Here is a 125,163-nt window from a genome sequence, read left to right on the forward strand (position 1 = left end):
CATGCAGAACAGTTTTTAAAAAGCAGAAAGCAGCACCTTACCAGGCAGTCTGAAGCCTCCTCTGATTGCATACTCTCTAACTGCTGGGGTGAAAGAGCTACAAAAAAGCAGCCTCTTTGCCTACCAGAAATTAGCAATTTGAATTTCCCGCCTTTTTCTGCTCCTAAGTGGAAACTCCGGCTGCAAGTCGAAGTAAATTTTGCGGCTGGAGCTGGTTGTAACTCAAAATGGTCGTAAATCGGGATGTTCGTAAGTCGAGGCACCACTGTATGGCATTAAACTGCCCTTCCAACTCAGTTATATTACAATTCTATGGCTATCCTCCAAACTTGAAGCTATTCTGCTCTGGGAATCCCTGCATTTCTGCAGCTCATCTAGAGGAATTTTAATCAAAGTCTTAAAACTTTGCAACAAGAACCTCTAGCAATTGCAGTGGTCCCGTGTTTGAGACGTGTCACATCTAGAAATCTCCCAAGGCATACTTTTGAAGATTTTGTACATAGCATACTAAGTAGAAAATCAAGGAAGTGTTTCACATCATCACTGCATGACATGTCTATGCCAAGAAAAGTTGCTGTTCTGCCATATCTTCTTTTTCTGTCATCATCACCAGCCTATTATATTGTTACACATGACCAGTTCCTGTAGTGGTAATTTACAAGTTTTGGTTTCTGTTGGAAGGAGATCTCTAGAGGCATGTGGTATTTTGTAATATTTGTGTTTATTTACAAAAGTACAGCTTGAACACAGATGGAGGTTAGGGTGGCCATTTACACATCATGAAAAAGGAGACAGCTGCAGAAATTTCAATGATCGATTCGGAATCTAGGATATGGAAACTAGCTTTGCTGGAAAAACTCACTGCCCACTCACAAATTGTTTTAGACTTGTTTTATAAAACCTAGCTTAGTTTCATTCAGTATTGTAATAATCATACTCATTTGCTTAGCAACCCTCCAGCCACTCATGCTGATATATGGAAAATAGAGATTGGATATTCGTATTCGTTTCCCAGGGGAGACGAATATGAACATCACCACCATAGGTGGCCAAGCCAATTGGACCCTCCCAACAAAACCAGGCCATTCACTTACCACTCATGTTTACTATGTAGGGTTTGATGTTTTACAACTATTTCATGGCAGTCCCATAAACCAGTCCCAAAACCAGCAAAATCAGGGAGCTGGACAGGGGACAGATTGTACTGTATTTGTCTTCAGTGTGGAAGGGATTGTCACTCTTGTATTGGCCTTCTCAGCTACACTAGATGCTGTTCCAAGTTCTCTGTTCAGTGCACGTTACCATTGTCTCTTGAGACTGAAAGATGCCTACTATGGTTTTATATAGAGTATTGTATCTTATTAATTTTTAAATTTTTTTTAAAAAAACAAAGAAGAACATTTATCCCTAAAGGAGGCCACCAGTTTGCATAAAGCTGGACATAATTTATTTACACACATGCAAGATCAGTATTTTGTTTAAATCATTCATTCATTCATTCATTCATTCATTCATTCATTCATTCATTCATTCATTCATTCATTCATTCATTCATTCATTGGCAATTTTAAGAGAACTACAATGCATCTGACCTGAGTTACAGTACATCTCACTCACTTGTCTGTGAGACGGTGCTCACTGTGAATGGGCAAATTTAGGGTCCTTGATATCTTTCTTAGTGGTTCTAAATCAGAATTGGACTGGACAGCCGTTCAAATGAAAAAAAGATGCTCCAAATAAGCCCTGTTGTCTGATATTCCTTCAAATGGAAATCCAGCCTCTCTAAGGAAAGAGATGCGGCTGCTTTAGTGGAAGTACAGCATTAAATTTTCCAGCAGATCATTCAAAATCTAGTTTTTATACATCTAAACTCTATAATCTAAAAGTTGATTCTTCTACAACAGATCCTTTTCCAGTATCAAAAGACCAGCTCTGAATCTCTTCTGCATATGTTTCAATTGGGATCAAAATGGAAGGGAAGAGCTAGAGGGATGAAAGTGTATTCAGATATTTATTCAGATGCTGTTGAGGCCAAGCACTGAGAGCTATGAGCCTATAATTTCTTTAACAAATGAGAGAATTGCCAGTAGCATTAAACTGATCTTCTGTGGCCCTGCTATGACAATCACCAAAATCATAGGATAAGAAACAGGCATGGGAAAACTTATTTGGCTAGCTAGAGTTGTCCCAGTATTGCAAACAGTATGGTCCTGGCTATGATGTCTTGGGTATTTGGGAAGTTGTAGTCCAAACAAATAACTTGACCCATTGTTGGAAGGAACCTGAGAAGCCATCCAGGCCAAATAGGGTAATAATAACAATTTGCTACTGAGTTGATTCCAACTTATAACAACTTTTTTTCAATGATTTTAATGGAATAGAGAAGTGTTTCCCAACTTTGGGTGACACATATGTTCTTGTACTACCACTCCCAGAACCCCCTGCCAACATAGCTGGTGGTGAAGGCTCCTGGGAATTGTAGTCCAAGAACACCATGGTTACCCATGGTTGGGAACCAGTGGTACAGAGTACTCAGAAGTAGTTTACCATTGTCCTCTTTTAGGGGTACACTGGGGACTGTGCAGCTTGCCCAAGGCTACAGAGTCTGGCTCTTTTCCCAGGAAGGACACTGGGGAATTAAACTCCCAAACTCCAACTCACAGAGCTATCCAGAAAGCTATCCAGACCCACTACTGCAATTACATAACAACATTATTAATTATCAGAAGGAAGAGGAGGAAACGTGGTGTTGTAGAAAAACTAAGAATTTTTCTTTTCAAGAAAACAGAATTCCTGACTCTTTATAGATTTGTACAGAGGGTTTTAATGTCTTTTTAACATGAAAAGTATATGTACAGTATGGAAAACTATGCATTTTAAAAGTTCTCAGTGTGGTGGGTGATTTTGCTTGTCTCAATGGACACACAGGAATGCACCATTGATCAAAGATTCAAGGAGCCCAACCTTACCTTTTTTTTATGTTCCCACATTTGAAGTTTGGATAGCATCATTGAATCACATCAGATTTTCCATTCTGCAGATATCATAATACTGCTAAACCTATTGTTGAGGGATGGAAGACATACATCTTGAAGATCCATAGGGACCAAATCCTGTAGGGAAGGGGAAAAAAAGTGCTGTCTATCACATTTTTCTGGAAACACATTTATTTCATTTTATTTATTCATGTCATCTATTTTTAAAATGCATCAGTGGCAGCTACCTCAACAGTAACTTTTTTTTAAATTCAGAAAATAATTAAAGATTTATCAACGGTAGCACAGACCTTTTAAATCCAATATGCCATACCACCTTGAATAAAATGCAATTTTAATTGTATTTTTAGATCACATGATAGTCAAAGCTCTCTGAGGGGTTTACAGGACGTTAAGAGAGAATGAGGGTAAAGAAAGATGATGGAGCTGGAACCAGATGTAGTTAGGACTACACACACACTCATGCCACACCCCCAGTCATCCATCTGTCTGTCCAACTGCACAGATATACAACTACATCCGAGGAAGCAGATTTGTCTGTGAAAGCTCATATTAAAATACAGCAGTTAGTCTTTAAGGTTCTGCAGTGCTTTTGTCTTCTTAAATTTTTTTTTATTTCTCTTTTGTTCTCTCCTGATAAACTACATCCCATTTGTCCACCATTCTTTTCTTCTTTCCATCCCTCTCCCACCCACAACAATTCATCTCTGAAATTCATAGACCTAGCTCAACCTGATTTGGAGATGGAGGTATGATTCTGTGTATGGCTATGGTTCCATTCCTGATTTGTGCCCTTGTGCCTGCAATTTTGTTGGAGAGGAACACATGGAAGGGGGAATAGAAGTGATATTCCTGATGCAAACTGCAGCCACGGGCCCTTCATCAGAGCAAAGGGTTAAAGCCACCACCGAGGATCTCCGGTTTGATCAGGGTGCCAACAATTTGCTGCTTTTCCCTAATGCCTGTAGCAGTAAAGAAGCCCTTGTCTCTACATCCAGCCTCCAGGCTCAAGATTCCCCAGCATCCTGGTGACACAGAACATTGGAGAGCAGTACCTTGGATCCTACTTGAAATAGAAGGGGAAACACTGGAGTTATTAATTTGCTTCTGGTTTATGCCATTCTACTGACCAAAATATTCAACTCAAATTTTCATATGTGTATCCAGACAGCTTACTACAGCCTGCACAATTGTGGTATGTCTTTGGTTTTTAAGAATGGATGCAGGTGGCAACTCAGCTGTAAGTAAATAATGCTACCCCTGGTCATAAGGCTACCTAGAAATCCAGAAATAAAAATAGTCTAGGGTGAGAGCACTCACACAGCTTGTGAAATCACTTTTTCATGTGATATACCATATTTTTTTCTGTTTATAAGATACCCCCCAACTTTTCTAACCCAAAAATTAAGAAAACTTAGCTTTGAGTATTCAGCCTCTGGGCTCAGAACGCTCTGACATTAGGAGTCCCTGTTGCATCTGAGCCTACAGGCTCCACCTCCAATGAGGTATGTTCCAATTGGTTTGTTCAGCATCAGCTGACATCAGTTCCATAAGGTCATGATTGGAGGAAACTAAGTCTCCTGACTGTAGGAAGCTAAGCCTTGCGACTGAAGGACGCCTGTTTACAGAAGCAAGGTATGTGTCATTTTGTTCTCTCCTCAGCTATCTTGGCTTACTTCCATGTATAGGATGCACCTCAATTTTTAGTGTAATGATTTTAGGAAAAAGTATAATCTTATACATGAAAAAAATACAGTAATATCTGTGTACAACTTTCCCATCCTCAAATGGATCACCTGCTGGCATTTATTATTTGGATATTAGTAGTTCTTACAAAGGCTTAACAGTGTTAAGAAGAAGATGGAACTTTGTATAAGTCCGCTCATAGATAGGAGATAATAGTCTTTCAGTGCTATATAACACAATTTTGTAATCAGATAAAGTAAAAATACTACAGAAATTGCTTCTACCTTTGCTTACTTCGGAATTATAATGTGAAGTATGGATTGGTTTTGCCTGGGAAAATGCTAAATATCTAAGAAAGTTTTGTTTATTTCCATACCAAACTATCTTTCCTAACCCCCAGGTTTTTATTGCCTCCGAAAACAATCCACTTTTGGTATGTTTTCAATTGCTGGTTTAACACCCACCCACCCATCCATCCAGAAAGCATTGCCTGCTCTTTGAGTTGATTGCATAGAACATTATTATGGCATAAGCTTTCATGGAAGTGACATATGGTCCACTAAGGCTGATGCTCTAATAAATGAGTCAAGTTTTCACTCTTCATTGTTTTTCCTGCAACACAGCCCAGCAAGGACCAAACTAGATAATTGCTTGATACTACAGCATTCAGCTGTAGATCTGGTTTTATTCTCATTGATGGGGATGGTGGGGCAATCTTGTATGGAACATGACACACAAGAGAGGTGTATCACTGCAGCAGAAAAAAGTTTAGCTTCTCCTCTGCCACTGATCTAAATTTAGAGATTTATTTCCAGCAAATATTAACTCCCAAACACACACACAATGTAGGATAAAAAACAACAACTAGTTTTTGTTGATGTTTCCAAAAGATGCACAATATTTTCTAGAATAGAATGTAATTCTTACTTGAAAGTCATTCATGATCATGTTACTGTTCCATTGGGCCTAGTTTTGCCTGCAGAGAAACTAAATTGTGAATTCTCTGTTCAAAGATGTACTGCCTATAGGGAGTTAGGCATGTACAGAAACCACTTCTGCTGGCAGAAATGCCCTTCAGTTGTCAGGAACTCATTCCTCTGGCTGGTATTTGAGATTTTCCGGCAGAGAGATCTGGCAACAGAACTGTTCTGCCAGCTAAGGCTGTGACCACAAAGTGAGGGAAATGCAAATTGACTTACATCCTTTTGCTGTGAAATTGGATTGGGGCATTTGGTTCTGGTATGACCACAGAAGTGGAAGAGTTAAAAAGCCTTTTACTTGCAATTCCATTTGAAGCACCAGTAAGTGGCACAATTCAAATGAACTGCCTTAAGAAGGTTTTCCGCACAATTACTTCCTTAACTTATCTTGTCAGCAAGTGTTTTTAAGCTGTTAAAAATGAACGACTAAAGAGGACTGGGAGTGGAAAGCAGTTTCTTTTTTAAAAGAAGTGGCAGCCCAGGTGAGCAGAGGCTTTGCAGAGAGAGATGAGTACTGGTGCTCCATGTGTGTGTGTGTGTGCGTGTGCGTGTGCGTGTGTGTGTGTGTGTGTGTGTGTGTGTTCTCTGCCCCCCACATCACACCACTGCCCACTCTCCCCCCTCCTTTACAGACACGGTACACACACCCATCCTCACAGGAAAACCCCTTTTGAATCCTTCAAACAAGAGAAAAATAGTAGCCTCAACCAAGACGGGGAGGGGGGGCAGTTTGGAATCCCAAAGGGCTGGACAGATTTTATTTAGCCTTCACATTGTATGGGCAGGAACAATTAATTCTAATTCATCCATTTTATAAATAGAGCAAATCCCAAAGTATTTGTTGATGTAGCCAGGCTCCAAGATCTACCAGTAGAAGAGGCAAAGCAAAGCTTTCTTCCTTATTTATTTATTTATTTATTTATTTATTTATTTATTTATTTATTTATTTATTTATTTATTTATTGCACTTCTTTGCTGCCTTTCTCTGGGCAGTGGGACTCAAGAAGGCTCACAAATCAATAAAAGAGAATAATTAAAAACAGCAAACAAAAAGCAATTAAAATTATTAAACTTGGATATATTAAAATCATCATTTAAAAACAAATTAAGAAGTATAAAGACATTTTAAAGCACATTAAAAAGGACATATTAGCGGCAAGTGTATGGCAATGAGCTATATTAAAATTAGATGTTAAACAATAAAAGTCTATAGAAAAAAATGTTTTCTCTTTCTGCTGAAAAGAGAGAAATGGGGCCCAGTCTGCCCTCCCGGCGAGGGTGTTCCATACGCAGCCAAGTTATGTCAGATTCAAATCTCTCCCAGTCTAGTGACACCACCACTATGCTTGCATAAAGTTAGGCCAAAGTGAAAGTAGTTCTAAGCAATTTCATTCATACCTAGAATGGTAGGGCTTTAGATTCAACACAACATCAGCTAGCCTACTGTCAACTCAGCTATCCTTGGGCATCTTGGCTAGTCTGAATTATGGTCCAAGGCAGGCAAAGACTGAGTTTACATATGGTCTCCTAGAAAACTTCATTGCCCGGTGGCAACAAGTACGGTAGTATTCGTATAGTTATTTACTTAGAATTCGGTACAATGAACACACTACAAAGGTACATGGACCCAACCGGATGAAATGCAATAAGCTAGGCCTAGAAACTTCTGGGTTGAAGTCTACTATAAGAGCAGATTTCTTTTTGGTTACAAATGGTTTCATCAGTGAAATCCTTACTGACATTACCACAGCAGGTGAATGGAAGTTATATAAGGGCATATTTTAAATAAGCAAACAAATATGTTTTGCACTGTAGTAGTACAATCCCATGCATTGCTCGGAAAAGTTGCTGTAACAGATTCTAAGAATGGTAGTTCTAAAAACTAACTTTTCCAGGTTCAGATATGTTTACCCAGAAGTCAGTTTCTCTCGGCATTCAGTGTTGTTTACTCCTAAATCAGAGTGCATAGAGGTTCAGTCCCAATGAAAGCAGGTTGCTGTACTATTACTTAAATTTCCTGGAACTCACACCAACAAGCTATGTGAACATCTATAAAAAAGGTAAAGTACTTGTGGGCATTAGCCTTTCTATTTTTGAATTAAATATAGCACTATCTTCAACAGTGAAATTCATCCTTAAAGAAAGGATTGTGGACTGACAGCGCAAAATGTTAATTGCACAGAAACAACAATTGCAGACAGAATCATTTTATTTTTGCTAATCTCTTCGCACCATTGCTTCTACAGATCTATGCTAGTTAATGGCATGGATGTGTGCTTGCAGACTGGACAAGGAATGTAAGAAAAGGAAAGCAATATAATTGAATTTTAGTAGGAAGGTTTTAAAAGTCCGGAAGACCTCTTGTTGTGATCCAGATGGAAATTCAGCAAGAATTCTGTGCCCTCTAGTGGTACCTCATGTTACCAATAAAGCAAGGCAAGAAGTAATCCCAGGGATGTGTACATACCTGCAGCATTTTTATAATAATGACTACTAAGAGAATGGGACACAAAACAACCTGCTCACAGTTATTCAGATAAAAAGCCAATGGTATCTATGCTGGTCCATTGGGAAAAAAATTCCACAGCCGAACTGTACTTTTATTAGGATCAGCCAAGATGCCCCAAATGTTATCACTGTTGCAAAGTTAATAAGAATAATGTGTCATGCAGGACACCCACAGCATGGGTGTCTGGGATGATACCATTCTCCCCTTTGCATTCAAAATATCTTTACTCTGTCCCAAGGCTTAAGAAAAAGGAGAGCATCTAGTCTGGAAAAAAATCATGTCTAAGTGTTTTCTTGTTTATGAAGCTCCTTAAAAGATCCTGATCTAGTCCTATCAACATAACTCACAGAATTATAATAATAAAGTAGGAGAGCTCATTCAGTGCTCCTCGGAGGAAAAGCAGAATGCAAATGCAAAAATTAATATTTGTGTACAGTATTTCCTGCAACCTATCCAGATGGAAAATATACTGAGTTCTGCACTGATTTTTATCAATATTTTCCTCACCATGCACATACAAGAATCTTGTTTTAATTTGTCCAGTGCTCTTCACTGTGACTTCTTGACCTTTTTAAAGCCACCTCACAGCTAGGGTTGAGTTTTTTGGGGGCAGCGGCACTCTTTTGTGCTGTGGGAAGAGTTTATGCATCAGAAGCTCCCCAGTCTTTCAGAAGCTTTCAGTTAATGTTAAAGCACTGGTCCAAAACAAGACAGCAATAACAGATCCGAAAGAGAAGCTCTCACTTATTAAATATTTTTGCACTTTGGAAACCCAAACATGATGAGGAAGACCTGGGGGAAATGGGAAAGAGAAAAAGGGATTCTGTGTCAACTGAAGAAGAGGTGGAAAAATAAAGGCATGGGAAAGTGAAGAGGGGGATTGAGGAGCAAGAAGGAAAGTGCAGGAAACACGAGTGAAGGCAAGGAACCAAAAGAAGACAGTGCTAGACAGAAAGATCATAGCAGGTTAAGTGCAGAGGAAACTCAAAGAGGGAAAGCAGGTCAAGGGCAGTGAAAGAGGCAGCAGCAAAAGGGTAAACTGAAACAAATCCCAAAGTATTCGAATAACAGTGAATAATGCTCATCCCAGAAGTAGCAACCAGAAGAGGAAGCCAAAATGAAGGCTGTGGAAGCAAATACATACCAAGCAGACGAAAAGTGAGGAGGAAGAACCAAAGATAAATATATATGTGTTCAGACACAATAGGTCGGAGAGGTGGGTAAATGAGCATCAAATCACCACTCAAAACATACAAACGTACAGCACAGAAGCTCATTCCTCAATGATTTCTTCACAATTTTGAAACATTTGGAAGAGATGCAGATTTCTCCAAAAGAAAAGAAAATATATTTTATGTATAAGATAATATTTTATACATGGCTGTGTCCCCCTCAATCCTTGGCCTTTCTCTTTACCACCCAAATTATATTTATTACAAAATATTTTGTGGAAAGCTTTTGGACATGGACAGGACATGTTGGGTACTATTACATAGAAAAGACTGGACAAGTTTATTGCTGTGTGCCATCATGTCGCTGTTGACTTATGGTGACCCTATGAAGGAGCGAACTCCAACATGTCCTGTCCTCAACAGCCCCACTCAGCTCCTGCAAGCTCAAGCCTGTGGCTTCCTTTAGGGAGTCAGTCCACCTCATACATATTTGGCCTTCCTCTTTCCCACTTTCCCAGCATTATTGTCTTTTCCAGAGAATCCTGCCTTCTCATGATGTGGCCAGAGTAGGAGAACCTCATTTTCAACAATCAGAGACAGTTCAGTTCTTGATGTGATCTAGGACCCCCTTGTTTCTCTTTCCAGCAGTCCAGGGTGTCCGCAAAGCTCTCCTTCAGCATATTTCAAATGAACCATTTTTTTCCCTGTCAGCTTTCTTTCCAGCTATCATACCCATACATGGTGATCAGAAATACAAGAATGTGGATGATCTTGGTCTCAGTCTTCAATGACACAGCCTTACAATTGGTGATCTTTTCTAATTCTTTCATTGCTGCCCTTCCTAGTCCCAATCTTCTGATTTCTTGGCTGCAGTCTTCCTTTGGGTCAATGTTTGAACCAAGGTATACAACATTTGTATTTCAATTTCTTCACTGTCAATGTTAAAGTTGTGTAGTTTTTTGTAGTCATGATTTTGGTCTTCTTAACATTCACCTACAGCCCTGCTTTGGCACTTTCTTCTTTAACTTTTGGTAATAGTTGTTTCAAGTCATTGCTGCTTTCTGCCAAGAAGATGGTATCTGCATATCATGAATTACTTGATTTTTTAAAAAAATTATTACTCTTAAGAACTTCACCCTATCTAGTAATCTTATTCTATGAGTATGAAAATATGGCTTTTTTCTTTTAAAGTAGTATGGGTATACAAGTGAAATTTTTTGTCAGTATGCTTCATCTGTTTCTATGTAAGATGGAACATTGTTTCTAGAAAATCAGTTATGATTCCTGAATGAGTGCCATTGTGATAATTAGCACACGACTAAGAACAGTACGGAAAGCAGGATTATAAAAATGCCATTTGAGCAGGGAAGCAGAAGAATGTCCATCACTGTTTTTCTTCACTGTCTCTTTAAAGGGGAGCAGATCTGTGGATGTTCAGCCCTTGCGTGACATTTTTGATCATCAGCCATGTAGGTTGGGAGTGGTGAGAATTATGGCTGGCCTGCAACATCTAGAAAGGTTCCCAACCTCTGGTGTAAGGAGTACCATGGAATGTACTTCAATCTCTATATCTGATCTGCAGAACTAGAAGAGGATGTAAAGGAGTGTCTGAAGACGTTTTCTTGAATGTGCCACTTTTGGATGGGGGCTATTTGTGTTGAAACAGACTAACAAAGTGATCTCACTGAAAATTGCTAAAAGAGTGTGTGCTTTTATTTGCTTTTTTTCCCCTTGAGTTCCAAAACCATGCAATCTATACATATATCTGAAACTTGGCATGGATTTTGACCACTTCTGAGTTATTTTATTTTTAATATAGATAAATTCATTAAAATGTGTGTGTAGTTTCATGTATCATTTTAGCCACTTGATGGCAGATGGCAGACTCCTTTGGTTGTAGGACTACTTTGGAAGTCCATAGCTCTTCTCAGGAGTAGGCAGCCTTACTATTAAGTCCAAATGCTTGCAGCTGGCTTTGATGGATTTCTAGAGAATCAGTCTACCTTAAAGCCTTTACTTTGTCTCTCTACCTATTTCGTTAGTGGAACAACACAGGTCATGTTTCTGTGCACCCCAGTTGCCTGGTGAAGCTTGCCTGCCTGCAGCTATGTATATGTCTGTGTATGAAGAGGGAATAAGTCTTCTGAATAGAGCAAAGCTGGAGGCAGGCTGAGATATTCATTTTTTCACAGTTGGTTCAATTCCCTCTGCAGAGCCATTGAACTTTTCAAACAATTCAGAGGGAGAAAAAAAATAAGAGAGAAAGAGAGAATGAGAGAGGCTGCCTGATAAATTTGTGATGGGGAATGAGCAAAACGAAAGGCTAAATGAGCACTAAGGCGGAGAGAGAGAAAGGCAAGCAAGCAAGAGTAAATGAACAACAGGATAGAGAAGGTAGAGATGAAAAACAAGAGTGAATATTTAGCATTGCCTAGAAATAAAGCTGTGTAGGCAAGCCTTGGGTTTACTCAGTGGCAAACCTTTGTGCAAAGAATGCTCACGCTGGAGGGGGGGTCACGAAATTGCAGCGTATCTGAACTCGCAGCACTGCCGATCAGGCGATCTCAGTGTTGGGAGGGAAAGATGCGCTGGGGACGCACCCGGACCCATGGTCAGCACAGAGAGAAGGAAAGAGGGTCCGGGGAAATTGGAGGCCGATAGTTATTCCATGGTAATAAAGAAGGGGATGACTGAGGCCGGAGCACAGCCCGCTGGCTGTTCAACGATCACGTGATAATCAAGAGGCAATTTGAATCCGCACTACAGCAGGACCCCCTTTTGGCCAAAGGATGGGCAATGGTCAGGAGAATGGAATGGACTTTAATAAAGCGTGCCCATGTTTAACCCATACACTTAGTCTTGCATGGTTATTTTGACGTAGGATGGCAAAGACTTTGCGAATAAAGGCCTCCTTTCGAATCAGATCTTCACCATCGTAACAAGGTGTCTGCAACTGAGGCCAGGGTGGAGCTATGATTTACAAAGCTCAGTTCTAAGCAAGAAGGTTGCTGGAAATATGGACTGAAATCCATTAGTACGTCACAACTAGAGTCGTCTCATGTTGGCTTTGGGATTCTGTGAGTTGTAGCCTAAACAAGTAACTTTTCCAAGCAACAAGAGTCAAGAGCAGTAGCAATGGCAGGAGCCATGAGCCATTTCAGGGGAAGGCATAACATTCTGCATTTTCTGACAAACCAGCCTTGAGTTATAATTGTGATCCACTACAACTGGCTCTATGTCAGCTTCTTGTACTTGGTGCCCTACAATCTGGTGGGAAAAGATTCCAGCAAAGTTCATCTGCTCCAAATGAAGTGACACAATGCTTGTGGAAAAACACCTCACGAGAAGCCAGGACACATCCCCAATGGGACACACAGTCCAAGATGCCACTCAGTTAGTCTGAGGTGTGTTCACCTTTGGCAGTTCTGTAATATCGCTTCAAAATTTTTGCATACCACACTATAAGGATTATTCTTTTGACCTGTATAAAGCTGGAGAACTTTAACCAGTTCTATCAAAGATCTATGGGAGCACCTAATTTATTTTATTCTGGTCCACATTCATAGTCCTCTGCCAAAAAGAATAACCCAGATAGTTCAATTAGTGGTGTACTTTGTAAAATCAGCCCTGACTTGTCTGATGGTCCTGCCACCTCAATGACATATATTAAGTGCTATCATGAATAGTCATTTCCCACATCTTGGGGATTACATACATGCTTACCTTGTAATGCTTTAGGGCATGGTTTGCATAGCAGGTGCAAAACAGGTGCTTTTCATCCTTGAGAAACTAAGCCATCTTCCATGCAACTGTAAACAAAGCCTGGAAATGGAAGATTCTAAGGGCAGTCACCTTCCCAAACAATACCAGCAGTTGCATCTGAATAATTCAGCAGAAATTTCTCTAGTGCCTTTCATATGTGATTTTGCTAGAAGTTACTAGGGAAAAAATCTTCCAGGAAAAATTTCCTGCCAAAAATAAAAAAATAAAAAAGAATTCCCCAAGATGAAAAATATACTTAATTTAGAAGAATTCCATGTTGCTCATAGTTGTGTTGCCAGTCAATGTAAGAGTGAAGTTTAACTTCAGATTTACTAGAAGAACATTATGGATGGCCTCCTGATTGCAATTTGCTAGCTGCTTGATGTATGAGATATTATTCTGCTGAGTGTTATGACATGAATCTGAGGCAAAGACTAATTTGTTGTCTTTGAAATCAGAGCTGTTCATGCTGAACATTAACATATTATAATGATCTGCGTTAATTTACAGTACAAATACTAGACTGGGAAGCAGTTTTTTGCACTGTATTGGAGTGGCTGAATTCTCCTTTTTTTTAAAAAAATGAGACATTTAATTTAACAAATTAAAAATGTAATATTTTTGTAATGTAATTTTATGTAATCATATAATATTTGGCAGATGTGTAGTGTCTCTTAATGTCTTGTTTAGATGCATTAAAATATGAATAGTATGCATTTCTTAGAAGGGACGTGGTGGCGCTGTGGGCTAAACCGCAGAAGCCTGTGCTGCAGGGTCAGAAGACCAGCAGTCGTAAGATCGAATCCACACAACGCAGTGAGCTCCCGTCGCTTGTCCCAGCTCCTGCCAACCTAGCAGTTCGAAAGCATGCAAATGCGAGTAGATAAATAGGTACCACCTTGGTGGGAAGGTAACAGCGTTCCGTGTCTAAGTCGCACTGGCCATGTGACCACGGAAGATTGTCTTCGGACAAAACAGTGGCTCTATGGCTTGGAAACGAGGATGAGCACCGCTCCCTAAAGTTGAACACGACTGGACAAAAATTGTCAAGGGGAACCTTTTTATGCATTTCTTAACGTCCATAGAAATTCTAACTTATAAATTATTAATTATCCCTTGGGATTTTTTTTAAAAAAGAAAGGCTTAACTCATTTATTTAAGAATAAAAAAGTAACATCGTGTTTCATGTATAAAACTCTGAATCCTCTGAGTGATGGAACAACTATCACACTGCTGTCAGAAAGAATGGCAGGGAGAAAAAGCAGTTTAAATGTTGTTCCAGATCATTGGATGGGTGGAATTAACTTGCTCACATTTTTAACTTAACCTGATATGTGAGTCCTGAAGTGTACAATATTTCTGAAAGACTAAAATTTTAGGAGGGGACAAATATATGTGTCTGGAAAGCAGTTAATACAATTAGTTGCATGAGATTTGAGGCTTTTCCAAAGACGGAATAATGATTTGGAAGTGCCTGCAGACTGGAAAGCAACTTTAAGAAAGCCAGCCAGAACTTCAATGTTTATTTTTATGTTGCTCTAAACTATTTGCATGTTGAATGTTGGGAAGTAGTAAGATGGTAAGAGGAGGGAAGCAAGAGGCTTTGGGAAGGCAATGCAGAGGGTATGCTAGGGCGTCCCTTCATCTGGAATTGATCCTTATTTTGGTCTCTGTGGTGCTCTTCTGGGGACTAAATAAGGAAGGTGAAATTTAGCTAGATGAGTATTTGGGTGGGAAATGCTTTATCGTTTGAGAAAGCTATAACTTTTGTTTTGCTACTGTAGACAAATGGAAAATGTCTGAAAGGGAGGGGTGCAGTATGTAGACAGAATACTTCCTTTCTGGGTAGCAGGAGAGGCTATATTTGATTTTTTATTATTTTTTTTCTTTTAAAAAGCATGGCAAAGACAGACCAGAGTTAAATTTTATAAGAATAAATGCTCTTCCCCCCCCCCACCAACCTTTTGTTCCCAAATCCATGACTTCATTCTCCCATTTTGCCTTCTCATAATTTTCTCTGTGTTTCTCCATTGAAGTTCGTAACACCTTTTTTGGTCTTTCTGTCATTGGAAAGCTGATCAGTTAAGAGTTAATAAAGGTTCTCATTTTTCAAAGATAGTTGAGTGTTGATTCCAAAAATATAGGCCTTTTTCAGATCTCAGGTTTTGTATTAAAAAGGGTATTCAAACCCACAAGTCAGGTTTGAAAAGGCCGGCCTTATTTTAAATTCTCTACATAATGGCAAATTAAATGCAAACCACTGAAGCATCCAACCCTTCTTCCCTTCTAGTTCTTCATATTATACAAATTATATGCAAAAATAAGAATGTCAGTACATTTCACATTTAAAAAAAACACAAAATGGTATTTTTTAGATTATGTGCTGTTAGAAACTGTGTAGATTATCATATCAAAAATATTTCCACACAGTCCATGCTTGTGTATTTCTGAATATATGGTTTTATCTATGAGGACATGATGTTCGACTGAAGGAAGCTTTTTCCTTGCAGCAAGCATGAATTCGTGTATGTAGACTCTGTACAGAACCTATTGTTGGTATTCCTTTATTCACTCGTATGAGGGTTGTGCAAAATGTTATATATTTCTCTTCTTATTTGTGACATCTGAATTCAGGTCTTCATAGTTTAGAGAAGAATGGCATTCCTTCCCAAGCACCATTACCCAGATGCTCATATTACAGCCACCATTGTTCCAATTCAGTTCTGTTCATTAGCCCATTGATTACATTTTCATTTGTCCAAAATGCTATGTGTGTGTGTGGTTTTAGATTGTAAAAATTATTTGAATGGGTTTCTGTTGAAGTAGGTCACCTGAGGCATATCTAGCCAAAGCTTTTTGACTTTTGAATAACCCCAAAGTAGCCAGTCCTTTTTTGTTTGTTTGTTTGTTTTTGTTCTGGAGATTAGCCTTATGGCTCACCACCCCTCACTTTTTGACTAAAAAGGAGGTGGCCATAGACTGAGAGGGGTGTCACCCCTCACTATGGCATGTGCTAATACAGAGGTCTATGTATAAGCTTGGGGCTTTCAAGAAATTTGGTGAGGGAGCAGTGACTGTTGAGTGTGTTTGATCTGTACACTTCCTTCTATGCTCAACCTATATACAGTATATATTATTTGTCAACTCTGAGAGACAAATTCAGGTTTGAGAAGTTCTCATGGGTTTCCATGTCAGTGGGGTTGTAGTCAAAGGGAAAAATGTCAGCATATCTTAGCTTTGATTCTTCCTTCCAATAACTAAACTTGCAAGAGACATTTTAATCTTTTAAAATGAGGACGTTTCCATATAAAATCCTGGAAACCTTTAAAAAAAGTGTTATGAAGAAGATGATATAGTCAAAAAGGAAAGCCCAGGAGGCCAAATTTTGTCCCAAGGCCTTGGGTTCCTCATCCCTAGTATAAACAGTGATTTATCAGAAAAGTACGATAAGAGTATCAAGGGCCTACTTCTAAGGAAAGTATAATTTAAAACACCCTGGAGTTCTCATTGCTTAGGGATATTCACTCATAACAGTGTTCTGATAAGTATTCTTCTTGATTTGATAAACAAGATGAATCCTTATGTTACTCTAAAATATATTTGGGTGCTGGGAAATATAGTAGTTGAGTGCCTTTCTGGGATAGGTCTTGGAGGTACTGTTTTACAGTGGTTCTAATCTTTCCTGGGTGCCCAAACTGAGAAGATTGTGTGTGTGGGGGGGATCATGTTCAACACCCTGGCCATTGGTCTGTACTGTCCCTCAGAGCTCAGTCCTGTCCCTCATGTTACTTAACAACTACATGAATCTGCTGAGAGAGGTTATCTGACGTTTTGGAATTCAGTGCCAATGTAAACAAAGAGGACTAATGATGGAATTATTGGATAGAAAATATATTTTTAATGTCAAAATGTCGCTACACTGTTACTTGAGAATAATCACCTATTGCACCACATCATATTTGCAGCAGTTGATTTCAATGAGATTCATCAAGGAATGTGGACATTTTTCACCCTCAGTGTACAACCTAGCAAAACAGATCATTGAAGTCAATGTGGCCAACAGTAGATAAAGATTAGACCTTTTGACACAAAGGTCTACAGAAGTATAATCTATACTGCTAGAGGAGTGATGACTAGCTGTTGCGGTCTTGTAAAGATTAGATCATTTTAGACTGTGATATTGCCAGTTCCAAAGAACAGGAAAACAATGTTCGCCTACAAGTGCTGCAAGAATGTAAAACTAAGGATACATGTGGGATGCAGGGTGTGTGTGTGAGGATGAAAACAGGGATAACCAACAAAGCAAAAGGATCTACCATGGTTCACTCTGACTTTTTTGTGGTTTTATATAGCAGGGCTTGCAAACTCACGGCTGTGACTTGCTTTATTGATTGAATACAACTCATATTCAATCTTCTTCCTTTCTTGCTCCTTTTACCTTTTCCTAGTATTATTGTATTTTCCAGTGAGTCTTCTTCTTGTAATGTGTCCAAAGTATGATAGCCTCAGTTTAGTCACTGAGGCTTCTAAACAAAGTCCAGCCAAAAAAATTCAGGCTCTATTTGACCATTTGTCTTTCTGGTGGCCCATGGGATCTGTAAAGCTATTCTCCAACACCTCATTTTGAACACACTGCTTTCCCCATGTCATCAGCTTTCTTCATCATTGAGTATTCACACCCATACATAGCAATCAGGAATACTATATTATAGATGATGTCCAGTGATACACCCTTACTCTTAAGAGTGTGTTTGAGCTCCTTCACAGCTATCTTTTCAGATTTCAGTCTTCTGATGTCTTGGCTGTAGTCTCCATTTAGGATTTATGTTTGAACCAAGGTAAAGAAAATCAAAATGGCTAAGTTACTATTACTAGCTGCTCCTTTTGTAAAATCATTTTGATGCATCTGCTGTTGAATGATACGTTCCATCATGCTAGAAAATTAGAGAATTATAGGGAACTACTCTGTCTCTCTCTTAATGTCCAATTTTTTAAAAAATAATTTTTCATTGGATCAGGGAAGATCGTAGATAAGGGAATTTGGAAAGGGGTAAAGGATAGATAAAAATACAGAACGTGGCAAAAACAATTTATATCATTATTGTTTTTACCTATATGATTTCTTACTAAGCTTACTTCAGTCTAAACTTGCTAATTTTTTTTCTAAGCCTTTAAGATTTACATTTATACTTAAAGTCTTCTTTCTTATAATCTTAACCCATTCGTGTTCTCATCTCTCATCTAATTATACAAAAGTTCCCATTTTTTCTAGCCTGAACAATTTCTTTGTCTTTTAATACTTCAGTTAAAATATCCATCTCTGCTGCCTCAAAAACTTTTTCTATCAACTCCTGGATTGTTGGTGTCTCCTCATTTTTCCAGTATTTGGCATATAAAATTCTTGCTGCCATAGTTACATGTATGATCAAGTACCTTTTTCATTTTTCTATTGTATCTGGTACTATATTCAACAAAAACAGTTCAGGTTTATATGGAATTGTATAAGATAACATTTTTGTAAGATCTCATGGATGAGTTTCCAAAAGCTTTTAACTTCCCTGCAAGTGCACCACATATGATAAAAACTACCTTCTTGTGATTTACATTTCCAACATTTCTTAGCTATGTTCTGATATATTTTCAATAACTTTTCAGGCATTGTATACCATCTGTAGAACATCTTATATATTTTTCTTTATGATTAACTGATTTTGTTACCTTAATGCTGTTTTCCCATATTTGTGATCATGACTCCAGGTATCTCCAATTCTGATGTTCTACTTAGAAAATACAAAAACTAACTACAAAATGCGTACACAAATAAAAAAGTGAAAGAAAACAATATTTTTTGTTCCACTTACAATTCATAAGAAAATGATATTTAAAAATTCCTGTCAAAATACATCTTTAAAAAGTATTTTTGTCTCTTAAAAATAGCTAGAAATCTACTCATAACATAGAAAAATCTATGACTACTCACTACTAATTACATTTTAATTCCTAACTGCGTCATTTCTACTGCAAAATTGTGAACTAAAAATCTTGAACCTGAGGGGCAAACCATGATTTCTAGGGCTTCTTTTTTTAAAAATTCATATTTTTGTCTAACCTGTTTTTAAAATTAATGCTGTGCAAGACCATATTGGCCAAAATGCTAATTTACATATCCTCTGTCTTCTCTCCTGCCTTATTAGCAGGGACCAGAAAATGAAATAAATAGCCTCAAAGAAGCTCAAAAGCAATTTGAGCCCCATTTATACCATTCTAAAAACACAGCTCCTCTTGTTCAACTGGCTTCTCTCTGTCGTGCTTTTACTGGGATGAACAGCAAACGTCCTTTTATGACCCATCAGAAACATTTTGGGATTTATTGACAGAGTCAAGGCATCCAGCCAACTGGCTTATCTCAGTTCAGTGCTCCATTTGACAAAGCAGTTAAAATCCAATTTACAGCAAAGCAAAGTTGTTTGTTAAGAAAAGTAGAATTGTTTGTGTTGATACTGGGTTATGTGAACATACGACTCAGACACAATTGTTTTGCAACATCAAGACTATATCCAAAAATATATGTAACAAAATGTTTCACACGATATTATGCAGATAAGCTTCATGTCTGATGATCCTAGGCCAGAATCCAATAACAATAGGGTGATTATGTACAGTACTCTTAATATCTACAGTTATTTTCATTTCCTTCTGCCCCCCCCCACCCTGTTATATCAACAAAGCAATAAAACTGGCATCAGCTGAATATTGTCATTTTTCGTTTTATTGCATTTAGGAATTTGGACTGCTGTTTTCAGGACAAATACCTCATTCAAAGGGAGATTGTAATGGAATTTTTTAATGTAGTTCTTTCTCTGGAAAGTTGCTTTCCTTCCATTATTAGCCATAAATTATGTGTGTGTTTTAATGATATGAGCATACATTGCAGAGTTAAGAGAATTCTACCAATTTGCCTCATGGGTTTAGCAGCTTCTTGGCAAACTGTTAAGCCCAGTGGCAGGAAAATAATGCAGCATTGCCTGTGCCAGGAAGAAGTCTGGTCAGTGCAGAAAGCAAATAAAACCCTCTTCAGCAAATTTTATCTTAAGGATTCCAAACTGAGCTGATACTAACGGAGCAGCTGTTATATTGGGGGAGCAGGACTTAATGACAGCCAGTCTTGGAAGGCTATTATGTAATATTCATTATTCAAATTAGAAACACCATACACACTGCACCATAGAAACCTAATGTGTGTTAGTGTAATAAATTATGCATATTGTATAGATTTACATGAATTTGTTATTGAACATAACATTTAATATTGAATGTTTAATATTCATGTTTCAGCAGAATCCAGACAATTTTATGCACCTGAGGACAAGACAGAGGAAGTACTGCTGCAAATGGTTGTTCTGGGTTTTTCGGGGTCTCTGGCCGTGTTCTGAAGGTTGTTCTTCCTAACATTTCGCCAGTCTCTGTGGCCGGCATCTTCAGAGGACAGCAACCTGTGCTCTGGTGATGCTGGCCACAGAGACTGGTGAAACGTTAGGAAGAACAATCTTCAGAACACGGCCAAAGACCCCGAAAAACCCAGAACAACCATTAGATCCCGGCCGTGAAAGCCTTCGTGAATATACTGCTGCAAACTTTGAAGTCAATAGTAGAGGCAGGGCTGGAAGAAGACATTCTAAGGACTTAAACTTCTGTCAAGTTTAAGAGGCTTGATAACTGCAAATAAATAATTAAATGAATAAGCAATAAAAATTGTGTTTTACTCTACTGCAGTGTTTCTCAACCTTTTTTGAGCCACAACCTCCTCTTATAATAGCCAAATGATCTGTGACCCCATCCACATTTGCATAAAATGAGGTAAAATATTGTGAGAAGAATTTCCAGGGAAAGTCAATAATGCTAGGAAAAGAGGAAGACAGAATGTGAGATGGATTGGCCCAACAGAGAAACCACCACCCTTATTTTACAAGACCACATCTAGATTTTTGACTATACGAGGAGTGAGGTTTGGGGGAAGCATTAATTGATAGGGTCTCCCAAAAGTGGCAGTCATTTGACAGCACATAACATCAGCACCAAATATGTACCGCTAATGAGGGGGTCCTCTCCCCACTGCCTGGTCCGGCTTGCAATTTGGGTTCTGCTTGTACCCACTCTGCTGCCCCCCAGCTTTTTCTAGCCTCCTCTCCAGCCCACTTGGAACAGACTCACCAACATCACCCCCATGCATAACTAGGGAGATAATCCCCAGATCCCAGAATGGAGAGGGAGTTTCCTTGTTCTCCAGAGGAAGAAAAAAGAGAGTCAGGAAGGGACCTTTTTTTTTTACTGCACACCCCATCCCACCAGTCCACCCACCCTTCCCACCTAGGAGCACAACTCAGTGACTTTAGCTTGTGCTGAGAAAGTGAAGCAACTAGTAACCCATTAGCTTCCTCAAAGACACACAAAAAGAAACCCCCCCAGAAAACACTTTGTGACCCACTTGAGGGTCACGACCCATAGGCTGGGAACCCATGTTCTAGGGACTACATAATACTTGAAATTGTGTGTCTTTTGTATTTAGAAGCCTCTGGCTCATTTAGCTTGTTCACAGGATCTGACTTGGATGGAAGGAAATTGAAGTGAGCACAAAGTAGCTATGGCAGGTGTTGTTGTTTTTTTTTTAAAAAATATGTTACCTTCCCTGTATGGTGCAGTTAACTGTCATCTCAGTGGTGCACTGGATCCATGCACATGTTTGTTTGTATGCTGAAATGCCAAAACAACATGGGAAGCAGTTACATGGCAACAGTTTGCAATTTCTGACATAGAAAAATGGCCTCACAATGCTAAAGAAAGTCATTCATTTTTGGCTTTGTTTAAGAGACGAAGTAGCCATTTTGCTTAGCTGCTTTAGAATACAAGCATTTACAGACTTCTACCTTGGTTTCATCTGATTTTGAACTGTGGACACAACTGTAATGGGAAGATGCCTATGGATCACATCTGCATCCGATGAATGTGGCATGCATCTGTTGTATTATACACATTTTCCAGAGCTTGGAAAAGGGTTTTTTTTCCCCCAGAGTCCCAGAATTCCCTGATCAGTATGAGGAAAAATAATTTTCCAAGTTCTATGTTTGGTGTTTTATTGGCTGAGATGCAGACCAACTTAATTACCTTAACTGTGATTTTGTTGTAAAGCTCAAAGCCTTGTCAAGAAAAATGAATTTCATTAATTCCGATATTTCAAATTTAGTAACAGACAATAAACATAATGTGCCACAGAACTCAAATATTATGAAGCCTCATTGTGTGATCCAGCTGGTGCAAATTACTATTGCGATACAGATCACCTCTTTCAATCTTTTAATTTTATTGGTGATGCTGCCTGATTACTAATTTGTATCCTGTTTTTATACTGCTGGTAGTTTTTTATGCAGTGTACTGTAAGCATGCTAGGGATCACAAGGAGGTCTGCAGAGTTCCACTTTGACCCAGTTCAACAGAATTTGGTTTAACGTTGAGCTGTAAGCAGTGAGTGGCAGCAAAGTTTGATCACCCACAAAGAAATGTATAAATACACCTCATGTTTTTGTTGCCTACCAAGCATAAGAAGCTGGGGGGCTGGCTTTTTTGGATTGCAGTAAGTGAAAAATCCATAAGCATCTAAGCCAGCTTCAAATCTAGACATAGGATCAAACTAGATCATAGATTCAGCAGGTTTTTAGAAAAGGTGTCGCCTTAGGTGGCAAACCATGTCTGTTTATCATAGCATCTGATTTTAATCTCCTACATATCTTGCATTCATGCATGTTTTGTTTTGTGATTGGTGATTGGAAGCTTAACACAGATTTGATTTGCCAGTCTAATTACCTGAGACACATGCCTCCAAGGTAATCCTGCTGTGGAAAGAAAACAGGTCTGTCAAGGGAACTATGCATACACCTTAATGTCTAGTTTGACTATCAAATCTGAAGCTCTTCATATACCAGTGTTTCTCATCCTCACAAGGTTGCTGTCAAGATGAAAGTAATGAACCATATCAAAAACTTGGAAAAGTTATCCCATGATGACTGGGAGGGTTTCACAGTTTCTCTCCTCAAAAGCAATGTTTCCAAGCGGTGGTTCAGTATATTGCTAAGAGAATTGCTTTCATGTAACTTAGGGGTATATGTGGAATCCAGTTCGCACAAATGCCTTAGCAAAGAGAAATTGCAGTATTAGCCACCTTGCACTTACTTCTGTCTGAGTCAGGACATGGTGAAAAGTTGTATACCATGCCACTGCTCATAGCTGAGCTGAGCTGGGATCTATTTTCTGGAACATTTCCTACATGTGTGTATATTTTTTTATCATTTCATTTCCCCCCTGCTGTTCTTCCAGTGTACTCAAGCTGACACACATGGTTCTGGACAGATGTGTGTGCACATACATGAGTACAAACACACACACACACACACACACACACAGAGAGAGAGAGAGAGAGAGAGAGAGAGAGAGAGAGAGAGAGAGAGAGAGAGTCTTCATGAGAAGTCCACAAATATGTCTGGCTTAGAGATCTATACGCCCTGTACAGGCATTCATACCTGTTCACAGATGGGCTGTAAGGCTTGTGCATGCAAGCTCACAATGTTTTAGTTTCCTAGTTTTGGGGCCAGTCTAGATCTTTTATGCTAAAGGATGTCAGGGGAACTCCATTAGAGGGCAGAACATTTTGTTGAGAGGGATAATATTTTTTTCATATATACTGATGTGATTTTATAATTGCTTATGCTCTCCTCTAGTCATATAGCTTAAGATACTCTTCAGAGATGTGACTTAACAGCAACTAAACTTTTTATAACTTAGAAAATATGCTTTTGTAATGCTTCTTAATGAAGACTTTTGTAACACTTTACATGTAGTCTTATTTCATGTTGAAGTTCCATATTAATTTTTGTTAGAGCACGTCAAAGTTTTGCAAGGGTAGTTACTTAAATTTCTCATTTAGTTCATTACCTTTTTATAATCACACTCCTATAACATTTGATTAGTTGTTTATAGTGTTTTGGATATTCAATAAAAAGCATTCAACAAATAACATTTATATCTGATTGCATATGCCTATTCAATAAAAGGAAGAAAAGCTGATAATTTTTTGGACATTCAATTTATCTGTCTTGAATGGTGAAAATAAATTAAAAGGATATTCAGAAGAAGGGAAAATTGCACAGGGCGCAAAATATTCCTCTGGACCACTGGTTCTTAACCTTGGGTTACTCAGGAGTTTTGGACTGCAACTCCCAGAAGCCTTCACCACCAACTGTGCTGGCTGGGGTTTCTGGGAGTTGCAGTTCAAAAACATCTGAGTAACAAAGGTTAAGAACCACTGCTCTGGACCATGCTGAGATTAATATTTTCGAAATAAAATGCCAGCTCTGACAAATGCAAGCTTCTGATTTTTTGCTGGAGATCTATAAAGTTGCAATACACTTGCAAACCCTTTCCAATTAACACTTTCTGTTTGCTGCCAATGCTAGGTTTTGGCTTGTTTATTTTTTGCATTGTAATTTAATTTTAATGTGTTCCTAGGAATATTTTGTGAAAATTTTGTTTGAACTTTCCTCTTTCTTTTTTAATTTTAATTGGTATGACTTAAATGTGTTTCTAATTAGTTATGTCTTAATAGGTGAACTTGTTTTGTTTCTTAATTGTATGTATTTTTTTATTCAGTCTTACTGTGGGATGCCTTCAGCCCCATAGAGAAGGTGAGTTTTAATGCTTCTTTCCCTTTAATGATCTTGACCATTGAAGGTCACAACTCCACCTTTCCATTTCTGCTGTTCCTTAGTGGCTTCCTGCCGAGCAGCTAAGCCACAGAAAAACTGGCAGTCATAGGAAGATGGAGTTTACACCTCTCTGCCTGCGTGAAGTATGGGCATGCATTCTGAAGTTGTGGCTGTGTATAAATGATTGTTTTAATTAAGTAAGTTGTGAACTGTGTTTTTTTTTTTATGTGATGTCCAGTGCTATGAGTTATGGGGAAAGCAAGAATAGAAATACCGTATTTTCTTTCTTTTTTAAAAATACACACATAATATAACAAATAAAAAAGACAGAAAAGAAAAAGAATAACGAACAACAAAAATGTAAACTTGAATTCAAATTGAAACTCATAACACATAAAGCAGCCAGTGTTCCCCATCAACTTCGAGATTTCCTTCCCCACTTTTCCCCACTTATTATTTATTTATTTCATTATGTTACTGCCTATCTGGCCAAAGGCCATTCTTTTAATTTATATGCCCCATTTCTCTCAAAAAATATAATGATTCTTGTCCTGTGGTATAACCTTTGACTTTTCCAAATATATGTACTAAAAAAAATTCAAATATGAGTCGTGTGACTCAGCATATTAATAATAAATTTCTTTTTTTCATTCTAATTGAATATTTCCAAACATAGTTAACAAAGCTATAATTGGACACCTTTGCATCTCAATACCCATAATTTCATTTATCTCTTTAAATATTCCATTTCTTCTGCCTCATTTCACACATCCACCATCTATGCAAATATGTCCCGCTTTCTTTCTTACATTTCCAACATGAGGATGGTACTTAATTATTCCTTAAATTCAATTTCTGTGGAGTTAAACACTGTCTCCATATTACTTTGTAAAAATTTTCCTTATTTATTTATTTTATTTATTCAATTTATATGCCGCCCACACTACCCAGAGGTCTCTGGGCGGCTTACAATAATTAAAATTCAATACAGTAAAAGATAAAATAATTAAAATACAATTAAAATACAAATAAAAATGCCATCAGACCCACAGCTAATATTATTTCAATTAAAAGCCTTCTGGAACAGGAAGTTTTTGACCTGGCGCCGAAATGTCATCAGCGTCGGCGCCAGACGAATCTCAGTCGGGAGGGCATTCCATAGTCTGGGGGCAGCTGCCGAAAAGGCCCTTTGTCTACAAACCGTCCCTCTTACCTCCTTAAGGGACGGCTCTTTCAAAAGGGCCCCCTGGCTAGATCTTAACTGCCGGGTAGGTTCATATGGAAGGAGGCGGTCCTTCAGGTATCCAGGGCCCAAGCCGTTTAGGGCTTTATATGTCAAAACAAGCACTTTGAATTGGGGCCGGGCAGCAACTGGTAGCCAATGTAACTTATACAGAATCGGCTTGATATGTTCCCTGGTGGCTGCACCACTCACCAGCCGCGCAGCTCGATTCTGGACCAGTTGCAGTCGCCGGACCGTCTTCAAAGGCAGCCCCACGTAAAGCGCATTGCAGTAATCTATACGAGATGTTACCAATGCGTGTGTAACTGTCATGAGACTCCGCTCGTCCAGGTAGGGCCGTAGCTGGTATAATTTCCGCAGCTGAAGGAAGGCGCCCCTGGCCACCGAGTCCACCTGGGCTTCCAGTGTTAGACTGGGGTCCAGGAGCACCCCCAAGCTGCGGACCCTGTCCCTTAGGGAGAGTGTAACCCCATTCAGGGCGGGGAAATGGCCCTCCAGCCTGTCCGGTGAAGCACCCACTAACAGCACTTCCGTCTTGTCTGGATTGAGTTTCAATTTATTAACCCTCATCCAGTCCATTATCAGGTCCAGACACGAGTTCAGCACAGAAACTGCCTCACCTGGATTGGTGGAAAATGAGAGGTAGAGCTGAGTATCGTCAGCATATTGCTGACTCCTCAACCCAAACCTCCTGATGACCTCTCCCAGTGGTTTCATGTAGATGTTGAACAGCATGGGGGACAGTATTGAGCCCTGAGGAACCCCATGACATAACTGCCATGGGGCAGGGCAACTGTCCCCCAGCACCACCCTCTGGACACGGTCATCCAGGAAGGAGCGGAACCACCGTAAAACGGTGCCCCCAACTCCCAACCCAGCCAGCCTATCCAGAAGGACACGATGGTCGATGGTGTCGAAAGCCGCTGAGAGGTCCAGGAGTATCAACAGGGTCACACTCCCCCTGTCTCTCTCCCGGCAAAGGTCATCGTACAGGGCGACCAAGGCAGTCTCTGTACCAAAACCCGGCCTGAAAACCGATTGAAATGGATCCAGAAAATAAATGAAATAACCCAGAAAATAACCCTTATGAGTATATTATTCATTATTCATTTATTCCACGTCGTCTTCTACTCTTCTCTACTTATTTCTATACCTAAATCTCCTTGCTAGACCTCTTTAAGAGCAATTGCCTTATATTCATCCTCCATCAGCCTTTGATATGTTGCACTTATTATCCTTTTTCTGTTTTTATTATCTTCCAAGAGTAGAAATATTTTCACCAGTCACTTCTGGTGTTCATCACAAGATACAGCCAGCCAGATAATAGATGAGTATAGTGATGGTTATGTGCATCTGAATCTGTTTAGAATTTGGGGGGGGAAAATCCTTTTTAGACTACAGCTCCTAGAATCTGTTGACCAACAAGGCCACTGGCTGAACAGAATGAATAAACAGGGCTGTTTTGTGTGGATGTTTATCGAATGTTTGAAAGGGAAACCAGGAGTGTTGTATCACTATCTACACAGGACAAAAGACATGGACATTGAAGGACATGCTGCAGTGACCTCAACACCTGTGGCAGGTTTCTCTTCCTGCCTGAGGATGTAGGAAGCTAGACCTGCAGCAGGTGTGAAAAGGTTGCCCTGCTAAAAGAGTAGAGCAGCTTATTGACACTTTGGCTCAACAAGGGGAATGAAGCCTTTCTGAACAGCTCTGAGCAGACGTTCCTGAGCAGATGTTCAGAGGGAAGACACCTGCTGGGAGAAAGAGTAATACTAAGTGCAGGAAACAAGTGCTTGGAAGAATGTGCCACAGACAACAAAGGCTATTAGGAAGAATGCACTGTCCTCAGAGCTATAGGAGTGGTCAGTTCCTTGCTATGGACAATGATTTTGAATCCCTAGAACAGGGACAGCAGAGAGTGGCAGTGGGATATTTGGGGGATGGACAGATCCTTTCCATTTCCCAGAGGAGATATGTGCTTGTAGTAGGTGACTCCTTACTAAAATGAGCAAAAGTAGCAGTTTGAGGACCTGACAGAACACCTTGAGAGTTGTGATGGCTCCCTGGTGTGATGATCCATGACATGGCAGAGGATCTGCCAAGACTCATCAAGCACACTAACACCATCCCTTCCTGTTGAAGAAGATCATGGTCCAGGAAGAGAGACAAGAATATAAGAAGTGAATAGTTGATTATGCAGATTGTGTTTTCAGAAAGGTTTGGCTTCTTCAGCCATGGTTTGTGCTTCCATGAAGAAGGACTCCTGACCAATGTTGGGTTGCAACATACAGGGTGGGGGGAACATACTGTATTTGCTAGGTGTCTTGAAAACCTAAATTCTGCTTGGAGAGAGAAAAAGTATTCCAGAGGACAGGGAGACATCAGTTGGGGGCAAAGTGTAAGGCAGTGGTTCTTAACGTGGGCGATAATGCCCCCCAGGGGGCGATTTCATTTTTCAGGGGGGGCGATAGAACGAAAAGGGGCGGTGTGGGGGCACTGGAGCAGAAGGGGGGCGGTAGGGGGGCCCTGGAGCAAGCCAAACCTGTTAAAATGGCTGCAGCCTTTTTACAGTGTGCATAAATATAGCCGCCTAGAATAGTCTTAATTGATTAGATAGGCAGGATATAGTTATTTAGTTATATATATATATTTTCCTCCAATCTTAATTTAGTTTCAAAGTTTTCGTCTTGAAATTTTTAGTTCCTGCATTGTGGTTTGTTTTTATGCCCTTTTTATATTTCTTTTTGCGTCTTAAAATTCGCTTGCAACTAAATCATTAAATGTTTTTGGGGCGTTTCATTTTCTTGGAATTGAATTTTGTTTTCAGGGGTCATTGGATTTAAGTGTCGTAAATAAATAAATAAATAAATAAATAAATAAATAAAGAAATAAAGAAATAAATAAATAAGAAAGAAAGATATCACCGCGGGGAGGGGGGCATTGATAACTCCCTCAATGGCTCAAGGGGGCGTTTCTTTCAAAAAGGTTAAGAACCACTGGTGTAAGGCATGGCTCAGAAACTAGGATGATGGTACAGGGACCCTCAAAGGGATGGGGAAGAAAAAGAAAAACATGCAGGGAATCCCCATGGTTTGAAATGTATCTTATACCAGTGCACAGAATATGGAAAACAAAGAGGATCAACATGAACTCTTGATGCAGAGAAACAACTATGATTTAATATGAATTGCCAAAACCTGGTAGGATGAGACTCATCACTGAAATTTAGTGACTGAAGGGTGTAAGTTATTCAAAAGTAACAGATTGGTGGAGAATATTTTGGTTTAAAAGGATATATAAATAGCAGTTACATCACTGTGAGTGTCTACTGCAGACTTCCTAGCCAGACTGAAGATTTGGTTTCCTCCCAGATCAGGTTACCAAACATTCAGAAGAGAGAAACAGTTGTTACAGGAGGCTTCAGCCACATTGAAGACTACTGGAAGTCTCTGCCAAGAATGTCAGATCCAATAAAAATCTCACTTGCCTTGCAGACATCATCATCTTCCAGAAGGTAGAATTAGGGGTTCAGCTATCCTAGATCTGGTCACAGAGAACAAGGAAAATCTGGTCAGTGAAGTGGAAGTTGCAGGAACTTTGGGTGGTACTAGAGACTACAGTATGCCCACTAGAGATTTGTTTTACTGAGGACAGGTGATGTTTGCTGTAGTATAACATATACTCTGGACTTTAGGAAAGCTAATTTCAAGAAGATTAAGAACATAGTCAGCCAGATCTGAAAATCAGATTTGAAGAGAAAGGGATAATGCTGAAACAACAATCACAAACAATTCCCATAAGAATAAATAAATACATTTTATTTAATAAATTTAATAAGAAAGAAAGAAAAGGGAAAGAGGGAGGAAGACGGGAGATATCTACAGAAACCAGAATGATAACATACAAAACTTTCAGATGAACCTAAGATTTAAAAGGTGCCTGTATAGAAACAGAAGGAGAGGCAAAGATCACCAAAGAAGAGAACAAACAATATTGTATGGAGAAGTTAGGAAGGTTAAATTTCAAAATGAGATCAGATTTGCAACAGTAAAATAATAGAAAGGGTTTGGCAGCTATGCTTGGAACAGAGGAAAGAACAAGGAAGCATATGAGCCACTGCATGGAGAGGATGGGGATATAATAACAGGCAAGAAAAGAAGAGGCAAAACAGCTAGATGCTTAGTTTGCTTTCATTTTCTCCCCAAAGGAAAACAGCAGTCAGCCTGGTAAGAACTGAGGGCTGCTGCCCAAAATGGGTAAAAAGGTGGTATGGGGACACATAACTACTTTAAATTGATTCAAGTCAATTAATTTAACTGGGCTAAAATGCAAAAAATGAATCAACAGTATGATGCAGTGGCAAAAAAATAAATGCAGTTCAGTACTTGGTTGCATCAACAGAAGTACAGCATCTATATCAAAGAAAGTGATAGTAGTAAAACTCTGTTCTGCTTTGGTTAGACTGTACTTAGAACAGTGTGCCCCGTTGTGGGCGCCACCGTTTAAGGAGCAGATTGACGAGCTGGAACATGTCCAGGATGGGTGAGGGAGTTCGATATGTTTTGCCTGAAGAGGAGAAGCCATCTTCTGATGCTGGAAGAGTTGCCACATGGAAGAAAGAAAAAGCTTCTTTCCTGCAGGTCCAGAAGGTAGGACGCAAAGGAATTAGGACCCAAACTAAAAGAAAGGAGACTTCAATTAAACGCTAGGAAAAAAACCATCCTAACAAAAAGAAGAGTTTGACAATGGGAGGGACATCTTGAGAAGGACATTCTCCATCACGGGATGTTTTTAAAGAGAGGTTGGACAGCCATCTATCAGGGATGTTTCAATTGTGAATTTCTTGCTTCAGGAGGGAGTTGGACTTGATCACACTTGAGGTCCTTTTCAGTGCTACAGTTCTGTGATTCTATCCTGTGATTCCCTTCCTGCCTTGAGGAGCAGCATAAAAGAAAAGGGGGGGGGGAAGCTAAAGGGAGAGGAAAGCCCCATAGCCCAAATACTCCCCAGCCCTGTTTTAGCACGATAAATATCCATCCGTTACACCCCACTATGCCAATGCCAACTATCTCTCATCCTACTTTCCAGTGTTCTCATAGACTATTCACTGTGTTCTTCTTGCCACACGTAGTTTCCTAACTTTCTGATCTGGCAGGACAAAATAATTGAATATTCTGTACCCTCAGATGTGCGGCAGTGGGTGGATGGAAGCAACTTTTGCTAAACAAGGTGGGTGGGAATTGTAATCAAAGGGGTCAGAGGGAACTGACATGCCAAAAGTGCACACTTATCCTAACAGCGGTCATCAACAAACCTTCAGCCTGCTTAAGGTAATCACCATTGTTTGTACATTTCACATTTGAGTACCTTTTGACCCTGCTAATTACAACCCCCTCGCCTAACCCACTCTTCCAGGCAAGCATATAACAACCTGTCATCTAAGTCAACACCTCATGGGTCTGAAGTGCAGGTGTGCATTCAGAAGCTGTGACTGTCCACAAACGGTCTTTTCTTTAAAAAAAAAATCAAACTGCATTCTTTGCATTTGATGTGCACTGTAATGAGCCACGGAGAAAGTAAGAATAGAAATATTTTCCCCAGTCACTCAGTCCTATGTTTCACCATAAGTATAGCCAGCCATGGGTCAGCATTGTGATGGGGACCTGACAGCACAGACCTCTGGGACTGTAGTCTAACCTCCTCCCCTCTCCTGTGCTGGCTCTTGGGAATGGGTAGCTGCATTTACTAGAAAAACCACCTGTGTCAATGTAGACATTAAATCGATGGGTTTTATTTAATTTGAACATGGGAACATTTCCAAAATAATTCTAAAACTCTAAAATGTTCTCAGTTGCTTCAACTATACGAGTAGCATTCTGTCTAAAATTAAGAAGGAGGGATTTCTTACGCTGCTCATCTTTGTTGTCCACAGCTGATTCCCAAAAGAATATTGTCTCACAATAGTTATGGATCCCTCCACAGGTAGTTCTGTTCCTCCCCACCCTCCTGCCATGTGTATCCTTTTACAGCTTGCTTCCAGAGATACACAGTGTACCAGTGTCAATAAATACATGGAATAAATCTGTTCCTTCTTTTCACTCCTTATGGAGGGAGCATTACCATGGGGACATCAATTTCGTCAAAAAATATCTGCTTGTGTAATTTCAGACATTTATGTAGGTATTGAAAGCTAAGAATTGTTCTGACATTGGCTCCTAGGGACAGTGAAAACTGATCCCTTTTGTTTAAAAAAAGCATGCATTAATTGCTCTGTGAAGCTAATCCTTCCTTCCTTTCCTTGCCTCACTAGGCAAGGAAACAGACGCCATCTGGAGGTCATTTTAAAGAGATACCTATGGCAACTGCCTCCACATGTAAGCTATTCAGGGTTTCCCAGATGTAGACTGGACTCGTCTTCTATGACCATCAGTGTCCTGTTTTGTGCATAGGTAAAGGTTTATAGTGGTGTGGTGAGAAATGCTCATCATTGTGCAGCAAGCTACAATCTGCGAGACAGGAAGGCTGAGAACACCCTCAAGGCAACCATTTATAGCAGCTTCCACATGGGGCCTGCTTTATGTTCACGGCAAAATCATAGGATGGTTTCTCTTCCACCATATCTCCTTGCTCTTTAAATAATCAGCTCTTTTTACTTGCCTGTTAACCTGAAACACAATCTATTCATGCCTCTGTTTCTATCAATCCGGATCTGTTGCCAGGCCCATCCAGACGTGCTGTGAAATAACGTTTCCTGTCACACTAAGGATCAGTTGTCATATTTTTTTAACTTTCAGTGTTGTAAACAAGGACTTGTTGGCAGAGGATCATAAACACAGCTATAATCTGTGTGCCTCAATTTTCCACATGTCTAGCCAAGAAAGGTATCTCTCCATGACATCATCCCATCCCATCCATTTCCCTGTCTCCTCAGCCCTACGAAGCTTTTATCCTCCTTTTTCCCCCCTTCCACATTCACTTTCCTTGCACTCTTTTGAATCATTTCTGTGTGCCGCTTTAGTGACTGTAGCCCAGGAGAGGTGAGTCATGGAAACTCCTCAAGACTAGTCTCTTTCTATTTATTCTGCCAGCCATATCCTGTTATGTGTCTGCCTCTGAACCCTTCTTGTAACTGGACACTTTCTACTTGCCTTTGCAACATTGCTTTGCTTTTCTGACTTGTCTTCTTTCAGCCTGCAGCAACTTTTCCTAATGTCTGTAGAGTTTCTCTCCCTCTCAAGTCTCAGGTCAACTGAAAGAAAGGGGGGAAATTCCCCATCGTCGGACAAAAAGAAAGTTCTGTCCACTACAGCAGCAACTGCTAGAGGGGCAGGCACCTATTTCAGCAACACCAACGAGACTCCCACATTTATTATAGCATAAGCTTTAATGACCAGAGCAGCAGTACATCTGAAGGAGAAAAAGCTGACCTCAACTTACTGTTTTACCTACAAATAATTAGCTTTCTTGCCTCCGATCAGTATAAAAACCTAAAAGGAGGGAGCTTCATTTTAAAGTAGAAAGTTACATTTACAAGTATATTCCAAAAAGTAAAGAAATCAAGATCACACATTTTCCTGTCCCACTGGCACACTCGTAATTTTGTATCTTAATTTCCACCCTCAGTAGAATCCCATTAGCCACCTTGTTCTCTACACAAGGCATCCCTAGAAGTATGGAAGTGCCAGAATAAAACAGTCTTTAATAGTGTCAGCATCTACAATCATCACATTTGTAGCATAATCCTACAAACAGTTAGACCATCCTTACAACTTTAGTCCAAATGATCCATCAACATGAACACTGGGAAGTATCCCACTGAGCTTCTGCTGAATGGAAAAGCCTGCCAGTGTAGTAATGTGGAATCATTGCACTTATGCCAGCAATACCTTTTGGAACAGCAGAGGACAGGTTTTCATCATGGAGGTTATTGTTTGTGCAACAATAGCACCTGCTCATCAGACTTTCAGAGGATGCCAAACTGGGAAGGACAGCTAAAACTTCAGAAGAGAGAATCAACATTCAAGATGACTTGCATAAACTGGAAAAGTGGGCCAGAACAAACAAAATGAGCTTTCGGGGGGTGGGGGTGGGGGTGAAGTTCTGCATGTTGCCAGGAAAAAAAAGAGCACAAAATACACAGATAAAAAAATGGGATCACGTCCAAAGGAGGATTACTAGGATGATAAAAGGCTTGTAAACCAAATCTTATGAGGAATGGTTGAGGAAGCTTAGCTTGGAAAGATCTGTTCAACAGTGGAATGGACTGCCTCAGAAGGTGGTGGATTTTCCTTCGCTGGAGGTTTTTAAAGAGCGGTTAGGGGACCACCTTTCAGAGATGCTTCAGCATGGGCTTCGTACTGGGTAAGCCAGATATATAGAATTCCACCTGTGAACACTGTATAACTTACTAAGAGAATTGCACCTTTAGTAGTAGAGGTTTTCCCCTCCTGCCTGTTCTACCTTGGTTCTCCCCCCTCCTCCTCTTGAAAACAAGGTGGCACTTTTGTGTTAAATCCCCCTAAAGTTCAAAACTATAAAAGAAGTGGTAGCCATGTTGACATTGAACAAATTCCACAGCATCGTAGCCAAATTATTAATTTCTCATAACTTGAGGTCATATTTTATTAGGCCAAACAATGAGAACAATAGCAACAAAGGCACAAAAATTATGCAAGCTTTTGAGATTGCTATCTCTCCATCAAACAAGGTATTACTGTACTAAAATAAGGAGGGGAAGTGGGGGGGGGAAGTCTTGCTCTCAAGTCCTTGTAATCTGCATGTTGTCTTGATTTCAGGACCTTGAAGTCAACATAGGCATCTACTGGCATAACAGGCACAATGTCATCAACAGCAGATGACCACTAGTTTAAAAGTTCCTGCTTCAATTTTGAGTTGCCCAGGGCCTCCTCTCATTGTATGCAAGCCGCGTGCAACCTGAAATCAAAGCAGGGACTCTTTAATTTGGAGCAATTTGCTGCCAGCAGTGATGTTGCTTCTGTTGTGTCAACAGAGCTAAACATGAGAATCCTGGTCTATGCCAGTTGTTCAAAATCACGTTCTAATGGGCCTCAGTTACAGAGAGTGGGGGTATATACCATTTCTGTTTAATTAAGAGGGAGGTTCAGGTCAAAGCAGGGGCTATCACTGTGTCCACGCTGATATTCTGCTTGTCCAGGTGATATGTGGGCCCATGCCAAGATTCAGATGTCTAGGTTTCACAGTTCTGGAGATATGCTGATGGCTGACAGGCTTTATAGATTATGTGATCTTTTTCTTTCCTGCCTCCCCACTCTGTTTCTTTCTCACATATCCTTCTAGTCACTCTGCTGCTTGTTTATCCCTTTCCTCTGCTTATTCCACCCCTCCACTTATGTTCTGTTTCAGAACAAATGGGAGAGATAAAGTGTAATCCTAAACAACCAAGCAGGAATAATGCCTGACCTGAAAGGTGTATACCAAAAAAAAAAAAATAATAAAAAAAATAAGATCACCAAAGCAATGAATAAATACTCATATATGGCATAAGTATGTCTCTATGAATCTTACAAACAAACAAACAAACAAACAAATCCACACACAAAAACACATTGAATGAAATTAAAATGTCCATCCAGTACATATACAGGAACAGCTAGAAAATTACACACACATCCCAAGTCTTCAACAATCTTCCACAGTTCACTTTATGCACAGATGTTTTGCCTCGCATACCGGTGCCAAGCGTGTGTCAACAAAACTGTCTTCCTTAGTAGCATTAAACAGGAATAAACCAGCTGCTCTCAAATGGCATACTGAAAAGCTTCGGCCATGTCAGATATAAGTTCAAGAAAATAACTTTTCAATTGTGGGGTGTTTTCTTTCACATAATAGGCCAAACTTTCTAAAATACAAATGAAAATCTGCAACAGCAGGCACCTGTGCCTATAGATAATTATGGAACATTGTTCAAGATTTTAATGTTCGCTACCTTTTTCTAGCTGTTTGACATTGGTACATGACACAGGACATCTATGTGTAAAGTCAGCTGTGTCAGGCAGGTGGTGGAGGGAGTGGAGGCATTAGGTTCCCTCCCCCAGGCACAAACCAGTTCATTTTTCCAGAGTTTGGAGATGGTTTGTGGTTAGTGGGCAGCTACAAACCACGGACCAACCCAATTTGTCCTTTTTCCAGTTCAAGCCCATCTCTAGTCATTTTGTTGTTGTTATTTAGTTGTTAGGTTGTGTCCGACTCTTCGTGACCCCGTGGACCAGAGCGTGCCAGACCCACCTGTCTTCCACTGCCTCCCGGAGTTGGGTCAAATTCATGTTGGTTACTTCGCAGACACTGTCCAGCCATCTCATCCTCTGTCATCCCCTTCTCCTCTTGCCTTCACACTTTCCCAACATCAGGGTCTTTTTTTCCAGGGAGTCTTCTCTTCTCATGAGATGGCCAAAGTATTGGAGCCGTAGTTTCAGGATCTGTCCTTCCAGTGAGCACTCAGGGTTGATTTCCTTCAAGATGAACAGGTTCGTTCTGCTAATTCCCTACTCTTTGTTTTTGAGTTAGGATTGTACTCTTATCTTCTACACAAAAGGTCACTGCCATCTTTCTAGAGCCAAGGTGGACAACTTCAGTGGGTCCAGAGGCCAGTGCAATACCCCTGGGATCCTCTAAGGACTGTAAAGGTAAAGGTAAAGGTTCCCCTTGACAATTTTTTGTCCAGTCGTGTTCGACTCTAGGGGGCGGTGCTCATCCCCGTTTCCAAGCCATAGAGCCAGCATTTTGTTCAAAGACAATCTTCCATGGTCACATGGCCAGTGCGACTTAGACACGGAACGCTGTTACCTTCCCACTGAGGTGGTCCCTATTTATCTACTTGCATTTGCATGCTTTCAAACTGCTAGATGGCGGGAACTGGGACAAGTGACGGGCGCTCACTCCATCACGTGGATTCGATCTTACGACTGCTTGGTCTTCTGACCCTGCAGCACAGGCTTCTGCGGTTTAGCCCACAGCGCCACCACGTCCCTTCTAAGGACTGTACTGATGTGAAAAAGATGATACTTTCTGTCTCTTTCTAAGGAAAAACCATTTTCAGTGCCCAGTGGAGATAATACAAAGTGGAGTCTTGCAGATTTCATTAGTTCTTTAGAAGACAGAAAATGGATGCCATGGATAGAGCTTAGGAAAAATAAAAGAAAATGGCTAGTAGGGAAATAGGCATTCAAATTGCCTCAGCTTACCAGTATATCCATCCAAAAAAGACAGCACAGTGATGTGAAAATCGTAACTGTATTATTGAAATAGCTTCCCTGGGCAGTGTAGCCATCTATCCACAAGGAGTCAGGATGTTAAACTGAAAGCATCGGGCTTCTTCACATTTCATCCCCCTCACCCCACCCTCAGCAGGGTAGAACAATAAGTTTAACACATCCTTCTGATCTGGATACCAGTAATTGCTTGAGCTTTCATAAGTTTGAAGTGAGTGTAGCAAATGTGCTTTCAGGGGGCAGTAGCATGGTAGTGGGTCCCCTCTCAACATACCAGTTTTCATTAGAATATCTGTAGGGAGCTCCTATACATACAGTGGTGACTGATAATCCTGCCAAAGCTGCTTTGCTTCCTGCAGTTCTTCACCCACCAATGTAGCAAAAGAGTGAAAAGGCTAATGGACCGTCCAGCTGGGAGGCAAGTGATGCAGTGAAACTTCTTAAAAAGATAAGCTCTGTGGCAGAGTAAAAACCTGGAATCCTCAGCACCCAGTCAGAAGCACAGGGCACGTTCTTAGAAATGACCATTATTTTTTTCTCCCAGGAAAAGATCTGCAAACCAAATAGATAGCCAGTCCTAAGAAGTATCTTAGCAGCATCAAATCTACTGTCCTGTTTCCTGCAGTTGCCAACCAGGTGTCTCTGGGGAGCCCACAAGCAGGGCTAGAAGTTAGAAAAATTATTTGGGGGGACTACAAATTCCAAAATCCTCCTGACAACATGGACTATGGCCATTCAGGTTGGGAGATTCTGGAAGTTGTTATCTCCCACCCACCAACTTTTTTTCAGGGTCGAAACAGGCATTAAGGTCACAGCATTCTCCTGCTTGTTGTTCCCCAAGAACATCGGGATACCATGGAATTCACGCCTACCAGCACTATCACTAGAGGCTGGATGGTATTGCCTATGGGCTGTGAAAAAGACCCAGATCACATGTGTCCCTAAGCTCTGTTCACACATTGAAACTGAATGGGTGTAAGGCCATAACTGTGGTGGTGGTGGGGTTTCTGCACACAAGCCCCTCCTCCCCCCCTACACATAATACAGACCTTTGCACATTTACTGTGCAGGCTGACTGAGGCACTTGTAAATGTATTTGTGCTGATAGTCTTTTCTTTCTTTCTTTCTTTCTTTCTTTCTTTCTTTCTTTCTTTCTTTCTTTCTTTCTTTCTTTCTTTCTTTCTTTCTTTCTTTCTTTCTTTCTTTCTTTCTTTCTTCCTTCCTTCTTTCTTTCTTTCTTTCTTTCTTTCTTTCTTTCTTTCTTTCTTTCTTTCTTTCTTTCTTTCTTTCTTTCTTTCTTTCTTTCCCCATCTTTGCAGTTGTACTACAGAACCCTTTCTAAACCAAGATTAATAAGAGAGAAAGTGTCATTTGCTATACTTTTGGGTCCATCAAAGGAATTTGGAGGTGAGGTCCCCAAATAGTATTATAGCAGAGTTAGGGAGGAGAGACTATTTAAGGGATTACATGTGCTTTGGATGAACAGTGGATACATCATCCCTTGTTACGATGATGAGAGAGTGGAAGAGACAGAAATTGCCTTATGCTGCATAGTATGCCTTTGAATTGTGGTGCTGGAGGAGACTCTTGAGAGTCCCCCGGACTGCAAGGAGAACAAACCTATCAATTCTAAAGGAAATCAACCCTGAGTGCTCACTGGAAGGACAGATCCTGAAGCTGAGGCTCCAGTACTTTGGCCATCTAATGAGAAGAAAAGACTCCCTGGAAAAGACCCTGATGTTGGGAAAGTGTGATGGCAAGAGGAGAAGGGGACGACCGAGGATGAGATGGCTGGACAGTGTCTGCGAAGCAACCAACATGAATTTGACACAACTCCGGGAGGCGGTGGAGGATAGGAGGGCCTGGCGTGCTCTGGTCCATGGGGTCACGAAGAGTCGGACACGACTAAACGACTAAACGACGACGAAGGGACGCATAGTATGACACTCTAACTTGTTAGAAGCATGCACAGTTGCATCATGATCATTGAATGCTTGTATATCTTCTGTTGGGAATCCATGACATTTCCATGTGACATGATTAGTGACACGTGTATAACCACTTCCACCTCTTCCAGGAATCTAATCATCCTCTTAAAGGGCTGGAGAGCAAAGCTGAGGCACTGACAGGGCTGCAGATGGGGAGCAGAAGAGGGGAAAGTTCTCTTGTGGGAATGGAAATCAGCTTTGAGGCTATGATTTCAACCACAAGAATGTTAGCAAGTCAGAAGGAAAGCTAGGCTGCTCTTCCTGTACCTGACACTTAGCATTGTATATTCAGGGACTTTTTGTTTCCTTATTTATACCAGTGATGTGAGCTCTTTGTGTCGCCTGAAGAACAAACAAATGTGTTTGCCACCGCACTGAGAATTAGACCTTTCTGTGGCAATTTAAAGTTGAACACTGGGACCTCCAAGAACATCTGTTCCAGGAGCATAATTCAGCTTCATAAAAATAGGAAGCACACTGAGACATAACATTAAGAAGCTGAAAAATGCTTCCAGCTAGTCCAGTACCATACATTCACAATGCACTGTTTTAAACTGTACAACTGTTATTTACGTGGCAAACCCCCCCCCAATATAAAGCGCAACAACTGGGAATTTTACTCAGCCAATCATCATCAGTAGTAAAACCAGAGACAAATCTAGCTCCACATATTTACATCAGTCGTCAGAATCATGTCTTGCATTCTGTTTTTTTTTTCATCTTGCTTTATTGCTTGTGTGAAAAAGTGTTCTCTGAAATTTGCTACTGTGCTCAGCTGTGGGAAAAGTGATGCCAAAGTGTGTGAAGATAAAGATTAATAAGCTGAAGGAACATTTTTCCTAGAACTGTTTCCCCTGAAAGCATAGGTACTGACAGCTACACTGGCATGCTATCCATTGCTTTGGTTGCTTGAACGCCAAAATCATCATGGGGGTTTGATGTGACTTCCTCTGACTAACACAAAGGTAAATGGAGATTTCCTTTTAGCAGGAGATAACGTTGCGACTATTACTTAAGAAAGCAATCCTGCAGTTATGTCAGATTGCCTCCTGTGCAAATGGTCTAATTTCCAGTTAAATTAGGCACTTACATACCCATTCAAGCTAGAGCTGAATTATTATTTTACAGATTTAACAGGAAAAGATATCAAAATGGCTTTCCACAGTCATGTTCTCCAGCATATTCCAAGTACTATTTCATATGCTGCCGCTCTGAAGTTTATTTTTCACACTTTCCAAACCCATCCCCCACTTTAGGGGCTTCAGGTTTTCTTTTTTCTTTTTTTTCTTTTTTAATGGAGCTTGGAAAATTTAGATTTTGGCCTATAGCTTCCAGAAACCCACAACTAATGTTGTTTCTGTTCATGTTGGCTGTGGGATTCTAGGAGCTGCAGGCCAAAAAATCAATTATTCTAAGCTCCTAGTGCATACCAAAGAATTTTAGAAAGAAAATTAGTCTGTGCTATATATATTACATTAAAACCTTTGACAGCGCGGAGCATGAAAAGCTATGTGTCAGTCTAAAAGTAACAGATATTTAATTGTCCTCATATATAACCTGTGCTCTGGAAGAGATAGTACTGTTAAGGCAGAATATAGAAAAACAGAAAGGCTTCCATTGGCAAATGTGTCAGACAAGGGAGTATTTTGTCTTCTGTAATGATGGCTCTCTTCACTAAGACAATACGTTGCCTTGCCTCAAGCTACCTGACACCCAAGGAAGATGGCTTCTGTGAGAGTGTTAAGTATGGACTTTTGTCTGCATGCTTCTGTGCATGTGCATACACACATTTGCCCTTGGCTCTGCCACTATTGGTTGCTGTGTTTCCTGCACCTCCAACCACAATGGACACAAGCTGCCATTGATATTTTTACCTGGTCAATCATATCAAATGAAAAAGTTGATTAGACTCTGGTGAAGGAAGAGTGACATCAATAATTTAAGGTATGTTGATTATACTATATTACAAGCCAAAGGCAGGGAGAAGGTGACAACACTGGATATTTACCCTACAGTTTTCATTGGACTGGGCAGAGATGAAGCTGGTGATTACATGAGAATGTGGGGAAGCACATTGTGGAATTCTCTTTTTTGAGCTGGGAATTATCTTTTCTTTCCCATCCAGTACAGGTGGTTTAAATTTGTTGTGATCAGGATGATGTTGATTTTGTCTCTTTTCTACCCAGCATGAAATCAACCCTAACCCTAACCCTAATGCAGAAGGAACCTCACAGGGGTGTCAAATGAGCATTGCTAATCTCTGTGCAATTTTTTTTCAAAGTTTCAACTCAGGAGCAGATTTTCACTAGGGCTCTTAAAAAACAAAATAAATGAAACGAGAGAGAGAGAGAGAGGCATAAATTGCCAATTAGCACCTCGTTTGTAGCTTCTGCTGTTGGAGCTCCATGCAATCCAAGTTCTCTGATATGATAAACTGTGAATATAAATCAGATCAAACTATTTCCCCTGCTATGCAGACACATCCTGACTTGAAACAATTCCTGTTGAAGGTTAAATGAGAAAATGCAAAAGGAAGATTATAGCTGAACATTAAGTAGACAAAAATGACTGCAGTAATATTGAATAACTTTAATGTTGACGATGAAGAAACTGAAATTATAAAGGATTTTCTCTGTTTGATTCAATCATTAGCTCAAATGGGAACTGCAGCCAATAAATCAGAAGGCCAACATTTGGGAAAATAACATGAAGAAGCTTAGAACAAAAGAAGCTGTGAAGCTGTGAAGAAAATACCCTTAAGTGTAAAGATATGTCAACAACTGCTCTGTCCAGAGTTCCTACTCCAGTCCTCTGAAGATGCTGGCCACTGAGACTGGCGAAACGTCAGGTAGAACAACATTCAGAACACGGCCAAAGAGCCTGAAAAACACACAACAGCCATCAGATCCGGGCCGTGAAAGCCTTCACGAAAAACAAAAATCATTCAAATGTGGTATTACCAGAAAAAGAAATACATCAGTTGGAGATCAAATTAAGCTTGAATTCCAAAAGCTAAATGATGAAACCTGGGCTACTGTAGTTTGGAAGAGAAGACTCACTGGAAAAGGCAATAATGCTAGGAAACATGGAAGGCAGGAAGAAAAGAGGAACACTAATTTGAGATGGATTGATTCAATAAAGGAAGCCATGGCCGTGAGGATACAAGATCTGATCAAGGCTGTTGCTGATAGGACCTTTTGTAGGTTGTTAATTCAGAGGGGTGGGGGGGCATAAGTAAGGCTGAAGTGAAGCAACTGGTCGTTTATAGCCTGAAATCAGTTCCTCCAATACACTAAACAGCTTCACCAAAAATTGTTTTTGTAATTTGTTTTCATCATGGAGATTTGCTGGACTCTTCTGTAAAGCGAATCAAGTACGTTTCAACGGTGAGATCCTTCCTCTTTGGTGACAAAGTAATTATACATAAATTAGAATGCTTATTTGTCCTGAGCAATGTTCCCTTTAAGCTGTGTGGTCGCACAGCCATACTCCACACCCCCACAGCTGTCCACTTGGTTCGGGTTGCTGTCCTGCATGTGGGGGGCATGGCCCCTGCCCAGTGCTGGAGGAAAATTAGAAGGAAGAGTGGTCCTGAGAGATATCTAAGATAGTAACAGCTAGAAACAGAGACATTTGGACTTTCCCTCCTTAAATCCCTAGTTTTGATTAGGTCTAGAAATGCCTAAACCATCTCATATTTCCTTAGAGCCAAATGGGCCAACAGATGATCAGCTTCTAGCAGCATCTCTTCAGAGGTAAGTGAATGAGTGTAACTGTGAGGTTGATATCCTCAGATCTCTAAATAGATGTCTGCCTTTCCACATGAGTAGGAGTGAGTAATGGCTGAATGAGTATTAGGGGGGAAGGAGAAAAAAGATTAGAGTTTGAGGGGCAAGATGGGATGGGTGGTAATAAATAAAACCAATAGAGTTCTTTAATACAGTTAATATCCTTTCTATAGTTGCTGTTTTCTAGATTCTGAGAGAACGATGAAGTATGATGGCTATCCTGAGCCCTGTCCCCTCCTTAAAAATAATTGGAGAATAAAAGTAGAGCTGTGCAAAAATCAGAAGAAAAATATTAAATCACAGCAGACGTGTTTTGTAAATACCTTGTGGCCATCAGAACAGAAAGCTATAACAAAAACAAGGACCTTAGGCCAAGCAGCATATAGTAGAAATACAAGCAGATAATGCAATGCTGATCAAAGGTTTTTCTACCATGACTAGGAGGGCATGACAAGATTCTAAGATATAAACTTCATAAATAATGGTGTTATTGGGGGTTGGCTATGTAACAATTATCGTTCTTCCATGAACCAGATCAGGTCAGAACTGAATGTACAGTGACTTTGGGGCAATTTTATTACTCTCATTTCCTGTTTTCCTCAGTTTACTATGTGCCCAACTTAGGGTGGCAATATGTAGTTGCAGAAGACTAAAGGAAAGGAATTGGTTTTGAATCTTTGCAATGTTTCCATGGAATATTAAAGGACTGGATTTCAAAGATGCCAGGAATTTAAAGCTTCTTGGTGGATGTCTGTCAAGAAACTATTATTCAAGTGTACAAATATCTTTCATGGTTCCTTTCACATTTTACACCCAAATTCTGCTATCTCCTATCATATCTGTTCTATCTTTCTAATGAAGGGTTGCACAAGCTGGGAGGGGGACAGTTGTGTCGTGTGATGGGAAGGGATGGGGAGAGGAAGAATTCTTGCTCATACAAGTTTCATTAAAATAAGAGAATGTTGTGAACACACCTAAAGTGAAGAGTGTGAACAGGTACTATGGAAGGAGGTGGAAATACCAATGTAACACATAATTCCACATGTATATATCCTGATGGCTGAAGCGTTCTAGAATATGCCTCAGGACATGCTGCTGCATTGCCTATCTATTTCAAATATTCATATGAAATATTTCTATACTACTCATCATTAAATCAGATACCTGGCTGCTATATAATGGTGTGCAGATGACAATTTATCTCTGATGTGGCGTCAAGCAAAAATTAGAAGATACATAGTGAGATTATGCAGATTAAATTTTAAATTTAGTTTAAATTTAGGAAAAAATTACAAAACTCAACAAAGCCTGGCTCCCAGCATTGAAAGATACAGCCTGCAAAAAGGTCAACTAATTCTAGCCAGCCACAAGGACTGGTGATCACTGCACACAAAAGACTGGCTAACGACACCCATCAATCACAGTGACAGATCATCTCCCCCCCTTATCACAACAATACACCCACAACAAAAACACCCTGATCACCATAATTACCCAATGTCCTGAAAAGGACAAAAAGCTGATCTCACAGCTACACCAGAACACAGACAGAGTTCTAACTCTTGTCCTCTGAAGATGCCAGCCACAGAGACTGATGAAATCTTAGGAAGAAAAACCTGCAGAACACTGCCAAACAGCCCAAAAACTTACAACAACCATTGTTTGTTTGTTTATATCCCACCTTTTTCCTTAAAAGGTCCCATGGCCATTCATTTAAAAAAACAGTATTTAAAAGACTTAAACAAGTATTGCATTACAATCGTAAATGAAATCAATATTAAAACATATTTAAAACAACAGAACACAACAAGCCATTAAAAAAACCCTTCAGACCACCCGTTGTTAAGGAAAATCCTGCCTGAAGAGAAAGGGCTTTGCCCACTTGCAAAAGGACAGCAAATATGGGACCAGCCTGGTTTCCTGTGCGAAGAGTGTTCCAGAGTCTGGGAGCAGCAACAGAGAAGGCTCTCTCCTGTGTCTCCACCAAGGGCACCTGTGAGGGTGATGGGACAGAGAGAAAAGCCTTCCTTGACGATCTTAATGCTCAGGCAAGCTCATAGAGGGAGATGCGGTCTTTCTAAAATACAAACGAATGTACATTTTAAAAGAGGGTGCTCAGCCTCAACTAGGAAAACCCTCTCCTTTATACTTATATACTACACTTCTGATTAAATAGGTGTTAAAAGTAAAACCTCCCTTGGAGTTGTCAGATCACACAGTAAATCCATGGCTTTGTAGTGTTGCTGCCATAGTGTCATAGTACAACATAGTGCCATAGTACAACAAGAAGGCTCATCATGAATCATGATGGTACTCCACTTCCTGACTTGTCTTAAATTACGGTTTCCATGTTAGCCAACTGGCCATGATTTACTCAGATTTTAGGTTTGTAACCCACTGTCCACCATCAGCTGGCCATGATTCCAGGTGTCTGTTTAAAAAAGTAAGGCTCTAGGCCTTCTGTGCCCAGAGGAATAACAGAGAACATGCTGTCACTGTTTTGTCCAACCATTTTGTGAGAAATTAGCCTTCTGGTTTGATTAGCCAATGAATGAAGCCATCTGATAGGATCATACAGCTGCACAAATTCTCTCCCCCCACACTTCATTAGATGCTACAATTGCACGAAAGCCTAGCTCTGTTGGCTTTGTAAACAGCTGAAATTAGTTTGCAGAGCTGCCCACAAAGAGTGTATAGAATTTAACGTACTGCTGGAATGCGATCTGTAGTCCAAGAGAAGAACCATTCCAAGCTCTGGTGTTATGCATCATCTTTAGCTTCCAGAGAAAAACAAATTCCATTTTATCTTCCATAGGTTTCCAGGAGCTTAAATGGGAACCTAATTAAGGGTTACATCCAGCGAAGGAAGTGTTGGGAGCAATGTGGGAAGGAGAGGGAGGAAAGGCTGCCGGTGATGACAAATGAGATGATGAGGTTGGAACTTACTAATCTGAATATTGCTGTGAATATTAAATGACTGGAAATTGGTTTCAAACAATGGCCATCACCACCATTACCATCATCATCGTGTGTGACTTCTGGTGGTCCTTCTGGTGTTTTATAGGTGTCAAATAGAAGTAGTTTAACAGTCTGTTCTCCTGGTGGTGGTCTGCCATTGCACCACTTGACCAAGGCAGCACATTAAGCAGGGCATGTAATCCTTAGCGTCATATCCTCTCAAAGAGCCACACGGTAGTTCTTCAAACAGGACACCAAACAATGGTAAAGAAATTATATAATGTCCTTTTTGGAAGAGCAATGGTAGGGGGTATTTGAACTGCTTTCTCAGACAGGTGACCTTCTATGCTAAATGGGTCATACGCCTCATTAAATGTGCACGGGAAACATAGCATATCTGTCTTTGTTAGAAAGCATACATTGGCTGAGTTACTTTCTTGGGCTACAAGAATCCCCTGGCCACCATGGTCAGCAAGTATTGTGGTTGAGAGACTTTGAATTGCGTTGTCCAAAAAATTGTAAAATAAAAAGTTTTAGCTCTGCTCGGAATGTCATTTCATATTACACCAGAGCCCATAAGAGTTAAGTAAAACATCAGCAAATGGAGGTGGGGTGGGTTACGGAAAGATTTGTATTTAGCAGAAGCGGAAACAAAATATGACAGGTGCCACTTTGGATTGGCACTCATTTTGAGACGTGTGTGCAAGTTTGTATATATATTGACACACAAACTCACACATGCAGTGATTAAAAATAAAATGTGAAGAAAACATTATCCCAGGATATTTATTAGTTGTAATAAAATATGACAGGGACTGACTGGCCCAAGGGCACCAAGTAAACTTTGGGACTAAGCAGGGATTTGAATTTAAGCCCCTGTGTTCAAACCAAGCACTGTAAGCATTACACTGATACTAAGTCTAAAACATATTGGTAGAAAAACAGTGCATCCATTAATATCTTTAATTTTCAGAATCTGCGAGTTTACATAATGTGCAAACAACATCACTTAATTTGTAATGATATGCAAAGCAGATTTGGGTAATTGGAATATGGGAACCCTGATTGAAGTGGTACATTGTCAGCTTGTAAAAAATCCAGGTGCAAGGGGAGGGAACTGGGGAGAGAGATGGTGTGTGCATGCATGCCATGTGGGGCAACTGGCCTTCCCACTAAGCCAGAAAGACCTGGCACAAACTAGAAACAGGGAGAGATGTATGCCCGGATTTTAAAGCTACCTCACACACAGAAGTCAAACAACACTCCCTCTTGCCCCAAGATTTGTCTTCCTACATAGAGAACCAGAGAAGTATAGCAAATCTCTCAGAATTCAGCTGGTGCTCTGCCAATAGCTGCAATGCAATATCTCGAGAAACAGGCAGACTGGCTTAAGAAGAGTTACTCCTTCAAATGCTAAGCCTTTAAGAACTTTAAAGGTAAAGGCCAGCACCTTGTATTAGCTGTTGGAGCTGTTGGAAATTGAGCAACAATGCATATATGAAATAAATGAGTAGTGGTGGATAAGCTGGACTGAGAGACAGATGTACCAGGTATGCCTTCCCCTTCTGTTCTTTTCAAGATCTGTGTTTAGATTGATACTCTTAAGGTCACTTCTTCCCTCCTTTTTCTGAGCTTATTTCCTGCTTGTTGTCCTTAGTGAGGAAGCATGGCAGGCTTCTCTGTAGTGGCTTTCAGCAGCTCTTGCAAACCTGTAAGCCAGCTCTAAAGGCTTCTTGCATGTGAGTGATATTTTCCTTTTGCACCAATTAAAGGACCTGACTTTGATTTAACAAGGGTTCCAAGTAAAATTCAATAGAAGTTGCAGGTTAGAAATATTTTGATTTCTTGTGTTGCAAATGAGGGAGAACTAAATGGCACTTGTAGATTTTTTTTAGATAGATAGATAGGTAGATAGGTAGATCGGTAGATCGGTAGATAGATCAGTAGATCAATCGATCGGCCATTTGAAAGAAAGATATGGATTTCTGGGAATCATCCAAGTTACTCTGGGTTTTATTCAAGGAACATTCAGGTCACTCATAAGTGATGTGTCTCTGTTCTGCTGGGAGAAATCCCATTTGCTTTTGCTTCCTCTTGTTTGAGCACATTTCAGGACACCAGAACTTAACTGTGATCAGATGGTGTATGTTTTAACAGATGAGGTGCCTTAACAGGTTACAGCATACAGTCACAAAGTGTGAAATCCTATAACATTTTAAGAACTCATTGTTACTTCATGAGTTCCCAGGAGGTGGTCACTCTTGCTTATACTGTACTGTAGTACCAATCAGTGGCAGCTCGTGGTTTTAATGGCAGGAGCTCATCCTTAAGGCATGGGTTACCTCCCCTCTTCTCAAACCACAGACAACCTATGGCACTAGTCATAACTGGGGAGAAACAATTAAAGAGCACTGGCCCATCATGTTACACAGCAATGCTTCAAAAACACAGGGTCTGTCCAGATGGTGGAAGTTTGAGCAGCCTGGTTTGTGCTTAAAAGATTCTTATCTTTGTTGTAATTTGTTTTATCTTTCACTTGAGTGATCTTCCATTCATACTGACTGACATTTCTTCTCCCATGAGAAAGGTCCAGACAGTATTTGAATTGCTCCAGTTTGTTCACTTTTCAATTAATGACACTCCTCTTCTCACCCCCATCCTCGGCTTTTTTCTGCAGCCAGCATTCATTGGGTTGACAACTTTCCTTTTTAGTTGTTAAATAAAGTACATGACATTGCAAAACACCAATCCATCTACCTAGCAATTAGTATGGTACACATAATACTGCCAATGTATCTTGTTTATCATTTTTATTTTAAAAGCAGGAAGGGTGCTTTTTTAAAAAAAAAAAATTGGGGGATTGAAGGGGTTGCAATTTATCAAGAGCCTAAGTTTGAGAGAAGAGAAGCAGGAAAAAAACAAAAACAAAAAACCCTTCTTCTAGCAGGCAGCAAGCAGATCAGTGACCAAGAGCTATGCCAGCAGAAGCTCAAAATGCATAGGAAAATCATCCACAGAGATAGATCGGTCTAAAATGTCATTGGTGGTGGTCCCTAAGCATGATGCAAAAGCAAGGCACTGTAATTTCAAGGTGGGCAATCAAATATCAGCTCTCAGTCTGGTGAAATATTCAAAGTAAGCTCCAAACAATGTGTGAACGTCCTTTTGTGGTGAAGAAAAATGAGTGCTATAAATTACTTAATAGAAAAATTTTAGAACTGAACTTAAGCCAAAAGATTAAAATGCCAATAGGCTAAAACCATACATGACCATTGAGGAAGTGGCCCTTACATGTGTTACTTGAAAGTAAAGGAAAAGAGTAACAGATGGGAAGTGGAAGGGGTGATCCCGTTATGGAATCATTCTGACAAGTGAATTATGTTGTATTTTGCAAAATTAGTTGATTTTTCTACTCTTATACAGTTAAGTACATTTCAATGTTATTTTTCTATAGAAATGTTTTTGATAAATGTAGTAGTCTGAAGCTTTAAATGTTAAGTTTAGCTGTTATGGATTGCATTGTCTTGAATGGGTTTTTATATGTGTTAGAGCCCATGGTAGCTTTACATGTAACACAGAAAGAACCAGATCTGGGGTATGCTATCTGCTTTGACTTAAATAATAAAATAAAATTGGGGAGGGTGTCTTTTCTTGTAAGAAACAGAACTAGATTCTTACTTGTTTTAATGTATTCTTGAAGGCTTTCACAGGTGGGATCCAATGGTTGTTGTGAGTTTTCTCGGCTGTTTGGCGGTGTTCTTAAGGTTTTTCTTCCTAACGTTTCACCAGTCTCTGTGGCCAGCATCTTCAGAGGATATCATTGTTGGATAGTTGAGTATTTATAGCTGTGGGATCAGCTTTTGTCCTTTTCAGGAGACTGGATTATTATGGTAATCAGCATATTTTTGTTGTGGGTGTATTGTTGTGATAAGGGGGGAAATGATCTGTCGCTGTCATTGATGGATGTTGTTAGCAGGTCTTTTGTGTGCGGTGATCACCAGTCCTTGTGGCTGGGTAGAGTTTGTTAACCTTTTTCTGGCTGTATTTTTCAGTGCTGGGAACCACGCTTTGTTGAGTTTTAAATTTTCTTGTTTTTTGTTGATGCTGTGCTGTTTTTTGTGGATTTCAATGGCTTCCCTGTGCAGTCTAACGTAATGGTTGCTGGTGTTGTCCAGTATTTCAGTATTTTGAAGTAGAATTTCATGTCCAGCTTGTTTCAGGGCATGTTCAGCTACTGCCAATTTTTCTGGTTGCTTTAGTCTGCAGTGTCTCTCATGTTCTTTGATTCTGGCATGAATGCTGCATTTTGTGGTTCCAATATATACCTGGCCACAACTGCAAGGTATCCAGTATACCTCTACAGTGGTAAGGGGGTCCCTTTTTGTCCTTTGCTGACCGTAACATTTGTTGTATTTTTGTGTGTGTAGGTTGTGTTTTTTTCAAAAGTTTACCCTTTCATATACGACAGAAATACTTTATTTGCAGGTGGCTGTTTTTCCACTTCAGTTTGGTGTTGTTTTCTTGGTTTGATGGCTCTTGTGATGTCATTCTTGGAATAGCCATTTGCTTGTAGGGCCCAATTCAGATGGTTGAGTTCAGTGCTGACAAATTGAGCTTCACAGTTCCGATTTGCATGGTCTACCAGTGTTTCAATTATGCCTGTTTTGTCATGGGTGGTGGTTGGAGTTTCTGTGTGGGTGGCTGTAGTGTTCCCCTTTATTATGTCAATGGTTCATGCTTGTTATGTTAATTGTTCATGCATATTCATTTTGCTGTGAGGCGGAGCCGAGAGATGTGATGAGAGGCGGAGCCTGAGAGAGAGTCAGTCAGAGGGAGTATGAGTAGCATGAGAGAGTGGAGAAGGAGATAGAGTGTGGAGTTTGGGGAAATCTGAGACGTGATTAGTTAGGAGCGTATTATCAAATAGAAGATTGTTGTTAATAATAAATTTACCTAAAGAAGATATTCATGAATCACTATCAATTTCATTAATAAACAAAAGTTATATTTAAAAGACTTTGAAGTGTGGACCTGAATCTTCGTCTTCCTGAAGTAACAGTGATTTAGTGATCACCTGGTGGCAGCAGTGTAAAAGAGGGGATTGTTTGCCTTTGTGTGCTATGAGTCTTGACCGTCAAGCAAGGGGGCATGAAGGGTGAATGCCACAATGGGTTTTCTGTAGACCTTGTGTCCCAATAAGAGGTCAGTTTTGCCTATGACCATGACATCTAAGAAAGGGAGTTGGCCCTCTATTTCTTTTTCCATGATGAATTGCATATTTGGGTGGATGCTGTTGAGATGGTTTAGAAATTCTTCCAGTTTTTCTTCACCATGGTTCCAAATTGTGAAGATGTCATCCACATATCGTAACCAGACTGTGGGTGCGAAGAGTGCTGAAGTCAGGGCCTGTTTTTTGAAATGTTCCATGTGGAAGTTTGCTATAACCAGGCTGAGGGGGCTCCCCATGGCCACTCCATCTGTCTGTTCATAGAACTCCTTATCCCACTGAAAGTAGCTGGTCGTTAGGTAGTGTTGGAAAAGGGCCCTGATGTCTTCTGGAAATATCTGCTGGAGGAGTGTCAGAGTGTCCCTTATTGGTACCATGGTGAATAGGGATACTACGTAAAAGCTGATCAGTCTGTCCCTGGGGTTCAGTTTTAGGGTTCTCATCTTGCTTATGAAATGTCCTGAATCTTTGATGTAGGATGTGGTTTGTCCAATGTGGGTCTGCAGGAGGATGGCTATGTATTTTCCTAATTCATATGTCGGGGAGCCGATGGCACTTACAATGGACTTGAGTGGGATTGAGTCTTTGTGGATTTTGGGGAGTCCGTATAGTCTAGGTGGGAGAGCTTCTGTCTTGCAGATTCATTGAAGGACTTTGGGGTGCAGGGGGGAACTCCTGATTAGCATGTTTGTTTGTTTTGTGATTTTGTTGGTTGTGTCCAGTTTCAGTTTTCTGTACACCCACAACAAAAACACACCAATCACCATAATCACCCAATCTCCTGAAAAGGACAAAAGCTGTCCCACAGCTATAAATACCCAACTATCCAACAAACTGCAACAGATCACAGCCAGAGTTCTGATTCCTGTCCTCTAAAGATGCTGGCCACAGAGACTGGCAAAACGTTAGGAAGAAAAACCTTAAGAATACGGCCAAACTGCCCGGAAAACTCACAACAACCATCTTACTTGTTTGTTTATGAATTAATTCCTCTTCTTTCTTTCCCTCAAATAATCAATCTTGGGTTTGAGGAGTAGGGGAATCAACAGAAAAAAGAGAAAAGGGAGGTAAAGGGGGAATTATTGTTAGCTAACTGGGTGCATGGGTGTGTGTATGTGTGTGGTTAAAAAGGAGGAAAATACATTCTTTATAATAGCACCAATGTATCTCATTTATCTAGAATAGTGCTCCATCAGTGGGAAATGTTTTTTAAAAATGTTTTAAAACAGAAGGGGGATGAAAATATGGGTGTGTATGTATTTCTCTGTCATCACTTCCAATGCCACAAACCACCAAATATGTAACAGGGTTCATAACTTTAGATAACACCAACCACAGCTCTATTTTGTTGTGGACCAACCATTCACGTGGCCTACGGAATGAGATTAATTAGGAGAGCACCAAATCATGCCAAGCTCTTGTGCTGTGCCAGAAAAGAGCAGGAGGGCTCTAAAAAGGGGTGGGATAGAGCGCTCTAAGTCAAAAACATGTGGAGGACATTGTAAATTGATCTGAACTGCACCAAAGGTGAGCCAAATAACGATCTATATACCCATCTGGGCAGGCCCATAGAGAAGGCTCCATTTGATATCCAGTCATGAAGAGCATCTCCAGTATTTTATCTCTGATTGTGACTACCCCACAGAGCTAGATTTCTGGGTCCTATAATCTTAAGCATCCTGAGTTAAGGCAGCCTTTGAGGAACTTTTTTTTTTTTTGAGGATATACTGTAGGATGGCCCAGTTCTTAAAAAGGCTGAGGTGTTTCGCTCAAGATTTTAGTAATACATTAAAAGGTGAGTGGTTAAAACTAATCTTGCTATCTTTACTTTGACTATGTCACATTTCAGCTCAGAGATCAAACAGTTGTACCATCTGCATTAAGTGGAGATTTTTGAAACATTGCTTCTTAATTTTTCAGATTGCTCTAATGAAATCCCTTAACCTTCATGTTTGCCTATACATAATTCATGAGATGTTAAATTCCGATGTATTTTTCATGCCCTTATGAATATGACTGGCCTGTATATACAAATATTGTTTCCTAGTTTGGATCTTTCTGTTGCTTGGCAACTGTCATTGTTACTCCCTCAGAAAAGATGCTGGCATTAAAACAAGAAAACGGAAGCCTCTGTAATTATGAACCTATTAATTTACGGATTAATAGCCGTCTCAAACAATGTAGGATTCTGCATGTTTCTAGTGAAATGGCATATTATGTCTTCATCTAGGAAAGTGCAAATGATCCTGTCAAAAGGATTGTTCTGGAAGCATGTCTATTTTCCAGAGTGTTTGAATGCTTTTCCAGATCTGATGAGGAAATTACCTAGCAACCTTATGGCAAACTTCACGTTAACGGATACAGCCTGACAACCATATCAGCATTAAATTCTAAGCCTGCACTTCCTTGGGGTTAAGTCCCAGTGAGACTTTCCTCCATATTCAGTAATCCTAGTACTGTGCAGTACAACTGACCACAAGTATCAGCAGCCGAGGATCCAAGCAAAAGGCGCACTCATATTGCCAGTTCATGAGGGGATGTTCCCCCCCCCCTCAAATGGTTCCCTTCCATGCCCCTGGGAATTTTCAGACTGGCCTCTATTTGCTTTATTACATTCTTATTAATGTTTTAAAAGCGCAAGAATGTTTATATTTTGTTGTTCATGGTGCCTGCATTTTTTTACTTTTAAAATTCAAAAGAATTGGTTAAACGGTCTCTTTTATTTTTCACGTCTCCTCACAACTTCATTCTGAATGGATTTCTTGAGGTGTTGCTGTGCTTTTAGACCAGTAGTTTCTGACAGTATTTGCCTTTTCAGTTTCTGGGTTGTTTTTGTTTTGATTTTGTACAGATTAACAAGACTGTTGGCTTTTGGCCTTAATATCTTTGTTGTACCTCGTTCCTGCGATTATCTTTGAATCTGTGGTTAAATAACATTTCGAGGCTCAATTCCAGGCGCAAGTTCTACCACAGCGCTTAGAAATATTGAATTTATTTAGGTAATTTGGGTTTGTTATCCTTCTTGGTTCTGAAGGCTCAAAACAGTGTATGGCAACAGAAAAGCTTTAAAATAACCCCAAAGCATAAGAAGAAAACTTAAAAATAACTGCTGTGATGTAGCAAGAAGAAGTTGCATGGGGACTGACTTGCTTTATGATCTGCAATCAGGGATTTTAGAAATTCCTGTTTTGAATCCTCCATGCAGCCTCAAAGGCTTTCACAACCAGGAGCCGATGGTTGTTATGGATTTTCTGGGCTGTTTGGACATGTTCTTAAGGTTTTTCTTCCTAACGTTTCACCAATTTCTGTGGCCGGCATCATTAGAGGACAGGAGTCAGAACTCCGTCTGTCTGACTCCTGTCCTCTGAAGATGCCAGCCACAGAGACTGGTGAAACGTCAGGAAGAAAACCCTTAAGAACACGGCCAGACAGCCTGGAAAGCCCACAACAACCTCCATGTAGCATTTACATTTCCAAAGTGACAAGTGAAGCCTTCACCATGGATGTGTTTCTGTAGGTGAACAGACTTTGGTGCATGTCTTGTTCACACCTGCCAGTATTTGACTGAGATTCTAACATGCAGAAAGTCATCTTAGCAATGTAATAGAATTGTACCACTTTAACAAGTGATGCCACATAGAAAGGAGTGATTTCCATATGCAGTAACAATGCTTGTTGTGCCAGTGGCATCATATTGCATTACTGTGCTTGATGGGACATTCCACTCAATGGAGGCTCACCAGATCCTACTGACCACCCATTGAAGTGGAAAGTCTCGGCAAGTGTAGTTGATGCATAAGATCACTGCTTGCTATGTGCCATGTTTGTGTGCGTGTGTATGTTGTGTGTGTGTGTGTGTGTGTGTGTGTGTGTGATACTAAAGAGTACATGCATATAGAAATGAAAACAGAGTGAAATGATACCATTGTTTTGAATCTGAAGTGCTAAACCTGTGTCTGAACTACTTCACACTGCAAATATTGGTTCATATGGTGGTTTATATTCCCCAACTGGACAGGCTAAATCAAAAGGGAAAGGAAGAAAGGAAATAGAAATCCAGCAGGAAAATATATTTTAGGCATCCTTCAGTCTCAAGAGACTATGGTAACATGCTCTGAATAGAGGACTTGGAACAGTGTCTAGTGTGGCTGAGAAGACCAATTCAAGAGTGACAATCCCTTCCACATTGAAGGCAAATACAATCTGTCCCCTGTCCAGCTTCCTAATTTTGCTGCTTTCATGACTGCCTCTTTGCCTTGGCCTGCTGGACAAGTGTATCTTCAAATTGGGAGAAGCTGTGATGCAACGCCTGCCTCCAGGCTGAACGCTCAGATGTCAAAGTTTCCCATCTGTTGAGGTCCATTCCTAAGGCCTTCAGATCCTGCTTGCAGATATCCATGTATTGCAGCTGTGGTCTCCCTCTGGGGCAATTTCCCTGGACTAATTCTCCATACAAGAGATCTTTTGGAATCGACCCACCAGTCATACTCACGACATGCCCAAGCCAACGTAGACATCACTGTTTCAGTAATGTATACATGCTAAAAATTGCAGCTCATTCTAGGACTACTCAATTTGGAACTTTGTCCTGCCAGATGATACCAAAAATGTGTCAGAGACAACGCATATGGAACGTGTTCAGCTTCCTCTCCTGGCCAGTGCGACTAGACACAGAACACTGTTACCTTCCCACCGAGGTGGTACCTATTTATCTACTAACATTTTTACATGCTTTTGAGTTGCTAGTTGCAGGAGCTGGGACAAGTGATGGGAACTCATTCCGTCGCGTGGATACGAATTGCTGATCTTTTCACCTTGCAGCCCAGAGTCTTTGTGGTTTAACCTGCAGCGCCACCACGTCTGCATACGAACAGCATAACTAACTGCCAGCAAACTGAAAAAAGAGGGGAAAAGACACTTAGGCAGAGGGGCGTGGTTGTCTTCAAATTCAGAGGCAGGGAAGGAACAATTAGTTATTGCTGGATTGATTGACAGTCACCCTGACCAAAAAGGTCTCTCCCAGCCAATCCTACCTAAGGCAGCATACAAGGTTGAAGCTCCAACGTATTATTATCTTTCAAGAGAATCCTGCCTTCTTGTGATGCCCAAAGTAGGACAGCTTCATTTTCATCATTTTTACCCCCAGAGATAGTTCAGCCTTGTTCCATTAGTATATCATTTGGGGTGGGGGGATGTAATCTTAGTTCTCTCAAGCTATGGATCTTGTGAATCTTAGCCAGCATCAAGATTTCTTTGTTATTCCATACTGAGCCCTCAAGTGTCACACTTGTTAGATGTCCCAGCCTTATGTCCCTTCTCAGCCTCCTTTTCTATATACCAGTTTCCTGAACTAACTGTTTACTTTCCACTGACTGGACGGCTGCTCTTGCTTCTCTGTCACCATGGTCAACTTTTATTTACGTCTCCACAAGGGCTTATGGTGCTTCTGCTTCATATCACTATCCAATTTCTATCCATTTGCTAAGCCAGGCCATGCTTCAAAAAGGGATATGTGACACCATAGCCTGGCTGTCCTGAACAGGTTACTATAAGGAAACGTGTTTCCATAGCAACCCCGACATATAAGGGCTCCATTATTTTGGAAGTGTCCATTTTAAGACCAGAGTGCAGTTGCCATAACAGCAAATGCAGCAAAATCTTTTTTTTTAAATGAAGTTTAGAACAGATGTTGCAAAGATGGAAACCTATAATATTTCCATTACATGCAGTATCTGAGGGGGTACTCCAATTGATAATGACCTGCCAAAAAGCATTTGAAGAATAATCTAAATTAGGGTACAGCTTGAGAAACCTCAGCCTATTTTAGTTCATCATGATGGTACAGCATCCAGACCAGCAAATGTTCCACTGTCAACTTGAGATGGGAAGATATTTCAAAACATGGGCAGGGCTGGCCTGAGGTAGAACAGACAGTTGTGCACGTATATGCCCTGCCAAGTCAAGGTACTTAGTACAACCAATCAAGTTATTTTGGGATCTGAGGCCACTCATGTTATTTTGGCTTCACAAGTGTGTCTCCAGCTCCCTGCAGTAAAAATACAGAATTGCTTAAGTTAAATAACCATTTGTTTCCCTTTAGTATAAATGAAATCACCTGCCTGAGGTGACCATGCCATTCTTCTCAGTTGTTACAGTATTCATGGTTAAATAGGGTCCCTGTGACTTTAATAAATATGTAAGAGTGATGATCACAGCTCAGTGGGAAATCATGGATCTCAAAAATGAAATACTGTGGGAGTAACAAGGTCCTTGGTTCAGATCTCACCTCAGCTGTGAATTTATTATATTAATTTTCCAGCAATTACCCCATCTACAACACAAAGATAATTATAGCGACTCATTAAACAAGGCTATAGTCTCAATTACTAAGATAATATAATGGTGACAGTCTGAAATGGGGCAGGAGTATGAAGCTTTCAGTTAAATTCAAAAGAGAGTCCTAGTGAGCCTCAAAGCCTGAAATGGAATATGAAGCTTTAGATTAATTTAAATCTAATATTATTGGCTCCTGATGATGTCATCCATTGTCCATGGTGTAACTTTACAGAAGACAATTTTCTCCACTTTGAATGAATTGCTTTAAATCAGCGGTCCCCAACCTTTTTAGCCCCATGGACCGGCTGGAGAAGGCGGGGTACCCCCCTGAGCTCGTACACATGCGCAAAGGTGTGCGTGTGCGCTTATGCACATCCGCTAAAAGGTGCAGCACCTCTGCAAGTGCACACATGCTTGAGCGCATGTGCAAAGGGCTGCACAGTGCTTGAGCAGGTGCGCGCGAGCTTGCACACAGGCGTAAACAGGCTGGGGGGGGAGGTTCTCTGCAGCCGGGTCCAGCTTAGGCCACGGACCGGCACTGGGCTGCGGACTGGGGGTTGGGGACCTCTGCTTTAAATGGAACAATTCCCCACTCCCCTGAAGCAGATGACCCATAGAAATGTTCACAGCAAATATCTCTACATCAAGCTTCATTGTGAGAGAGCCTTTGCCTTGTTGGGGAGGGAGCTTCAAGTCTGCTTGGTATGACTCTGATTTGTGAGGTGGAACAGAAACTGGGAAAATAGGAAGAGGGAAATTATCAGAAAATTGTACTTCCCTGTTTGTAGACTAGGCATCATCACAAGTCTCTCATCTCTAAATCTGTATGCTGAAACCGGGCACACAGGTGCACCACATACAGTATAAGGGTTTCTGACCTTTTTTAGTAACTGCATAGAATATTGCCATAACTGCCTTTACTTCTGGCCACTCACTTTACTGCTTGGCCCACACAATCTGCCTTCCTATTAAGCACTCTTAGATCTAGAAGTACTTGATTTTTCTGCGGCTGCAGGCACTTTCTTCAGAAATTCTGTGACAATTGCCAAATGCTCATAAAAGTCCTGTCTCAGCAAAATCTGTTTGGCCCTATATATCAGAACTGTAAGCATCAAACAGGAGGGACAGGCCCAGTCAGCACAGAGGAAAATGAAACACTCATGAAAGTTAAAGCAAACAGAAGCCTCAGAAATATGCTAACACCTGAAGCAGAAAAACAAAGTGATAAGTAGAGTGAGCAGTTGGACCCGTGAGCTGATTCGATCCTTCTGGACAATGAGCATTTTCTACACTGGGGAAGACAATTAGCACTAATCAAGACTGGAAGTTATTCTCCTTTAATTCACATTGGAGAGCAAACATGAAACATCTAGAAAGTTATTTCCTGGAATTTCTGCAGTAAGAGGACATGCAAAGGATATATGCTAGCACCAAGCTATGGTATGACTGGGCGGGCAGTCTGTCTGTCTGTCTGTCTGTCTGTCTGTCTGTCTATCTATCTATCTATCTATCTATCTATCTATCTATCTATCTATCTATCTATCTATCTATCTATCTATCTATCTATCTATCTATCTATCTATCTATCTATCTATCTATCTATCTATCTATCCCACCCCCACCTATCCCACCCCATCTACATATATATAGATGTGGATAGGAAAAATATTTCCATCCCTGCACAACAACACCATCTGGCTTACACAGCATAATTTTACGCCAACAAGATTCCACCCAGTCTGTCTGTGAACTAATAAATATATGAAATAATAAGTAATTTTTAAATATATATATATTTATTAGTTCACAGACAGACTATATATATATATAGCACAGGCACACTACACACACGCACGCACACACACAAACACACACACACACACAAACACACACACACACACACACACACACACACACACACACACACACACACACACACACACACACACACACACACACACACACACACACAGAGTCTATGGCTGTGACCATATTGCACCACATTGCATCAGAATGGGGAAGACAAATAATATTATATGAGTGAAAACTTTTCCTTTTCTGCTCATCATATGTTAGCTGCCAAGAATCATTCATGTTTCTGTGAAGTCTCCCCATTACAAGGAATCATCTGCCTCTGCTTTAATTTTAAAAGTTGTTCTGCTTTTATTATAAAACCTCAGCTATCCCCCACCCTTTTCTCTCCTGTCCCACCTTTCATCATTCCAAAGCTTGTCCATCCTCAGTAGGAAGTCAGGACATGCCACTTGTAGATAGCTGATCACAGCAAGATGTTCTTATAGCAGGCTTCAGAAAATACTTCCTAGACTATTCATACACATCATGCAGCAACTATACCTCTTTTTAAAAACGTTCTCTCACAAAGCCAGTAAATATGGGCCATCATTTCCTCTCCTCTAGCCTTACCTTTCCATATTCTCCATATTCTCCATGTGTGGGGAAGAATGTCTGTATAAGGGAAGTTTGCAATTATGCTTCTAGGCCTCACCTGGCCTGGATGTGGAATTCTGACATGTATTTTTCCACATTATAATGATAGGGAGTCTACATGCGTACAACAGACCCCCACCCCAAGATACAGTATGGACTACACTCATGTATGAATGACAGGAGTGGGTTTCAGAGGGCCATAATATGAGAAGTATAACTTTAATTCTCCATGGTTAGGTCTCATGCATTCCAGAATGCTTCTAGGGAGCATATAAGACATGTATATGTCTTACGCATTCCAGAATGCTTTTAAAGAGTCCCTCTTTAAATAAACAACCTGTCAATTGCGATCTGTTTTCCTGTTCAACCAATGCAATTTTTAAAAAACAACAAACTAGCCATACTGTTGTATCCATAGATGATAATTTGTTTAATTTCCCTGAATGAAAGAAAACCATGTAAAGCTGAACATACAGGTTTTCTTATGCTATGCTTGTTCCCAGGGTAACTGAAGCATGTGAAACCTTGATCAATATATTCATATCAGTAATTTCCCTCCACTTACAAATAAGAATAACTATTGTAGTGCAGAAGCATACAAATGAAATTTTATATTCCCATAAATAATAGTGGTTGACATCACAAATGATTATAAATATATTTTAATGAATAGAGCAGCTTAAACAGTCATTTTTATTAGCTGGGCTAACTGCACAAAGCTAGTTTTAATGAGATCTCTGAAGATTTTATCTCTAGCAGGAAGGCATGTTACTGGATTTAAACCTCATCTTATCTGCAATTAGACTTCCACTTGTCTCAATACTCTGCTGACTCACCAGCTGAACCAGTCAGTCAATTTCCAAGTTGTTCAGTATTATCTGGACGTAGAACAAAAGTCATCAAACACTCTTGCTTCCAGATCTGTTGAGGTCTGCAAACTGTCTCATAACAAAAACTGTCAACAAAAGTTAAAAATGGAGAAGTACACTGTTGAAGCATCCAGTTGTGGAGTGTGTTTGGAGTGTCCATTGCACTGCAAAACAATTACCTCTGTAGTGGAATACACTTCTAGACTTTGTGATGAAGAAATTCCTTGGCTTTAGCTAATATCGTGGCCTGAAAATATAATATTTTCTTTCTTTCAGTGGTTGAGGTGTTGGTGTTTTCTATATAATGTCACAAATGCATATATGTAGTACTTTGTAACATTGCAGAACCCACAATTTGCCCAAGGGATTCCCTGACCCTTGGATACATACCTAGTGAATGCATCCAGATATGTTCCTGGAGGGTTGGAAGATCCTTCAGAGCAAATCTGGGAGAGACACAGGGGCCAAAAGGAAAGCGATGTTCCACTGCATGTCTGGAAGGCTGCTTACATGACACTGAATAGAATCCAAGGTGTGTACAGTTTGAAATTCAGCAAAGAGCACATAATCCTGGAATGGGAGGAAAAGAGAGACAGAGGTTCAGTTGCCTTTCCTCAGGCACAGCTCCTAATGTGTACACTACTAATCTTAGATCCTTAATAGTATGTTGCTTGATTGTGGCAATTTTTCCTCAAAACCATTTAAAATGCTTCCTGCTGCTGCTTAGTTTTAGTTTCTTTAAATGAAAACATACCCATTGTATTTACAAAGTTTTGAAATATGATCCACCTGGACTATGGCAAGAATGTAGGAAAAGCCTACATGTCACGCGTATGTCTTTGGGATCAGGCAGTAGTCCTCCTCCAGCTTGGAGGTTCGGAAACTCTTTAAGTAGCGTGACGAAGCCCTCTTGTCCAGCACTCCCTTCAGTTTGTACAGCCCGGTCTTTCTTGTCTGGTTGCATGCTCGTTATAATACTGAAACTTTGTGTGCCTTCTGTCTCTTTTATATCTCCCTCTCACACAATCAAATCAAGCTCCTCCCCTCTCTCATCAGCCAAGCATGCTTCCAGAGACTGTCTCTCCTCTACTTTCTCCTGCTCTATGTCTACTAGTATCCCCTCCACACATCCTTGTCCTTCCTCTGAGCTCTGCTCTGTGGAGGATGGCACACTGGCTCTCTCTCCTTCACAACAACCTTAATTTAATGTATTCGCGAAGGCTTTCACGGCTGGGATCTAATGGTTGTTGTGGGTTTTTCGGGCTTCTTGGCCGTGTTCTGAAGGTGGTTCTTCCTAACGTTTCGCCAGTCTCTGTGGCCGGCATCTTCAGAGGACAGCAAACTGTGCTCTGGGTAGGCTTGAGAGTGGAGTATTTATGGCTGTGAGAAAGCTAGTTTGTGAGATAGGCTATTGTCCTAATCAGGAGATGGTTGATTAGTGTGTTTTGTTGTGGGTGTATTGTTTTGATAAGGAGGGGAGATTATCTGTCCCTGTGGTTGATGGGTCAGGGGGATTACTACACACAAAAGACCAGCTAATGACACCCATCAACCACAGGGACAGATAATCTCCCCTCCTTATCAAAACAATACACCCACAACAAAACACACTAATCAACCATCTCCTGATTAGGACAATAGCCTATCTCACAAACTAGCTTTCTCACAGCCATAAATACTCCACTCTCAAGCCTACCCAGAGCACAGTTTGCTGTCCTCTGAAGATGCCGGCCACAGAGACTGGCGAAACGTTAGGAAGAACCACCTTCAGAACACGGCCAAGAAGCCAGAAAAAACCCACAACAACCAACCTTAATTTAATTACCTACAAAAAATTCAAGTCCCAGCCTTCAGGTTCCGATGCTCTCTAGGAATCCTTTTTGACTTGGAAAGCCTTTGGGAGTCTCAGGAAGGAGGGGGAAGATTTTAACACCAAATAATCGCTGCACAGTCACTGTTGGCAGTCCTGATCTGGTGATGGAACCACCGGTGCTCCCTAAGCTTTCTCCCATCCTGAAACTCTCAAAGGCTTCCCAAGGGCAAAAAGGATCCCTAGAGAGCCTCAGAACCTGAAAAGGGATGTGGATAGGCAAAATAAAATAAAATATTTCCATCCCTGCACAACGACACCATCTGGCTTACGCAGCATAATTTTACGCCAACAAGATTCCACCCAGTCTGTCTCTGAACTAATAAATATATGAAATAATAAGTATATTTAAGATTCCTCCTGCACTCCCTCTGTTCACGTCTCCATGCCTAGTGGACTGACCATCTGTGGAGAGCTGCTGCTCTTCTTATTGCAGCCACTGCCACTGTGTGTGTGTGTGTGTGTGGGGAAATGGCCATCACTGCATGCCTCTTGCATTGGAGCTTCTCCTACACTGACACCAATTTGTGGTGATTGTAGCAAATGACATTTGAAGCTGCTTTCAGTTTGAATGTTCCTTTGAGCAGTATTTGTCACTGTCGTGACAAAACCGGGGGAACACTTTGCTTGCTGTGGCCAGCTTATTCAAAATGCAACAGCCTGTAGAAGGACCCCTTCCTTGGAGTATAGCATCAGGAGAGGGCAAGATTGTCTAGGGTAGCCTGGGGGCTCATGCTCTGCTGCCACTGATACCTCACCAAAAACAAGTGTGCTTTTAAAAAAGACAAATGGAGGAGAAGGAGGGGAAAGGTATCCCTGCCTTAGACAGTCCCCATTCTGTTCTGGGCCATTTACTAATAGCCTTATTCTCCACAAAATTGTCCCACTTGCTTTCAAAGCCCCTCAAGATGGTGACCATCAGCCTAAGGCCATCAAACTGTGGAAATACCAAAGTTTAAGTATGCATTGTGAGAAAAGGCAATTCCTTTCATCTTTTCTGTAAAACATTCAGTCTCATCCAGTTGTTACAGGAAGAGTGAGCAGGAAGAGAAAGAATGGGGAGAAAACCCTCTTTATTCACTTTTCCATAGCATGCACAGTCTCCATCATGTCACTCACATTTCTAAACTAAACAAGGCCCAGATGTTGCAATCCTTTTTCATAGGGCAATTGCTCCAGCCTACCGATTATTGTGCTGCACTTTCTCTTCAAAAAGTGCTGAACCATCTAATGAACAACCTGTCCCATAAACAAGGGGAGAAAAAAGATTACTAATAAATAATCATGTCTGGAATTCTACCCTCAGTGTGGGTAATATAGAACTAGTGGGAGAATACCACAAAATCCCAAGAGGCAGCTATGATAGTCTTGTTGCAACTAAAACAAGAAAGAAAGAAAAAAAAAACCCAAACATTTTCCGATTTACAAATAAATACAGTGAGTGTGCAATTGTTTGTGGTTTTATCTGTAGCAGACTGACATAGCTGCCCCTTATTTTAAATCTTATATTTACTTCCAGTTATTGCGTAGGATATTTAAAAGAATAATAGTATATACAGGAATATCAAGGATATATGTGATGTGGGCATAGGAGAGTGGGTGTAATTTGCCAATGACCCTTTCGTTCGTTCGTTCGTTTAGTCGTTTAGTCGTGTCCGACTCTTCGTGACCCCATGGACCAGAGCATGCCAGGCCCTCCTATCTTCCACTGCCTCCCAGAGTTGTGTCAGATTCATGTTGGTTGCTTCGCAGACACTGTCCAGCCATCTCATCCTCTGTCGTCCCCTTTTCCTCTTGCCATCACACTTTCCTAACATCAAGGTCTTTTCCAAGGAGTCTTCTCTTCTCATGAGATGGTCAAAGTATTGGAGCCTCAGCTTCAGGATCTGTCCTTCCAGTGAGCACTCAGGCTTGATTTCCTTTAGAATTGATAGGTGTGTTCTCCTTGCAGTCCAGGGGACTCTCAAGAGCCTCCTCCAGCACCACAATTCAAAGGCATCAATTCTTCGGCGGTCAGCCTTCTTTATGGTCCAGCTCTCACTTCCATACATCACTACAGGAAAAACCATAGCTTTGACTATTTGGACTTTTCTTGGCAAGGTAATGTCTCTGCTTTTTTAAGATGCTGTCAAGGTTTGTCATCGGTTTCCTCCCAAGAAGCAGGCGTCTTTTAATTTCGTGTCTGCTGTCTCCATCTGAAGTGATTATGGAGCCCAAGAAAGTAAAATCTGTCACTGCCTCCATATCTTCCCCTTCTATATGACCCTTTGGCTTAGTGCTTTTCTTTGGAATAGATTTTGATGGCCCTAACAGGTATAATCTCTTCATGTTCTCTAGAGCCATGAACCTGCATTAAAGAGGGAAAAGTCACTTTAAAATGGTGCACTGGTGCAGCACCTGGTACAGTTTCTGAAAGAGGAAAACAAGTGTTTAATTTACAGCTGCAAATTTTGCCCAGACCACAGCAATCTATGAAAATTTATGTTCTTGACTTCAAGACTATTCAGAAGGCTATAACACCACATTGACAAGAAACATTTTGCTGATGGAAAGAAGAAAATCCAAGAAATCAAATCTTGTTTACAAGGGGCCATAAAATTTGCTTAGACTAAAAAAGAACCACCAGGGCTTAAATCTGAATTATGGCCTCCTCAAGCTGAAAGGCTCCTTCTCTACTTAGCACAATTCTTAATGGACACTTTAGTGATGGCTGAGGCAGCTGAACATGGCCATAGAAGAACAACTAACAGATGAGAGACAAATAGACGTCAGTTATAATGTTCTGGAACTGGAGACATGAAGAAAATATTATTTTATCATAGGCCACAGCAAAGCATAGGAATAACTTTTGATTTTGCATTTTTTTTGTTTTGTCTGTCCAGTTTCCTTATTTTATTTTAACCTGAACTCTGCCCCCATCCCACCACATCACACAGATGCAGGAGACTTTTCAGGGTGTTGACATTGAATGTGCCCATGAAAAGCAGGTCCTAAACAGCATCTTAGGGTGAGACTCCTGGCAGAGTGAGAGGAAGCCTTGATTTATTAAGAACTGCTTAGATCCTACAGTAGTTAAAAAAGACCCTGATAGGGACCCCAAAAGGTGTGGGTAGGCATGGATAAGGGATGGGCACATTCGCCATTGCTCTTGTATGATGTAGTTATCAGAAAAAGGAGTGAACCAGCCCTCTTCAAAACATACCAAACCATAAGACAACCCCCCATCAGATTGCACCCTTATGCTCACCAATCTCAGACCATAAATCTAACCAATATGCCATTGGGGGGCGGGGGAAGGAAACTGCTTCACATAAACAATTATATACCTTGTGGTACCTTGTAGTCTGATATGTTTTCTTTGGCATAAGCTTTTGTGGACAGCAAGTCCACTTCTTCAGATGTAGATGGACAACATTCCATGAAAAACGATTCCGGATAAAAGCTGTTGGTCCTTCTGGTACCACAACACTCTTTGTTGCTTTTGATTCAACAGAAAGATACGGCTATCCCCACAGAAACGGCTTCATATACAAATGGTAACACTGGAAAAGTTTTAATTTGATTCCTGTACCATTAATAGGGCAAGGAAAATTTTATTAGTTGTAGAACTTTCCACCACAGCATTGCCGTAATGAGGAAAGCTGCTATTGGTAGGGATTTTAGTTTAGTTTAGTTCCATGCTAAATACTATACCTGTTTACAGTAAGTGCCACATGGTTCAGTGGAGTTTACTCACAAGCAAGTGCACAGAACAGCATGTTGAAAGTGTTTAGCAAGGACTTCTCTTTGTTTATGTAAGAAGCACTACTGTGCAATTAAAGGTCCTGTGCTCCACTCGTCCTTCTGGGAAGCTTCTAATAAAGGGATGCAGCTGAGAGCCTTCTGTGCAGTGAGCCTTTGCCCAAGGATGGGGGTGAAGCTGCTGAAACCCCAACTGAACTGTCTCAGAAATCCCTCAGTTGGGGGCCGAATCCTTATATGTGCAGCCAAGAGAGAGACACAGGAGTGGTTGGTGGATGTGTTGGCTGGATGCTGGGGGGGGAGAGAGAGAAAAGTTGAAAGTGTCCCCTGATATGGTTCAGGAGGACCCAGAGAGGTTTTATGTGCCAGCACAAATGTACCAGGTGTTGTTCGCCGGCAAGCCAGGTAGAATTTTCCCAGCTCTCAATCAACTATCCTCTCTGGGGATCCTCCCCACTCAAACTTCATGCTACTGCATTTCTAGAAAATGCTTCTATTGAAATAGATAGTCTTCTGAGCCCTTTCTCACACATTTGGAAGAATATAAAAAATAAATAGGAAGACTAAAAGTTGAAAAAATATTCATTTCATGGTTGTAAAACAGATTAAAACCTATTGTACGTATAATTGTACATCTACTGGCAATTTTTGCAAAGTTAGTGGTATCTAATTAAGCTCTCCTATTGATGCTAACCCCCACATGCTCTCCAAATCTGCTCCAGGGAGCTTGACAGATCATTGAGAGTAAGTCCAGAGGAAGTGCAGAGGGGTTACTGGTGGAAGAAGGGTAAAGGAGTTCTGTTGCATCAACAACAATTCGGAGCTTGGAAAAGTTTCTATTTGACTGCAACTCCCAAAGTCTCCCAGCTTGAGTGACCACTGCCCATGCTGACTGGAGGGGGGTGCATTAAAAACCAAAACCAGAACAAGGTAGGTCATTTTTTACTCAGTGTGAACCAGACTGCATGCATTGATGTTTTGGCTTTTCATTGCTGGGATTCTTTTTTAATTTTCAAAATATATACAGTAGGTTCGGATCCCCTTGCTAGTCTCTTCTAGACGCATTACATCAATTCCTGAATAGTAATTCAAAATTTCTGTAAATCCCATTGAATCAATGGGTCTTCTCTAGTTTGAACTGGTCAAGTTAACAAGGATAAAACTAGATCTGTGGAGTCTAATTGGCAGGGTCGCAAAATGGCAAGGTTAGTTTTGGCAAGGAAAACTGTTCCTGTTGTTTTGCTGCTGCCATTCCCCTGAGCTCACATCACTTCTTGCTGTTATAAAGCAACAATTACTTAGTTGCTAAATCTAGTCTGATGAAAACGCTTTATTTTATTCTAGCAGGTTAGTAAGCTCCATGATTAGACTGATCCCATGAAGGGCAGTTACTGATCTGTAGCACTAAAAAGAGCTGGAAATCTGACTTTTTCAGCTATGAATTTTGCAGTCACTTTCAAAAAGACATGATTTTAGACTTTAGTGGGAAGTATCAAAGTATTTGTCAGGTGCCATTCAAATAACATTGAGAATTCCAAACCTGGCATATACTAGTACTGTAGTGTTGTCAAAAACCGTACCAGTATAAGTGACTTGATATTTCACCAACCAGAAAATGTCCAGTTAGAGCAGTCCCAACCTTGGCATTCTTGGCATCCCCTGACATTCTGGGACCACAACTCCCAGATGCCTTCACCACTAGCTGTGCTGGCCAAGATTTCTGGGAGTCGTAGTTCAAGAACAGCTGGCAAACCAAGTTTGGGAACCACTAAGTTAGAGTTCATACCAGAGTTCAGAAATTACTTTTTCAAACTACTGTATAGCCAAAATGTTTCCAAACTCTAGTATGTGCTGCATGATGAGGTGTAAATTTACTACAAATCTTGTTCACTCAGTGCTCACACAAATTACATGCACTGTATGCAGAAGTGCGTGCATCATTAAAACACTGGCTTTAAAAATGAAGACAAAAGAAGAGCAGCTGGGGGAGTGATTTCGAGTAGAGAAAGTGGTGCAAGAGAGGAGAGCTATAGGCTGTTCCTTGCCTGTCATTTCTCCAGTCTCAAATGCTTCCCTTCAGCAGTTTCCCCCGCTTAAGCTATGAATGTGGGTGAATAGGGTTTCTGAAATGTTTTTTTGCGTGTGTGTTGCAGGAGAGCTATTTTTGAATGGCTGGTTTGGGTGAAGACATGGTAAATGGGACAAGTGTAAAATTCTGCATTCAACAAATTTGCACTCATCAATCTGAACTGAAAACGGTCTCAAGGCTCAACTACGTGCCTTAAGGTCACCTGCACTTAGCCTTGCACAGTGAGAAAATTAGCTGTTATACAGGAACAGCTGCATCATAAGCTACTATGCTAAAATCCCTAATAAAAGCTCTATGACTCTTCAAATCCTGCTTTATCTCCTTTTAAAAAAGTGCCTTCAAAGAATATTCTGATCTCCTGATTCAAACAGATTTTGCTAACTTTCATTAGCACTGGATGTGCCTCAGAGGTTCAGGCATGTGAGAATTGCTTTTGGGGACAGTTAACGTGATTCTTCTGCTGCTGAGCTGGGTGAGAATGCTCGATGTGTCTTGGAAGATGGGAAAGGAGCCAGGTGCTGAGATGGCACACCATAGCTGCAGCCCATGGAGAGTCATTTAGCATTAACTCAAAAGGAAGTTTTAAGCTGCCTCGATTGCCAGAAGGAAGTTGCCAGGAGAGAGGCATATTTTAAGATCTCGATACTGAATCTTTCATGACGTGCCACTTGCGGTTGATAGATGCTTTAGTCTAGCAGTCATCTGTTCTGTGGAAATACTAACTCTAAGGTCTGGTTATTTTGATTCGCTTTTCTTCTTTTGAACCAAGGCTAAATCAAGCTCACAGCTCTTTTCGCAACAGCAAGGCATCACCACCGACCCATGGAAGTAGACTGGTACTCTACCCAGCCCATCCCTGACCTGATAACAGCTCGACTTTTCCATGACTGCTTTTGCCTTTCATGAATCATTCTCTTATATAAACTGGAAAGCCCAGTCCTTAATGTTGTCCTAAGATATGGGAAGTCTAGTATGTCCCTCAGCCTTATAAAAATGGCCCACCTAGCTGAATCCAGCCTGCTCTGGTTGCTTTCCAGTGTCTCCCCATTAGGCCCTTCCTGTTACCTGCTACCTAGTGATTTTTAAAACTGGAACTACCTCCAGTACCAGAGCAGATAGTGCAGCTAACGACCAAGGCCAGAAGATGGTCCACACTCCTCCTGACAATACCTGGGGCTGGCCTTGTCTTCTCATTGCTGCTTCATTCAGAGGAAATAGTTCTTTCTATCACTTAGGACAAAATATATTTTCACCCTCTCTTTATGATCAAGTGGACTTGGCAGCTGTTCCAAGTTCCCTCTAAAACTTTTCTGCTGCTTTTCATGTCCCTCTGTATTCTTTCTTCTGCAACATGATCAAATGAACTTTGATCATTAATTTTTTTTTGTTGCTGCCTTGTTTAGTTTTTATATTACTAATGCTGTCCTGTTGTTATTTTATTGCTTTGTTATTGCTACTGTTCGTTTACTTGTTATGAAACTTCTGGTTTTTCTTCAGTAGAAATATATGGTTATTTGTCTCTCTTGCTTGGGCATATCATTCATGGAACTGCAGCATACAAGTAAAGTGACTGATAGATTGACTGATTGAACCTAGCAATGTCTCTATGCAAAGCATTTCCTCTGTCACTGGTTTACAGTCTCTCCCAGAACGTGGAAGGAGTTCAAGACTCTCATCTCATCTCTGCTAAGGCTGCTATGGCAAGACACCCAAATGTCATTTCCCCCCTGAATCAAGTGACTGAGTTGAACGCTGTTGAATGCAGAAAAGACAAAAGCCCAGGTCACCTCTTACTGAAACAGCTGTAGTAATGTTTTCTGGAATTTACCTACCTATAAAGCCATGCTTGGGCCTCCAGCTTAACAATAAAATAAGCATATGATCCATGTTAAGACACCCAGCTCTACTCCTGGCATTACACAAAGTACTTTAGCCCCTCAGCTTGATATTTAAGCATGCCATGTGACCACATGCAGAAAGGGGGACTCAGCAAGTATGGCTGTTCCAAGAAGCTCATTACTTTCCACTCTATAGATCTGCCATTCAAGACAGATATCCCTTCCTCTGATGGGCAGGCTAAACATAAAGCTCATCATTCTCCCTTGTTTGTTTGCGTATATCTGTTTGTTTACCTCCCATGGCATTTTATAAAAATGTATTGCTATAGCTGCTTAATGTATCTTTGGTCACTGAATTCTATAACCATTCCTAAGCAAATCTTGGTCAGTAATCCTCCCTGCATAGTGCCAAAGCTGAACATATTGTGTCTCAGCTTATTACACTCATCTGATACTTCTCCCTACATCTTTAAAAAAAATCTATTATTGCTCTCTCTCCTTATTCCCTATTAAATCATGAAAGTTGTTGGAAATCCATCTACTGAACAACCTATCTGTACCTTACCTGGCTTTTGTAACCAGTATAATGAGAGGCTGCGATCAATCTCGCCCCCTCTCTCTAAGCGGATTTAATCAGAAAGAAAGCCAACAAGGTTCAAAGAGTTCATTACACATGGCAATCAGTGAGGCATTCTCTAGCCTGACCCTGAAGCATGGTCAATTCTATTATCTGCCGTCTCTCCATTATTCTCCCCACCAAGATAATGATTTCCTGGGCTGATGAGAACGGAAACTTTCACTGAGCCTCCTTATGTTAGGCATCCTACCTGGTACAAACCTATCCACTTGAAGGGAAAACCAGAGCAATAGATTTACAGAGATGGAACCCATTGATACTGGAACTATCTGAGCTACTTGATGTTCTCATAGATGTGATCACCAGCAAAACCACTTCCATTGCTGCCATTTAGCACACAGTCTCCAGGACTGAAGAGTAACTGTTGGGGCACTGCCCAGTGAGATGACCGGGGGTGGGTAGCGGGAGGGGGGAAGAGAGATTGAGTTTTCTTTTTCTACTCTGTTTCTGCATCTCCTACCATTACTCTGTGCAAAGTTATTTTGGATTACAGCTCCTCGAATTCCCCACTCTGGGTCCATGCTAGCTCTGGGATTCTGGGAATGATGATCCAATAATAATAATAATAATAATAATAATAATAACTTTTCCCATCTCTGGGGGTTACAGACATTGATATCAGGATATGGAATAAACAGGGTAAAATCCAAAGGTGTAACTGGATCCTCAAGAATGGGTGTCACACGAGGGCTCAGGAGATCACGTTTCAAATCCTTGCTTGACTATGGAAACTAGTTGAGAATTAACAATCTTGCATGTTGTTTTGCAGTAAGTATAGTTGGAAAGAACTTTCCTTTGGTTAAGGTGACTATCTTTCAGCACTAACCAATTAACACAGTTCTTTTCCCCACCTCTAGGATTTGAGACAAGGTCCACACTATCATCCCCCCTCTTCCTCCCCCTGATCAGCATGTCTGTTGCATTTGTTGCTCAGTTGTTCTTTGGAAGCATGCCTGCAGAGAAGGAGGTAAAATAATCCCCTCTCTGTGTAGCATGGATCTCCTCCAGCCACATGGTCTGAAAAAGTTATCTCTTACAGCTTTTTGCTCTTTTTTCTTCTTCTTCGTTAACTTTTGAATGTATGAAAACTGCAAACAGTGAGTAAAGTGTATTTTTCTTTTTCTACCTGAAAATAGTCTCAGAGTGACCCTTTTATAGAGAGATGGTTATAGTGAAAGGGAAGGATTTTTGATTTTTTGGGGGGGCACACTTGTAGCTCATTCTAACTCTGTCTTTTTGTGCTTTTGTTGTGCAAATAAACAAAATTAACCAAAATAATAATCCTAACAAAAACTCACTGAGGGAGGGCACAGGTAAAACCGCTCCTTGAACACCTCAAATATCTAAAACACCCTATAAGGGTTGCCATAAGTCAGAAGCAACTTGATGGCATGTAACAAAAAATAGATCTTGTGTGAATGCATGGGGAGTAGTTTCCCACTGTAGCATCATTTCTCCCCACACACCCAAAGTATGTCATGCTAATAGGCTCTAATTTTGGTTTTCCCATTGTTTCCTTTTGGAGGCTCTCCAGTCAATCCTACACATTTGTTTGTTTGTTTGTTTTAAGTTAGAGGAGTTTAATATGTACCATCAGTTCTGGGAGAAAGAAATGACCTGAATGGGCAATTCTGCAGCATGCAGCTCTTCAGCAGTGTTCCTCCAAATAATCAATGTTTTCTTTTTTACTATTACTGGGGGCACTGCCATTCCTACCACATGATCTTGCAGTGCAATTATAATTATGCCTCTATACAGCCTTCAAAATCATAGCTTTAGAGCTACAGATAAATTCTAGCTATGTTTACTCAGGAACAAGTCTCACTCAGCTGGCTGGATAGGTTAGTGGTTAGTGTATCTGGCTACAGAACCAGGGGCTGGGAGTTCGATCCCCAGTTGTGCTTCCCGCAAGGACAGCCAGCCTGCATGGCCTTGGGGGCAAACTGCACAGTCCCAGGGCTCCCTCAAGAAAAAAGGGAATGGTAAGCCACTTCTGAATATTCTTTACCTGGAAAACCTGAAAAGGGTCACCACACATCAGAATTGACTTGACGGTACGTGGTGATTATTATTAAGTCTCAGTCAATGTTGGTCCCAACACAGCTCCATACAAAAGAAATATCCACCCAATGTTCCTTTTCCAGAAGGAGGGGGGGAAAGAGAGAAAAACATCTGAAATGACAGCCATGTGCCAAGCTTAGGCCACATGCTGATTTGTTCTCACATGCAACAATTCCCTGATTGTCAGAATTATTCCTGGAGATCTTTGAAACTGGATCAAGCTACTCCATGCATAAAATGAATGTATGGCAATTACTTTCCAACTGCTACATCTTTCTGCTAATGAGATAGACAATTACCATTTTACAGTGTTAATTCTGATTCAAGAGATGACACTCCAGTAACACCTAATTAGTTCTACAAGTGTTAGGTCTACTCACATGCCCCTTGCCCCTCCCTTTCATTCTTGTGTGATGTTAGTTCTCTCTCTCTCTCTCTTTTCACACACACACACACACACACACACACACACACACACACACACACACACACACACACACAGAGAGACAGACAGACAGACAGACATTTAAAAAATCTGTGCATGAATGCTTTTTGTGTATGTCCCTTATATAAGAAACATCTATATGATGTAAGAAGGATTGTATTTTGGTATAAATAAAATATTAAACAGAATCATCCCCCAAAGCATTATTTCTAAAGTTATTAAATAATACAACATTGGCAACTACAAAATATTATGATGAAAGAAAGAAGGGAGATAAACAAGGAAAGAACACAATCTTTTGAAATATATTCCTTCTGCATCCCACTCACTAACCAGCATTGATAAGGAAAGGATCAAGGCAGGAAACGAGGGCCTCATTTTTTTTCAATGGCCCTTCCTTTCATCCACCATCTCTCTCCTTCTAGGTAAGACCTCCCAGAGTCTGAAAAACTACTTTTTTTGGATCACTGTTCCTCAAACCCTGCTACCAGCATTGCCAAATAAGTAATTTTCCCCACTTTTTCCAAGGATTACTCTATTCTCCTTCAAGCAAGTTTATTAGGAAGAAGAAGCAGAGCTAGGCAATGGCAAGCTGAGATGCACAGCGACAGGAGAGGAAGGCGGTACGCTGAAAGACCCAGGCATGAAAGAATCACCCACTGGCTATGGCATCACAGTGGTAGCTGCCACAATCATCTTCATTTCACACTGAAATAATCATTAGTCTTGGACAAATTCTTCCCGCCAACCTAGCGGTTCGAAAGCATGCAAATGCAAGTAGATAAATAGGGACCACCTCAGTGGGAAGGTAACAGCATTCCGTGTCTAAGTCGCACTGGCCATGTGAACACGGAAGATTGTCTTTGGACAAAACGCTGGCTCTATGGCTTGGAAACGGGGATGAGCACCGCTCCCTAGAGTCAAACACGACTGGACAAAAATTGTCAAGGGGAACCTTTACCTTTACCTTGGATAAATTCTTAGGTCTTTAAAGTTCCACAATTCCTTCCTTCCTTCCATTTATCTCTCCTGGATGCTGCTGGGCCTTGACTACTGGGGGAAGGGCCGTAAGGTATTGGGGAAAGAAGATGCACATATTTCTAGATGTTGAGGATCTTGATTCTGGCAACCCATGATCTGCAAACATATGTTTGCATGTTTGTGTTAAGCAACTAAAAAAGAACAGGTTGTGTGAGGACAGACTGTGGCGCTTGGCTGGCATGCATGCTATTGCATCTCCAGCACCATCTCTGTTGCATCTCCAGCACCATCTGCTGGTAAAGAAGGATGTTGATTCCACAACAGGCAGAGCTAGGATGGTGTAGCATAAGGTACTTCCTTGGCAAATACTGGATGATGCTCAAGTCCTTCTGTCTCTACCACATGATTGAATCCAGCCCTGTCCTCTCAACTGCAGTACATGTTCTGTGATTTTGCTGCCAATGCAACAAAATACAAAAGAGCCTCAAACTGTATTTTCATCCCTCGTAAAAGATTAAAGACTACTTATTTTAGCTACTTTCACATGTGGATATAAGTGCTGTGTATTTATTTATTTATTTGTGTGCTTACACTAGAAAAATAAACTATGCTAGTGCTGAGCTTATGGCTATTAAGAAAGAGTAACAAAAATAATTATTTAAAAAATAGAGCACTTGCATATATTGTTCTAGGAAACCTATTCCAAAAATGCAGAAGAAAGTGTCCTAAACCTGATGACGGATGCCCTAATGTGGGCTCCAATGCATGGAGGATATTGAAAGCCACCACGGAAGAAAACTCAGTGATTATCACACATACATGCACAAATCTGTCCAACAATTGGTCATTCTGAGCCTTCCCGAAGGGCTACTATGCTTGTGACATTTGTCGAATTCCACTAAAAGCAAGAACAAAGAAATAGCTATTTGCCGATTTCTTGAAGATAGTTAATAGGAAACCATGAAGCTTGGACATTTTTCTGAAGAGAGGTTCCAGTTTGAAGCCAAGTCAAAGCAGATGGCTTCTGAAATGGCTGGAGGCAAACTGGCTTGTCTCCTGAATTTGTGAATCAGTCTCCTGTTGTATTTTGTGCACTAGCGAACATTTCAGGAACTTACTGTTTGGAGTTTTTGCCGCACGTGCCCAAGTGTCTTGGGCCGCTGATGAGCAGGTGAGGCTGCCTGTTAATTACAGCAAGACAAGCAAACATACGGCATAGCAACAGCTGCCATACAGCAATAAGAAGGATGCCATCCTATTTAGGGGAGGAAAAATTCAGCAAAACACAATGCAGACACACAGAATGGGTACTGTAAGGCACAGTAGAAACAAACCTTGCTTCAGCACTGACAAAGAAAGAACAACCATTTGCCTTTTTGTTTCGCTTTTCTTGTTTTGCTGGCACCTTCAGCACCCTCATAAGCATGGTCCATTGGTCTGTATCCAATTATTAGTCCCAACTAGAGTAAAAATACTGAAGCAATTGGACTTACAGAAGTGTTAATTTACCACTTATCTAGTGACTCAATGGATCTACTTGTACTTAGGACTACAAATTGGGTTTAGGCCCATGTGATCTTTGCCTAAGTCCTTGTTGCTCTTATCTTTGCTGTAGCCCTGACTTATAATGAAATCTAATATGTTACAAAATCCATTTTAAGCAGCTCATATAATACTGTACTGTATCTTTGTTAAGCCTGTACCAATCAGACCTTTTAACCCTTTTCTATACATCTTTTTATTACCAGTATTATTTATATTGCAAGATGCTTCCTTAACTATTAGCAACTAATCCATTGCCACAGCTCTAAAAATAGCTCAAATTTCATTAAAACGACTAACCAAAATGCAGTTTCTCTTCTACAACCCAACAGGCTCCAGAAGCTTCCAGTTACATTTAGGTTGTGTGTCTTTTTTTCAATCCCCTGGTGATTTAAAATGCTTACACCAAAAATTCTCCTCACATTATTGAATTCTTTGCTGGAACATTTCTGCCAAGCTGAGCTTTTGAAACCAGGGTTTATTAGTTATATTTTAACAATAGGAATACCTTTGTTTGTTCGTTCATTCATTTGTTCATTCCTTCATTTCTTTCTTTCAAAAAAAGGCATGGTTCACGTGAGAATGTACTGTACATGGTTTATCCACAAACCTTATCCCCTCCACTGAATGTTATTTTACCATGTTTTCCCATCACTAAATCATCACTGAAAGAGAAGACATGGAATAACAGGAGCCTAACTATGCTAAACATAGGCAAGATAACATGATCTGAAGCACTATTGCATTGTACGCTCAAGCATGTGCACATACAGTTAAACATATGTGTGTAATTTGTTACATATTTTGCATCTCATACCAGATTCACAGCATTTCTTATCAGACTGAATGAAACTGGTCCATGTTCCTTTTCTTTCTTTCTTTCTTTCTTTCTTTCTTTCTTTCTTTCTTTCTTTCTTTCTTTCTTTCTTTCTTTCTTTCTTTCTTTCTTTCTTTCTTTCTTTCTTTCTTTCTTCATTGTTTAAATGCTTGAAATGAAAAGAAAGAAATAGAGCTGGAGTAACTCACTTCCTATCACTTCATGTATCTGGTTAAACAAAAAAGGAACACCCAATACAAGGAATATACTCTATAAAGAAAAACCTTTTTCAGAAAAGGGAACAGTTTTTCAGATGTAGGTAGGAAATGAAGATAAATGATGATGTTCCTCAATAAAGAAATGAAATGAAAGGCCATCTGCAAGTTTGTGATTTATTATTTATTTTGCAAGTGATGGCTCCAAAATTCTCATTGCCTGTATTTTCAGAATCCAGTTTCAAATGCTCTTTGAATGAAACCAATGACACCAATACTTTAGGAATTTTTCATTGTTTCACATTTCCAAATTTGGTGCAGACCATCGCTGTTTCCTTCCCTTCATGCCTTTTCTTCCCCCTGTACTTCATAACTGGGGAAAGATGGATCTGTCTGAATTTGGTCCATGTCAGTTTCACACATGGCCAACACAAAGCCCTTTCTGTCCTTCCGAGCCCTTCAGAGGAGAAATGTCAGAAGATTTTGACTCCCAAAGGAAGAGAAGGTAAGAAAAAGGAGAAGAATGGAAAGGAAATGATGGAGGTACAGTACATGCACATTTCCTCTTTTATTTGTGCAGGTTATAGCTGCATACTTTGGAAATGGTCTGGCATTCCCTTATAATGGGACAGTAAATGCTTCAATGAACCGCAGCATGTGAGAGGACCTACAGGGACAGGGAAAAAAATGTTAGTCGCATCACTTAAAAGGGAACATGGGGCAGAAACACGTGTATTTATTTTTTTTTATTTCAGGGTCTCCATGCAAGTAGCACAGAGAAGCACATCTCACCTCATCAGGGAGCAGCTGCTGTGAAGGCCTTGTCTTGAATTCCTATCTAACGTGCTTAAGAAGGCAATGCCACTAAGAAGAAGGCAAACGAGACATTATGAAGACATAAAATATGTATCAAACAATGTCCGCTCCTTCATCTCCTGCGTATGTGTGTAAGAAACAGTTTCTTTTCTACGTGAGGTACAGTAACAATGTTCTCAGTGTGGGACAAACAAGTTTTATCCTTCCCACTGTGTTTCCTCTGAAGTGCGGCCTTTACCATTTTTCATAAGAAAGATCGGCAGACATTCAGGCTATCTGAAGGACATGGACCAAATTCAGACGGATCCATCTTTCCCCAGTTATGAAGTACAGGGGGAAGAAAAAGCATGAAGGGAAGAAAAACAGCAGTGGTCTGCACCGAATCTGGAAATGTGAAACAATGAAAAACTCCTAAAGTATTGGTGTCATTGGTTTCATTCAAAGAGCATTTGAAACTCTAAGGCATGTTAGATGGGAATGCAAGACAGAGCCTTCAGTGCAGCTGCTCCCAGGTTGTGGAATGCCTATCCTCAGAAAGCTGGATTGGCTCCCTCCTTTTGGCACAAAGTACCTACTAAACACAGGACTTCCATGTTTCTTGGACTTTAGTCGTCAGATTTCTGGGGATAGGGGCTAAATCTGCTTCTTGTTGTTTATTTGTTTCATTTCCACCAAATAGTGCAGTTAAATCATTATCCATCTATTTTCAGTGGGATAATGATTTCTATGAACAGACAGATGGAGTGGCCATGGGGAGCCCCCCCCATCCCGGTTATAGCGAACTTCTACATCGAACATTTTGAAAAACAGGCCCTGACTTCAGCACTCTTCGCACCCACAGTCTGGTTCTGATATGTGGATGACCACATATGAGAAACAGGTGAAGAAAAACTGGAAGAATTTCTAAACCATCTCAACAGCATCCACCCAAATATACAATTCACCATGGAAAAAGAAATAGAGGGCCAACTCCCTTTCTTAGATGTCCTGGTCATACACAAAACTGACCTCCTATTGGACACAAGGTCTACAGAAAATCCATCCACACAGACTGGTACCTACACAAAAAAACTCCACCCACCACCCACGACAGAATAGAGGCATAATCAAAACACTGGTAGACCGGGCAAATCGGAACTGTGAAGCTTAATTTCTCAGCACCGAACTCAACCATCTGAACTGGGACCTACAGGCAAATGGCCATTCCAAGAATGAAATCACAAGAGCCATCAAACTGAGAAAATAACACTGAACTGAAGTAGAAAAACAGCCAACTGCAAATAAAATATTTCTGTCATACATCAAAAGGGTCACAGACCGCATGGGGAAACTTTTGAAAAAACACAACCTACAAACAGTATTCAGGCCCACCACAGAAATACAACAAATGTTACGGTCAGCAAAGGACAAAAGGGACCCCCTCACAACTGCAGGAGTATACTGGATACGTTGCAGTTGTGGCCAGGTATATATTGGGACTACAAAATGCAGCATCCACACCAGAATCAAAGAACATGAAAGACCCTGCAGACTAAAATAACTGGAAAAATTGGCAGTAGCTGAACATGCCCTGAACAAAGCTGTACATGAAATCCTATTTCAAAACACAGAAGTAGTGGACAACACCAGCAATCATTCTGTTAGACTTCACAGGGAAGCCATTGAAATCCACAAACATCAGCACAGCTTCAACAAAAAAGAAGAAAGTCTAAAACTCAACAAAGCCTGGTTCCTAGCACTGAAAAATACAGCCTGCAAAAGGTCAACAAACTCTACCTAGCCACAAGGCCCGGTGATCACTGCACACAAAAGACTAGCTAACAACACTCATCGATCACAATGACAGATCATTTCTCCCCCTTATCACAAAATACACCACCAACAAAAACAAGCTGATCACCATAATCACCCAATCTCCTGAAAAGGACAAAAACTGATCCCGCAGCTACAAATACTCAACTATCCCACACACTATACCAGAATACAGACAGAGTTCTAACTCCTGTTCTCTGAAGATGCCAGCCACAGAGACTGGCAAAATGTTAGGAAGAAAAACCTCCAGAATACTGCCAAATAACCCAAAAAACCTACAACAACCATTGTGAAGTAACATCTGCCCATCCCATGCTGGGGCACTGTTGAGAAATCTACTCTGGGGATACATCACACTTGACTACTTAGTAAACACAATGCAACCATAGGAGTAATAATATTTCTGAACACCATCTCTGACTCAAACAATGGATGAGGTACTACTTACTGCCTCTTTCCAAGTGACATTTAATGCTGAATAGGAATAATTTAAATTGAACATTCAAACTAAACTTTGCTGAGCATCTAGTTTCTGATGGTATATTTCTAACCTCAAACTCTTTGCCAAATACCCTTTAGTGAAACTAAAAAGGCTTTATTTAAGTGACATGTCTTTTTATTACTATTATTAAAGCAGGCCAAGTCTTCATCTTCAGTCAATTTTTGTACAGACAGTTGAAATAAATTGCCAAAACACTTGAGACTATAGGCCAAATTTTGCAGCAAAAGAAATAAACCACAATATATTACACATTAAGGATGAATTATTACCTGAGCCCTACCAATGACTTCAGCAAAGAATCGGTAGCCTACGTGGGAAGACATTTAGCCAGCACATCCTATTTGCTTTGTACAGTGGTTGAAGAATGGCTTGGAAAAGTTACTTTATTGGGCTACAACTACAAGAGACCCCCATCCAGCACTGAGCGTACTGGCTGGGGCTTCCAAAATTTGTAGTGCAAAAAGAAACTTTTCTGACCTTTGGGGGAAAGATGGGAATGGGATTATAGTAGACCTATAGGTAGACTGGTATAGACCTATGGAAAATTACATTGATGTTCAAACAAATTCAGCTCCAGACCAAACCAAATTCACCTATTTGTTGTGGCAAATACCTGTGTTGTTGTTTTTCAATACCATTGTTGGATTTTGTTTGTTGTTGTTGTTGTTGTTGTTGTTGTTGTTTGAGCTATGGTGTTGGAGGAAACTCTTGCGCTTTCCATGGGCTGCAAAGATAATGAATAAAAAAGTGCTGAAGTGCATAAAACTGGACCTGTCACTGGAAGGTAAAATAACAAAACTTAGTTATTTCAGCTGTGTCATGCGATCAACATTATTCCAGTAAGATGTTATGCTCGGAATGGTCAGTGGTAAAAGATGACAATGATGCCAAAGAACATGTTGGTTGGATGTAATCAAAGCAGACACTGGCCAAAATATAAAGCAACTGATAGAAGCTGTTCAAGATATGGAATTGCCAGGGGTCGGATATGACTGAATGAATAATTCAATTGATCGATGTCAGACACTGCATTACAGATCTTATCATGGCTATTATGAACCTTCAGTGGAAATTTCGGTGAACCTGCTGGATTATATCAGAAAAATCAGTTACATCCCCTTGTGCATGTGAAGTTTTAAAATGTAAATTGTTTTTCAGAATGATCCACAGCTGTCCAGATTTCTCCTAGGTTGGGCACAAGGGAACATCCATTCTCCACGATGTTCATAAATGACACAATACTCAAAGTGCAGTATTCCCTTCCTGTACATTCACTTTCAGACAAGGAGTTGCAATTAGCCAGGTACACATTATGGCTGTAGCTTTGAGAGATCTAGGATTCCTTCCCTTTCTAGCTTCTCCATCTCATTTTGCCCCTGGACCAGCTTTATAGTCTAAAATGTGTCACTTGCTCAATCTACATGTCTGCTACTTAGACTTTGAACAGTGACATTTCATATAGTAACCTAAGGCCCAGGAAAGGAACTATTTATGTGAGTGTAGGCAGCCCATCATCTTCTGGTCCCATTTCCTTTTCCAGTTGCCTTTCCATTCTCCTGCCCCTCCTTCCATCTTTGTTTTATTGCTTGTCTCTGTCTAGGAGCTTTCTCTGCTTGTCCTTTGCTCATCTTTGTTGTAATTGGAGTGTAATCCAGTTTCCACGAAGGACTACGTCTCTGGAGGGACACCAGATTGCAGAACAGAGGCCTCATCTAGAAGCAGCCTAAATCCAATTGCTTTCCTCACTAGACTAGACCTGTTGAATCAGTGGGATTGACATAAGTGTTGATTTGTGCAATTGATTCAATAGGTTTGCTCCATTGCACTCTAGTGGGAATTGGCACTTGGATTTAGGCCTAACAGCAACTTTTTCTAAGTGAAGTTTAAAAAGGCAGATTCAATCTAAATATTAGGAGGTGGAGAAACCAAGTAAACTTAGAAATTGTCCCCTTGCTTGTACAATGGAATGAAGGGTGTTTCGTCCAATACAGATCATGACTGGGAGGTATATCCCCTCATATTTTGGAGGTGAGGTACCCACCTTTCTTGGTCTACAAGCTCCCTCTGTCAATATCGACAACATCCTTTTTCGAGTCAATGAGGCTCAGTCCTTAGTTTTTTAATATATTTATTGCAAAATAAATTTCCTTATGTGCACTCATAAACATTCTGGATAAACATGCAAGAAAACTTTCTGAATGAATAGTATGCCATATTAAGCAAGGGGGGAAATGCATAGCACTGAACACCATACTTTAGAAAAATTGTAGCTTCCAGTTTTTCCTAGAATTAATTTTTTAAATTACCAGAACTGGGGTTGATTGTCTCTTTTAAACGAAGGAAGAGCAAAATGTCCAACACTTCAGAGACACGGGGCACAATCCTGTTGGCACAGTTCTGCCATCATAAACTAAATCAATTAATATAAAGCTTCCCATCCCCACCCCCATTTCAGCTTCTGGGGCTGCCTAAGGCTCCTTTTTGCCCTGGGGAAGCCTTTGGATGTTTCAGAGGTGGGGCAGAACCTGGCACCAGATCACCGGCAGCAGTCCTGATCCTAGTGTTGGTGATCCCGTAGAGAATTTTGACTTTTAAAGTCTCCTCCCCTAACCCTGTTTTGAAGCTCTCAAAGGCATCCCCAGGGCAAAAGGAAGCCGTAGGAAGCCTTGGTACCTAAAGGGAGGGAGATTGTAAGCTTTTAGTTAATTCAAATTAATGTATTTTTAGCATCCCAATCTGGTTTATGCTGTTGTAAATTATGCAATAGGATTGTGCCCAGAAGTTTCTGCAACTGATTGATCTGAATGTAGACTCACCGATGATTGTGCTGCAAGTGGACGTTTTTGCAGCAGTCAAAAGTTGATATATGTCACCAGGGGTTACTCTTTGGTGGTAAAACTCTTGAAATACATTTGGGTTGCTCTGCTTTTCTAAAAATATGTTTCGTTGGGAGCTAAGTGGATTTACTTGCTCAAATTCAGTCAATACTGTAGACTCTACCTGTAGTGATTATTTCATCATAACTCTCTGTTCATTTCACTAAGAACAATATCACTGACTCCTTGCACTTGTTTGCATTGTCTTCATCCTACGTATATGCAAACTGGATGGCAGGTGAAGTTATTTTAGCAGTTCTGGGGCAAGGCTCGTTTTTTAGTCCGCATGCTGGGAACGGACCAAACTAGAGTGCACTAACCCACACCAAAAAGGTAGAAGCCCCAGGCAGGGGCTTCAAAAGGTACGGTATATAGGTTGGAGTGCCCTGGGAGGCAGATTGGTCTGCTTGTTATCTGGTCACCAGAAAAAAAAGAGTACAGTAAATGGATATGCTCCTGCAATGCACCAAATAACAGTACAAATGCCCATCTGAACGGGCCATACCATGATGAAGAATTGAGACTAATGGGTCTTCATTGGACTTACTTCTGATTATAAATGGTTTGCTGTAGCTCAGTTAAAGCTTACTTAAATCGGTTAAAGGTCCTATTTAAAGTAAGTGATCTGAAGAAAAGGAGAGGCATGTTTCCCCATTTTCCACATCCCAGATCACAAGACAGATTGATAAGTAACTCTGACTTTGTACCTGCTGTAGGCTTATCAGCTGTTACCAATGTAGTGAAGTCCTTAAACATGCCCTTACATACTGTAGTACCTGCACAATTAATTAGCAAGCGAGGTTGCTACTGGCACTCAAATCCTGGATCTTTGGTTATAAAAGTGAGAGCTGTGTCAATGATCTACAGGGAGTTCTCTATTAACTTTAGCCAGCAGGCATTCTATTATCCGTTCACCTAGATTTTGTAAAAATCCATTTCCTTTTGCTCTTCACAGTCACAAAATCCTCATTACTGTAAAGAGAGCCAGACATATGTTTTAAGGGCAGGAAACGACTAGAAGTACATGGCTGAATAAAATACAGACTCTCATATAGTATCTTATCCCTCGCTAAATGCAAAACTGAACATAAGATTTTAAAACCTTTCCTTGATATCAGGACATAATACTAATCTAACTTGGCCAGAAAGCCATTGAGATACAAGTTCGCTAATCGTGATTTACTACTGATCCATGGAGATCTACATGCTAGAGCAAGGGAGATACTAAGAGATCTGGCTAGCCGTATCACTTTTCATGCTCTCCTCTTTTATTTCATTCATCTGCTAAAATATCATTAGAAGAATCTGCATGCAAATCAAGTTCCTTCACAATGTTTTTCTTTCAAATGAATCATCAGAGGTAGCTGCCACTAAGCAAGAAATGAGAAAGATCTGGGAGACTGAGGATTCTGAAAAAAAACATAGAGTTCTGATCACAATGCAAACAGACTCTTAGAGGGGAACGCTTCATCTATGGAGAGGGGCGAAGGTTCAAAAGCCCAGCATTAAATATCTTCAAAGCTTTTGGACATTTGTTACTTATTGTCAGGGATAATGGGTAGTCTTGCATTTTATGGTGCATGAATTAATTAATTAGCTACTGATATATAATGCCGTATCATTTCAGTGCCATCTGTAAGACTGCATTGCCAGCCCCTGTGAAAAAGAAGTGCAACTTGAAGTACTGAGTATTAATTAATTCTGCTATGACTAATTGAACTAAGTTCTCTTGTGGATCCTTTCGAGCACTGCATCACATTTTATGAAATATTTTAAATGGAAGATATTTTAAATGTTAAAAAGATCATCCCCACCTTTATAATGATTTATTTTGTGTTCTCTGATGTAGCTATATAGAATTAACAATAGAGTCTACATACGGAAAGTGGTTTAAGGGCTAGGTTGAGGATGCGTATGTTTAAATATTTGCTAACTCTTCACAGCCTAGGCTGTCTTAGATAGGGAAATGTTATTGTAGCCATGCTGGTTGGGGTTTCTTGGAAATGTAGTCCAAAAGGCTAACATTTCCTATGTCTGGTCTATATATGTCTGGATATCCCCCAGAACAGCATGACCTATTGGCCTGGCAGCCAAGACAGAGCTGTGGCAAAAGGACGGACTAGTTATCAGCCAACAGGTTGTCCCCCCCCCCCGGCAGAAGGCTTTATTGGTGGAAGCCTCTATCAGACAAATTGCAGAGGCAAAGCAGCTGAGAATAGGCTGGCGAGGGAGGCATGGAGAAAACTACATTTGCATTGTTTCCTGATTCTCCTCATTGACAGAGTATCTCAGAGACCCAGTAGGAATTTTGTACGATGATAGGGCATGTTGTGTGTGCTTTCCTTCCCATGGATTCCAAGAGTATGAAACAGGGGGAAATGGGGATTGACCCCACCCCATGTTACTGTGCCTCTTTCCTCCCTTTCTGAGATGGGGATGGCTTGCCTGTAGAAGAGCTACTGCCAGCAGATCAGGGCTGATCTTCAGAGCCAGATCCCAGGCCATTGGACTCTTCGATTCCTATTTCAGGTTCTCAGTGGTCAAATGGGGATGAAAAATCCCTTTCTCAGGGAGATTTCCAAAGGACATTATCAGGTGTGTGGCATGTTCCATTTAGACAAATTTTGTTTGTGAGCTTCATTCGAAATATTTCTGTCCAGACTTTCAGCCTGGAAGTATTTTGAAGACAGTTCACAGCCACCAACACTTTGTTCTTTTATTGAGACGTATTCAATATTCATGTAATTAATAGCAGAGAGGTGAACACAGAGTGTTCCAATGCTGAAGGAATTCAGAAGAAATCTGGATAACCATCTTTCAGATCTGCCTTGAATTGGATTCTGGCATTGAGCAGGACGTTGGATTCGATGGCCTTATTGGCCCCTTCCAACTCCACGATTCTATGATTCTGTGATCTCATGACAGGAAATATTGGGAGCTAGAGGTATTTATTATTATTTGCTCTCTCCCCCCCCCCCCCATGATTATCAATTCCTCTGAATGACGTATGCTGGATCGGCTGGGGTGGAGGGACAACGCGAAAAACAAGTCAGGATACATCTCAGGGAACAATGTAAGTAAGGAGGAGACCAAGAGAGCAACTGGATCCTTTTCAGAGCAGAACTAAGTAATGATATCGTCTTCTAGAGCTCCTTGATGTAGTAGATCGAGTGTCCTTGTTCCAGCAAAAGTATGAGATAGAAATCATGGCTTTCACATTCTCCTTTTGCTTGAGTCAGATTAGAACAGTGGATGCTAGAAAAAGAAGCAAATAAGGCCAATTCTTTCCTTTTTCCTGATGGGGTCCCTATTTTATGCTGGCTGTTTAATTGGGAGTACTTCTTTGCAAGACTGCTTGCATTTTAAATTAAGAGATAAAATGTGTATACCTTTTTGGCTCAAGATATTTGTTAAAAGCCCAGGGTGTTTGACAAGCTGAATCTATGCCGTTGGTCATATGAACTGCTGAGTTCAGTGGAACTTGCTCCTAATCAGGTAACCATGAACAGGTAAGTAGTGAATGCAGAGATTTCTCTAATGATTTGTTTGTTTGTTGCATGCTTGTTTTGAATATGTGATTTTGATTGTGAATTAAACAAATAATGCCTTATTTAGTAGAAAATTAAGTGGATCTAGGTCTACTTCTAGACATTTGCCATCTAGAGCGAGAAATAGATCTTTGTCAACCTGTATACTTAGGGACGTGGTGGCGCTGCGGGCTAAACCGCAGACACCTGTGCTGCAGGGTCAGAAGATCAGCAGTCGTAAGATCAAATCCATGTGATGGAGTGAGCTCCCCTTGCTTTGTCCCAGCTCCTCGCCAACCTAGCAGTTCAAAAGCATGTAAATGCGAGTAGATAAATATGTACCATCTTGGTGGGAAGGTAAAACGGCGTTCCCTAGTCACGCTGGCCATGTAGCAACGGAAACTGTCTTCGGACAAGCGTTGGCTCTACGGCTTGAAAAATGGGATGAGCACCGCCCCCTAGAGTTGGACATGACTGGACTCAAAATGTCAAGGGGAACCTTTACCTTTACCTTTATACTTCATTCAGTTCCCAAGGCCATTTTTGTTGGCGTTATGGCCCTCCTGAACTGTTGGCCCCATCTCCTTTGGTAAAAAATGAGAACTGCTCATTTCCCAGGAGTCTCCAGGAGCAGGAATTATCCTCCAGAGCAAATACAGGGCTATGCATAGAGGAGTTCTCCACCACCACCAAAATAAAACAAACAAACAAAACAGAGCAAGACTTCCAGCTTTGTGGGGGGAGGGGAATCTAAAAATTCTAATGTTTATGAGATTCTGTGTATGACCACCAGTATAGACTTCCTGGGGCAAAACTGGCGCCATAGCTACAAAATCTGCCCACACCTGCTCCCTGTATATGGATCCTCCAACTAAATGGGCTGCCATTATGATCTCCTCCGCATCAGCATTTACCACTGTCCCTGAACTGTCTTGTATTTTTTCATACTGTGGCTGTTGCTGCCACCATGTTAGATGGGCGGTATGAAGGCCTTGTAATATGGCGCACGGAAATTAACAAATTGGGTTAATACTGCCCTTATTCTTCACTATTCCTGCTAATAAGAAAACTTCTAATATCCCAGAGGTTATCACTAAAGTAGTATGACTATTCCTCCAAGTAATCTATGCATTGTATTATGAATGGCTTCAACAGATTTTTAAACAAAGTCTAGTTTAAGCTATTCTTCTTATGCAAAGTCTTCTCCTGCAGATGCCATTATGACATCTCTATTGCTCTTTTGAAATGTCTTAATTCTAATGACATAAAAATTCAACTGTAAATCATGGAAAGAGGTAATTGGATTATTTGGAATAATGTATATGGCTTCAGATGTCTTCAGATAAATGAAGTTTACAATCCACTGTGTGACTGATGTTGTATTCTTCAGTTCAGTAATGGAGTATTCTACAATTACTTCCTTAATTATCCATTTAGCAATAATAAAAAGTGTAATAAACTGATCTAAGATAAATATGGTTTGTAATTAAAAAAACAAAAGGAACTCAGAATTATACACTTGTTTGCTATTGCCATCAGATTCCAGAATAGTGTTTTTGTTCATGACTTGCCACAATTACTTGTGGCTAATTAACAAGGAGCCAGGGGGCATTTTAGTTACATAACGGGGCATATAAACAGGCACCCAGTCAAGACATAACTCAGTCTCTTGTCAGTTGGGCACAATTAGCCATGGCCAGTTGCACAACACTAGGATTATGACAAGGCTGTGTGAGTACATGCATATGCCTGATGATGATTTTTCTTCCTCATGTGCTATTGCCTACTTTTGCCTCAGTTCTGTTTTTAGGAGTAGTTTTTAGGGGGCTTTTGGATGGCTCGTATCAGATAACACAAGTGGGGAAAAATAAAACAAAATTACCCCAAGGCCATTTAAAAGACCATTGTACAAAAAACCATGATAATGGAAAAGGCACATGCCCGAAAAGAAATCAACACAGAGACTTTTTTGCTGTGGACTTCTCTATTCCAGAGGCATGGTCTATTTCCATCTCTATGCTGCTCAGAATTCTGCGTGGATTCTTTTGAAAATATCATGCAACTATATATATACTGTATTTTATTATCTGCTTCAACCATAGACTGTGTGATTCTTCTTCTTCTGGACAACTGCAATTTTGTTTTTCTTCTGCTGTTTACTATATCACAGAGCATCCTGTCATCATTTTGTAATGCTAACTTCTTTTGAATTGAGGCTTTGCCTATACTGTATATCAGTAACAAGGCCATCTAAATTCTAGTGCAATGATTCTGTAGTCATTATAGCGTGTTGCATCATAACTGGTCTATCTATCTATCTATCTATCTATCTATCTATCTATCTATCTATCTATCTATCTATCTATCTATCTATCTATCTATCTATCTATCTATCTGTCTGTCTGTCTGTCTGTCTGTCTGTCTGTCTGTCTGTCTGTCTGTCTGTCTGTCTGTCTGTCTGTCTGTCTATCTATCTATCTATCTATCTATCTATCTATCTATCTATCTATCTATCTATCTATCTATCTATCTATCTATCTATCTACTTATACCCTGCCCATCTAGTCAACTGACTACTCTGGGCGGCTTCCAACACATATAATAACAATAGTAAAATATAACAACATTTAAACATCAGTAATACAGTTATTCAAGATGGAAGGAAATAGGGGAAAAATCAAATAATAGCTGAGGAAAGGCCTGCCTAAACATCCAAGTTTTCAGTTGTTTTTTTAAAGATGCCCAGCAAAGGGGCCGCACGGATCTCTGGAGGAAGATTATTCCAGAGGCGAGGAGCTACCGCCGAGAAGGTCCGGTTTCTTGTTTTTCCCCTCCCTCGGCGTCAGGCTCCTCAGCCTCACCTCCTGACTCGATTGGGTGATACAGGTAGATATGTGTGTGTGTGTGTGTGTGTGTGTGTGTGTGTGTGTGTGTGTGTGTGTGTGTGTGTGTGTGTGTGGTGTGTGTGTGTGTGTGTGTGTGTGTGTGTGTGTGTGTGTGTGTGAGAGAGAGAGAGAGAGAGAGAGAGAGAGATTTCTTCAGAGACTGATAGTACTTTCTCATGCTCCCATGTGGACAAAAATATTGGCAGCTAGATAAGGCAAATGCTGAGCCAAATGGTCAGAGAAACATACCAGTGACTGGGTGTTCGAGGTCATCCTTAAACACTGAGGCCAGTCTCCTATTTGAAACTGAAGTCTAATTGCCTAAGTGGTTCTCCCACTCCAGCATGCCCTGTCATGCAACAAATCATATGAACTGCTATATGACTGATCTACATCTAGCATGAGACCAGACATGTAAAGGGAAGCCAGCCAGAGCAGGAGGAACACTTATATGATTACTGTTTTTCTTGCTATTTCCTGAATAGGGTATAAATTAAATTAAGGGCTGCCATAGCAGTGAGAGAAATTAGAACTGCAGAATTGTAGAGCTGGGAGCCCAAATGTCATTAAGCCCAACTCTCTGCTGGGTCAAGAAATTCACTGCTAAAGCAACCATGACAGGTGGATGTCCAACCTCTGGTGGCGCTGTGGGTTAAACTACAGAAACCTCTGTGCTGCAAGGTCAGAAGACCAGCAGTTGTAAGAACTCCACACAAAGGAGTGTGCTTCCGTTGATTGTCCCAGCTCCTCGCCAACCTAGCAGTTTGAAAGCATGTAAAAATGCAAGTAGATAAATAGGTACCACCATGGTGAGAAGGTAACGGAGTTCTGTGTCTAGTCGCGTTGGCCACGTGACCATGGAAACTGTCTTCAGACAAACACCAGCTCTATGGCTTGGAAATGGAGATGAGCGCCGCCCCCTAGAGTTGGACATTACTGGACTAAATGTCAAGGGGAACCTTTACCTTTACCTACCATCTCTCAAGGCAGTCTGTTTCACTGTGAAACAGCTCTTAGTATCAAGGATGTAACAAGATTTCTTGCTCTGTCACAATAGCTTTTCTCAACTTCAATACCACCAGGGACTTCACAATCCACTTCTCTGTGAGGACAAATAATTATTTATTCCAAGCCAGGAATAGTCAAATCAAGAGACATATAATTGGAATCAGAACTGTTTTGCAATTTTTCCTTGGCCTGGCACTCTCCCATTCACCCAGCTGAGCTCTTTTTGTGTGTAGTATTTGTTTCAGCTAGAAGGGCTTGAAGGAAAAAAGATGGTCCTTGCTAGACTCCACAGCATATAAAATGACATGTCTAATCAAGAGATCCCCCAACAATCAGATCCCGATTCTGCTGAGAGATTATTTTTAGGATAATGAAAATACTTTTTCCTCTAAATAAAGTCAGTGTGTCACTTACAAGCAACTACCCATAAACTGGACTTTATTTCTCAATTAATTTGAGTGATTTCAAGCGACAAATTAATTTAAAATTAATTTCAAGTGACAAATGAAATAACACAGTTAGCATGTCATTTCAAGCAAAGTTCCCTTTGTGACTAATTGTTGGGAGGTAAACACATCCATTCCCTTCAGGGATTGCTGCCTTGTCATGGTGAAGGGGCTAGAGTAATTCAGAGAAGCTATGGGCTATGCCATGCAGGGACACCCAAGACAGACAGGTCCTAGTGGAGAGTTCTGACTAAACGCAATCCATCTGAAGCAGGAACTGGCAAGCCACAGTATATTTGCGAAGAAAACCCTGTGAACAGAAACAAAGGGCTAAAAGCTATGATGCTGGAAGATGAGCCCCTCAGGTCGGAAGGCGTCCAACATGCTACTGAGGAAGAGCAGAGGACAAGTACAAGTAGCTCCAGTGCTAATGAAGTGGTTGGGCCAAAGCCGAAAGGACGCTCAGCTGTGGATGCACCTGGAAGTGGAAGGAAAGTCCGATGCTGCAAAGAAAAATACTGCATAGGAACCTGGAATATAAGATCTTTGAACCTTGGTAAACTGGATGTGGTGAAACAGGAGATGGCAAAAATAAACCTTGACATCTTGGGCGTCAGTGAACTAAATTGGATGGGAATGGGTGAATTCAATTCAGACGATTATCATATCTCCTATTGTGGGCAAGAATCCCATAGAAGAAATGGAGTAGCCCTCATAGTCAACAAAAGAGTGGGAAAACCTATACTGGGATACAGTATCAAAAATGATAGAATGATTTCAATACGAATCTAAGGCATACCTTTCAAGCTGGATTTCAAAAGGGCAGAGGAACTAGAGACCAAATTGCTAAGATGCGCTGGATTATGGAGAAAGCCAGAGAGTTCCAGAAAAATATCTATTTCTGCTTCATTGACTATGCAAAAGCCTTTGACTGTGTGGCTCCAATACCTTGGCTGTCTTATGAGAAGCGAAGACTCCCTGGAAAAGAACCTGATGTTGGGAAAATGTGAAGGCAAGAGGAGAAGGGGACAAAAGAGGATGAGATGGTTGGACAGTGTCATCAAAGCTACCAACATGAATTTGACCAAACTCAGGGAGACAGTGGAAGACAGGAGGGCCTGGCGTGCTCTGGTCCATGGGGTCACGAAGAGTCAGACATGACTTAATGACTAAACAACAACAAACACATCCATCATTTGCCAATTTGATTGCCCTGCATGGAGATTTCAAAGAACTCTGCATCTGGAGGGAAAACACTGTAAAGGACATGTTTTATTTTAATTGCTGTATTAGTTATTTATTATAGAAGTACAGAAGGTTAACAGAAGTATAGAAGAATAATGTAAGTAAAGCTATAGATGTTACTGACAAATTTACATGGATAAACCATTAAAAGAATAGGCCACTTTTGGGAACTAAACAGCATTTATTTATTTATTATAGTCTGCCAAATTTTATTACGAAACAAGTCTGTTACAAAGAGATCAACTCCTTTACTCTGTCAACTTGATACCGTATCGTCTTTCCAAAGTCAATTTAGATCAAATGTTTATGACGCTCTCTATATTTTCAGTGATGTGATCCAGCAGAAAACTGCATATTTATGCCCCATTGATTTCAGTGGGATTTAACTCTGCATCACTACACAGAATTGTGGAAAATGTTCTTGCTCTTCTTGCCCTCTCAAACCCGATCACATGGCATGGCAGTTGTGTGCTCTATTTTTCATTTAAAATTTTATTGTTTGTTTCTCAAATAATAAGAGTTTCCATTTAAGAAACATATATTTTCTGTTTTCAGTTAGCTTGGAGGATAGAACTTCCATTTTTAACTAGCATGGCTGAGATTATGCAGAGAAGAAGGGGATACAGAAACAGCATTTGTACAGATGCCACTGCATCAGAAGGATGATTGGTGAGGATCAAAGAACTGTAGTTGGCCAGCATGAGTTAAACACTCACCTCTGGAATCATGAGTATGATGGAATCAAAGAAAAATAATAATTCTATATTGATTAAACTGTTGTTTACTTTATTGTGGGAAGCTATTCAGGAATACCTCCAAAGGAATGAGTAGTTTTCAGCTCTGCTTGTTCCTGGCACTGATTTTGAGATTGGTGGATTAGGGAGCAAAATGAGCCGTTTCAGCAGCTTTCTTCAAATGTAACTGAAGCACTCTTCACTCTCCTGGCTTTTCTATGAAACTGTATGTGTTCTGCAGCAAATTAGACTAGTCAGAAAATCAACATTCTTTGGCTTGGTACTAGAAAGATAGCAAGTCAACATCACTTCCATAAGACATAGCCTTCAACTGTCAGCTTTCTATACAGGAATATATATAAACCAGATAGTAAAGTGTCATGAGAAAAGGACAGAAATGAAATGGATGTGTTTGTTTGGTTTTTTTTTTTTGAAGTTTTTGCAGGACAGGTGACCTAAGGAATTGTGCCAAACCCTAAGTGATGTGGTTTGCATTTCCTCCCTCTTACCCTCCAAAGGAGGAAGTCTTCCTCTATAGGCCCACTATGGAGGTAGTCTGTTTTGAGTCCCTTTATTTAAATAAATGTGGGATACCAACCAACCAACCCACCAACCCACCAACCCACCAACCCACCAACCCAATCAACCCAACCAACCAACCAACCAACCAACCAACCAACCAACCAACCAACCAACCAACCAACCAACCAACCAACCAACCAACCAACCAACCAACCAACCAACCAACCAACCAACCAACCAACCAACCAACCAACCAACCCAACCCAACCCAACCCAACCCAACCCAACCCAACCCAACCCAACCCAACCCAACCCAACCCAACCCAACCAACCAAACCAACCAAACCAACCAACCAACCAACCAACCAACCAACCAATGAAGTAAGCAAACAAATGAACTAGAGCACAACTGGGCAACTGTGGTAAGTCTGGTTCTCCTTGTTGAAAAAAATATACTTCTGAGGTACTGAAAACGGCATTTTGCAGAAAGCAGGACACACAGGAAGCATGCACTTTGTTCTAAGGAGAATTACACTTTCTGGAGTCTTCTAGTAGTATAAGTCTCCTTCAAAAACATGGTGATGCTTCATGTGCTCTTTCTTTAACTCAAAACAAGTGCAAAGTTTTTTCGTTACTGAATTTTAGCATCATGTTACCAAAACTATTGTTGTTGTGGCGGCTTGAGAGTCTCATGCAGGCCCTAAATTTCTCAGCACTGGTCTAGAGCACCCTGCCTGCTGCTCTACATATCCTAGCTTTCAGATTGGTTTTGCCAGGCTTACCTCCAGAGAGGTAAACAAGAGATTTGGTGGAGGCCCAGCTTTGAGAACCCTAACCCTTCTGTGGATTTTAAAAGAAAAGGGTGGGGAGGGGACAAATTGCCAGAAAGAAACAGTAGGCAAGTGGGGGCAGTTTAATCCCTTTCGTTTCCCTTGCAATTTCCCTGACACTTCTCCCTTGTTCTCTTGGGAGTCTTTTCATTTCTTTCCTCACCGCCATATCCCAGCTTCCTATTCACACAATAAACCTTGGCTCCTGCTGACGGTATCCAACACCTCATATTCCATTTGTTGATGTGCTATGACAAAGGCAGCCAGAGAGCTCAGTGGTTTAGGCATCTGGCTATGGAGCCAGACGTTGGGAATTCAGTTCCCCACTGTGCCTCCTTGAGTCAGTGAACCACAGAGTCCCTTTTAGCTGTTCAGTTCTAAGATGATGATGATGATGATTTATCAAGGCCTCTTGTGACCTGCGTGGAGATGTAGCTCCTGAGAGGCTTTTGTGCTCCCATAGGACTCAGTTAGAAATACTATACTTGGCAACCTCTAATTAGCCCTATTTCAAACCACTGGAGTTCATACAAAACATTGCTGAGGAAAGTTGGGATGTTTACCTACACCATCCCAGCAGAAAATAGGTTAATACCCTTAAACAGGGACCTAGTTGTTGCCACAGAGCAAATAGAGCATGTTAAGACTAAAGGCAGCTGTTGATATTTTCTTGCCCTCCTCATAGTGCACAAACTGTCACTTTATGAGAACTTGGCTTGTCCAAGAAATGATTTATAGACTCATATTGTGTTTTTAATGCAGTAAAAACAGCCTTCTATCATGTACAGTACTATATTGCAATAACTGAAAATGTGCTATTTGTTTGTATTTTTCATATTTCCTCCTGTTTGAGTCAGAGAGTTAATATCACCTCGATTTCCTGAATTATTGCAATGTTATTGCTTACGTTAATCTCTCAAACAAACTCTCTGGGAAGCACAGATCTCTCCGCAGATACTGACAGAGCAGATATTCCAAGAAAAGATGCAGATAAAGAAATATCTGTTGGCTTCAATTACATTTTATCATGTTCCCGTTTTGATTCAAATTACCTCAAAGTGGCCAGAAGTGAATTATTAAACACACACTCAAACATCTGCAAAGTCAACAAGTCTCTTGATATTGCAACCCTTACATCATAGGAACTTATCTCATGCCAGTCAAGTTCTTTGTTCATCTAGCCCTGGACTGTTTACTCTGACTGTGACACCCAAGTAAAGATCTGCCACATTGCTTCCTAGAAGCCCCCTTTCACTAGAAATGCCAGGAATCCAATCACCTGCTTAGAAAGCACACAATCTACCACTACTCTGAATTCAAACCATGTTTCTGATTCAGTTGTTTGTAACTGAGTTAATAGCTGAGATAAACTGACTAAGGAATTCTTCAATTCTTGCTAGGCTACGCCTTACACATTAAAAGGAAGCTGTCTGAAACAGCAACACCATCAACAAGCAATAACGTGATGCAGGGACAGGGATATAACAGTGAGCCAATAGTACTGCATCCCATTATGAGAAATCTTAAAATTTAGCAATAAGAAGAGGAACAGCTCACAATTTTTAGAAGTGACATTGCTATATCAAGATTTATCTTTTTCAGTCCTGCTTCTCAAATTGTAGTTAGCAGAAAGCAAATTAAAAAAAATACGTAAGACAGCTTACATATCTCTTCCATACTCAAACTGGCTTAGTTTACTCAAAATCTTTAATTTGCCCATTAGCTACGCCAGCGAAAGTTCACTGCATTGGACTGTCAACTGCTACCTGCGTTCAAATAGATCACTGGTATATATAGTAAACGATCTGCACCAGGATTAGGGCAATCGACACAGAGTTCAAGTGTTTTCCCTTCTTGTTTTTTTAAAGTTTGCATATAGATTGGTACTAATACACTTCCAACACTCATCTCCTCTGTGGTCACTTCCTCTTCCCCCCCCCCCGCCCGCTTCTTAGCTAAACAGAGCAGCAGACCTGCAAACAGAGAAGTCATTTCTAGGAGCTTCTGCAATACATTTTAGATTTTTTTTAAAAAAGAGACCCTACAGCCCTTTCTATACATTGAACATTTTAATTTAACGTAATGTTCAACAGTTACCAAAATAGAGTACCAAAACAGTATGAAATAATGTTTTTCCCAGGTATAATGTCGTTGGGGTTCTATAATGCCTGCAGTGCAAATATTTCAGATATAAAGAAAAATGGACCAATGCCCCATGCTGTCTTCTGTTCAAGGAAGACAGTATGAAGAACAACATTGGGAAAACCATATTCTGAATCCTAATTCATCAGCAAGGATTGTGTGAGCTCCTTGCTCCTGTTTACACAGATGTGCAACCCCAGTGCATGCATTATATCACTCTAGCGCTTTGCTACAATGGGTTCTTGTTACCTATTGGATTTATGTCTGAAATTTTCCCTGGGAGCAAAACAAGACACACATCTTTGATGATAGTGTGTATAATGTTTACTGTTCACCTAGGAGACTGGAAGAAGCAGTGTGACATGTTTCAAGTTCCACAGCCTTAATAAAATAAATTATAAACAGTGAGTCGTGCCTGTTCTAATACATGCTTCTCAAGATGGAAGGAGGTGATCTAAGAATTACTTTCTAAAAGGCATTTGCCTCATGAGTAAGCAAGTAAGGAAGATCCATCCAGGCACTGGGAGAGCTACTTGTCAGGCGCGTATAAGAGTATTTCATTTGTCATGGAAATATGTTTCATTTCACATTTAGCTGCTCAAAATTGCCTCTGTCTTATGCTACTGATTCTTCTTCTTTTTAAGGACTATGATAAAAGTAGTCATCATTAGCCATGAAATTTGTGTATTTCCTGGACTTCAGTCTCCAGAATTCAGCAAGAATCCCCCCCCCCCCCGGTGACAGAATTCTGGGGACTTTAGCCATGAAATCAAAGTTGTCACCGGAGTTTTCCGTTATCCAATAAGGGGGAATGAAGGCTCCATGAATCAGACAGAAGCAGTGGTAGGTGTGGCTAAACTCTGTGGGAGATGCGTAGGGGCTTCTGGGGTCTGTTGTGATAGAGGGGAGTCCCAAAGCACCCCCAGTTTATGTACCTGTTGCTGTAAAGGGAGCCCATTCAAGAACAGGCAGATTATCAAATGCAAGGACTTCCTACTCATAGGGGCCTCTGCCTTTTGGGGATCAATGCAGTATCCAGGCACAGTCCAGGTTGTGCACACCCCCACCTGACTCCAGTTTTAACAGAAATAGAACTGAATGTCATTTATATGCTGATTGCACATCATCTCAAATTCACTATGGCCACTCCTAGAATCTCTATTTATATTAAAAACCATTGGGGCGGGTGGGGGGGAGATGGGCATCAAAAGCCACCGAGGGACGGAGAAACAAGAGGAGTCACACACACCTCTCTACCTCCCCAGGCTTTATGAACCTTTGGCTCCATGATGGGCTTTTTCAGGAGCAACCACCCTTCAAAAGCAACTGGCTCTACCCTGTCACATGAAGAAGCAGTACACACTCAATTTGATCCACATGGCCGATAGAAGCTAAGCCAAATACTGTACACCCATCAAGTGGCCAGCCTGTACTTTGGGGGCATCAGTAAATAAGTTTTTTTCTTTTCTTTTTTAACCCATGCACAGAGGGCCAACCTTTAAAATAACTCTAAATAGCCAGAAGCTTTTTTTAAAAAGTTGTAAGAACTAATGAAGAGTGGTGGAGGGTCAGACCAAAGGCTAATGTTGGCTACTATTCTGTTCACAGAGTGGTCAATCAGTTGCTGATAGGAAGCTCACCAGAGGAACATGAGGGCACCTATATCCTCTTCCTCAGGTTCCCCGCCATGATATTACGCTATGTGTAACTACTGCACACTGCTCCTAGTCTAGACTGACTTCATGCAGGCGTACTTTAAAGTAAACCAGTACTAGGTTCTTAAACTGTGTACCATGCTGTGACAAACCCAGACCTACTGGGATATGTCACACAGTTACACTAAGCTGCCACCAACCATTCCCTTTAAGAAGTCACACAGACCAGGGATGGATTTTTCAAACAATAAAAAGAATAAGGTTTATTTTAAATACACACAGGGAAAAATAAACAATCAGGTGAATAAAATAAAGTAACGTGGCTTATTCTCACTCATACAAGCATACAGTTTGGTTCACACAGAACCCTTAACTTAAAGCACAGACCCTGAACCTATCAGTTCTGGCTACCCAACAGACACCTGAACCTATCAGGTTGGTACTCTGACACACAGAAGTACCCTGTCTGACACACAGACTCCCACAACAGCTTCTTCTTCCCAGCTGCTGCTTCGTCACATCCCAGTGTCTCTCACAGTGTCTCTCAGCATCTCCCTCTCACCACACAGGCATCACATATTTATACAGTACAGCCCCTCCTCCTGATGTCCCGCCTTCCACTCCCCATAGGATGGAACTTTCCCTCCAAACCCATGACAGACAGGTAACATCAGTGCTGTATGTAACACCTCCCCTCTTTATAAGTTGTTTTGTAGGGGGAAAGCTAAGGTGCTTTTCACCAAAAAACAACCTGAATAAAATACACAACAACAGTTATACATACCATATTATACTCACTTATACTTACATTCTAAGTTAACCATAGCAAATAGGCATTTAAACATTTACCATATACATTACATCAATTTACCTTTATTCATACAAACCAAATTCAAAACCAGGTACATTTAACTTTTTGTCATCATTATATACACATAGTCCATGTTCTTTCGCCGTCTTCATTCTTCAGGTCTTCTTGATAAGGCGTCAGCAACACAGTTCACTGACCCTCTGACCACCTTCACTTCAAAGTCATAGTCCTGTAGGTTTAAAGCCCACCTCATAAGTTTGCTATTGTGGGTTTTCATGGTCTTTAACCATTGCAATGGTGAATGGTCAGTACACAGAACAAAATGTCTTCCCCAGATGTAAGGCTTGGCCTTCTGGATCGCGTAGACTATGGCCAAACACTCCTTCTCCACAGTTGCCAAATGTCTCTCACCTTTTTGAAGTTTCCTACTCAGGTAGGACACTGGATGCTGGTCACCATTCTCATCCTCCTGGCACAGAACTGCTCCTACCCCGCTGTTAGACGCATCGGTGTAGATGATGAACTCCCGGTCGAAGTCTGGAGCGCGCAGGACAGGATAGTTGATTAACGCCTCCTTCAACCTCTGGAACGCCTCCTCACAGTCGCTGGTCCACGGGATGCGGTCATCAGCCTTCTTCCTCGTCAGATCGGTCAGCGGAGCCGCAATCTCGCTAAACCTCGGGATGAACTTTCTGTAGTAGCCCACCAACCCAAGAAATGATTTGACTTTTTTCTTGGTGTTGGGTCTAGGCCAATCACGAACAGCTTCTATTTTGGCCTCCAGGGGTTTTATCACTCCTCCCCCTACCATGTGACCCAAGTATTTTATTTCTGGGCTACCCAGCTGACACTTGCTGGCCTTTACTGTTAGCCCTGCTGCACTTAACCTCTGCAGCACTAACTCCAGGTGTATCAGGTGATCTTCCCAGGTATTACTGAAGATCCCTATGTCGTCAATGTAGGCCACTGTAAAGTCACTGAGCCCTGCCAAGGTCTGGTCCATCAGCCTTTGGAATGTGGCTGGTGCATTTCTGAGACCAAAGCTCAGGACTCGAAACTCATAGAGACCAAAAGGGCTGCAAAAGGCAGTCTTTTCTTGATCCCTGGGATCAATTCTTAATTGCCAATATCCCTTTACCAGGTCCAATGATGAGATGAACCGACAACCCCCTATGGTTTCAATCAGGTTGTCTAGCCTGGGCATTGGGTAGGCATCAGGAGTGGTTACACGGTTTAATTTCCTGTAATCGACACAAAACCTAATGCTCCCATCAGGCTTGTCCACCAGGACTATCGGAGAGGACCAAGGACTAGAAGAGGGGACGATTATGTTCTCCCTCAGCATCTCGTCCAGCTCCTTCCGCACCTTGTCCCTATAGGGTCCCGTTACTCGGTATGGGGATACTGCCTGCGGGGGTGCATCCCCTGTGTGGATCCGATGCATCACTCCCTTCACTATCCCCGGCTTGTTGGAAAACACCTGTTGATATTTACTGAGCAGCATTTTTAGTTCTTGCTGCTGGTCTTGGGTGAGTGCAGGACTGATCTTTACCTCCTCTGGGTTGTATTTTACTTCCCCTCTACCCTCCCAGAAGGGTAATTCAGCTTCCTCACTCTCAGCTGCTTTTATCGCGAACAAAACCCTCTGTTCCCCTCTGTAGTAGGGTTTTAGGGCATTCACATGAACCACCCTCCTTGCTTGGTTCTCCTCCTGCTCTATTAGGTAGTTCAGGTCTGACATCTTGGAAATGACCCTATATGGTCCTGCCCATTTGAGCTGCAGTTTATTCTCTCTGCAGGGCCTAAGCCAAAGCACTTCCTCCCCTGGGTCAAAGTGCCTCTCTCTAGCTTTGTGGTCATACCATGTTTTCTGTCTGACCTTCTGAGCTTGCAGGTTTTCTGCTGCCAGCTCTAGATTTCTCTTTAGGTCATTCATCAAGGTGTCTATGTATGTCACAACGTCTTGTGGGTCATCCTGGGTGATCTGCTCCCAATTTTGCTTGATCAAATCAAGGGGCTCTTTCACCCCTAAGTGTGCAGCAAACATGTCAGAGTGACCCCTTTGTAAGATCATGGGGCGATACTTTTCAGGTACCACCAGCTGACTTCTGATCCCATCTCCCCCTTTTGAGATATTCCTTAGGGTTTCTCTATATAAAATCCCCTTTTTTTCCAGAAATCTCACTGGGGTTTCAGGTGTTAGCTGGGCGTCAGTCACCTGTTCAAAACACTTTTGGAGAGTGGCGTCTGCCTTTTGCTCCTGTCCAAATCTGCTGTCTGTGGTTAAGGTTTCCACCACAGCTTCTGAACTCCCCTCTGCTTCCGTCTCTGGCTCATCATTACCCCCTTGAACTGTCCCTGTGGTGGCTTGTGAGCGTGTAATCACTAGCACCCGTTTCACATGTTCAGCCAGGTCATTTCCCACGAGCACGGCTGCTGGCAGAGTAGATGAAATCGCTAGCCGCCAAACGCCCCTCCAGCCTTGAAAGTTGACAGGTACCTCAGCTACTGGCAGAGAGATTACCTGCCCCTCAATCCCTGCCACCTTCATGCTCTCATTTGGGATTATAAACTCCCTAGGGATGATATCTGGATGGCACAGGGTTACCTGGGAACAAGTGTCCCGCAGCCCTCTATACTGACGGTCAAGTATTCCTACGTCCACCCCTGCTGTCTCAAACAACTGAGAATCTGTTTTCACCAGCAAGCAGCGCTTTACCTCTATAAGAGGACCATTTTCCTCAGCCTGATCAGCAGATGTAACTGTCCCAGACTGAGTAGCCATGGCAACAGGCTCCCTCAGTGACACTGAGCCTTGCTCTTTCTGGACACAGAACACAGCTTTTGGCTCGGTCTGACTAGAATCCTGAGGCACCATTCCTTTTAGCTGCTTTAATTTCTCACAATCTGAGATTAGATGACCCTTTCCCTGACAGAAATAACATTTTCTGGTGTATTTTGATTCTCTCTCAGCTTGTTTTGGTTTTCCCTCCAAAATCTGAGGTCTTAGTTTCATGTCTGAGGGCTTCCCTTCACCATGGGCCCCTCCCCCTTGCTGGCTTTTCCCTGGTCCCTGAGAGTACTTGCTGTAGGTTTCTTTGGGTTTACCTACAGATTTCCCCTCACCCAAGGGCTTTCTTATTTGGGAAATAAAATCTGCGACCTCCGCGGCTTCTGCCACAGATTTCGGTTTCCTTTCCCTCACCTGGAATTTCAATTCCCCATGCAGGACTGAATAGAACTGTTCCAGTGCTATCAAGTCTTTAAGCTGCTCATAGGTCTCTGTTCCTTCCTGCGATAGCCATTTCTCAAGCAGCCTCACCAATTGGGCCCCCACTTGGGTAAAAGTCTGTTCTGGTTTTTTTGTGAGGGACCTGAATCTTTGTCTCAGCTGCTCTGCATTTATCCCATGTCTGGCAAACACCAGTTTCTTAAACTCTGCAAAATCTTTCATCAGTTCCTCAGGCATCTCGGCATAGACCTCAGCCAGGCTACCACTGATTAAAGATCGCATGATGGTCATCTTCTCAGTTTCCCTCACTGAGAAGTCCACAAACGCTCTTTCCACTAAGGAAAAGAACACCTCAGGACAATCTCCCTTGTGGTACACAGGGAATTTCTTCAGGTCAGCCTTAGACAATTGGCCTCCCTCAGAATCCCTATTATTATTATTGTTCTGGTTCATCAGTTCCAGTTTTCTTAATTCAAACGCCATTTTCTCTCTCTCCATTCTTTCTTCTCTCTCCATTCTCTCTCTCTCTAATCTTTCTTCTCTTTCCCTTTCCTCCATTTCAAATTGCCTCATCCTCAGTTCATGCTGTTGGACTATGAGCAATTTTCTGAGTTCTGGGTTCTGCTCTCCTGTGCTGTCACCCTGCACTGAGCCAAATTCATCCTCAGAACCTTGGTCAATCTGGGGGTCTTTCACTTCACTCATGTCTGCTACTTGGCTTCGAGTCAAGGGCATAATCCCCCCTCAGAACAGGCTGCTTTAAAAAGTCAAGCCTCAAAATAAAACGACCACTTTTTTCCTTCTTGCCTCAGAACCAGCTCTCCCTAGAGATTGCTGCTGTTCTTCAGCACTAACTTGCAACAGTATCGAGTCAGAGCCTACCCCCCTCTGCTGGGCCTCTCAGCTGGCAAGCTAGATCACTGTTACTACGCAGTTTTGCCTCAGCTTTTTCCCGCCAAAACTAGGCTGCCTCAGAGCACCTTAATCTAAGTCTCCCCAGTTGACACGTTCTTCTACTAGCGCACCTCCCCGTGAGGTACACCTAGAAGATTACCTACGCGCCTCAGACTGTCCCTGACTAGACCCCCCTTGCTCTGGGCACACTTGCCAAGGCTTTGCTGGACCACTGGACAACTGGACCAGTCGTATCCCACACGCTGGACACCAATCAATGTGACAAACCCAGACCTACTGGGATATGTCACACAGTTACACTAAGCTGCCACCAACCATTCCCTTTAAGAAGTCACACAGACCAGGGATGGATTTTTCAAACAATAAAAAGAATAAGGTTTATTTTAAATACACACAGGGAAAAATAAACAATCAGGTGAATAAAATAAAGTAACGTGGCTTATTCTCACTCATACAAGCATACAGTTTGGTTCACACAGAACCCTTAACTTAAAGCACAGACCCTGAACCTATCAGTTCTGGCTACCCAACAGACACCTGAACCTATCAGGTTGGTACTCTGACACACAGAAGTACCCTGTCTGACACACAGACTCCCACAACAGCTTCTTCTTCCCAGCTGCTGCTTCGTCACATCCCAGTGTCTCTCACAGTGTCTCTCAGCATCTCCCTCTCACCACACAGGCATCACATATTTATACAGTACAGCCCCTCCTCCTGATGTCCCGCCTTCCACTCCCCATAGGATGGAACTTTCCCTCCAAACCCATGACAGACAGGTAACATCAGTGCTGTATGTAACACATGCATTTAGCCTTTCAGTCATCATAAGAGAAACAAATGTTTGCTATTACTGATGTACAATGGAACTGACTACCTCGGGCTCTCCTTTATTCAAGCTTTGAAACAAAGGTTGGATGGTCACCTGTTGGATGCTTTAGTTGTAGATTTCCTGCACTGTTGGCAGGCTAGACTTATGATCTCTGGAGTCCTTTCCAGCTCTATAATTCTATAATTCTATTAATTCTCAGACAAAATTGAAATGAAACGAACTGTAAGACCGTTGGCATTGACCTTGGTGTATAAAACACAGTGAACAGTGTTCAGATAAATTGTGTAGTCTTCTACAAGCTGCACAGTCCTAGAGCACCATCAGAGGAAGAAAATGGTAAACCCCTGTGGAGTACTATATAGCTAGAAAACTCTGCTAAGAGTTGTTCAGTTGGAAGCGACATAAGGACAGTTAATTATTATTGTTTGCAATCACCACCACCACTACACTGGTTTGATACGGTGTAGTATATGCATCCCATCTCTCAGCTGACAGAACAGTCTTAAAGACATGGCATATATTCATTCTAGTTTGAACTTGTGTGGACTGCTCTGATAATTGCACATTGGTCCAATCATGGTCCAGTGCAGACGTATGCTGCCAATTTCTTACTCAGACGTAAAAATCTCCAGTATGCCTCAGGCCTGTCCTATAATTCTAGCCTTTCTTCTTCCATGCAAATAATATTAGCTGTGGGTCCGATGGCAATTTTTATATATTTGTATTTTTATATAATTGTATTTTAATTGTTCTGAATTTTTATTGTATTTTAAATGTTGTAAGCCGCCCAGAGACCTTTGGGTAGTGTGGGCGGCATATAAATAAAATAAAATAAAATAAAATAAATAAATAAATAAAATCCACCTTTCCTTCTTCTGTCAGCATTATCAAGGATATTCTAGACACCATTATGTCTGTAGTATTGCTGATCAGAGTTACCATATTTGCCTGCATATAAGATGACTTTTTTTGCCTAAAAAACATGCCTCCAAGTGGGGGGGGGAGTTCGTCTTATATGCTGGGTGCACTTCAGTTGGGCCAGGAAGGAGCTGCTACCATTGAGTGAGTGACACGGGGCGGCGCCGGCAGGGGAGGAAGGCAGGCGGGCCGGCAGGTGGTCGGTCCGGACGGAGGGGGGAAAATAGAATCGGCCATGCCTGAGTGGCCAGAGCCCACTGCCAGGCTGCCCGCCACCCCACGCCGCTGAGCCAGCTGCCTGCACCGCTGGAGAGCCATTTCCCCTCCTCCTCCTCCTCCTCCGCTTCTGCCGCCCACCCGCTTCCCCTCTTCCTCGCCCTTCTCGTCGCCAGCCATGAACTTCCAGGGCGGGCCTGGACAGAGCCCCAGGCAGCCAGCGTCGGCGCCGCAGCAGAGCCGTCCACTCTATATTTTGAGTGGAAATGTTGGGGGGTCATCTTATACACCCAGTCGTCTTGTATGCCGGCAAATACGGTAGCTTTATCTAGTGCTTACAAGTCAGCTTTGAACCCTTGTTGACAACTGTAATTAATCATGGTTGGTATTGGTGCAACTATAACAATACACTACAAACAGAATCCCATCGGCTAGTTACAGCTATGGAAGAACAAGAGTAAACTGTTGCTAGTTAATGATTTACCACTTGTAGGCCTTCCTTCCACAACCACTCGTGTGACTGGTGTGTGGTGGGTAATACAAGAGTTAACTCACTGCTGCATTGTATGCCTTTGCTCTTGTACCAATCAGAAGATTTCTTTCCATTGGCTAACACAGATAAGTAAAAATAAGAGGTTCCCATGAGAAAAGTAAGGAGGAAAGGTGTGAACCATCTAACCCTTCCAGCATCTTAACCATTGAAGATCATCTTAACGACACCTATACAAGATCAACAATATTATATCTAAATAGGCCAATGGGAAACTTACTATGTTATTGGACTCAGTGGCACTTCTAAGTACTGTAGATATGTTCATACTGAAATCCATATCTCTAGAGACCAATGTTCATCTCAGTAGAGCACTTACAAAGGAAGAGTGTACTTTATATCCTTAAGACCAATTACAAAAGAAAGCAATCTTATTTACAGGTTCCAGGAGCGGAGAAACACTGCTGTTGTTGACAAACTACATGCAATCAGCTGTAAAGGAATGCTGTCTTGTAGTGTCAGGCTATCTGTAATGTATATTTGGGCCTTCAATAACAGAAGTATGACGAACAAATGACAATTAATTGGGGAAGTTTGTTTGCACTTTTATCTTCTGCAGGTGCAGCCTAGTGGACTTCCAGTTTTTGTTACCAGGTGCCTTGTTTTTAAAACAATAAAGTAATCTTGGGCTACACTTTTTTAGATTTTACTTCAAACATGGCAGGCTATTAAGACTGCATTATTATAAAAACCAAATACAAAAGCACAAGCATTTTCTAGAAAAAAATCACTAACTCTACATTGTATAAGAAAAAAAAGAAAAATACGGTGTACCAAAGCAAATTAAAATCTGAAGGATGATAAAACATACAGATTTCAAACTGCACCAGTCATTATGCTAAGATGGTGTCCTATGTATTCTGAATGTACATGAAATTTTGTATGAAATGCTAGCAGTGACAATCTTAATACCAGTTCCAGTCGATTATCACATTGTTTAGTCACATACAGATCTGCAATTTAGTTCAATTTGAACTCCTGGAGCTTCACAATTTGACACTGAGGGAAAGAGGATTTACTTTTACATCACATTTTCAGTTACATACCATTTAGCCTTGATGACAGGTGTCTGAAGAGGGCCTCTTTTGCTTACAGCCTTCTTATGGCATTCATCTTTTCTTCTCCTATAGGCCTTTACCAAGCCCCAAGATGTGGGAAACTAGTATTGTTCTTGGGAAATTTGACTAGGAAACAAATGTAGGCCATTCTGAACACTGCTAGTAGCCTAAATGACCTTTGGAACTCTCTATTTTTCCAGTCATTTTAAGCAGCTTTTACTGAAGAAAAAGCAAAATTCTTGCTTTTCTCTTTCCCTGCCCCCATGTTAAAAATCACCTTTCTGCACTACGTTAAAATCCTTACATAATGGGTTGGGTCTCTTCCTCTGAAAGAAGCAGCTTTTGTTTCAAGAAAAACTCTTCTAGAAAAAGGAGAGATCCTTGGAGTCTTTGTAACTGGAAGGTATATAGGGGGAAAGTTCATCGGCCAAGATCCTGGTGCTTTGTGCAGTAAATTGCACTAGAGTAGGCTTATTGAATCAACATGAATCTAGTGAGTCAATTATTCCAGATGTTCTATTGATTCAAATGGGCCTATGTCAACTGTGACATACTTTAGCAAAGTCGCTGACTGTTCATGGAATCAGAAAATCCAGGTAGATAAGTGTGAACTCCTGTTTTGGTAGTGACCAAAGACGCAAAATCTTCTTTCTTCCATACAACTAAAAGTGCAACTACATGGTCAAATACTGTGGGATTTGCTCCAGTTAAAAAAAGAGGGAGGAATTTGAAGCATTTTTTAAACTAACCACATGATACAAAGCCTGATTTGATTTGGTCCAGCTCATTTTGCTTCCAAAGCAGCTTTCTTGCTCTGCTGCTGGAGGGGGGGGGGGCTTCTACTTTTCCAAACCTGAATGGTTCAACCAGGCTTGCAGTGACTTATGATACATTCTTGTGAAGGCAAGGAGTGTGTCTGTAGGTGATATAGGAATGATGATATAGGTGATATAGGGCATGATATTTAGGCCTGGGAGGAGGAGACATGCAAAAGCAAAGCACTCGGATTGGGGGATTGGGTGCCAGTCCTGAATCCTGTCAGATCATGTGGGAAGGCCCTTTTTTGTGAAGCAAAAGCTCAGTGCTTTTATTTACTTAATTAACTGGCCTGAAAGTGGACATAAAAAGTTTGTCATGCCAAGAGTTGAAAACCATATGTGATCAGAGATGAGGTAATTCCTGAATGCATTACTTGAAAGTAAAGGAAATGAGTAATGGATGGGAAGATATGTAATATTCATGAGTTATATGCTAATGAAGTTGAGAGGTGGGGCCTCAAGAGATGTTAAAAGGTGGAGCCTGAGAGGAGAGAGAGAGAGAGAGGAGCCTGTGTTAGGAATCAGGGAGAGAAGGATAGTTTGCGGTCTGAGGAGTAATTAGTCTGAGGAGTGATTAGTAACCTCTGATATTTAATATAGAAGATTAATATTGATGCTGGGTGAAACTGAAAGACTATGCTTATGAATTATTCTAGAAACCATCTGTAATCAATAAACCTGTTATATTAAAAAGTCAGTACTGAATGGACCTTCATCTTTTCTAAGTACGTTGATAAGGACATCAACTGGTGGCAGCGCGTCAAGAGGTGTTTTGGTTTTCCTTTGTGAGCTCTGTGTTTGGGGACACAAGCAGGGGCCACGAGGGTGAACGCCAGAGTGGTAGTCTGTTACAGAATCATTCTGACATGTGAATTATGATGTATTTTCAAAATTAATGTTTAAACTTTTGAAGTTCTGTACTATAAACTGTTAAGTTTATTTCCATCTTATTTTTCTTTTGTTCCAATTCAGCTTTCCAGTGTCGTTGCACCCTAACTGACTTCTGTTCATTCCTGTCTGGAAGCCCACCTATGTATCTCCTCCTGAATTTGGGTAGTAAGCAAAGAAATTCAATAGAACTGGTGCACTTAATATATACACCAGCATTATTATTTTTGGTGCTTTTTTTGGAATAAACAAACACCTTCCTTCCATCATCATGACAGGCAGTTTGTTAGCACATAAACATTTCACAGGTGCTTATGAGGGAAAAAATTGTATGAAAAGACGGTGGGTTTTTAATATCCCCACTTGTCAATCTTCTATGTAGTACGGCCTGAGGATCATCACTGTTTTATTTTCTTCTCAAGTGCTAATACTGCACCCTCCCACCACCTTTTATTGTGTTTCCTTTGGAACACTTTCTGTACCCAATTTCTGTCCTTCTTTAACAAAAGGAATTTGGAGATGCTAGCAAACGACAAGTGCGCAAATACACAGGAAGGAAGTTGTGAACAAACAAGACATCAGCCACCATAATGATATGCAAGGCCCATCTTGCCTTCTGCACACAAGAGAGCGCATTGTCCTTTAGAATAGTGAGTGTGTGGTTCATTACAGGGAGAGCAATCAAGCAGGCAGAACATCACAGCCTGTTCTAAATGGAGAACCTAATATGGAATAAAAAATGATTGAGTGTTTCATGAATGCTAAATTGGGAGCTTTTATAAATCTTCTTTGACTACCAGGCCCGTTTGTCTCTTGTCATGTGTCAAGATTCAGCTCTACAGGTTACAATCCAACATTAGGCTAGTGGCAAAATGACAGACTTTGGCACTGTTCTGTTTGTGCTGTGGGGAGGCACCCATGGGCCAATTTTGCTCCTGGGGGGGGATCCTGCCCTCCCCATATCTTCCTCCTTCCAGAATGCAAATATTTTGCACTTCATTTGCATTTCTAAATGGGAATGAAACAGAAATTCACTTTCAGTCTTGTTAAAACATTGGACACCTCCCTTCCAGGCACTGGGCTATTGGGCGGGGTAGCGGTCCACAAAAATGACCTTGTTTGCTGCATATGTTATAGAGCCCGTTCCAGAAGTCATCCAAATTGTATTCTATTTCCCCATTTCACCCTTAGTCTAATCAAGACAACCAACAACCACCAAGCTATTTACAGCTGCTTTTTTCAGCCATTTGATGCTAACAGCTAAATAGCAGATAAATGAACAGCAGTAGGAAAGAACTAAATTTCCCTCCCAACAAACATGTGGTAAGAAAATGCTAGTGAGATTCTTACCTGAGATAGCAAGTGAGATCTCTCAGTGAGCAATGTGTAACTCACTCACTCCTACAGTGTCTCACAAGACATCAGGCAAAAACCATAACTGTTTGCTAGCTTGCTTTTATTGGAGTTAGTTCAGCTTTGTATGCAATTTTCTGGGGTGACCGTCTATCAATCCAACAGTAATTGATTTTTCCTTCCCTGCCTTGATTTCAAAGAGAGCCACACCTCTTTGCTTAAGTGCTGTTTCCCCCTCTTTTAGTCTGCTAGCAGTTAGAAGTTAGTGTGCAGCTATGAGAATGTAGCCTGGAAGCAACCTGTGAGTCTGTTGAGGCCTGTTGCTGGAAGCAGTCATTTTTTGCACAGTATGCTGTTTTTGATTTGTTCAGCTGTGAGTAAATGAAACCTTTGATTCTTTCTCTTACCAATGTATCAGAGTGAAGTTTTGAGACTGTAAGTGCCAATTATGAGATAAGGAAACAGGTGGTCTATTCTGGAGAGACGTGTAGCTGCTTCTGCTCTGTAAGCTCCTGCACTTCTGCTGCACAGCTAAAGGGTTTTTAACCAAAATTTTAACCAAAATTAGAAACACTGACTGATTGGTTCAAAATTGGGAAAGGAGTACGACAAGGCTGTACTGTATATTGTCCCTCTGCTTATTTAACTTATATGCGAAAGGCCAGACTGGAGGAATCCCAAACTTGAATTAAGATTGCCAGAAGAAATATCAACAACCTCCAATATGCAGATGATACTGTACCACTCTGGTGGCAGAAAGTGAGGAGGAATTAAGGAACCTTGTAATGAGGGTGAAAGAGGAGAGTGCAAAAAACGGTCTGAAGCTCAACATCAAAAAAACTAAGATCATGGCCATCGCCTCCTGCCAAATAGAAGGGGAAGATATGGAGGCAGTGACAGATTTCACTTTCTTGGGCTCCATGATTACTGCAGATGGTGACAGCAGCCCCGAAATTAAAAGACGCCTGCTTCTTGGGAGGAAAGTGATGACAAACCTCAATAGCATCTTAAAAAGCAGAGACATCACGTTGCCAACAAAAGTCCGAATAGTCAAATCTATGGTTTTCCCTGTAGTGATGTACGGAAGTGAGAGCTGGACCATAAAGAAAGCTGACCGCCGAAGAATTGATGCTTTTGAATTGTGGTGTTGGAGGAGGCTCTTGAGAGTCCCTTGGACTGCAAGGAGAACAAACCTATCCATTCTAAAGGAAATCAAGCCTGAGTGCTCACTGGAAGGACAGATCCTGAAGCTGAGGCTTCAATACTTTGGCCATCTCGTGAGAAGAGAAGACTCCCTGGAAAAGACGCTGATGTTGGGAAAGTGTAAAGGCAGGAGGAGAAGGGGATGACAGAGGACGAGATGGTTGGACAGTGTCATCGAAGCAACCAACATGAATTTGACCAAACTCCGGGAAGCAGTGGAAGACAGGAGGGCCTGGCATGCTCTGGTCCATGGGGTCACGAAGAGTCGGACACGACTAAACGACTAAAGAACAACAGAAACCTTTGCAAGAGCTTTAAGGGCCTTATACAGTCTTTTGCAGTAGCAAAGTTACTCCCTTTTAAAGATATAGTAACAAGCCATGTTATACTAGAATCGTGTCTCATTCTCATGGAGGAACTGCAGAGAGATTAAGAAAATACTCACAGTATTTGCCATGTTACCAGACTCTGCAAGTGTTCTCCACATCCTTATTATAGTACTCATAGCCTGAGCCGGCCTTTTTTCTCTCCCTGTAATGAGAGTTGACAATGAACAGTCAAGGCTTCTCCTCCTCCTGTCTCTCTTCAGGAGTTTCCATGCATGAACAGTAAAAATAATGTTACTATTTCCTTTTCTTATGGACTAATATCTAAATATATGTTCAAATGACAATGAAGCAGTGTGTGTCGGGGGGGCTCCTGAGAGAGGATACTTTTACATACATTCAGATTGCCCAATTTATTCAAGACCACGCTGTTAAAAAAAGAAAATACCACAATGCTGATAAAGACCCAAGGTATTATGGACATTGTAGTCCCCCTCCTTTTGGCTCTGGAAAAAGTCAAATGTTTCACTTTCAAACAGATAGAATTCTACATTTCAGGGCATTTTGATTCATATTACTCTCCCTCCCTTTAAAAAACCCTTCAGAAATAAGCACTGTCAGAACAGCAGCTGATGAGAAACAGATTTGAGCAAGTGTTTATGAAACTGAGACAGTGATTTGAAGATACATTTCCTGAAATGGATGACTCCCAGCCCCCCACCTGCAGTATGCTTTCAATCATTTAAAAAAGATATTTCATTTTAAAGGGAATTTCTACTACTGATTCTTTAGTATGTTCACATGGAAATAAACACAATTGAACTTATTTCTGATTCCGCACGCATAGGATAGGATTTCGTGGGTTACCTACGAGACCTTTGCATCTGCTTCCAAATACTGTAAAGCTTTTGTTTTGGAAGAAAATCTTATTTACTTTGTTTCTATTCTGCTAAAAAAAAATGGACCTTTTCCATATGCCTGAAATAGCTTTGTGTCATAAGCTAGCAGTTGTTAGTAGAGGCCTCGTTTCTCTCCATGACTGATTCAGTCAGAGCTGGCCCTTTGGCACGTGCAAATCTCAGCAGTGGCATAGAAGTGCTAGTTTGTACAAACAGTGGGATTGCTTCCTGGCTACAAAATTAGCAGTGGCCCTGTACGATCCAAAGGTGGTTGTAAGTCAGTTGCTGACTATGGTGGACTGGCTCCTAGCAACCTTAATAAAACCTCTACCGTAGTATTTTGCAACCTTAATGAGGCTTCCATTTTTTGCATTGCAGTACAATTTGGCCCTCCAGCAATGGAACCAACCGAGGAAACCATCTGAGTTCCTCAAACACAGAACTGCACACATAAATAGCTGTACTAATAATTAACACTCCTAATCAATTTGCAGTAATTACCAGTTTGAGGAAATTTGCTAATGCCTTGCTAGCAACAGAATGCAGGAGTACCCAATTGCAATATGTGAAAGATGATCGACCACTAAGAAGGTCTTCGTTGAGGTTACTTGTGGAACGCCTCATTCATGCAGCACCTTCACTATGCATGGAGCTGAGGGGAAGACAGATCCCTGAGACAGATCCAAACAGCCTAACAGTCAACAGAAGGGGAAGCCATTGAGGAAGAGAGTGAAGTAAAAGGGAGAGTAAACAGGAAAACAATTCAGAGTTGTTTCAGTTACAAATATTTAGACTTGATTCAAAGCTTAGTTGCCATAATTGGTCTTAGTTGTAATAGTGCAGCCACTGAAAGTCCGCATTATTGCTCAAATGACAGAGCCCTTCAACCTAGTCAGACAAGTTCAATCAAAAATCAGCTGCAGGCAAAACCCACATACCTTGGGGTGGGGAAAAGCCATAAATATCAACTTTGATTTACTTGTTAGGCAAACTCCATTTTATTTAAATTGTGGCACACAATTCATTAGATAAATCTCTCTCTTTTTTTCCTGACTAAATATCTAAACTTCTGCGTTATGACAAAAGATTTTCATGTAGTATGAATTCCCAGATTTATGTTTGGGTATAAAATTATCATAAAAAAATTAAATACCCAAATAAACTACTCTCCGTGCTGCTATTTCTGGCATTTTAGTTACGCACAACTGAACACTCAAAATAAATCACTGGAATGTATCCACAGGCTCTAATAGAAGTGCTTCTCTGTGACCATGGCACAGCTATCTTATAGTGCTGTTTGGAAATCACGAGCAGAGCATTGAGGAAGAGCACGTTGCAGGAGAGGAGAAAGCAAGCATATGGACTTCTTCTCTTCCTTCTCCCCCTGCCCCAATCCTTTCCCCCACCATGCTAAAAAAGCACTGGCCATAAGCCTATGAAGTTTTGTTCTTGCTATATGCCATCAAGTCACCTCCAATTTATGGTGGCTTTATGAATGAGCAATCTCCAAAACAACCTGTTCTCAACAGCCCTCCTGTTGAAAACGCAAGGCTGTGGTTTCCTTTAGAAAAGTGGTCCCCAACCTTGGGCCTCCAGATGTTCTTGGACTACAACTCCCAGAAGCCTTCACCACCACCTCTGCTGGCCAGGATTTCTGGGAGTTGAAGTTCAAGAACATCTGGAGGCCCAAGGTTGGGGACCACTGCTTTAGAGAGTCAATCCATCTAATATTTTGCCTTCCTCTTTTCCAGTTGCCTTCAACCTTTCCCAGCATCCTTGTCTTCTCCAGAGATTCATGCCTTTTCACAATGTGCCCAAAATATGAAAGCCTTCACAGCAGTCCAGGGTATCTGCAAAACTCTCCTCCACCATGATATTTCAAACAAATCAGTTTTTCTCTGTCAGCTTTCTTTATTGTCCAGCTTTCACACCAGTACATAGTGACTGGGAATACAAGAGTGTAGTTGGTCTTGGCCTTGGTCGAACCAAGGTATACAAAAACTTTTATAATTTCAATTTCTTCATTGTCAACATTAAAGGTCTGCCATTCTTCTGTAGTTATAATTTTTGTATTCTTAATGCTTGACTGTCCTGCTTTGGCACTTTTTTCTTTCATAGTCACTAAAAGCCATTTCAAGTCACTGTTGGTTTCTGCCATCTGCATATCTTCAATTATTGCTGTTTTTCCCACCAGTTTTCACTCCCTCTGAATCTAGTTCAGCTTTCCATATGATACATTTTGCATACAGATAGAATAGAGGAGGGGCTAAAATGTACCCCTGTCTGAACCCTTTGCTTATAGGAAACCCTTCTCTCTCTCTCCATATTCTGTCCTAACAGTAGCTTCTTGTCCACAATACAGGTTAAATATCAGGACAATCAAGTGCTGAGGCACACCCATTTCTTTCAGGAGAATTCATAGTTTCTCATGATCCATACCATCGAGGCTTTGCTGCGATCTACAAAGCACAGACTGACATTCTTTGATGTGTTCCAGTAGCCAGCAGATATTTGCAATATGATCTCGAGTCCACTCTTCGAAACACTCCGAAGCAAAAGAGCACACCTACTATGTTCCTTAAAAATACTCAACTATCCCACAAAACTGTACCAGAGCACAAAGTTCTGACTCCTGTCTTCTGAAGATGCCGGCCACAGAGACTGGCGAAACACCTACAACAACCATCGGATCCCAGCCAGGTGCAGTGTGCAACTGCAAATGCCTCTGCTGATAACATATGGCATTTTGCCCACAAGATTTACACACCTTGTATTATGCCAGAAGGTGTAACTCATAGACTTCTGGCCACTAAAAGGCTTAGGTTTACAGCTGAGCGGCAGGACCAGATCAGAGCCCAGGACTGCTAGGAAGTGTGGTGCGTAGCAACTTCTGGACTAAGCTCTCTGCTTTGTTTTTTTGTTGTTATCATCGGACTATGTTTAAAGGTTGAGAATTTGTTTTGTTTCAAGTTTAGACACATTGGGTTCATGTAGGAAAAGCAGGATGTAAGTGCTTTAAACAAACAAGTAAACAAACAAACCTATGCCATCTGTCACTATAACTTTACAAACCTAGCAGGAAATTGGGGGATAATCATGAAAAGAGAATAAGAATTCTTCATTCAGTGATTAACAGTGCAAATCATCTTTACTTAGTGGTACTGTAAGCTCTTGCAGAATTACAGTGCAAAATAACTCTCAGTGTGCAAAAGCCCCGTGGGAATCTGTGTGCATCTACAAGAAGGTTTTAGACTCGTGCAGTAGTTCACGTGCATCTCTAGTTTTTTTGCAGAATGGCATCTGTGACAAACCCAGACCTACTGGTATCTGTCACACAGTTACACTAAGCTGCCACCAACCATTCCCTATAAGAAGTCACACAGACCAGGGATGGATTTTTAAACAATAAAAGAATAAGGTTTATTTTAAATACAAACAGGGTAAATAAAACAATCAGGTGAATAGGATAAAGTAACGTGGCTTAGATTCACTCATACAAGCATACAGTTTGGTTCACCCAGAACCTTAACTTAAAGCACAGACCCTGAACCTATCAGTTCTGGCTAACCCACAGACACCTGAACCTATCAGGTTGGTACTCTGACACACAGTAGTACCCTGTCTGACACACAGACTCCCACAACAGCTTCTTCTTCCCAGCTGCTGCTTCGTCTGCTTAGCTTCTCTAGTGTGTGTCTCACCACCCAGGCATCACATATTTATACAGTACAGCCCCTCCTCCTGATGTCCCGCCTTCCACTCCCCATAGGATGGAACTTTCCCTCCAAACCCATGACAGACAGGTAGCATCAGTGCTGTATGTAACACCTCCCCTCTTTAAAAGTTGTTTTGTAGGGGGAAAGCTAAAAGTGCTTTTCACCAAAAAACAACCTGTATAAAATACACAACAACAGTTATACATACCATATTATACTTACTTACCCTTACACTCTAAGTTAAACCATAGCAAATAAGCATTTAAACATTTACCATATACAGTACATCAATTTACCTTTATTCATACAAACCCAAATTCAAAACACAGGTACATTTAACTTTTGTCATCATTATATACACATAGTCCATGTTCTTTCGCCGTCTTCATTCTTCAGGTCTTCTTGATAAGGCGTCAGCAACACAGTTCACTGACCCTCTGACCACCTTCACTTCAAAGTCATAGTCCTGTAGATTTAAAGCCCACCTCATAAGTTTGCTATTGTGGGTTTTCATTGTCTTTAACCATTGCAATGGTGAATGGTCAGTACACAGAATAAAATGTCTTCCCCAGATGTAAGGCTTGGCCTTCTGGATCGCGTAGACTATGGCCAAACACTCCTTCTCCACGGTTGCCAAATGTCTCTCACCTTTTTGAAGTTTCCTACTCAGGTAGGACACTGGATGCTGGTCACCACTCTCATCCTCCTGGCACAGAACTGCTCCTACCCCGCTGTTAGACGCGTCGGTGTAGATGATGAACTCCCGGTCGAAGTCTGGAGCACGCAGGACAGGATAGTTGATTAACGCCTCCTTCAACCTCTGGAACGCCGCCTCACAGTCGCTGGTCCACGGGATGCGGTCATCAGCCTTCTTCCTCGTCAGATCGGTCAGCGGAGCCGCAATCTCGCTAAACCTCGGGATGAACTTTCTGTAGTAGCCCACCAACCCAAGAAATGATTTGACTTTTTTCTTGGTGTTGGGTCTAGGCCAATCACGAACAGCTTCTATTTTGGCCTCCAGGGGTTTTATCATTCCTCCCCCTACCATGTGACCCAAGTATTTTATTTCTGGGCTACCCAGCTGACACTTGCTGGCCTTTACTGTTAGCCCTGCTGCACTTAACCTCTGCAGCACTAACTCCAGGTGTATCAGGTGATCTTCCCAGGTATTACTGAAGATCCCTATGTCGTCAATGTAGGCCACTGTAAAGTCACTGAGCCCTGCCAAGGTCTGGTCCATCAGCCTTTGGAATGTGGCTGGTGCATTTCTGAGACCAAAGCTCAGGACTCGAAACTCATAGAGACCAAAAGGGCTGCAAAAGGCAGTCTTTTCTTGATCCCTGGGATCAATTCTTAATTGCCAATATCCCTTTACCAGGTCCAATGATGAGATGAACCGACAACCCCCTATGGTTTCAATCAGGTTGTCTAGCCTGGGCATTGGGTAGGCATCAGGAGTGGTTACACGGTTTAACTTCCTGTAATCAACACAAAACCTAATGCTCCCATCAGGCTTGTCCACAAGGACTATCGGAGAGGACCAAGGACTAGAAGAGGGGACGATTATGTTCTCCCTAAGCATCTCGTCCAGCTCCTTCCGCACCTTGTCCCTATAGGGTCCCGTTACTCGGTATGGGGATACTGCCTGCGGGGGTGCATCCCCTGTGTGGATCCGATGCATCACTCCCTTCACTATCCCCGGCTTGTTGGAAAACACCTGCTGATATTTCCTAAGCAGCATTTTTAGTTCTTGCTGCTGGTCTTGGGTGAGTGCAGGACTGATCTTTACCTCCTCTGGGTTGTATTTTACTTCCCCTCTACCCTCCCAGAAGGGTAATTCAGCTTCCTCACTCTCAGCTGCTTTTATCGCGAATAAAACCCTCTGTTCCCCTCTGTAGTAGGGTTTTAGGGCATTCACATGAACCACCCTCCTTGCTTGGTTCTCCTCCTGCTCTATTAGGTAGTTCAGGTCTGACATCTTGGAAATGACCCTATATGGTCCTGCCCATTTGAGCTGCAGTTTATTCTCTCTGCAGGGCCTAAGCCAAAGCACTTCCTCCCCTGGGTCAAAGTGCCTCTCTCTAGCTTTGTGGTCATACCATGTTTTCTGTCTGACCTTCTGAGCTTGCAGGTTTTCTGCTGCCAGCTCTAGATTTCTCCTTAGGTCATTCATCAAGGTGTCTATGTAAGTCACAACGTCTTGTGGGTCATCCTGGGTGATCTGCTCCCAATTTTGTTTGATCAAATCAAGGGGCCCTTTCACCCTTCTCCCAAATAAAAGTTCAAATGGACTGAACCCGGTACTGGCTTGTGGCACTGATCGATAAGCAAACAAAAGGGATTGCAGCTTCTGGTCCCAATTGTTTGGATTCTCTGCCAAGTAAGCCCTAATCATGCGCATTAGAGTCCCATTGAACTTCTCAGTTAACCCATTACTTTCCGGATGATAGGCAGTGGTTTCCTTGTGCTTTATTCCACAGATTTGCCATAAGCGTTTCATGAGCTTTGACGTGAACGATGCGCCCAAATCTGTGATTATCTCTGAGGCAAATCCCATCCTGGACATGTACCCCACCAAAGCATCGGCCACTGTGTTAGTTTCAATGTTAGTCAAGGGTATGGCTTCAGGATACCTTGTGGCATGGTCCACAATTGTTAGAATGAACCTGTTCCCCCTCTTTGTGGCCTTGGGCAAAGGTCCCACAATATCCACCCCTATGCATTTGAAAGGAGTGTCAATCACAGGCAAAGGGCACAACTTTGCTTTGGCCCTGTCGCGGTTATTCCCCTGCCTTTGACACACATCACACTGTTTACAGAACTCCCTGATCTGCTTCCCTATGTCAGGCCAGTAGAAATTCTGTGTGATTCTCTGCTGGGTTTTGTTCACTCCTAAGTGTGCAGCAAACATGTCAGAGTGACCTCTCTGTAAGATCATGGGGCGATACTTTTCAGGTACCACCAGCTGACTTCTGATCCCATCTCCCCCTTTTGAGATATTCCTCAGGGTTTCTCTATATAAAATCCCCTTTTTCTCCAGAAATCTCACTGGGGTTTCAGGTGTTAGTTGCGCGTCAGTCACCTGTTCAAAACACTTTTGGAGAGTGGCGTCTGCCTTTTGCTCCTGTCCAAATCTGCTGTCTGTGGTTAAGGTTTCCACCACAGCTTCTGAACTCCCCTCTGCTTCCGTCTCTGGCTCATCATTACCCCCCTGAACTGTCCCTGTGGTGGCTTGTGAGCGTGTAATCACTAGCACCCGTTTCACATGTTCGGCCAGGTCATTTCCCACGAGCACGGCTGCTGGCAGAGTCGATGAAATCGCTATCCGCCAATCTCCCCTCCAGCCTTGAAAGTTGACAGGTACCTCTGCTACTGGCAGAGAGATTACCTGCCCCTCAATCCCTGCCACCTTTATGCTCTCATTTGGGATTATAAACTTCCTAGGGATGATATCTGGATGGCACAGGGTTACCTGGGAACAAGTGTCCCGCAGCCCCCTATACTGACGGTCAAGTATTCCTACGTCCACCCCAGCTGTCTCAAACAACGGAGAATCTGTTTTTATCAGCAAGCAGCGCTTTACCTCCACAAGAGGACCATTTTCCTCAGCCTGCTCAGCATAGGTAGCTGTTCCAGACTGAGTAGCCATGGCAACAGGCTCCCTCTGTGACACTGAGCCTTGCTCTTTCTGGACACAGAACACAGCTTTTGGCTTGGTCCCACTAGAATTCTGAGGCACCATTCCTTTTAGCTGCTTCAATTTCTCACACTCTGAGATCAGATGACCCTTTCCCTGACAGAAATAGCATTTTCTGGTGTATTTTGATTCTCTCTCCTCTTGTTTGGGTTTTCCCTCCAAATTCTGAGGTCTTGGTTTCATGTCTGAGGGCTTCCCTTCACCATGGGCCCCTCCCCCTTGCTGGCTTTTCCCTGGTCCCTGAGAGTACTTGCTGTAGGTTTCTTTGGGTTTACCTACAGATTTCCCCTCACCCAAGGGCTTTCTTATTTGGGAGATAAAATCCGCGATTTCTGCGGCTGCTGCCACAGATTTCGGTTTCCTTTCCCTCACCTGGAATTTCAATTCCCCATGCAGAACTGAATAGAACTGTTCCAGTGCTATCAAGTCTTTAAGCTGTTCATAGGTCTCTGTCCCCTCCTGCGATAGCCATTTCTCAAGCAGCCTCACCAATTGAGCCCCCACTTGGGTAAAAGTCTGCTCTGGCTTCTTGGTTAGGGACCTGAATCTTTGTCTCAGCTGCTCTGCATTTATCCCATGTCTTGCAAACACCAGTTTTTTGAACTCTGCAAAATCTTTCATCAGTTCCTCAGGCATCTCGGCATAAACCTCAGCCAGGCTACCACTGATTAAAGAACGCATGATGGTCATCTTCTCAGTTTCCCTCACTGAGAAGTCCACAAACGCTCTTTCCACTAAGGAAAAGAACACCTCAGGACAATCTCCCTTGTGGTACACAGGGAATTTCTTCAGGTCAGCCTTAGACAGTTGGCCTCCCTCAGAATCCCTATTATTATTATTGTTCTGGTTCATCATTTCCAGTTTTCTTAATTCAAACGCCATTCTTTCTTTCTCCAGAGCAATTTTCTCTCTCTCTCTCTCTAATTCAAATTGCCGCTGTTTCTCTCTTTCCCTTTCTTCTCTTTCCCTTTCCCTTTCCTCCACTTCAAATTGCCTCATCCTCAGTTCATGCTGTTGGGCTATGAGCAATTTTCTGAGTTCTGGGTCTTGCTCTCCTGTGCTGTCACCTTGCACTGAGCCAAATTCATCCTCAGAACCTTGGTCAATCTGGGGGTCTTTCACTTCACTCATGTCTGCTACTTTGCTTCGAGTCAAGGGCATAATCCCCCCTCAGAACAGGCTGCTTTAAAAAGTCAAGCCTCAAAATAAAACGACCACTTTTTTCCTTCTTGCCTCAGAACCAGCTCTCCTATAGAGATTGCTGCTGTTCTTCAGCACTCCACTTGCAACAGTATCGAGTCAGAGCCTACCCCCCTCTGCTGGGCCTCTCAGCTGGCAAGCTAGCTCGCTGTTGCTACGCAGTTTTGCCTCAGCTTTTTCCCGCCAAAACTAGGCTGCCTCAGAGCACCTTAATCTAAGTCTCCCCAGTTGGCACGTTCTTCTACTAGCGCACCTCCCCGTGAGGTACACCTAGAAGATTACCTACGCGCCTCAGACTGTCCCTGACTAGACCCCCTTTGCTCTGGGCACACTTGCCAAGGCTTTGCTGGACCGCTGGACAACTGGACCAGTCGTATCCCACACGCTGGACACCAATCAATGTGACAAACCCAGACCTACTGGTATCTGTCACACAGTTACACTAAGCTGCCACCAACCATTCCCTATAAGAAGTCACACAGACCAGGGATGGATTTTTAAACAATAAAAGAATAAGGTTTATTTTAAATACAAACAGGGTAAATAAAACAATCAGGTGAATAGGATAAAGTAACGTGGCTTAGATTCACTCATACAAGCATACAGTTTGGTTCACCCAGAACCTTAACTTAAAGCACAGACCCTGAACCTATCAGTTCTGGCTAACCCACAGACACCTGAACCTATCAGGTTGGTACTCTGACACACAGTAGTACCCTGTCTGACACACAGACTCCCACAACAGCTTCTTCTTCCCAGCTGCTGCTTCGTCTGCTTAGCTTCTCTAGTGTGTGTCTCACCACCCAGGCATCACATATTTATACAGTACAGCCCCTCCTCCTGATGTCCCGCCTTCCACTCCCCATAGGATGGAACTTTCCCTCCAAACCCATGACAGACAGGTAGCATCAGTGCTGTATGTAACAGCATCAATTCCCATTATTGCCACTGACTTTCAAATAAAATGGTGAGTGGAGGTTTTTGCTGACAGACTAGAGATGGGGCAGTTTTTTTTTCAGATATTAGAGGAGTGAATGTTCTAAGCTCCTGCTTGATCATTTGTTACATCGAGAAGTGTGTAAACCACTTTGAGCACTATCCTTCAACTAAAGGATAGTGCTCAAAGTGGTTTGCACACTTCTAAAAGGATTAAAAAGCAGATTAAAAAAAGATTCCATAAAAAGATTAAAAAACAGATGAAACGCACATTTAGCTAAAAATGTAATAAAATTCTATAGACCTGCTGCACCATAGTTCAGTGGTTCAAGTCTCTGCCTTCTGAGAGTTCTGGGAGTTCGATTCCCTGCTGTGCCTCCTTGATAGGGGCTGGACTCCATGATCCATAGGGTCCCTTCTAGCTGTACAGTTTTAAGATTATTATGAAACTATTCAAATCAAATGAATAAGCGACTAATGAATTAACAAAGTTGTTTTGTTTGTTTAGTCGTTTAGTCGTGTCCGACTCTTCGTGACCCCATGGACCAGAGCACGCCAGGCCCTCCTGTCTTCTACTGCCTCCCGGAGTTGTGTCAGGTTCATATTGGTTGCTTCGCAGACACTGTCCAGCCATCTCATCCTCGGTCGTCCCCTTCTCCTCTTGCCATCACACCTTCCTAACATCAAGGTTTTTTCCAAGGACTCTTTTCTTCTCATGAGATGGCCAAAGTACTGGAGCCTCAGCTTCAGGATCTGTCCTTCAAGTGAGCATTCAGGGTTGATTTCCTTTAGAACTGATAGGTTTGTTCTCCTTGCAGTCCAGGGGATTCTCAAGAGTCTCCTCCAGCACCACAATTCAAAGGCATCAATTCTTCGGCGGTCTGCTTTCTTTATGGTCCAGCTCTCACTTCCATACATCACGACAGGAAAAACCATAGCTTTGACTATTCGGACTTTTGTTGGCAAGGTGATGTCTCTGCTTTTCAAGATGCTGTCAAGATTTGTCATCGCTTTCCTCCCAAGAAGAAGGCGCCTTTTAATTTCAGGGCTGCTGTCTCCATCTGCAGTGATCATGGAGCCCAGGAAGATAAAATTTGACACTGCCTCCATATCTTCCCCTTCTATTTCCCAGGAGGCGATGGGACCAGTGGCCATGATCTTAGTTTTTTTGATGTTGAGTTTCAGACCGTTTTTTGCACTCTCCTCTTTCACTCTCATTACAAGGTTCTTTAATTCCTCCTCACTTTCTGCCATCAGAGTGGTATCATCTGCATATCGGAGGTTGTTGATATTTCTTCCGGCAATCTTAATTCCGGCTTGGGTTTCTTCCAGTCCAGCCTTCCGCATGATGTATTCTGCATATAAGTTAAATAAGCTGGGGGACAATATACAGCCTTGCCGTACTCCTTTCCCAATTTTGAACCACTCAGTTGTTCCATGACCAGTTCTAACTGTTGCTTCCTGTCCCACATACAGGTTTCTCAGGAGACAGATAAAGTGGTCAGGCACTCCCATTTCTTTAAGAACTTGCCATAGTTTGCTGTGGTCCACACAGTCAAAGGCTTTCGCATAGTCGATGAAGCAGAAGTAGATATTTTTCTGGAACTCTCTGGCTTTCTCCATAATCCAGCGCAAGTTAGCAATTTGGTCTCGAGTTCCTCTGCCTCTTCGGAATCCAGCTTGTACTTCTGGGAGTTCTCGGTCCACATACTGCTGAAGCCTACCTTGTAGGATTTTGAGCATAACCTTGCTAGCGTGCGAAATGAGTGCAATTGTACGGTAGTTGGAGCATTCTTTGGCACTGCCTTTCTTTGGGATTGGGATGTAGACTGATCTTTTCCAATCCTCTGGCCACTGTTGAGTTTTCCAAACTTGCTGGCATATTGAATGTAGCACCTTAACAGCATCATCTTTCAAGATTTTAAATAGTTCAACTGGAATGCCATCATCTCCACTGGCCTTGTTGTTAGCCAGGCCTTCTAAGGCCCACTTGACTTCGCTCTCCAGGATGTCTGGCTCAAGGTCAGCAACTACATTGTCTGGGTTGTCCGGGATATCCAAATCTTTCTGATATAATTCCTCTGTGTATTCTTGCCACCTCTTCTTGACATCTTCTGCTTCTGTTAGGTCCCTTCCATTTTTGTCTTTTATCATGTTCATCTTTGCGCAAAATGTTCCTCTAATATGTCCAATTTTCCTGAACAGATCTCTGGTCTTTCCTTTTCTGTTATCTTCCTCTATTTCTTTGCATTGTTCATTTAAGAAGGCCCTCTTGTCTCTCCTTGCTATTCTTTGGAAGTCTGCATTCAAGTTTCTGTAACTTTCCCTATCTCCCTTGCATTTTGCTTCCCTTCTCCTCTCTGCTATTTCTAAGGCCTCGTTGGACAGCCACTTTGCTTTCTTGCATTTCCTTTTCTTTGGGATGGTTTTCGTTGCTGCCTCCTGGACAATGTTACGAGCATCTATCCAAAGTTCTTCAGGCACTCTGTCCACCAAATCTAGTTCCTTAAATCTGTTCTTTACTTCCACTGTGTATTCATAAGGGATTTGGTTTAGATTATACCTGAGTGGCCCAGTGGTTTTTCCTAATCTCTTCAGTCTAAGCTTGAATTTTGCTATGAGAAGCTGATGATCAGAGCCGCAGTCAGCTCCAGGTCTTGTTTTTGCTGACTGTATAGAGCTTCTCCATCTTTGGCTGCAGAGAATATAATCAATCTGATTTCGATATTGCCCATCTGGTGATTTCCATGTATAGAGTCGCCTCTTGTGTTGTTGGAAAAGAGTGTTTGTGATGACCAGCTTATTCTCTTGACAAAACTCTATTAGCCTTTGTCCTGCTTCGTTCTGAACTCCAAGGCCAAACTTCCCTGTTGTTCCTTTTATCTCTTGGCTCCCTACTTTAGCATTCCAGTCCCCTAGAATGAGAAGAACATCTTTCTTTGGTGTCAGTTCTAGAAGATGTTGTAGATCTTCATAGAATTGTTCAATTTCAGTCTCCTCAGCAATGCTGGTTGGTGCATAAACTTGGATTATTGTGATGTTGAAAGGTCTGCCTTGGATTCGTATTGACATCATTCTATCATTTTTGAGATTGTATCCCATTACAGCTTTTCCCACTCTTTTGTTGACTATGAGGGCTACTCCATTCCTTCTACGGGATTCTTGCCCACAATAGTAGATATGATAATCATCTGAGCTGAATTCACCCATTCCTGTCCATTTTAGTTCACTGACACCCAGGATGTCAATGTTTATTCTTGCCATCTCCTATTTGACCACCTCCAGCTTCCCAACGTTCATAGATCTTACATTCCAGGTTCCTATGCAATTAACAAAGTTAGGTATCATTAACAGCTGTCCAGACTAGCCATTTTGGGTGTGGGGTGCGGTCT

At 41.3% G+C, this 125,163-nt stretch overlaps 1 long non-coding RNA gene across 1 annotated transcript; it reads right to left on the reverse strand.

Moving 5' to 3' along the window:
• Nucleotides 1-48,930: 48,930 nt before the first annotated feature.
• Nucleotides 48,931-106,944, reverse strand: LOC140707563 (uncharacterized). Its single transcript, XR_012087711.2, has 5 exons — nucleotides 106,724-106,944; nucleotides 80,947-81,057; nucleotides 76,989-77,157; nucleotides 61,358-61,537; nucleotides 48,931-56,208 (listed from the first exon to the last, which is right to left on the reverse strand). It is a non-coding gene; the product is annotated as an uncharacterized LOC140707563 (long non-coding RNA).
• Nucleotides 106,945-125,163: the final 18,219 nt, after the last annotated feature.

This window comes from Pogona vitticeps, chromosome 1 (genome assembly GCF_051106095.1).
Source record: "Pogona vitticeps strain Pit_001003342236 chromosome 1, PviZW2.1, whole genome shotgun sequence".
In the NCBI taxonomy this organism is placed as follows: Eukaryota; Metazoa; Chordata; class Lepidosauria; order Squamata; family Agamidae; genus Pogona; species Pogona vitticeps.